Genomic DNA, 119,399 nt, shown 5'->3' on the forward strand with positions numbered 1-119,399 from the left:
CTTCCGATTCGCTGGAGAGGCTCATGGAATCTCTCGGGCCACTGTCATCTTCTCCTACGCTGCCCTCAGATTCTTCCCCTTCGCTCTCCATCTCCCCTCTTCCCTGTGCTTCTCCTCCTGAGCCCCTGACAGCTGCGCAGTAAAGTTCTCACAGCTCTTTCCATTCACTGCCTCTCCCATCAGGACTGGCAACAGAGATGAGAATTGCAGGCAATTCTATCAGGTGTCTCCTGGGAACTAAGTAACCTACTATCTTGAACCAGGCTGAAGCAAATCGTTCCCCATTCAGTTACCGTGCCAGCAGTTGCCCCACTGTTGTTATAAATCATGTCTGGATTTCCCCTGTCCATTCCACAACCTCTCCGGCAAAATTGAACTTCATATCTGTTTCTTCCAACAAAGGCTTCCTTAAGGCTTTCCACAACTTCGGAAGACCAGTAGACACATATACACACAAGAAACAAAGAGAGGCCTGTTACACTTTTAAAGACCAACAACTTTATTGTCGTATAAACCTTTGTGGGCTGCAATCCACTTCATTCAATGCATAAAGTTTTCTTTTTAAGGAGACAGGAAAAATAAGAATTACTTTTTAAGCTAAAAACCAGGAGCAAACCATAACAGAAGGTCCAGATTCTGACTTTGATGGGCGGCATCCTGAAATCAAGCGGCCAAAGATGACATATAATAAAGCTCAGGGACAGGCAGTTGGTGCTATTTGTATTTTAGCTTCTCCTATGAACCCAGGCTTATTATTTTAATTGTGATGTGCCTAATTACCCACATAGCACTACAAAGTCACCAGAACCCAGAACACTCACCCTCTGAGTACAGCTGTCAAAAAGTGCAGAACTGCAGCTGCTTTCCCTATTTTGCTTGACTGGCAGTGGGGTCAGATGACAAAACATTTCTTCCTAAGTGCTCTGTTACAGTAGTGTAAAGCACATTTGCACTAAGGTACTTGAGAGCAAAGCACAAATCTATTCCTCATCTCCACCTAGAGAGCCATGAAGGTATTGCTTGCCAACGGTCAGTACTTTCTGGGATGGATCTAGGGCCATAGCCAATCATTTGCTCCACGACATGGGGGTAACCGTCTGGTTTATCACCCCATGGCAATGAACAGTGGCAGCACATTGCTCTCATGTCACTTGATTGCCAGTCAGGAAAAAACAGCATCTCTGTTGAGCAAAGGCAATTGCCAAGTTGCCATGGGGCAACAGATTCCCACTGTGTTATGCAATAGAGCAATAGGGCTAGCCTTAGCAGGGGATGAATTCCTCAGGTAACGTCCCCATACTTTGTGGGTGTTACCTTAGCCTGGTATGTTGTGAGTGGGAAAGAATTCAGAACATGGTGGTTGTTGTGGGAGGGAGGTAGAATGCCATACAGACAGGTACAAAATATGAGCTGCTCTATGGTAGAGATGGAAAGGCCATCAATCAACAGATGCCAACAGATACACCAAGCAACTCCTGGTCCACGTTCCAGGCCATAACTTAACTGCTCATGTATTTTCACTGAAATAAATGTAGAATTAGTACTTCAAACAACAGATTCTACATCATGTATATCCCTGAAGAGTTATGATATAGGACTTGCTAAAATAAACCAGGTATTGTTAGACTACCACTCGCCTCAGCCTCAGGCAGCATGACCTATATAATCAGGGATGGTGGGAGTTACAAGCCCCATTCTTGATCTAAACAAACAACAACAGGCTCAAGATAGGAAACCTTTTAGCACTTTCTTATTATCTGTATCTTTAGTATCACAGGGTGGATAAGAGGGGGAGGAAAGGACTGAGTGTAGGCATTTGACATTTGCTTGATGCTGACAAAACTTCTTGCAATGCACTTAGCTAAATCTAGAACAGTTTGTGTGGTACTGTTTGTGTGGAAAGTCTGTTTGCTGGCCTACCTTCTGCACTGTGTGTGGTCATTTAGGAAATTTACAAAATCAAGCAAGCCCCAAAATATAGACTTGGCCTTTTGTATGTGCAAGTAAGACAAAAGTCATTATTATGTCAAGACCTCTCTATCACACAGCTAGTTTTCGAGGCTGGATTTTTTTAATACATGTGATTCAGAGCTGCCCTCTATGCAGTCATTTCATCTAAGAGTTGCTTATTTTTAAAAGATTTTTTTTTCAAAATAATATTTTTTCAAGCATCAAAAGAATCTTATTTACAGATCACTTCCTAGCCAAAATTCTTAGAACTGTTGATAACATGCTACCATGTCAAACCACAATCATTAAAGAGTAAAATCTAACAAAAGAGATATGATTATTATTTTTTCCCTTTAGAAGTGCAACAACTGATACTAACTCAGGATGAGACCCAGCCAGGCAAACATTCTCTGGAAAAAATATTATTGTTGTGGTAGCATGTTTTGCATAGTACTATGCCAACTTTATAGCAGTATTTTGCTGTTTAGCTTGTTTTATTTATTTAAAAGTTTATATATCCCGCCTCTTTTTCTAAACAAAGCGAACACGCAGCAACAACCAGAATGGCTAGCAAACATAAAACAATGAAAGCACTCAACAACCATCACAATGGCCCACAAACCCAATTTGCCAAACCCCCCAAAAGTCTTGATAGAAAAGGCTGGTTTTCACTAATGTCAAAAGCACAGCCATTAATAAGCCAGACATTCCCCATCCCTACAGAAGACATTGCCCAACAAAGGTGCCACAATGGGTTAAGACACTACCAAACTAAAGGTAAGCATGTGAGGAGATGCACACAGCAAAAGCCAGTCCTTAATATTTTGGGGGGAAAGCACAGATCAAAACCAATTTACTTCTCTTTTGTAGGTTTACCAATGTGCTCACTTAGTCCTACTCCACTTCATATATCTCAGTGACAAAGTGAGCTCTGACCCACAAAAGACTTGCGTCACAATAAGTTTGTTAGTCTTATGATGCCTCGGGAGTCTCTGTTCATTTTGCTGCAATGGATTAACCCAGCTACTCCTCTGCAAATTCTCGTAAAATATGGCAAGGCCTCACTGCTGCCAAATGATGCACAACTGAACAACAGAGAAATATTGAACAAACCACTTTACTGTCACAAGGGGAATTTCAACCAGTATGCCTTTGGCTTTTCCTCAGCATGCTCAACTTTCTATCTAGTACAGGGATGGGGAACCTGCAGCCCTCCAGATGTTGCTGGACTACAGTTTCCTGATCATTGGTCCCTGATGGCTGGACTGGTGGGAGCTGTAATCCAACAAAATCTGGAGGGGCACAGATTAGCCACCCAATTCTAAGATGCCCAGTCCTCCATTAGTATCTTGCCACTAGTCTTCTTATGTCATATCAAAACTTACACAGTTCTACTATTCCCATTTTTATCTCTTCCATATTTTCTCAAAGCCTGACACAGGTCACCATACGAGGTGGGGGGGGGGGACAAAGTACAGAATTGGAAGTGGGTAAGCACAAGGGGGATCCTCTTTCCTAAACACAGCAATGATACCGTCTTTGTAATTGCAACGTATAATTCTGTGCCAAGCAACTCCTTGGTGATGTATTCGTGGGGGGGAACTGCAATTACTAGTCAACATTCCACATTCTGCTCCTTTTTTTTTTTTTGGCATGCATGCACAGTTGTTTTTTTTAAAAAAAAAACCCACAGAGAGCAGTGCTATACATATTCGAAAAATAATAACAAGAACATCAAATGAGAGATTTTGGTACAGCTTCCTGATTATGCACCTGAGCTGCTCTGTACCATTTTCCTGTTACCTTGGCTTCAGTATAGGAGTGAAGAGCTGAGATACTTAAAGGATAGGACTTTGCCAAAGCCATTACTGCTGCTTTCACTGGGAGAAAGAGGGTTAAAGAGCCCAGCACCTGGTATGCTAGTGAATCAGTGAGCAAGGCCAATGTTGCTGACCCTTCAGCCCTTGCTCAGTTGAAAATATGGCCCCTATTAAAAAACAACAACAGTTGCCAACCAGGAATCTATAAAATACAACAGCAACCACCTCGTACTACAAATCCCATCATGCAACAGCTCTCACTCTTTGCCAGAAGAGTAGAATATGAGGTTCTGTTAACTTGTGCCTTCACGTTAAGAAGAAAAGCTACGTCTATATGATGCAGTACAGAAGGAAGGCAAAAGCATTTGCACGTTTGCAAATCCAAGAGGAAAAGGGGGTGGGGAGGCAGAGCTAAACGTTTCTCAAAGTCCAGAAGAGACTTCATTGCATCAGTTCATTAGTGTTAACATAGACAAAGGTACCAAATGCGCACAGCCCTGACCTCATAAGTCACTCTAACAGCGTATAAATAAATGAAAGAAGTGTCTGTAAGGGAGTCCTTTTCTGCGGTGTTTTACAATCTACTACACACACATACAGGGTGGTGGTGTACAAAAACTTTACTGGCACCGATCCCCACCCCCTACCCAACCCCAGTAGTCACGCCAAGAGTTCACACTTACTGAAAAGCCTTCTAAGTGATCCCAATGAGATCTGCAGCCAAGAGCCAAGCAATGCATTGCGTTAAATCGGTAAAGTGGGTGGTGGTGGGAATTTCACAGTGGCGGTCCATGCCACGCCCAACACAAGAGGCCCCTTGAGTGCGCTTGACATTACTGGGTCGCCCGACACCATATCCAGGCGCGACTAATCGCCCCTCCTCCGTCGCCCAAATGACCAAGGCAGGTCCCCGCCGCCACTCCAGGCCCCAGCGCAACTCCAGGCGGTCCCTACGCCCTCCCTAAACACAACAGCCCTTCCGCTAGGCAGCCACGACGTTCCCGCTGCTCCCCCGGCCTAGACGCTGCAACAAGCAACAGCCTCTCCAGCAGCCAGGGAATCTGCAAAGGACATCTCCAGGGATCTCAAGTAATCGGCCAATGCATGCGTTCGGAGGGGGGTGGAGGTGGAGAGGGAAGACAACGACACAGCCCCATAATTCTCTCGCCGTATGTCCCGATCCGTCCCCCCAGAACAAAGGAGCCTGCTGCCGCTCCGGCTCCCTAGCAGCCTACGCTGCACAATACTCAAGCGCCAGAGGCAAGCCGCCCCGGGAATGGGAGAACGCCCTCCTCTCCTCGCCTCCCAACAAGCCCCCGCGGAAAGGCACTGCTCCCTACATCACCCCTGCAAGCGGGACCCGCCCTTCAGGCCCCGATCTCCGGGGTAAGAGCGCCCGCGGCTCCCGATCCTGTTCTGCCTACGGCTCGGCTCTCCCGCTTCCACACCCCCGGTTACAAGGAGAGAGAGAGCGCGCGTTCACACGCACACACCGGCTCCGTCCATTCCGCCGCTCCCCGGTGCAAGCGGCTCCTGCAGTTACCTCCGCTTCCTCCCGCAGCCTCCGCCTCCCAGCTGCCTCATCCCCGGCCAGCCGCCTGCCTCTCCCGGCGAGGATTGCGAAAGGAGCCCGCGAATCACCGCCGGCCTTGCAGGTGCAGAGCGCCCGCCCCGCTTGACCGCCCGCTTACCTGACGGCACCCGAGCCTCCTCTCCGCCGCCGCCGACTCAGCCACCTCGCATAGCCGGGCGCTGGGAGCCCCGCGGGCTCAGTCCTCCTCCTCGGAGGTCCCGGCTCGGGCCCGTCCTCTCGGATCCGCCTCCTGCTCGCCACCGCGCGCCTCGGCTTCCCAGCCCCTTCCCCCCAGACAGCTCCCCCGATGGAACCGGCCGCTGTGCTCAGCTCATCGAAGAGGAGGAGGAGGAGGAGAAGCGGCAGCAAGGGCAGCAGCAGCAGCCTCCCCCTCCCGAGGAAGTGGGCTCGTCCGCAGCGGTCTCCATCTGCACCTACGGGCAAGGGAGAGAGAGAAGCTCGGGTAGAAGACCGTATTGCTCCTAAAAGCCTCGGTCCCTCGGCGCCTCCGGAGGGCTTCCGACGGCTGCGCCCGTAATGCGCCAAAAGCACGCGCCTCTCGATCTGCGGGAGCGGAGGGATTGCTCGCTGGGCACCGGCGGGAATGCTATGGAACGCGCCGGAAAAGGAGACGGCCGTGGAGAGCAGGAGAAGTCTCGAAAGCGCCGGCGGGCGGCTTCGCTCTGCTCTCTCGCGGGCAGGCTCGTGCAATTGCTCTCGGAGAAATGGGCCTGAGAAAGGCGCCACAGCCCTCGCCTCTCCGTTTAGGGTTCTTCTAGGTTCTTCTAGGACGGACTGTCCCGCCTAGGCGTTTAAGGGAAGCGGTCCCAGCAGCCATTTATCGGGCTTAAATGCAGCCATTAAAAACACACCACCGCCTGCTTGCTGGTGCGCCAGGTATTAAAGGCACAAAAAAGCCGGGGGTGGGGGTGGAGAGAAGTACATTGAAAAGTTGGCTGCGCTGCCCTCAACGGGGCAGAATTCAAGGGGTTCCTCCTGGCTAATGGTGAAAAACCTCTGAGGGGAACGCATCCCCCCGCCCAATTCCAGGCCTTTGGGACATGGTGACTTCAGCTGTGGGGGTGACTTCTGTTCCCTCCCCCCGTTTCCACATTGGAACCTCCAAATAAGCGAATGGAATAAGATTCCTTTCTCTTCAATACATAGAGGGCTATGTGATGTGTGAATGTGCGTGCACAACATTCCCTTTTGCCTGTTTTCGAAAGGAGTTGCCCAATGAGGATTTCACCTCATTAGTCTTTGGTTTTAGGCCCTTAAAGTTGTAAGTGTCTGTGAGTCTGAGCATGGTGGCCTTCTGAAGAGGGATTTTCTCTGTTTATATACAATGTGATTAAGTGGCCTGCTACTAAGCATGAGGTAGATGTTTGTCCCCCTCAGTTAGGGCAATGGTGGGGAGGGGGAGAACTATGTTTGCAAGTATCTCATGGTGAAACCCTGATTGCATGCCCTAGTGGCTGTCTCTAGCCTTTTTAAACATTTCAGCTGCATGTTTGGGCCACCTTTGTTGAGGGAGATTGTCATAGGATCATAGAATTGTAGAGCTGGAAGAGATCACAAGTGGGGCTTGAACCCGCAACCCTGAGATTAAGAGTCTCATGTTCTACTGGCACAACTATCCCGGAGTGTTAAAAAGTCATATGAATAAATTCATACAACAATATAGAGAGATTGTTTACTGTGGGGTTATTAATATTAATATTATATATTCCCCCTTTGAGCTAGAAGCCGTGTGCTTTCTGACAAGGATAAAGATACCGCGGATGCCTCAAAGAAGCAACTCTGAGCGGTTTGCCCAATACAATGAGCTGCCCAGCGCACATGCTATCCACTGCCACCATGTGCCCATGTGGGGACATTGCAGCAGTTTTCCATCCCCAAGCAGAGGTTGCTTTGATCAGGCGTGAGCCTACTAGGAAGATCAGAACAAGATGAGATCAGAGGCTCTCATTGGTCAAGGTGTGAATAACGGGGCCAGTGTGGTCTGTCATATCAGATATCTTGTGTCACAACAGAGTAGCACCAGGTAAAAATAATACAGGCTAGTTCTGGAAAGTTACATTGAGTTAAACAGTTACAAATACCTAAAGAGTTACATTCCTAAACAGTACTACTTTAATTAATGTGGAAGCAAGCCCCACTTAAATAGATGGTATTTACTTTTGAGAATACATTTATTTAATAACTACTTTAAATATTTCTTACCTACCCTTCAGCATAAGATCACAGGGTGTGTTACTACCATATCACCTTAAAATACAATGAAACAGTTCAAAGCAAACCAAATAATGTACATCAGACAACAGCAGTGGTCCCACAAAAATCACAAACATCTTAACTATCCAAGACACACCTGCTGTTCGTGTCTGTCATTCCTTTATTGCTGAAAGACAATTTGATGCAATTGCAGAGAGGCATGCCAAATCAAACATTTGACATGAATTGATTGATCCTGAGTGATTTTAATACTGATTTTATTGTTATTTTACTCTTTTTGTAAATTGCTCTGGGAACTGACTGAAGGCTTGTATCTAAATGTAGCAAAGGTATGTATGTATGTATGGGCAGGTATTTCAAATCAGACACCAGGGAAGGGCTACATGGGTGAGTGGCAGAGCTTTGCATACAGGTGGTATTGGGTTCATTTCCTGCCATCTCCAATTAAAGGGACTTTATTTAGGTGACAGACTGAGAAAGACCTCTGCTGGAGATCATGATTACTGCTGCTTAGTAAATCACAGAGTCCAAAAGTGCAGAGCAGCTTCAACATGTACAGAGGATACTTGTCCTTTTAGATGGGAGTGAAAATACTCTGCAACTAAAGGGCAGAAATCCCGCAAGTATTAAAACGACCACATGGCAGGAGTTCAACAGGAAGCTCTTGAGGTTCCGGTGGAGAATTTCTTGTGACCATGACAGATTTCCCTTTGCAATTGAGAACATAAAGCATAGCTGTATCACAGTCGAGATATAACAATGCTGATGTACATAACAGCATAAAACGTATCTCTGCCACACACATGCACATGCATAAACGTTGGTGGCAAAACAGGGGTGATATGCTGCTGATTACCTTACCACTAACCACTTATGCTCAGCTCTGCTCGTCCTAAAGTTGTTGCTCCTTCAGGCTGTGCACAAGAGATAGGAGGAGGAGGGGAAAGGGGATGTGCATAGGATGTACATGCCCTGTCTAGTTTTGATAAGGAAAGGAATGTAGGGGAAGCTGCTCGCAAAAACTGATGTCCACAGATACATAATGGCTTTAAGGAGGGTGGAGAATAGTTCCTGAAACAAGCAAAGTGGTATCTTTTGCTTATTAAGTAATCCAAAGGCGCAGCAGGACAAAGCCTCCAAATGTCTTGCATATCTATCTGACTGCAGTTTTGCTTCTGGCATATTTGAGCATCCTCTGGAAGCTCCAGCTTTCACTTGCCCATTCTCCTATATCAGACCACTGAATCAGTCACTGACCCTTCTCTCCAGCCAGCAGATCCTGTGCTGAATCTCTAGGTGACAGTGCAACCCAACAAAAGTACACCACCCCTTATTGAGTTGAGGATTATTCCTAGGTAAGCATGCCTTGGACTGCAACCTTAGAATAGGTGCATTTGGCTTTGCTGAAAAAAACTGAAAACTGCCAATAAGATCCTTCATGCACATAAATGACTTTGTCACCTTAGTTCAGGGATGGGGAGCCCCTGGTCCTGCAGATGTTGTAAGGCTGCACTCCATCATCCCACACCACTGGTTGTGCTCACAGGGCTGCTACCACTCAAAGACGGATGTCACAAAATTCCACCATGTGGCTTCTAGAACTTCTCCACCCAAAACAGAGACCTCCATGATACAAGTCATGCCCAGGGTCAGCCAGAAATAGAAGATTGAAGGTAATCAGTCTAATGTCAGTACCTTTTCACTTTTCAGGTGTACATTGTTTGAGAGAACTAGAGACAGCAGTAAGGTGAGTGTGGGGATTCAGAACAAAATCACTGCGAATTCAGACAATGTAATGCTTTGTATTTTAAATGTGTAAGTTTTGGCACATGAAAGGTCTCTGGGTCAGTACTCAGGAATTACTATTATGAGCTGACTTTCTAAGTCAGGCATAGGCAAACTCGGCTCTCCAGATGTGTTGGGAATACAATTCCTATCATCCCTGACCACTGGTCCTGTTAGCTGGGGATGATGGGAGTTGTAGTTCCAAAACGTCTGGAGGGCCGAGTTTGGGGGTGCCTCTTCTAAGTTAAAAAAACACTGCATTCTCCAGAACCAGAAATTATATTTCTAAAGACAAACAAAAATTCTAGTGAGGTAGAAGTAATTGAAACATACATTTGCTGCTTTCTGAGGCATTTGTTTTCAAGGTAATGAAACAACAACAGTTTATTATTTATTGTTAGTTAAGATCAATCAGGCTTTGTTTTTGTAATAAATCATTCTATCTTGCATTCCTATTTTTGTTACTATATTTAATGCCTGGAATTTTAGTACAATTTATAAATCTAGTAACATTGTTAAAATCTAAATTTGACTTGATTGGTCTGGTTTTTTGTTTCATTTTTAAAAAGTAAGTAATATGCTGGGATCCTGCAGACTGAGAACTGGGAATGCTCTCTGCACCTAGAAAGCAGGAAGCTGTGAGAGGCCAAAGGCCCACTTGCACCAGCAGTGAGCCCCATCGCTTCTCTCATTGCCCTCCCCCACCACTGCTAAGGATGCCCCTGCTGTGTCCTTGCTGGTCACAGCAACAGGAGTGACAGTACATTCACTAGCCCAAATAACACATCATCAGGCTGACACGCTTTCTTCACTTCCTCCACCCTAACCCATCTTCTGCTTGAATGGAGATCGCACAATCCTCATTTGTTCCTGTAAGTAGGTCATGGGGGAGGCTGCAGCCACTCTCTCCCGCCTATGAACACACAGATGCCGGGACCCTGTCTGGTGAATCCTCTTGCTTGTCAGTTTCTTTCAGGCTGAAGTCAAAGGCATAGACCAGCAGCACCAGGAAAGGGGGTTCATCTGCCCTGCCAGAGCGCAGGCATCCCTGGCCCTATGCAGGGCTCCCAAATGCAAAGCCCGAGTGTGGAAGGGACCATGAGGCAGGAGCAAGCTCAGGAGCCTGGGGTAAGATGGTAGCTTTCTCCCCTGCCTGTCCCATGGGTAGTGCTGTTGTCTTGATCTGCCTTGAACAGCTCCACAGCAGGTAGAAATCCAGCTGTTTCACTACATTCAAAAGCAATCATCAGGGAAGCTGGGGCTGTTGAATTTCTGCCTGCTAGGCAGCTATGGAAAGGGAGAGGAGCCCAACCAGGAAATCAAACCCAACCAAGATGGTAGTCCTAGCACTGGTGACAGCAGCACTCGCATCCTTCAGAAGTACCACAGATGCACATTTAAAAGAGCATACAGAGCCTGCAACTTTTTCTTACATCCTCTGCATGGGAAGGTCTTATGTGGTGAAGGGGAGGAGAGGGGCTCAAAGGTGGGCTGGTGACTCGGGGAAAGAGGGGTCTCTCCAGGAAGTCCCACCTCACAGGTTGGTGCTTTCATAGGTCACCTATAAATGCAAGGTTGCTGGGATGCCGTATGGTAAAAAGTGGTGTTCAGAAAAGCAGCTAACCTCACTCCACACTTGGCCCTTCATTTCAGCAGCACGATAGATTAATACATCTCCCTCAAGTGACGCCCCCCCCCGGCCCAGTAGATCTCTCTACGTCCACTCTGCTGTGTGGCCTGGATGTCACACAGCAGCCAACGAAACAGATACTCCAACTGCTAATGAGTCATCATCACGCATAGGCAGCGGCTGGGCCATATAAAGTAGTCTGGACCAGAACCTCATACAGAAGTGGCAAGAATGGAAAAGCAGGCTTGTGTTTGTTTATTAATTTAAGGCAGTGGTGGGGAATAAGGTGTCCTCTAGAGGTTGTTGGATGCCAACTCCCAACAGCACCAGCCAACATGGCTAATGGGACCAGAATTACAAGAACTGTAGTCCCAACAGCACCCCAGGGCCACAGATGTCCTCACCCTAATTTTATGTATTTATAAACAGTATTCCAGGCAGATCTCACAAAGTAAGTTTATAAAAGGTTATTACAAGCACTGAGAGACAATTCGTTTGTTTAGAATAATCTGCAGGCACTTCTTCTCCACTCCCCTTAGCAGTGGTGTCCAAACTTTTTTCAAAGAGGGCCAGATTTGATGAAGTGAAGGGCCGTGGGGACCAAAGGGGCCAACCAAAGTTGTTAACCTTCTTTTAGGTTTGAAGTTGTTGAGCTTCTTTTAGGATTGAAGTTATTGAGGGTTTTTTGGGATTTTACCCTAGGAAATAAACTGCCACAGGATTAGGCCCCCGAAACGGACTTTGGACATGCCTGCCTTAGAGCAAGGTGTTGGGAATGAGACCCCTCAGAGTGACAAGCTGTCAGTCATGTTGGATGTGGCCTGTGGCTGGGATATTTCCTTTCCAGGACACCCAGGAAGAATGACATCATGGACACCTTCTTGGGGGGGAGGGGGAGACTGACATCCAAGCCTCAAGCAAGATAGATGATTTGTGACGTTGAGATACCGGAAAGTTGGGCTGAACGCCTGATCCACTAATTTCAGTTAATGATTGATCAGCTAATTTGCAGCAGGAGCCAAAGTCTGAGCGAAGTACTCAGATCTCTGTCGCCTGCAGCAGAATTGAGCCGCTTTCTCATGGTCCTTCAGGAAACAAGGTAAGGGGAGGGGGCTGTTACGTGTATCGTTGGTTGCCCATCAGTGCTGTGACCAGGGGAATTACAATGACATTAGGGAATTCTGCAGCACCGTGTGAAAACATCCCTGGTCCACTGGAGAATGAGTGCTCTGCATAGATCAGCAGGTGCCAGGCCCTGCGAGCAGATGTGGGGCCTGGGAAAGGCTTCCGCATTAACAGGATGGGATAACAATGAAAGCCAGAACTGAGGGTGAAAGGGCTGCATCATGGATTCCTGCAGGCACCACAGTAGACTGACGGGCTGTTCATTTAGGCCACCCTAGAATGATGGCAAACAGTATATGGCTGCCTAAGCCTATATTTTGTAATGGCATTTTCTGTTTAAAGCAGATTCATAAGCTGTCAGTTTCCATCAGTTGTGCTGAATTAGGGCTTTCTATGGCCTTTCAAGGGACACGGGTGGCGCTGTGAGTTAAATCACTGAACCTAGGGCTTGCCAATTAGAAGATTGACAGTTTGAATCCCTGCAACAGGGTGAGCTCCCATTGCTCCATCCCTGCTCCTGCCAACCTAGCAGTTCGAAAGCACGTCAAAGTGCAAGTAGATAAATAGGTACCACTCTGGCGGGAAGGTAAACGGCATTTCCGTGCGCTGCTCTGGTTCGCCAGAAGCGGCTTAGTTATGCTGGCCACATGACGCGGAAGCTGTACGCCGGCTCCCTCAGCCAATAGAGATGAGCGCCGCAACCACAGAGTCAGCCACGACTGGACCTAATGGTCAGGGGTCCCTTTACCTTTACCTTTATGGCCTTTCAAGCTGTGTGTGTCGGTATTGTTGTTTGTTACTAGGTTATGCATTTTTGTGTTTTTATATTGTAAACTGCCCTGTAATCCTTGGATGATGGGCAGTATAGAAATTTAATAAATAATAACAAGAAGAAGAACTTGCGGCTGAGCAGGCAGAGAAGATTTTGTAAATTGGAAGAGACTGAGGAGATTTCTTCTTCTTTTGGTGTCATGATGGAGCCATGTAGCACCTTGGAAAGCTCTATCTGAGCTCCTTGGGTGACAGCTATGGCATACATTTATGCAACTTTAACACAGTCTGCCCGGTCACAACCTGTGGTGGTTATTGTGTGAGTACTCCTTCAAAAATCCAAATATACCGGCAGGCCCCAAAAGTTTGGCATCACTACCCTACCATCTGTGTACATTGAGGTTTGCTTAGTCCACTTGCATACTTTTTTTTAATACTTGGGATCCTTGGGGTCTTTAAACTTAAAGAACATAATTTCTTAAGCACATTTAAATGTCAGCACAGCAGCTTGTGGATGAATGCTGGAATTATTATTATTATTATTATTATTATTATTATTTTGTGAGGATTATTTGGATGAACTTGAGCTAAACATTGAAGTGAAGTGAACCAGGTGGGTTCGTTTTTGTAAAGGGGTGAACTGGAACAAGTTCCTTTTTTGACAAGGCGAACTTGAAGTGGAACTAGTTACTTTTTAAAATGGACATTCCAAGCTCTGCCCAAAACTTTATGGGAGATGGTGAGACCAGTGTGTGTCTCCATAAATTATTGTGTGCAAACATTTTGGTGACATATGGTGCATATTTGGGAGGTTTTGGAAAGATGAAGTAGATTTACAGGGATGCGTAGAAATTCCACTCTCTAGCAAGTTCAGCATATCTCCCAGTGCACAGTCAGTAAAGGAACTAGATTCCCACAAGGCTCACAGGTTGGCAGCCCCATCCCTGTGGAGGAAGGATGTAATATTTGACAGTCAAAGGGCCATCCATACAAATTTATGAATACAGTTCCTGTAATAGGTTCATGGTAGGTCAGAGTCCAAGCCTAGCTAGGAAAGAAAAATAGTGCCTTTATCTAGTCCCTAATCCAAAGAGCTTATAGGTGGGGCAATACTGTGGCTCAAAGTATGGTCTAAAATGGGGAACCTGTGGCCATCTATATATTGTCGGATTACAATTCCCATCATCCTTGACCATGGGCCATGCTTGCTGGGGCTGGTTTAAGGGAAGAGATGATAGATAGACTGACAGACAGATTTAATTCTATCAAAGTTAATGGGTCTCTATAAACCCATTATTCTTAATGGAGATATAGTCCCACCTGCACTATACATGTAAAGCAGCATCATAACACTTTAAATAGTTATGGCTTCCCTCAGTTCCCAGAATGTTTAACACTCAATCCCTCTTCACAGGGACCTCTGGGAATTGAAGCTCTGTGAGGGGAATAGGGGTCTCCTAACAACACTCCGTACCCTTAAGGAACTTCAGGAGTGCTCTGATGGTGTTTCCTGCTTGGCAGGGGGTTGGACTCGATGGCCCTTGTGGTCTCTTCCAACTCTATGATTCTATGATTCTATACACTTCCCAGGGTTCTTTGCGGGAAGCCATGACTGTTTAAAAGTGGTATGGTACTGCTTTAAATGTCTAGTGCAGATGGGATCATAAGGAGATGTGCAGCTCACAGTGTTCCCAGTCACTGAGAAATACCTTAACATCCAGCTTCCACTGTTTGGTCCAGTGAGTACAAAGCCATCTGGCACATTTAAGCATTCTATTAACATTTAATTGTATCAAATACAGTCACCGGCACACTATGCTTCACCACACCCTGGGGTCTCTGTACTTAGTCCAGCAATACATGGACCCTCTCCTCAGCTTGCATGACGCACAGTGTCCGTCATCAGTTTGGCTTGGTTATGCCATGCGATTTGATAAGAGGAGAAACTGAGTTCCTGGGATAAGCATAAACCTCCTCACTTGTTTATGAATTACTAAGATAACAAGAGATAGCAGGTTTCTGTTGCCACTTCCTGGATATGTTGCACGTACTCGATCAATGCCACCTGCAGAACCAAGTCATTTATGGCACCCAAGAAGCCTAAATAAGCCTATAAAATGTGGTCAGTGAGGAAGTCCAGAGTATGAACAGTATTCTGTTGGTATCCTCCCAGGCATGTTTTCCTCCCTGATGAGTGTTTGCAGTATGCACAGCACCATGTTTTCCAAGGGAAACCAAGCTCAACAGGCTTGTGGGATCATGCAGGCCACTAGGAACTGCTTGTGCATAGTTCAGTTAAGAAACTCACTGCCACAAGAGGTAGTGATGACCACCAACTTGGATGGCTTTAAAAGAGAGTCAGACAAATTCATGCAGTGTAAGGACATCAGTGGTTACTAGCCATCATGGCTCTGTTCTACCTCAACTCAAAGTGGGTATCTGTTTCTGAAGACCAGTTGCTGGGAATCACAGGTGAGGAGAGCACCATTGCTTTCAGACTTCCCACAGGCATCTGGGCTAGATGGACCTTTGCCCTGATCCAAGAAGGCTCTTCTTATGTTCAGTGATGGGGAGAAAGAAAGCATGTCGTTACCAACAATTGATCCTTCTCTACGCTGTGTTTACAGGTCTGTTTGCCCTAGCAGGATGCTTTGGCTATCATGGGCGATACTCTCCATGTTTCTGGCAGTAGGTAAGATTTTCCATGATGAGGGTTATCCATTTGCTACAAAGGCTTCCCTGCTCTCTGTTTGGAAACGGTGTGGTCTTGTGCCTAGTCATCAGGCCTCCCAACTTGGTGGTGGGTGGGATGACTGCCTCAGAAGGCTAGGGCTGCAATCCTCAGTGCTGCAACTTAAAACCAGTGGCATTTGCATACAAATTCATAAGACTGGGTTGTAGAGGTCTAGAACGGCACCTGTTTTGTCTACTGCTCATTAGTATTTGGGGGTGGAGATTCAGCTAGATGGTACATTTTCCTAAGTCTTTTCCTAAGTTTTCCTAGTTCGGATTGGAGCATCGCTACTTGGGCTTCCTCTATTAAAGGAAATATTTTCCGATACTGAGTTCATCGGAAATCCAAACTGTTAGATTTTATGTAGAATGGGGAAAGTCAACAACAACAACAATGGCAGGAGATACTCCACAGAGATTGGGATGGGAACAAGGAAAGAGAAGACTGCGGAGGCTGTCTTTGGCTCTATGAAAAATGTTAATGTCCAGCCAACTGTTTTCCTTACAGCATCAGGGAACACAGCACCTCGCTTCGACATGAACAGAACCTTCTACTTGCCGGAGGACACACCTATAGGTGAGTAAAGGGAAGAATCCTCATCTGGAATGCAGGAAGTAAAGGGAAATGATAACACTTGTGAGAATGGTGGAAAGAGAAGTCCTTGGGTTTCCCTTTGCCTTACCTGCTCCTTGGCTTGGATGGGAAGATGAGAGATGGATCCTTGGATCCTTTTTACTGGGGAAGCTATCAGGTTTGGCGCTTGGAAGTAGTCCTGGATCTACTACTGTCACTAGAGGCACATGGGGCCTCCATAGCAAAGAGTGCTTTTTACCAGCTTAGGTTGGTAACCTAGCTGCACCCCTTGGTGGATATAGATAACCTGGCATCACCATCACCAATCTATGCTCTGCTGCTCTCCCTCTTGGACTGAAGCAATGTGTTACACGGTATATACCCTTAGAAATGATCTGGAAAGCTCAGCTAGTACAGAACATGGTAGTGAGGTTGCTAATATAGCCTGACTCAGAGGTGCTGATTTCAACTAATAAAAGCATGACTTTGGGACCTAAGTACCTGAAGGAACACTTCTTCCCATATGAATCTACCTGGGCTTGAAGATCCTCTATGGAGGGTCTAGGTGTTTGCTGTCTTTTCTTTGCTGGTAGTTTAAGATGGTTCATTGGGATTATTATCCTCTGAATGGGGATCCTGTGGTTATTTGGTCTGTCTAAAGTGGGACTTCATTCTTGGTGTCTGCTTCGTGATGCTGATCACATGAAGCCAGATGGGCGGGAAATAAATAAATAAATAAATAAATAAATAAATAAATTATTATTATTATTATTATTATTATTATTACCCATGGCATTGTCTGTTTTTGTTTCGATTGCAAATTTTCTAGAGGTGTCCTGCGTTAGGTGACACAAAATTTCAATAATAACAAATAATTCAAATATCCAGGCCAACGGATAGGAAGGGAAGAGGAGTGAAGGAAGCTAGAAAACATTTGTTACTGGTTCTCCTTTGAAAGGTGTGTCCCTACAGGGATGACGGTTCAGAGAAAAGAGGTGGTTGTTGTAATGATGTCATTCCAACCTGGGTGGCCTAGCAAATCCTCCTGCCTATCTCTCTCTACTTCTGGTACTCCTTTCTCATTGCAGATGCCTTTGTTTTAAGGCTGGTGGCTGTGGATGATGAAGGGGATGTTTTGACCTATAGCATAAGCGGCAGCGACGCCCACTACTTCAATGTTGACAGTAGATCAGGCAATGTGACGTTGAAGCAAAGAGTGAATTATGAGGTAAGAATGGGGCCAAGCAAATGAAGAAATTCAACAGGGAGAGACAGAGCAAGCAGGGAAAGCCAGTGAATTCCCCCCATCTGAACATTTTGCAAATGAGCTCTTGTAAAGGTTGCATAGGTGTCAGTTGATGGTTTACTGGAAGAAGGGCATGAACATATATCACTGGTTCTGGCCTGACCAAACTGGATGCTGATTTTGTTTCCACGCACAATTCGGAGTGCTGGCTTTGACCCCTAAAGCTTTATAAGGCTGAGGAGGACCACGATACCTAAAAGACCACCTTTCCCCATATGACTGTCTTGACACTGTTTCAACACCAGCCAAATACTTTTTTTTTAATGGGCATTTGGGCAGCACCAATGCTATGATACTGTATTGTTAAATTTGTTTTTTTTTTATATGAATTTATTTTGTTTGTTCGTTTATTTGTTGGAAATTGGGAACTCTTTTAATGGGAAGTGATTCATCAGTTTAATAAACCTTAACCATCCTGTAGACCACAGAAACTGTTTGTTGTACAACAACTGCTGCTTGTTTTTCTACTACTTTTATCAGGCATAGGCAAACTTGGTCCTCCAGATGCTTTGGGACTACAACTCCCATCATCCCTAGCTAACAGGACCAGTGGTCAGGGATGATGGGAATTGTAGTCTCAAAACATCTGGAGGGCTGAGTTTGCCTATGCCTGACTTATATGTCCCAGCAGTTTCCCCTCCCCTCCTGTACGAATGCTATGACACGTTCTGTAACCTCCCAGCAGGTCTGATTGGGCAGAAAAAGAGATAATAGGGAAGGTATCCCATCAAGCATGGATTTGGGGATAAGACAGACAGATACTGACATGCATGCATGAGTCTTTAATATGACCATACCCAGAGTATAAGGCAAGGCTTCTTCAGCTGCTTCACCATTAGGTCAAGGAAAGCACCTGTATCGTCCATGGAACTAAATTGCCTTAAACATTGTCTGCTGAAGATGTTCACTAAGCTAATATTAAAAAAAAGAGATGGGGAAAATGGTGAGGGTAGCAGGAAGACTGGTGCTAGCAGAATCCTGTTGAGGAATGCTGATATTGTGTCAAGTGAACGTGGAATAAATGGATGTATGCAGTACATTTACACTGATATTTCCAAGACCAAAGAGCAGCCATGTTTCCTGAATGCAAGTCATTTTTTTTGTAAGAGCAGACCTACAAGAACAAAAGCTTGTGTTGTACTTTGAGTCCAGGCAGTTGTTGCTCTGGTATAAGCAATGCATATATAACTAATTATTATAATTATTTAAATATTCTGATTTTGGTACTTCCTTGCAGACTAGACTCTGCAGGAATTTTGTGGATGTCACCCATTTTGCTTTTACTCACTACCACCTGGGCTCAAACCTACATGTTAAATTAAATATTTGCTGTAATCTGAAATGTAACCAAGGTGAGATATTCTCAAGAACACCTGGCGCATGAGTTTACCAGCTATATCTCAAAATAGAAGCTACCTTCCTTCCTACAAATGACATTATGGTTTTATCTTGCTTTTAGATTTCAGCGAGCAGAGATATGTAGTTTGTTCTCCAGCTCCCTTTAAACAAAACGCCTTAATAATTTCTTTGACCCCTGAGAACCAATTGAATCTTGTCAAAATACAACAGTGATTTTAATATCTGCTTAAGTAATCTTCACCTACAACTTTCGAAATCTTCTCTTCTTCTTCCCCTGACTAACTTTTCCCCATGGTTTAACATTATCCATTTTGTAATGGAATATTCAGACACACTAGCCAAAACCCATATAGTATATAGTATATGTGTGTTTATGTGAGTATTTGTGCATTAGGGGTATGTGTCAGATTTGGATGAATTATGAATCAACCATGGGGTAAAATGAGGCACTTCAAAAGGGATTTTGGTCTTGCATGGGCAAAGTGGAGTCTGTACGAGGTTGCACAAGTCAAAGCAGGGACCCCTGAAGTGCTCTGTGATGCCTTGGTGATTTAGCTGATCAATATTTGCTAAAAGTGAAACTGTGTCTCTAAGCTTACCATCAGCCAACTTGGTTCCCCTCCAGATGTTGCAGGTCAGAACTCCCATCAGCTCCAGCAAGCATGGCCAGCATCCAGGAATGATAGGAGCTGTTGTCCAAAACATCTGAAGGGCACCATGTTGGGACCTTCTCTAAATGGGGTGAACAAATTCCAGCATGGAGAGAGAGCAGAGGGAGCACTCCACTGTGATGGGCAGGTCAAGCTTGCAATTAATGGCAGTGATTTTATTCCCCAGGTGGACCCCTTGCTTCAAGAATTCCCTGCCTCTTTCAGGCATGTAAGAAAGGAGGCATTCTGACTCTGGGGAAAAGTATATTAATAGGAAAGGTGGTGTCGTCATCATGCCTCTTTTCCAATCTGCTTCTGCTTTGCATTTTCCCTTCCAGGACACAACAGTTATGTTTCTGGATGCCCAAGTGACGGATGGGAAAAGTGTGCCGGTAAGTGAAGAAACATGCCGGGGAAAGATAACACTGGTTTTAAGCAAGGAGCAGAGATCCATCAGGGGAGACTGCCTGTGGAATGGGATATGGAAGGTGGCTGCTGTCCCAGTTCTCAGGTGGTGGTGGTGGTGAGGAGGAACAACCGCTGGACTAAACTGGGACTCACCAAGCAGCTTTCACTAAACCAATGTCTGCTGAGGTCTCATGTGCCTACTTACAAATGTAGGGAAAGCTCAGCACAACCCTGTGTCAGGTGGCCAGAAGCAAAGGGGAACAGGACTCTTGTACCTTCAATAGTTGTGTAGAAGAGATGAGCTTGTCTCCATGATGAGCGGTCCCTGATGAAGCTGCCTCTTCTACCCTACTATAGAAGGCTCAGGAGTCCCTGTCCTTCTTTGCATCTGGTAACCTTTTCCCTAAAGCTCAGGTTTCCTCCATCCTTGTGTGGAGTTCTTGGGTGCTGAAGCCCCCCTACCTTGTCTCTTCACATTACTGTCTTTTTTCTTCCTTCAACAGGTTGAAATGGGAATCACAATCATTGTAGAAGACCGGAACAACAATAAGCCAATATTCCAGAATGAACCCTATTTTACTGATGTCCCAGAGGTACCTTTGGCCACCTGAGCTCATGCCCAGACTTCTTTTCTTTGTGGTCCATGGCATTCCACAGCTGGCGGAAGACAGTGGAAGCAATGCAAATATCCCATCCGTTTTATAATTTAAGGAACCTGTCCTATCTGGGTGGATTTGCAGGGCAGCCCTCTCTGTGGTCATAAGGACAATTCACAAAGTGGCTCACTGCAACTGCATGCACCTAGTGGCACTTGGGAAACTACTTGGGAGGAGCAACTTCCCACCCAGTGTGGTTAATTTCAGCTGACCACAATCGTACTATTACCGCTTCCTAGGCTAGCATGCATGTACCAAACTAAGGGATCTGTATTTGTTTGGGTTATCCCTGTTTTAAGCAAGTGGGGTTCCAGGAACTTCCAGGAACTGAAGTGCCAATAACTCATCTGATGGAAACGTCCACAGCAAAGGAGTTAAACTAAGGGATAAGGCAGAGGCGTTTGCTTTCCCCAATATTTAGGCTTGATCAGATTCCTCTGTGAATCAAAGCCACAGTGCTCTAGCTCCTGCATAATGTTTGGTACTTTCACTAGTTCCTTCATCAAGTAGACTACAAGCCAACAAACTACTGAAGGTACCCAGTCTTGCCAGTAGTGTCAATAGTATTGTGTGACCAACTGAGACACCTCTCTGGTCAGGACAACCTAAGAATCGGGGAACCACTGCAATTTGTGCCTATGTGGAAACAGGAGCCACAATCCTAGTACACAAGCACCAATTTATCTAAACAGATTGGTCTGATGCTCTCTCTTTCAGAATACAGCAATTGGCTCCTCAATCTACACAGTCTTAGCTGTGGACATGGACAGTGGAAACGCTGGACGGGTATCCTATTCAATTGAGGAAGTGAGTGTCACATTGTAAATACAGATGTAAGGTAAAAGGAACTGCTTTACAAAGAATGAGCTGCCCCAGTGCTTTCTAGTCAGCCTAACAACAACATCTCCCCAGAGGCTCAGACAGAAATATTTTTCGCAGCCAGTTGCCTGAGATCAGTTGAAACCTGGGATTTTATACATGCAGATACACTTACCTCATTTCTCTGTCCTGCTTGTTGTCCTCTAGTAAGCATCTGGTTGGCAACTGTGGGGAACAGGATGCTGGATTTGTACAGGCCTATAATCTGATGCAGCAGGATTCTCCTTATGTAATGGCTAAATGATAACTAAACATGTCGATTCCAGGGAAGGAGTCCTCCTTTCTAAGCAGGGTGAGGTATTCCACCTCAGGCAGCAGATTTAGGCTGCCATTAGAAGGAATAAAGTTTAAAATTTATTGAAGTTCCTCCTACATTTTTACCATCCCTGGAGAGAACCATTTGGCTGGTCTTCCTTGTGCCTTCTGCTGAGTGTTCTTCCAACCACTCTGAGGATTTTTGTGTGTGTTGAAGTTGTGGGGTGTAAATGTACCAAATAAATAAACAAAACCATCACCACCTGATCTTTATCACTTCCAGGGAATTGCCACGAGGGGGAGGGTCCTGGGGGGGGGAGGGTTTGCTGTTTTGCTCTTGGAAAAGCTCCCCCCTTTTTTGTTCTCTCACACCTCACATTTTTATACCGCATGTGCCGTACACAGGTCAACCCAAATGATGCAGAGAATCACGACCTCTTCTACATCCACTACAATGGCACGGTGTTCCTGAATGGTTCATTGAGCTACAATAACAAGAGCACTTTCTACCGAATCAAGATCTTTGCCAGGGTGAGGCTCAGACTGTGACATGTTGGGAAGAAAAAGGGAGGAGAGGGGAGGGCAAACATCACCTTCTCTCTGTGGAGCATTTATCAGAAAAAGAGAAAGGCAGCTAGATACCATGGGCAGAGCAGCCAGGCCCTACCATTAGGCAGAATGAGGTGGCTGCCTCAGGTGGCAGATGCTAGTAGGTGACGAGTGGCAACAAAGTGTTGGAGGTTTGTGGAGGACACAGAGCCATCACCAGCGCTGAAGTAAGGAAGGTTCAGCTGGCAGTCCAGTGGGCAGGTTGTGGGATGCTGGTGGTGGCAGGAATCTTGTCCTTCACTTCAGGCAGAAAAAGTGACAGGCCAGTCTTGGCCAATTTATATTTGTGGAGGCCCCATTAGCTGCTGGTTTTCAAGGCTTTGGGGATATGATTCCCCCTTTGAAAGCATACTTGGAGCCAATTCTTTTGTCATTCCAGTGCCAAGTAAAGGCTTACCTGTGAGTCAAGGCATTTTTTGTATGTTAGTGCAGTTCCAGCTTTTCAGATGCATGTGAAAAACTTATCTTTTTGGTCTGGTACTCCCCATTTGTTAATGCTTGGTAATATTGTGCAGTATTTTGATATTTTTAGATGGTGATATTTGCATATACATTGTCTATCTTTGTCATAACTCCATAACTCCAGCAGTCCTACTCTGAGTAAAACTTAATTGAAACCTACCCAACGATTTGCCTAAAATTGGGAGGTGCTTTTCTGTTATTTCTTTCATAATCTAAGCACCAGTTGATCCAAAACCAGATTTTCAAGCAATGAAGAAAGATTACTAAGCTGTGAACAAACACTTCTGCATCAGCATGTGCTTTCCTCAGTATCTTCCATCCTCTTCCTTTGGTTGCTCTCCTTTTAAGATGCATTAGAAGACTTGGATATTTGTAGTACTGGTAGCAGTAGAAACAATTACATTTAAAGAAGTTGGAAGCAAATAAGAGTGTCTACCAGACAAGGGTGTTGTTTCTTTACTGTGCAATGAGCAGGAAGGGTTTACTAGGGACAAAACAGTATGTATTGCTGCAGAGAAGGGATACATTTTGGGTAGGTAGAGAGAACAGAGTTTAAGTGATCATTCTATCTGTGTGTCTCTCCCTCTCCTTCTCTAGGATAATGGGGGATTATTGCATGGCCAGTTCATCTATCAGAACAACACAGCCTATCTGTCTGTGACAGTTGTTGATGTGGCTGACCTGGACCCTGTATTCCTGGGAGCACCATACTCAGGATCCGTACCAGAGAACTGCCCTCTGGTAAGGGATTTCTTCAGCTTTCTAGTGTCCTCCTGACCCTCAAGTGATAAAATCCTGCAGCTTCTGACATGGCTCTCTTTTGACATGAAAAAATTGGAGCCTTTTGGAGTTTCCCATCAAATTGTACCTTGTTGCATCTGTCTGTCTGTCTGTGTCGGTCCAGGACAAGCATATGAGTGTGGTAAATATGTGGGCTTAACCCTAGCACTTCAAGGGGAAACAGTGCCCTTCATGGCAGCAGTTCTCAACAAAGCAGCTTTGAAAATTGGCCAGAGCAAGAATGAAAGGAACATGGCATCAAGTGTGGAGTGAACACAGGTCACTTTTGCAACTCACTCAGGGACCAGACTAAGGCAGCTGGGCAGCCCCAATGGCCGATCCTTCTGTGCCTCTCCCAGCCTTTGGAGGGCAGAGCAGTGTGTGCGTGTGTGTGTGTCCCAGAGGCTGCCCTGCACCCTTTTAAGCCAGCCTGCTACATTCAGGTGCAATGGCGGATGCTGCTGCTTGACCAGTGTTGAAGCTGAGTTGAAATGCCAGTCTAGTTGGCTTCTGTCCATAGAACTGGGTGAAAGTTGTGGTGGTGGCATCTTGTCCTTTGCTTTAGCCAGGCATAGGCAAACTCGGCCCTCCAGATGTTTTGGGATTACAACTCCTATCATCCCTGACCACTGTCCTGTTAGCTAGGGATGATGGGAGTTGTAGTCCCAAAACATCTGGAGGGCCAAATTTGCCTATACCTGCTTTAGGCAAATGCCTTTAAGGGGACCTTGAGTTCTTTTGGGGTTGTGAGTTGCCAAGCACTTGAAGTTGGCAAGCAGGAACTTCATACCCATCTAGCGTCTCCGATGAAAATAGGGGCGTCCCATTCCATAATGATCATTTTACTATTTATACCCCACACATATTACTGGGTTACCCCAGCCACTCTGAGCAGCTTCCAACACATATAAAAACATAATAAATCATTCAACATTTAAAAAAACCTTCACTGTCTGGGATTGCCTTCAGACAACTCGGTGGTTGGATAACTCCAGACCCTCCAACATTTCTCCAATGAAAATAAGGACATCCTAAGGAAATACGGGACATCCCGAGATCAAATCAGAAACCGGAACGGCTTCTCTAAATCAGAGATGTCCCTGGAAAATAGGGACACTTGGGGAGTCTGGAACTTAGGAACACAGAAAGCTGCCCAATACTGGTCCATCTAGCTCAGTATTGTCTGCACTGACTGGCAGCAACTCTCCAGGCTTTCAGACAGATGAGTCTCTCTCAGCCTTACTTGGAGATAGAGATAGATAGATAGATGATAGATAGATAGATAGACAGATACTGTAGATAGATAGATAGATAGATTTTTAAAACTCTATTTATATGCTGCTGTAATATAAAGATATAGCACAGCAGTTTACAGCAATATAAAAACATAAAATCAAGCAATAAAGTAATAAAAAGTTAAAAGCAAGTTAAAAGCAAATATAAATTTGAAACAAACATCAATAGACCATTATGGGGAATGTACCGTATTTTTCGCCCTATAGGACGCACTGTCCCATAGGACACACCTAGTTTGGGAGGGGGGAAATAAAGGAAAAAAAATTATTTCCCCCCCAGGCGCGGGGCCCAAGCTTCCCCTGACCCCAGCCCACAGAACAGGCAGCTCTCCGCAAGCCTTGGGAGACCGTCGCGACTTCCCGCCAGGCTCCCACTGCTTGTGGATATCTGCCTGAAGCCCAAACCAGGTCAGGGAACAGCGGGAAGGAACGCTGCTTCTCCCCGCCGCCAGCCTTCAAACCATGTTGGGGGACAGCGCCTCCCCACTGTCCCCCGAGCTTGTGCGCGCTTCTCCCCGCCGCCAGCCTCCAAACCAGGTTGGAGAACTGAAGCCCGGGGCGCGCTGTGCAATGCGCCCCAGGATTCGAGATGCAGGACTGAATGTGGGGCCTTCTGCTTGCAAGGCAGATGCTCTGCCACTGAGCTACGGACCTCAAGCCCCCACTCCCTTAGGTGGAGGCCTGTCCTTTTCCTACTCACTGGGGGCTGGTACAAAGCAGGCCCAGCACTCACTGGCCATTTCCTCATCCTAGGGCACATCAGTGGTGAAGGTGCAGGCCATTGACCAGGACAAGAATGTGAATGACATCATCGATTACAGCATCATCAGTGAGTGATGGAAGGGTGGATCAGGGCACAATGGGCCATGAAGTGTGCAGACGGTACTTAGAGTTCCTGAGATCCTGTATCTCTCTTTGTGTGTAGGTGGTTTATGTAATGGCGGGTGGTGCTGAGGAGGTGATTGATAGGGTACCAACAATGAGGGAGGGAAAGGCCAAAGAACAAATGGGCTGACAGCTCATAGCAAATGGTGAAAGGTCTGCACATCAGTTTAGATGTTCTTTCTGTTTCAGTGGATCACTCAAGCTCTTCCCACTGAGACTGACAGCATAAGCAGTCATAATAAGCTACCATGGGCTGGTAGCTACATCCATGGTACCACAACTCATCAGGTTGTGATAGTGGTTTAAAGTTGTGTCTATGTAGAAAACAGCATGACTGGGGCTCCACTCATGTGGTTGATGACGTGTGTCCCCACTCCCACCCCATCATTCTTTTCCCTCTGCCCTAGCTGCCACTAGCTTGTTCACAATCAACAATGCCACAGGAATCATCACTGTGAGCGGCCACCTGGACCGAGAGGGCATTCCAGGTGAAGAGGTGCAGCTGCAGGTTGTGGTGAGTAGCAGGCAGTTGTGGGAAGTGGTAGATCTTTCTGCCCTCCCCCCACCCGTCCAAGGCCTCAGTTTCTCTCTCTTTCTCTCTCTTGCTTCATTTCTCAGGCTCGGGAACGAAACCTCAACATTTACCAGCAGGTGGCACAAGTGAACACCACTGTGACCATCCAGGTCACTGACATAAATGACAACAAGCCTCAGTTCTATCTGTGCGAGGACTCCGCAACCTGTGACTTCACAGGCCCTCCAGAAGGTGACTTTTCCGGTGAGATTGAGGAACACGCTTCTTCCAGAACACCTGTGGCTGGCCTCAACATTGTGGCCTATGATCCTGACAAGGTGAGCAGGGGAGGAGAGTCTGTGAGGCTTGGTGTGGGTGGGATGCAAAGCTCAAAGGACAAGGAGATACCAGGGATGATTGATGCCAGTGCTATCCTGGGATGCCGCTCCCCTTTTCGCCTATAACTAGCATGTTAGCGTTGGGCCATTCATACCATGCAGTGGGAAGGTGGCTCCTTATGATTTTTGGCAAGCATCTGCATCGCTATAGAAGGAAAACAGGTGATGACAGAGTATAACTCAAAACATAAGCCAAAGGTCAATCTAAAATGTCTCATCCCATATTGTAAGATGTTAAATGTATATTCAGTAGTGTGCCACAGTCGGTCCAAGACCATTTGTAATGTTCTTCAATATGAAATTTATATGGAGAATATACTATGTCAACAACTGTAGTATTTTAGCTACTGGAAAATTCAAGGGTAGGTGGTCCTAACACAGTTCTGTAGCTGCTATCTCCTATTTCCAGTCTAGAGCAAAAGACTGTAATATATCATTGTATGTGCCTCCGTGTGTGTATGTGTGTAGCGTACGTGTAGTCAGTATGTGCATTTGTGCGTGGTCTGTGTGGGTGCATGAGAGTGTGAATGGGAGTGGGGGGATGATGGATGGTTACTTTTGCTTTGGCCATGTCGAGCACTGGGAGGCTGGCTATTCCTGTTTGATTATCTGAGCTCCCTGACTTCTTCCCTGAACAGGGCTCCAATGGCACCTTCCAGCTGTCCCTGCGGGGCCCAGATGCGTTTGCATTTTCAGTCTCACCCCGGAAAATCGTGAATGAAGGCACCGTTCAGGTCCTTGTAAGCAATTCAAGTCTTGTGGACTACGAAAAGACACCTACTATGACTGTGGAGGTGAGTGAAACAAGGGTCAGGGAGAGTCCCATTCCCTTCCTGCCAAGAACTGGGATCTTAACTCAGCCATTTGTTCACTAAAAGTAACTGAATCTCCTTCTAGGCCATTTCAATGTAGAAGACCTAAGTGAGGATTATGATCAGACCCCCCAGAAGGTAGCTTTAAAAGGACTTCATTCTGCTGTCTGCTCAGAGCCTGAAGCCGTCAGGCTGTGTGGGAACTGTGTGGTTAGCACTGTGTGACTGACCATCTTCTTGTAGAATCAAAGCATCCACACCAGCTCTGGATTCTCATCAAGTATGAGCATCCTATTATACCTGGCTGGCTGCCAAGGAAATAGGCCCACGATGTAGACAGCCTTTGAAGCCCAGTAGACCCTGTTTAGTTCCTTCCCACAAAAGGCGGCAGCATGGAGTTTAGTAAGAGTCACTTTGAAGCCACTTCTGCCCCCATGACCATGATCATGCTTGGGCTGAGGTTTACTTGGCTCCTTCTAATCCTGGCAGATTGTAGCAAATGACACTGGAAGGGACACCGATTGCTGCTCCTTTGCCATGGTCACCATCAATCTCACGGATATCAATGACCACAGACCTGAGTTCAACCAGAGCGAGTACAAACTTTACGTACTGGAGGAGAGTCCACCTGGCACCATTGTCTCCTCCAACATCACGGTAAGCAAGTTCCGCAGCTGCCTTGGGACCAGGAGGTGGGGGCAGAGAGCTCTCTGTCTGTGCGATCAGAAGGACCTATTCTCTGTGATGTGGCCAGGTGCTTCATGGCTATGTTGAGAAGCATGCATCTTGGGCTTCCTCCACATCCCCAATGGGGAAGTCAATTAACAAAAATAACAGTCAATTTGATCCTTCTGCTTTCTGCAGGCTACTGATCCAGACAGTGGAAAATATGGAGAGATCACCTACTATCTGCTTCCTCAGAGCATGTATGTACATGTGATTGCTAGAGAAACAGAGGGAGGAACAAGGAGAGCATTGTGGCGTAGGCCTCCTTTTGCTGGGAGAGAATTAGAATATCTCAAAACTAAGGATGTGTCTTTTCTCTGTTACGCAGCCATTCCACATTTACAGTGAATGCAACAAGCGGGGCAGTGCTAGTGGAGAATGGCTCTAATCTGGATTGGGGAAAGCGTGCTGTCTATTATGCCACCTTGCAGGCAGTGGATGGGGGCGGTCTGTCTGGATCCACACAGCTGGAGATCACAGTAGTTGACATCAACAACAACCCTCCAGTTGTGATGGGCTCCTACAATGTCTTTGTCACGGAGGGCCAAGAAACCCGTGTCCAGATCCAGGTAATTTCAAGGCAACATTTCCCCCTTTATTGGACCTGGGCATTGGGCCTCTTTCCAAATTAGGCTGCTGTGCACTTTAAAGAAGTAACCCTGGCATGATTTACTCATATCTCGAGTACATGCACCTGAAAGTTTATGTGGCAGGAGACACCTTCACACTTAGGGCTCACCCACACTTCCCATTTGGCTGAAGCAAGCAGGATCTTACTTCTTCTCATTGTTGGCTGAAAATTCCCTCAACTCACTTCCCAGGCCACTGACCAGGACGATCCAGAGACCAATAATAGCCGCTTGCAGTTTGAGATTGTGCCTGGTGAATTCAGCAGTAACTTCACTATCGACCCGAACACAGGAGTGCTGAGCAGTGAAGGGCCCTTGGACCGAGAAGCTATCCCTGCAGAGCTGGAGGGCAAGATGGTGGTGACAGTCCTTGTGCATGACTTGGGCACCCCTCAGCTGAACGACACAGTGAACGTCACCTTCATCGTGGAGGTAATGGTGCACCCTGTCAGGGCTCTGGAAAAAGGAGACTAATGCATAAAGAGGCACCTTAGGCCCTGCTCAGGTAAGCTGAGCCAGGTTCCAGAGTGTCTGTCGGTGATGGAAACAGGCACCCTAAGAGTGTGTGTTTTGTGGCAGATGGCTAACCCATGGTATTGGGGTCTCAGAAACTGTGTCATCCCTGCTCTGTCACTGCTGCGAGGATGCCCTCTATTATCTCGAGTACAGATGAAGCTGCCTGATACTGAATCAAATTATTGGTCCATTGAGCTCTGTGTGTCTACACTGACTGGCAGCAGCTCTCCGGGGGTTCAGGCAGGGTTCTTTCTCTCAACGCTCCTTGGAGATGCCAGGGAATTGAACCTGAGACCTTCTGCATGCAAGGCAGATAATCTACCACTGAGCTATAGCCCTTCCCCTAAGTGGATGCTTGGATGTGGAATTGCCCCATTACCAGTTTCCCCCTTTTCTCTTTAGGACATAAATGACAACGCACCCAGATTCAACAGCTCCTTTTATGAATTTTCCGTTCCAGAGGGCTTGAAAGGTACGGTGAGCCAGTGATCTTTAGTCCAGAGTGAAAAGGAACTAGGATTAACCTGGGACAACAACATGATGCAACAAGAGAGTCTGGCAACAGTGGCGGACCTTGGGGTCTCAAATTTCAGTAGCCCCCAATGCAATGCCAAAATTTGGTGCCCTCCCTTCCATTCTACATCATAGTTGTGGTGCCCCCTAAGGCACTCTGAGGCTCTGCACTCAGTGCGCCCAAACCTGTCGCTCTCCCCTGAATCTGCCTCTGTTGACAAAAATAGTATGCACAACAAATAGGGGAACCCAACTTATATCTAAATAATACCTGCATTGTACTAATAGGTTTTCGACCATATACGAAAACATTATCTGTTTTGGCAAGCAGTCTTTTTCAAGTTCTTACAGATAAATTATAACTTCTTCTTCCTTTGGCAGAGTGGGATTTCCTTAGGAAATTATAAATTATCATTTATCTGTAGAAATTTGAAAAATCAACCAACCCCTACTTGCTAAAACAGATGTTTTACCAGTGATCTGTAGTATTTATTGCATTGATTAGCAGCGGGGAACAGGAAGATGTGGCAAGGCATTAAACAGGAAGCATATAATGGCTTTTCCTAGTTAGGTGTTGCTTTTCATGAGCATTAGAAGTGTAGAGGTTGCATTGCTTTTTAAGATCTGTGGGGCTGTGGCAATAATGTGGTGAAAATGTTGTTATTCTTTCTAACTAACCTTCCATCTCCAGGTGTCTTTGTGGGGAGTGTGGAGGCTACTGATGCTGATCAAACAGTGATAAACAACCGTATCTCATTCTACATTGTAAGCAGCGCAGGTTCAAATAACTTTATGGTGCGTTCAAATCGCCTTGGCTCTGGCTGGTACCAGGGGATCTTGAATCTGGACTCCGATGTAGCTCTTGACTATGATCGGCTGCAGCAGAAGTTCTTCAATCTGACTGTGCAGGCGGAAAATTCAGACTTTGGGGGGACCGTGGAAGCTGTCACCGCTGTGGTGAGGGTGAACGTGCTGGATGTCAACGACGAGTCCCCAACCATTGAGCCATCTCCACCACGAGACATTGAAGTTTTGGAGAACGTTACCCTGCATGAGTTAGTTGTCACGCTAAATGCCACCGACATGGACACCAACCACTCGCTGGTATTCCAGGAGTTAGCTGTAGCCTGCTTCAATCATTCAGTCAATGTGGGCAATGTGTGCCAGGAGTGGTTCCTTCTGGAGCCCAATGGCTCAATTTTTGTGAATAGTTCGGAGATAGACTATGAGGCCTGTGACCTGGTGGAGCTCACATTGCGTGTTAAGGATGAGTTCACTGAGAAGGGAGACCCCTTCAGTGGAAATGGTAAGACCTTAGGATGAAGACTTGGTTCTGCATCCCCTCCGAATCTTGAGCTTTACAGCTTCCTTCCTTTTCTCCATCAGTCCTACTTTCTCTTTGTGGCTAGGATGTAGCATTAGGTCCTAGCTGGAGATGCTTCAGGGAGCCATGCTTGTTGGGTAATGGAAATACCATATGCTCCAGTCCCAGCCTCCCCTCAGAGGCAGCGTGCATTGTATATAGAAAAGCTGCTGAAGGAAATGAGTCAGGGGAATAGAAAGTTAGTACCCGGGCAAACTTTCCAGAGTCTCATCTACCTTGTTGTACAGTTGACTTTAAAAAACATGTTGTCATGGCATGATGAAGCAGCTAAGTGTGATGGTGGCACAACAACTCAACCTGTGTTCTGCTGGGGGTTTTTAAATAAAGCACAGGGTCCTAGACTGGGGAGATTATGGAGGGGGAGGGGCTGAATTTCCACCACCTGCACTTCTCCTCCTCCCAACCCCAAATTATCTGCAGCCATTTTTCTCCCAGCAGGGGTTACTTGTGGTTTGGGAGGCCCACTGGGAGAAATATGGCTATAGAGAACCTGTTTTAGAGGGGAATGCATGGTTGAAAGGATCCCATTCACATTTTCTGTCCCCGCAAGCTATCTCTTTAAGTATCTGCCCTGATCCCCATTCTTTTAGATGGATTTAGTGACAAAGTGTTTGAACACTAGGTTCTGTCAATGAAACGACTTAATTGCCATAAGCTTATTTTCTTATCTCTGTGGTTCTGCTGCTATTGCATCTACTTTGGATCTACTTTGTGGGAGGAATGTCATCGCTAATCTGGTCCCAGCATCTTCACAGCTGGAGGTTCCTTAGCACTGTAGAATGGAGGCAACAGAACAGTGAACTAATTTAGTAAGCTATGTGAATGGGCTGTTGGTTGAAGGATTTGAGAGACAAACCTTGATAGGTGATGCAGTATTGTGTTCCTCCCTGGGAGCAGGGTGGAGTCTGCAGAGCCACTTCAGTCAGTAACTAGTGCCTCCTCTGTTGTGCCTTTTCTTCTTCCTGCAGAGACCCTGAGAATCTTAATCACAGATGTGAATGACAACCCACCAGTGTTTGAAGAAAGCACCACCACCTTTGGTGAGAGCAATATATGCAAGAGAAATGTGCCGCTACTGCCCCCTAATGGATAAATGGGTAGATGGTGGTGTATGAGAGACTTCATCAAATATTTGTCCTCTTTTGATAGAAATTCTTCTTGCCTGATCTTTCAGGCTGAGATAATTGGAGCCCCCCCCCTTAATGAATTAAAAGCAATCATAGCTCTCAGAAAGCTCCTTCGTCCATAAGAAGGGTATCCTTTCCTCCTCCAGTAGTGTCAAATAGCCGATCTTCCCCAATCAATTGTTAAGGGAGGAGCAGCTGGTTGCCTTCCTGTCTAACATTAGCCAGGACAAAGGAAGCTGGAGCTAGAAGTGAGAGCAAGCTCCTAGGAAAGACCTCTGTCCAGCATGCCCTGCTGTTTGGCACCCATTCTTTGATCTGTATCTGGTGTTTTGTTGCAGTGATAATCCCAGAAGTCTCTTCTGTGAACCTGCAGGTGGCTGTGGTCAAGGTGAGAGAATGCAATGTTGGGGCACATGTGTGTATAGGTGTGTATTCTGTGGTCCGTGTTTGCCTGAGCTTGAGTCTGGACTAAGGATTCTGAGCTCCTGTGTTCCGATTCAATACATTATGTCCAATCACAGAACATTTCAGGATTTGGGCCTCTGCCATTGGCCCTTGAACTCTGAGTCGTGATTCACAGCTTGAAAGTTTAGACAGCCAATCGTGTTGGGAGTGGGAGTGGCCCAGGGTTTCAGGAATGTATATAAGCAGTTGCTTTGCCCCTGTTTCCCAGTTATGTAGTTCAATAAAAGTTCATGCTCTTATCATTGTGTCTTGCCTCGTGGGAACCTACCTACACTTCACACAGCTCCTTCCTTGTGGTGAGAACTGACTCCTAGTTCCCACAGGCTACGTGATGTGGGGTAGTTCAAAGAAGCAGCAACAATAGTGTCCTCCTCCTCCTCCTCCTTGCAGGCTAAAGATGCTGATTCGGGTGTGAACAGAGTGATTTCATTTGCCATCTCCAGGGTACTTTTCATCCCAGACAATGGACCTGAGCAGATCCGTGAAAATCTTTTCAAAGTGGAGACAACAGCAGAGAAGGACCTCTACATTGGGAGCATCCAGTAATTGATGGAGTTTTGTTGTCTGGGAGCTTTGTGGAGACCACAAGGGTTGTCACTGTATTGACAGGGAGAGGAAATCCAGGAAGAATGGAAGCCAAGAGGAAAGTGTAGCATTGCCAGTCATTTGATCTTGGGGAAATTCTGATAATAGCTTGAGCATGACCAATGCAGCTATACTCCTGGTATCCTATCTAGAAAGAGAGTGTTGCTTCTCAGCACAGACAGTGATAGCAAAATAGGTGGCTTAAATGTTAACACTAGCCTCTCACTTTCTCCTGTTCGGGGTCTAATACTTCAGTATAAATTCCAGTTTAGCACATGTTTTATCTGGTGTCCCTGTGATCTATCCCCAAGCTTGGAGCAGTGTCCTAAGGGCCATATGCACAGACAGGGCATTGTGGAACTAGGGGCTGGTCTGTCCCTGTACAGACTCTGGGATCAGGAACTCTCAGTCCCTCTGATATCAATTCCTCTGTTTCTACAGAGTTGCCAGCAGCCTTGACAGTTCATTGAAGGGTCAGTATCGGGTGACAGTGGAAGCCAAGGACCACGGGAACCCTCCACTGTATTCCTCAGTATCACTGGACGTAAGACAGCTTTCTGATCTACCCAGATTCCTTTCGCAATGCAGACATTCACCATGGCTTTCTTCTGAGAACATTTGCCTCTCTCTTTCTCCAGATCTACACCGTCGACCAGAGCTACCGCGTCCGGCTGGTGTTTGATTCCTCCTTGCAGGACGTGCAGTCTAATTCGGGTGAAATCAATGTGTATGGCATCTTTCCCTTCCCTTGAGTGGGTTGATCCAGGGACATATCCATTGTATTGCAATTTGAATTCCATGGAAAATACAACATAAGGAAAGAAGCACTGCAAATATAATTAAAAATTGAAGGCTTTGTGTGCGCTAACAATTCCTATTCCGCTAATGTTTTCAGATCTAAAGCCGGATTCTGAAACTTACTGGCACCATTACTATCTCATGCCCCAGGGTGCAGGGCAAGCCATGCAGCACAGAGGAGCCGACCCCTGAACATGAAGTTAAAGAGACACTTAGAGACACTCATTTTCTGTGCTTCTTCCAGGGCTCTGAGTATAGCTACCCAAGCAACTGTCTATGTAGCAAACATCAGGTCCATCGAGGATTCCGGGAGCTCCAGATCTGACAGGTGACTGGGACAGAACAAGATGAAAGGAAATGAGTGAAGCTAAAGGGAAGACAGTAGTGCCTGAGAAGCATGAACGAAGGGGGAAGTACTTGTGATGCTTGCATCTATGGCTGGCCACAGGCACCAGCTAGTGTGGCTGTATGGTGCTGGTAGGAAGTATGTTTGAATGTCTGTAGAGTAAATGGAGAGGGGTAAAGAATATTTGCAGATTCATGTCCTCCTTGAGGTTCCAAGCATTGAGGTTGCATGTAGCCAGTGTGACAGATGATGTTGTTGACTCTGTAGTGCTGATTCATCAGGGGTTGGCTGTGTTGGCAAAGCCAGTCAGGTTACCCAATAATTCCCTGGGGGTTGGCTCTTTGATCTGTAAAAGGTCTAGGGGCTTCTGGCAATCCCCCTTCCCCATCCCCATACATGTCCATCTTACACATCACCATCTCAACTCCTCTAGGGCTGTGGCGAAGACAGCAATGGAGGCCTATTTCGTCTATAGCAATGGCACAGCTCTGATGCCCGGAGAAGTACGCACGTAAGTGATGCATCACAGTGGAGCTGGGCTGGGTTGAGGAGCCCAGGCAAAGGTCAGTGTGACCTTCCCCAACCTGGTGCCCTCCAGATTAAAGCATTGTAGTCTAAAACAAATCCCATCATCCCTGACCATTGGCCAAACTAGCTGGGGCTCATGGGAGTTGAAGTCCAAAATATCTGGAGAGTGCCAGGTTAGGGAAGGCTGAGCTTAAGAGCATGGGTAGGAGGAAAGAGGGGAGCATCAGAAAGGGGAAATGTGCATCTGCTCTGGCAGAAGTTTGCATGGCAAGGAAGTATTTGAATTATGAGGATGGTTGATCCCCTCTGACTTAAACCCAGTTTGAGTGAAATCATAGCCCTCCCCAGGTCTTCTAAAACTAGTAGTTAAGACGCCAGGCTCCCTCCTCGTGGGGAAAGTTTCCCCTTGAGATGTAGTGATGGCCACCAATTTGGATGGCTATAAAGAAGCACTAGCCAAATTCTTGGAGGTTAAGGCTATCAGTGGCTACTAGCCACCCCAATGGCTGTGTTCCATCTCCACTGTCAGATGCAACAGACCTCTTTATACCAGTTGCTAGGAATCCCAAGTGGGCAGGAGAGTCCTGTTGAACTCATTGTCATTCTCCTGCTTGTTGGTTTCTTATGAGTATCTGGTTGACCCCTGTGAGAACAGGATGCTGGACTAAATGGGCCTTTGGCCTAAGCCAGCAGGGCTTCTTATATCCCAAGGAACACTTCATGGACACCTTTCTGTCTTCTTTCCAGACTCATCCAGAGAAACCCTGGGGAACTCTCGCGGTTGCTCAAGCTTGGCCTATCCATCATTGTGAGTGCACATTTCCTGCTCATACCCCCAAACACTGAGGAGCAGTTCTAGGGTCTCTCTGAAGTAAGGTGGCGGCGGTGGGGTTTGTCAAAGCTCCAACAGGAGAGCTCTGTCGGGATGGGTGCATCAGAGGCTTGGTGTGTGCTCCTGGTAGGACAGCAAGCTCTACCTTGCCAGGGCAAGTGAGATGGCTATGGGAGAGATTGTGTGGCTGGAGCCAATGCTGGTGGAGAAACAGGGAACCTTGGAAGAATGGCATGCTGGAAACCAATCTTGCACCACAGCTGGGACTGGCATAGAGAGAGGCTGTGTGCACTGAGGCTGTAGCCAGGGCATAACTGAAACATCATGTTGTAGATGCTTGCTGAGCCAGTATAGTGACACTCTTGTGTATCCCAGGGCCCTGTGGAGATGATGCAGTCCAACAAGGAGAATGAGCTGTTCGCTGTCATTGCAGGGCTGGCTGTGGCTGCACTTCTTATCCTCATCGTCATGATCCTGATAATCATAGGCATGAGGAAAAGGTACAAAAGTGCCCTTCCCCTTATTATGGCAGGTATACGAATGCGCTTGCTGCAGCTGGTTCAACGCTGCCTCTATTTGTTTTTGCACACTCAACAAAAAAGGGGCTGGTGTATTATTAAGGGCTTTTTTGTGGGGGGTAGACAGGGTTGTTGCTGTTACTGCTGTTTTTTTTGTCTATTTCATGTTATGATTTGTGTGGAAATGGTTTGCTGTTTGATTGATGTGTTTGTTATGTAATTATGTATTTTTTCATGTTGTAAGCCACTCGAGCATGGTTTTAACTGTGGAAAGGCAGCATACAAATGAAATTCTATATGTATGTACACATGCTGCACTGCATCAGCACCTTCCCAAAAGCCAGCGTAGCTTGCATCCCTCACATGGTTCCACCATTCTGCTATTCCACACGCTTGGTTTTGGGGCATTCTCAGGGTAGGGCAGCAAGTTCCCTGGCCTGACCAATAGCCATGATGGCTAATTACTACTTGCAGAGGGAGAGTGCCTCTGGCTACTAGCTGCTGGAGATCATGTGTGGTGGGAGTGTTGGCCATGCCCTACTTGAGGGCTTCCCATGGGCATCTGGTTGCCAATTGCGGGAACAGGATGCTGGGCTCAATAGGCCTTTGGTCTTCTCCAGCAGGGCTCTTCTTAGGTTGTTCACGCTTCTTTCTCATTTCTTTTTGCAGTTATGTGAGGAAGCTGAGGGCCTTAAAAGCCCTGAAGGTGGCTTCAAAGTTCTCACCTGGTGATGTGGTACAGGGGCCTGCTATCCCTGGGACCAACAGATACAACACAGAAGGGTATGCTTTTGGGGTGGGGTAAGGCTTGCCCTAGTAAAAGGGGAGTATCCTGGATTGACCCGTGGAGGGGCAAAATCAGGAAGAAACGTAAGCGTGTGCCTGCCTCTTAGTAGACCCCATGCCCTTTAGTTATTCAAATTTGTGTTGTTAAACTCCATGTGCTGAACTGGTCCTGTACTGAATCCTGTACAGTGAAAAGGATGGGATTTGATGCCCAGGGGGATATCCATATTTTTAGCCAGTTACTAGTGAATTTCCTTCTTTGAAGTCTCAAACTCTGCTGTACATGGGTAAGCAAAATTAAGGCGGAAGTTGCTAGTAGCCTTGACTGTAGGTGATACACATTTTGTGCAACACCACAAGGCTGTTGCTGCGCTGTGTGCATCACACTGACAATTGTTATCAATTATGCATTGCATGTGATTTTGTTGCACTGAGTGGTCTTGTGGTTCCCTCCCCTGTCTGGCATTCTGTGCTGTCTAGTCAGCTGCATGATAAGATTCTGGTGGGCTGAATCTGTAGCGATTAAGAAACTCACCACTGGACTATTCTTCCTCAGGGCTAACCCCGTGCTTGGTTTCTCCTTGTACCCCTCCCTGGACCTGGAGGAAAAGGCCAGCTCTGATGTGGCCAGGTATGCCTATGAATCCTGTCTTTCAGTCTCACCTCCTGTGTATGAACCAGGTCATGAATGAATGAATGAAACTGACTTACCCTCCAAAGGCCCTCTTTCATGCATTGCCCCAAAGGTCACATTGCCATGGGGCTGCTGTCAAAGAACTGAGTTGGCCACACACCCATTGTAGTGTTTAGAATGACTAACCATGTAAGGCAGGGCCACCACTTTGCGAGCCTCTGTTCCCCTCACTTCACATCCCTGGCTCCCGCTGGTGGGGGCATGGAGACTGGAGCTAGGGGTGACAAAGAGCTCCCTAATCAGCCCATGCTGCTTTCTCTTTACAGCCTGAACTCCCTGGATGAGAACATGGTTGATGCTCCAGAGGTTGCTCCAGAGGTTGCTCCAGCTGCTTACAAAAGGGTGAGGACCCTCAGACCTGTCACTGCCCCACAGGACATTCTCCCAGCCAAAGCATGTTCCTGACATTTGATGATGACGATGACATACCTTTCAACTTTTTATGATGCAAAACCAGGATGCTCATCTTCCGGGGCACGCTCCCGGGCAAGTCATGTGACACATGCCCCTAAAAAGTGCCTCCCTTGTTTCATTTTTCCTTTTCTTTTGAAGAGCCCTGGACTGTTAATCCAAATGCCAGGCAGTGGCCCTTTATGACCACCATCAGGCCACACACCCTGTAGATGACCCAGTGTGACTTTGTCATGAGGCACATTCCAGTCAGGTAACCTATTACTGGTGAACCAGCCATACCTATCTTCAAGTTCAGCGAGGCTCTCATGGGGCGTCTCATCTTGCAGTACCACTGTTAGCAGGCCTCACAGGGGCCTTTTCAATCCACTGGGACTGGCAGCAAGAGGTATTGCGCAGCTATTCCGTGTACAGCCATGGAAAGTGCCTTCTGCACTACACTTCAAAGGTTTGCTGCAATGTGCTTGGCTCTCTTCAAGTGTAATGATAGGCCTGGAAAGACCCACTACTATGCTGTAGTAGCCTAGCTGCAACAGAGCTAAGATCAAAGGTATGTCAGCAGACACCCCCCCCCCAGGCTACCTCTTCAAAGTGGATCTGCTCTCTTAGACCTGATATTCAGCTTTCACATGCAGAGGTTCAGGTTCCTGCACCACAGGAAATGACTGCTTATGTGGTCAACGCTGCAGTTCTTGAAGTGACAATCCACCCAATAATCCAAGGACACAATGGCAAATAGGACTTTACAACATAGATGGATCATATTCTAATCTCATACTCTCTTTCATCCGAGCAGGACAAAGCAGATGCTGGAAACCAGGCAAATGGCCAGAATGAGCCACTGAAAGCTGCCTTAGAAAGCCACAAGAAAGAGAAGCCAGAGCAACTGGGACACTCCAAACAGTATCTTGCCTTTGACAACACCTCTTTGGACACCAGTGATCTCTGATCACACCCTGCTTCCTCCTGGCAGAGGAACAGACACTTATGAGCAGGACTTGTATAGCAACATTGGCTCGTAGACATTGCGCCAGCAACTGTAAAGAAACTCACTGGGAATCCTTTTTAATCCATGACTTATGATTGTCTGCAAGCCTGCATCCTAGGCAGAAATGAGCCTGGCCCAAACTAGAGAGATCACACTGAACAGCAAGAAAGTGGAAGAGGTGGTAAGTGCCTACCATGCTAGGCAACACCAGTATTTTCATGTTTTCAAAAGGTACGATGCAAAATGGCTTGTGGGTTTGTTTTTTTTAAAAAAACAATCAAGCAGTGTATAAATTTCATGAAATAAATAATAAAAATTCCACCTCTCACTGGAAACAGGGCAGGGAGGGAATGGGGATTTAGAGTATTAGGTTGTATCCAACCGAACCTAGCACTAAGAGACGGTTTGTCAGCACAAGGATTTCTGCTTGCACACTGGGGTGTCCTCCCTCCCTGTACATCCCCTAAATATGTTCACTCAGCACTCTGGATAAGGTTTGAGAAGGGTGCAGGGCATGGGAGAAGGGGACAAGTTTTGTTGCACAAGTAGAGATGCATTTATTGAATATCACCCAAAGCTACTAATCTCTGGGCATAGAACCTGTGCTGTGCAGTGCTACCACTATCTCTGCTAAGGTGATGTATCTTACCTTGTTTTTCAAGAAATCATGATAGACTGGTGGCCAGGTAGCACATTCAGCTTCCCATGCATCACTAGTGACAAAAGAACAAGCCACTGTCCTGATTCAGCTCCTTGTATCCTGGGCTCACCTTTTCTTTTCCTGGAATAATAATCCAAGCTTGAGTATTCCTCTGGAAAAGTGTATTGTGAGGTTCTAAGGATAGGACCTATATAATCCTAGTAGTAACAGCTAAGGTCCTTCCTGATCACCAACTAACTTGCAGCTGCTTTGCAGGTTATTTGCAGTGCTTTTGACATGTGGTTGGGTTCATGGAGAAGCAAATGGGGGGAAACTTTGGAGCAAGATCCAGGATGTGCCTAAGGTATCACCTCTTCACGACTGTAAGGAAGATGCTGGGTTAGGAGAAAAGTATATTGCCCAGTCAAATGGCAAACATATTCATGATTGCAAAACTAGAAGGGTGCCTCTCCTCTGCTTTTTGCTTGACGGGCATTGTGAGTCTGTTTGGTTAACAGATAAACCCTTTCCCCCACCCTTCAGCCCATAGTCAATGCTTTCTGAAGTAGGCTTTGAATTGGTTTACCATTTGCATGGCTGTGTGAAGCATGTGTACCTTCCCAATATATATTCAGCAAATGAGGGAGCGTTTCCCTCACAGTCTGGAATTATTATAGTGGGAAACCGTGGTAAGATGCTGAAGCTGCTCAGACAAACAAACAGCATCCAGATGAACAGGTGAATGAATGAATGCGTTCTAAGATATGCAAAGGTGTACAAAGCCATGGTCTCTGAGCTTTTATCACCATCTAAGCTGCCAGGACACAAGCATTTTCTTCAGCTGTGCCAACAGACTTACACCTACTTGAAGGCAATGCTTCTGAGGCAGCCATTCAGGGAACTGATTTTAGTTACTATGAAAGAGCATCAAAATGTTATTTATTAAGACTTTACTTTTACTCCCATAGACAGTCAGACGCTTGTGGGGTTTTCTGCCTCAGGTGCCAAAATTACTTGGCTGGCTTTGGTCATTATGCACCTTGATGGGAAGAGGGCTCCACCTCAGGCAGCAAAAAGGCTTGAACTGTCCCTGATAAAAGAGCCAGCAAGCCTGGATATGGGGAGGACCACAGATCTCAGCCCCTTTTACAAGCCGCCAAGATATAGCTTTGTGAAAGCCCATCCATGTAGCACTGCAGTGTAGTTCCCCCACCCCCACCCCACAGTAGAGGAAAACCTGTTCTGAGCTGGCAACAGACTGCGAAGAAAACAACCTTTCTCCCCTCCAAAGCCCTTGACAAACACAAATAAAGCCCTCTTGGGCAGGGGGCATACTGAGGTGGTTGCTTTTTTTTTTTGGAGAAAAATTTTATTATCCAACAGCCAGTTTTACAAGTTTGTACCCTAAACAAATAAAGAAAGGGAGGGGGAGAGAAACCAAAAGGCAAAGTTACTGTCAACAACTCATCATTGCTTGGTACTATAGATCCATATGGCACGTGAACACCATACTGAGAACAGCACACAAGGCAGGGCATAGGAATGGGAAGGGTCCTCGGCAGTTCTGTGAATGGCCCCAGTAACCTGGGGTGGGGGTGGGGGTGGTACTGTCTACATGCTCAGCATCCTACATCCCGGGGATGCTGCCAGCAGTTGGATGCAGGTTTGGGTGCAGATGCCTGCACTTTGTGGCCTGACATTTCTCAGATGGGATGCCTCTTCCCAGCTCCTCACTTGCATGGTTCTAGATGTGCCTCTTGCAGCATAGCGCTGCAGAGTTGGCCAAGTCCCTCTTAAGAAGAATGCTGGTGCCAGAAACTCAAGTTTCTCTGTGTGTAGACCTACTAGCATGCCAGATCCACAAGGCACCTAAACTCTTACAGGGCTTGGCTCCCATGTCTTGCAACTGGAAGGCTACTTGTGAGCACTGGGCACTGTAGAAACCCCTCTATGGTCAGTTCCTGTACATGTCTACTTATTCCCAAAGGGGAACTGCAATAGACTGATTCAGTGCTAGGTTTGGGCAGGCAGAGCTCTTGCTAATACAATGACAGTATTGAACCAGTTCTTTCCCCTGTTCCATTTGTGGAAGTGCCTTGAACTGAATTTGGCACAAATGCTTGTGTTGGCCAAGTGAGCCAGCACATCGATACCACTCACTGGAACCTGGTTGAGGTGGAGATTGTACAGTACACCCTCGAGAGAGAACAGCTGGAAGTCGTACCTCTTCTTGCAGACAGCAGACAAGCACACTCTGTCTCTTCTCCATCTGTATTGGTACACACAGGTCCTTTTAAAGAGCCAACAGTATGGTTCTTTGTTTGTGGAAAAAAGTTCTCTCTCCCAAGATCTGCACGATACCGCTGGCCTGTGCTGCCTAGGGGCAATCCAGATTTAAGGCAAGCCCTTCCCAGCTGAATGGGATGGCATTAGAAGGAAAAGCCCCACAGCCACCAGCTCCATCAGAACTTTCTAGCATGTTGGTCAGCTTCACCATGTTGGCCAATCTGCATTGCAAGAGCAGAATGCTAAACCTGTGTGCGTCCAGCTGGCTTTGGACCTCATCTCCCATCAGGCCCATCCATCAAAGCCAGTGGTCTAGGATGATGGGACGTAGTCTAACAACACCTGGCGGGAAGCAGGGCCCTCATCCCCAGATCTAAGAGAGCACTGAGGAACAGTGAGATACTTCGGGCCTAGATCCTCTCTTCACAGTGTTGCAGTTAGGATGCTGAATGTTGTCACCACTAAAAGGACATAAATTCTGCCCCTCTGTGGGGGGAAAGCCCCAAACTTCCTAGCACCTGCATTTATAGTAGAACTGCTTTTTGTTTTTTTGTTTTTAAGTGGGGTTGTTCCTTGAGGATGAAATTTGGCTGAAAACTCCCATCCTGCTTGCCTTAGATGCACACTGGGAAAAGCTGAACCCAAATGTCCTCCTTCTGGGCAATGGTTAAAGACACAGAAGCCCAGCCAGATAAAAAAAACTTTGGAAACTATAATTCACAGAGAGGTGAGGAGACTTGTAAACAGAAATCAACACGAAGTCTTCTGGCAAAATCAGGGTAGTACTACAAACAGCAGAGGTGCTCTCCAACTCTGTCAAAAGTGAGTGTGGGCGTCAGTTTTTGGCACTACATTTCACAACTGAAAACATCCTTGAAGGAGGTGTACCTAGTGCAGCTACTCTGGAGGAAGGAGCTCCCCTCCAAAAAACAAGTCTTGGTTTCCACCATGCAAGTGTCCCCTGCTCTCTTTTTACACAGTGTCAAATAATCTCTCATCTATACCTTCACAGATTTCATTTCTTAGGGGTGAAAGCCACAAAACCCCCAAATCCCAATGCATAAAATATTGTTGGGAGGGGGCGGGGAATGGGGGAGGCAGAAAAAGGAAATCAGCATCTTCAAGACACCTTCAGAGAAACAAGAACCTGATTTAGAGTAAACACAACAGAGTAAAGAGTGTTTTGTAAAAGCCCCCATATTCCAACACATATGAATAAAATACCCCACCCCACCCCAGATCTCTTGAAAAAGTCAGGAACATAAAAATTAGCCACGTTTCTGATGGCAACAGGCCTCTTTGCTCCCGGGGGGCAGGGGAATAGCATTGACAGGAAAAGAGGCTATGACACGCACGCTCACATGCACACAAGCCAGTGCACGCATCGAGCCACACTCTCGCACACAAGACGTGGGACCTTCCAAATTATTAGTTTCTCAGGCAAGTTGGTTGGGTGGCGGCATCAGCCTGTAATGCAAGATGCCACCACTGGGACTCAGCAGGGCCCTCTAGCAAAGGGACTGGAGGGATCTGAGGGACCTGCCTTGAACAGACTTGCAGGGCTGCAGGCAAAGGTCGAGAGTGTAATTAAGAAGAGATTAAATATTTCATCCAGATTCTCTCCTGCACTAGGATGAGCCTGGTTACTCTTATTGCACTTTTCTCCCAGCCCCTGCTTTCTCTTGAAATGGTCCTTTACAATAGGGAAGGCAGTCTGGTGCTGGACTCAAAAGGCAGTGGACTCTCTCCTGTCAGGGATTATTTAGCTTTGATTCCTGCAACTGGGGGGAGGTTGGACTAGATGCCCCTCAGGGGTCCCTTCCAACTCTACAATTCTATGATTCTAAAATGCCCCAAACTTGTTATATTCTGTGCAATGTAAACGATCAATCTCCACATCAAGAACACTCAAGTTCTGTGGGCACCATAAAATTATGCAACTGACTATTAGGCGAACTTGCTTATTTTGTTTAAAGTTGTTCAATTGGATGGTTTTCTCAAGACCTGACACATGATCATTCAGCCAAAATCACCTTCAGAATGCTCTACCATGCTGCTGCCCCTAAGTTAAAACATATACTGTACTTCTAGAAATAATTGTGAAGATTTCAGACTGTTTCTTAACCTATTGGCACTGGGAGGAGGGAATCCCAAACTATGCATATGTTCTCTAAAAGCTGTGATCTGGCAGCCCCTACTACTAATCCATTCTAGACCCAAGATAGGATACTGCTAGTACAGTGATCTCCACAAACACTACACCAGTCAGTGTACCAAACAGACAAGTTGCTGAGAGCCCTGCATATAATCATCTGAGCTTGGCATTGTGAAGACTACATGTCCCAGGTTGCAAAGCGGCACTGCCAAGCATGCATGGCAGTGTAAGCGCTGCTGGCTGAGACATGTCAAGTGCTTCAGAACTGGGCAAGGTGCTATTTGCTTGTAATATATAGGGCTTGGCCTGCATTTCCAGGAGACATCAGGGGTGTTGAGCGCCGTAACCCTGGGGACTCGAGAGATTCAAAAGGGACCGTCCCACACATTGCCTGAGAAACTACGTAACATTTGCACGTTCCAACTGCTATAAGAAAACCCTAGAGTTGGCTCGGCCCCCCCCCTTCACTCCACAGTGGGTCCTCCTCGGGAGCAGCAGCGGGGCCGCCGCACATTCTGCAGGAGTGCCCTGAAGACGCTGGGCTGCCTCTTGACCTCCCCCTTGGGGGGAGCCCCCTTGATGGAGCTGGCACGGGTGCTCTGCGGTGTCATCACCATTTGCCGGCCATGCTCTTCAATCTGCTTCTCCAGGTGCTTCTGGATGGCCATGCCCAGCACCTCCACCTCCATGGAGGCACCGTACACTTCCCATGTCATGCCCTTCTCGTCCCAGCTGACCTCCCGCACCGGCTCGGGCACCTCCTCCTGGGCCCCTTTCACGTGCACCTCAGGGTAGGACGCTTGGGGAGATTTGGTCACGGGAGTCATGGGCCCCGTGGCCACGGACCTGGTCTCCACCGGGATGGACACCTGCATCTCTGCATCTCTCTTGGCTGGCTTCTGCTCCGGGCCAGGGCTCTTCAGAGAGGAGGCCCCCAAGCCCCTTGTGTGGAAAGTGAAAGCTGAGGAGCCGTCGGGCGGGTTGATGGGGCTGACGGCCACCGACACCAAAGACACGCGATTGTCAACTTGAGTCCCAGCGTCGTGCTGGGGGGGAGTGACCTCAAGTGAGCAGGTTTGGGTGAGAAGTTCCACAGACCTCTTCTCGACGTCTGTTGTGCGCTCCTCACTCACAGCCACACTGGTCATTTCTGGTGTTTGTTGTTCCTGAGCTTGGTTTTGACCCTTGGACTCAGAGGGTGTCACTTCTCTGAGCCCTTCCGCCTCCTCGGTGGCTTCACCTGGGGTTGTTTGTGACTCACCTGATGTGCCCTTGGCTTCATGAGGAACGGCAGCCACAGGGTTTCCTGGCACTCTACTGGAGTTCCCAGCTGTGTTAGCCTCCGGAGCAGGGAACCTCACTTCCCTGCTATGGTTCCCCAACTGGTCTGTTTCTGTCACTGGTCTGCCTGACTTCCCTGATGTGGCTTCAGCTGCCAAGGGGTCTTGAGTAAACTCCTTGGGAGCTTCTGATGTGGGGGGACCTCTGTGTCCTTCACTCAAGTGGTCCGCTGCTTCACAGACATCACTGCTGAAGTGTGATATATCTCCCTTGGAGGCACCTGGATGTCCTTGGCTTGTGTTTTTCAGGCACGTGGGAAGTGCAGGACCCCCTTCGGAATGTGCTGCTCCTGCTTGGATGCTCTCAGCCTCAGCGGTTTTTTTGGTTGGTTCAATAAATGCCACATGTTTCAGGGAGGCTGGTGCACTGGAAGGGTCCTTGTTGGTTGCCTTTAGGCAGGGCTCTGCCGGGAGATGCGTACCGACATCTCCAGGAACAGCTTTACTTTCCAGAGGGTTGCAGGTATTGGATAAGCTACTGGGAAGATCCCTGCAGCTTGAGCCCTGCTTACTGTTGTGCCGCAAGTCATGATGGGCTGCTCGTTCCCCGTCCTCTTCCAAGGTGGTTCCTCCAGCCGTTGCATCTTTCAGAACCACGGTACCTGTGTCAGTGACTAGTTCCATGGAAGGCTTTGTGGCTACAGCTGGCGCCTTCTCCTTCTGGTCTGGGTTGTCCACCATGGTGTCTTCTTGGCTGCCGTCTTTGGTGCCAAGGTCATTCACACAGCAGTTCCTCATGGTGAGATCTCCTCCGTCACATCGGGTGTGTTGGAGACAGCTGTCTTTCTCCTGACTGCAAGGTAAGCTGCTGCTGGGCTGGGGAGCATCTTCTGGAACTGCATCTTGCTTCAGCAACTGCAACGCCTCTGGCTGCTTAGCACTGCCCATCTCGAGACGAAACTTCTGCCATGCTATTCCATGCACCTCTCTTGGAGGACTCTAAAAGGGGAGATAAAAAGGGATGGGGGGACACAGTAAAGTTATGCCTATGCTGGAAACTCACTCAAACACACCATCAACTCCAAGCTATTCATGTTTGGAGCCTTCTGTGTCTTAGGTGCCCTGGTATACTCTAGGTGTATCTGGCACATGTGCGGGCTTAAGACACAAGCACAGGATCTAGTAGCTGAAAAAGAATTTGGAATCCTGAAGATTCTCAGAAGGATGTTGGGGGTGTTTTTAAAAAGCAAGTTTCTAGTCTTCATATCTGCAGAGAAAGAGCTTGGAAAACAGGCAGGCATTTCCTTGGGAGGGTTTGGGAACCAGGAAGGTGGCTTTTTTTTCTCAGATTAGGATATGGAGCAACAGGGCACTTTCAGAAAACCCATTTATTGAGCGTCTATTCTGATTTGTTTGCAGGGAGGTGATATGCTATTTCAAGAGCATTCGCTCCATTTTTGGTGGGGATGTTACCAAGCACCATCCTACACATTCCAGTACATTCCCATCACCTTTCTTACTGCCAAAACTTTTGAGGGAAGCAAATTTGTTGTGCCAGACTTCCCAATCAACTGGAAATGGGCAACCTGACTTTTTTGGTGAGTGATTTAATCCCACCTGAGAGCACAATAGTCTTGGAAGCGCCCTTAGAATTGTGAATCTGGGCCCATCTCCCACGGCTACTGCTCCTTGTCCACAGACTTCCAATTCTCCACAACCTTTTACCCCTCTATCCCTTCTTATTTCTCTTCCTCCCTTCCATGCCACCTTTGTGCTAAATCCAGGTAGTGCACAGTTTACTTGGTCAATTCATTATATACTCCTTTGCATAATAGCTGAACTACTTCTACAACTTCTGAGATTTTTAGGGTGGAGGTGCATCAAATAACAAAGAGAAGGCTCATTTTTGCCCTGTGTTCTCTAATGTGTCGCCTCTTGAATGTAAGGCCTCATCAGCACTGAACGTTTAAAGCAGTGTCATTTCACCTTAAACAGTTGTGGCTTCCCCCAAAGAATCCTGGGAACTATAGTTTGTTAAGTATGGTGAGAGTTGTTAGAGGAGACTCCCATTCCCCGCACAAAACTACAGTTTTCAGAATGGTTTAACAATCAGTCCCTCTTCCTGGGTAACTCAGGGTTTTGTAGTCATGTTCATTTATTTCAATGAGTCTGCTCTGAGTAAAATGTAGTTCAATACCACCCTAAGAACTTCATAGTTGGAAGCCCCCGCCCCTCGATGGGTTATTTAGTCCAACCCCCTGCAATGCAGGAATATGCAGGTGACCCATATGGGGATCGAACCTGCGTCCTTGGTGTTATCAGCACCATGCCCTAACCAACTGAGCTAACATACACTATTTCATCCACTAAGGTAGATCAGCACTGTTATCCTCATTTTACAGGTCGGAAGCTGAAGCTAAGAGAACATTAGTTCCCCTAAGGTCATATACTAAATACATGGCAGAGGCAGGATTTTGACTAGTGGTTTCCTCATTCACAACTCAGCCTTGTAGCCACATTACAACATTAGTCCCTAGACTGTAGCCACCTTTGCCTGAATGGTACAGGAAGTATCCATCCCATATGGACAATCATATATTCAAAGGGTAGCAGCTGATTCATTCAGCTAATTGGGTGGGAGATTTGGTGGAGGAAGTTAAGAGATTTGAAAGCTGCTCAGCCGTGTCACAATTCAAGAAACTTGATTCCACATCCCTGCCAAAAAAATATCCTTATAAGTGAATGAACAAGATCAGGTCTATAGTCATTCCAGTGACACAAGCAAATTGCATGCCTCTAACTAAACTGCCAGCTGCTATGATAATCTCCTGCAACATTTGCACACACAGGCTGGCCACATGATTTGTGCGCATATATTCTGGCACCGAAGCCTGCAGAGATTCCATGGTGACAACGGAGAAGAGACATTTGGTTTGGAGGTGGTGTGTTAAAAGCAAGCAAATAGTAGAAATCCCATTGTAACCACATATAATCAACTGCCCATTAGAAGATGCTGCAAACTCTATGGGAATACTTTTGAGATTGCTTAGAGCCTTGGCCATGGCAACTGCAGGAGTAAAACAGCCTGAAAATATAATATAAACAAAGACATATTATAACTTCAATTCCACACCTCCCCAAAAAGAACGGAAAGGAAGAAAACAGAAATTATAAAAATTGTAGCAGAAGGTTCAACCTGCTCTTGCCACTTACCATCTGGCCTGGGGCGGGGCCTGAAGCCTCAGAAGGACTGCTCTGCTGCCCTGGAGTTCTCCCCTGTGTGAGTGTCTGAGGGCCCTGCTCTTGCCACTTACCAGGTTTGGGGAACCCTTGATCCTCCAGATGTTGCTGAGCTACAACTTCTAGCAGTCCCGGCAATCGTGGCCAATGGCCAAGGATGATGGGAGTTGTAGTTCAGCCACATCTGGAAGACCAAAGGTTCCCCAAACTTAATCTAAAACTTTTCCTGCTAGTGGACATGTTATGAACCCTCCCTTCATCTCTCTGTGCATTAGTTATTTCCCTTCCATCCACATTTATTATGGGCAAAGGATAGGACTGGCATGCACTCTGCAAAAAAATATTATTATTTGGTGCCACTTTCTAGAAATAAGCACTAAGCCTTTGGACATCTCCTTTTCTGGCAGACCTATCTTCTTGGCTCCAGTAGTCTCTCTAGAGTTGGATATAACCCAAATACATGCAAACACAACTCAAGTACATGCAATTGCAACCCAAGTGGACATCCTTGCCTAAGAAAAATAGAGGCAGAGGCTCCAGTCCATCTACAGAGACTGCCAGAGTAAGAGCAAAGGTCTGCCAATAAATGAAGCTCTCCAAAGGCATATTGCTACACTGGAACAGAATTACATTTTCAATTGCACTTAGAAAATACGGTTGGGAGGGGAGTTGCCAAAATATAAATGTGTGCTTCATCTGCATATTCATTTGCAAATTGTAGATGCTTGCATATATTTGCTTAGTCAAGTAATGTCTTCTGCTGATCATAAGGACAAGGAGCTATGTGGGATAATGAAAGCCCACTGGGAATACCAATGATCCGCTGGGAATACCCACTGCGAATACCAATGATCCACTTTCTGGCTTTTCCAATTTTACCAGGTGTTGCCCATGCACTTTCAAGTCTATCTTTGCAGCAGTGAGGACTATAAACTTACTTTAGGAAGGAAGAAAGGAAGATTGATTTTCAGGAATTTTGTAACCAGTACCATATTCCAATCACATGGAATAAGGTAAGGGTAAAGGTAAAGGAAAGGGACGCAGGTGGCAAAGGGACGCAGGTGGCGCTGTGGGTTAAAGCCTCAGCGCCTAGGGCTTGCCGATCGAAAGGTCGGCGGTTCGAATCCCTGCGGCGGGGTGCGCTCCCGCTGCTCGGTCCCAGCGCCTGCCAACCTAGCAGTTCGAAAGCACCTCCCGGTGCAAGTAGATAAATAGGGACCGCTTACCAGCGGGAAGGTAAACGGCGTTTCCGTGTGCGGCTCTGGCTCTGGCTCTGGCTCTGGCCAGAGCAGCGATGTCACGCTGGCCACGTGACCCGGAAGTGTCTCCGGACAGCGCTGGCCCCTGGCCTCTTAAGTGAGATGGGCGCACAACCCCAGAGTCTGTCAAGACTGGCCCGTACGGGCAGGGGTACCTTTACCTTTACCTTTAAAGGTAAAGGACCCCTGGATGGTTAAGTCCAGTCAAAGGTGACTATGGGGTTGCAGCGCTCATCTCGCTTTCAGACTGAGGGAGCCAGTGTTTGTCCACAGACAGCTTTCTGGGTCATGTGGCCAGCATGACTAAACCACTTCTGGTGCAACAGAACACCGTGACAGAAACCAGAGCCCACAGAAACACCTTTTACCTTCCTGCCACAGCAGTAACTATTTATCTACTTGCACTGGTATGTTTTCAAACTGCTAGGTTGGCAGAAGCTAGGATAGAACAATGAGAGATCACTCCATTGTGCAGATTCAAACCACCGACCTTCTGATCGGCAGCCCTGAATATAGTAGTACTGGAAGGGAAATTGTGAGACTGAGGCCACATTTCACCACACACTTAAAGCATTATGGTACACACACACACACAACCACGGTATATACATACATTTATTTGTGTGCTGCTTCTCCACAGATACCATTTGAAGCAGCCACGGCTCCCCTCTCAATAATTCTAGGAACTGTAGTTTTTTAAGGGTGCTGAGAGTTATTAGGAGACCCCTATTCTCCGCTGAGTAACAATTCTCAGAATGGTTTAATGGACAATCCCTCTTCACAGGGAACTCTGCGAACTGTAGCTCTGGGAGAGGAATAGGTAAAGGTAAAGGTAAAGGTACCCCTGCCCGTACGGGCCAGTCTTGACAGACTCTGGGGTTGTGCACCCATCTCACTTAAGAGGCCAGGGGCCAGCGCTGTCCGGAGACACTTCCGTGTCACGTGGCCAGCGTGACATCGCTGCTCTGGCGAGCCAGAGCCGCACACGGAAACGCCGTTTACCTTCCCGCTGGTAAGCGGTCCCTATTTATCTACTTGCACCGGGAGGTGCTTTCGAACTGCTAGGTTGGCAGGCGCTGGGACCGAGCAGCGGGAGCGCACCCCGCCGCAGGGATTCGAACCGCCGACCTTTTGATCGGCAAGCCCTAGGCGCTGAGGCTTTAACCCACAGCGCCACCTGCTGCTCAGCCCCTTTAACAAGCCACACTTCCCAAGATATTTTAGAGACAAGTGGGATCATAGTGTTTTAAATGTACTGTATGGTGTAAATGTGGCCTGAGTGAAAACATTCTAGCACACACTTAGATTTTCCTTCAGACATGGCAAGAGTGAGACACAGTAGTTTGGCTTCCCCTTGCAAAAAGGAGAACCTGCTTGTTACCTTCTGGTTGTCTTTTACTTTCTCTAACAGCACACCTCTCCACAAGCAGTGACGGCACAGGTATGTGCAGATGTGCTTAATTTGCATAAGTGGATTTCTCTGCCATGTAAACAAAGCAAAATGTAGGCACCAATCCTAGACTTGGAAACAAAGGCTGTGTACAAACATGCATAATTTGAGGTACAACCTTGCTGTGTTTTGTTTAATTAAACCATCCTCCCTGCTGAATTGAGCTCTGAGGAAAGAGGTTCCAGGAGTTTGCCGCAGGAGACAGCTGTGCAGAGGGCTAAAAGGCTGACACTTGTCACGGAACAAACCCAGCTCTTCTATCCCCTTCCTGGACTAGTTTTCCAGCTTTTTAATTAAAACGGATAACACCTTTAAAATTAATTAATTAATTAATAGGAAGAATTATGCCTTTTTAATTGAAGAAATGAATATTTTTTTTTGGGGGGGGGAGCTGGACTGCCACTCTGGAAGATGGGAAATGATAATAGATTCATAGAGTTGTAGAGTTGGAAGGAACCCTAAGGGCCATCTAGTCCAACCCCCTAAAATGCAGGAATCGCAAGATGACAACAAAAATAGCATTTGAACTGCTGTTACATTTACACTTTTCATTTATTAAATTTCTATACCGCCCTTCATCTGAGGATTCCAGGGCAGTTTACAATATAAAACCACAAACATAACATAGTAGCAAATAACACAATATTTACGAGGCTGTCCTAGAGATCCACCAGGAAAAAATAATTAAAACTTTGGATTTTACGCTGGCAGGGCTGTGAGGTACAAGGAATGAGGAACATACTAGCATATGTGGTGGGAAGTAATTATGTACACAAGTTCTGGAATCAGATTGTAATGGAGACTGGTATTATTATTATTATTATTATTATTATTATTATTATTATTAGCAAACAGGTCACCTTGGAGGCTAAACTACATCTCTTATTCAGTTTTGATGGTGCCAGTGCTCATCTTATTTCTCAGTAATTAATTCTATATCTGTTGGCTGCCGCTTGTCTCTCAAGTGTGGAAGGACACATCTTGTGATTTTATGGATTTGGATTTTGTGTGTCAGCAATCTGGAAGTCATTGACACGGCAGAGTGGGAAAAATCATTCCCTGTTAATAAGGAGATTCCCTATTGGCAATAAACCTTCAAAAATCTGGGGATATGGAGTTTCAAAGGACACTGGCACCATATAAGAGTGCTCCAGGAAGATTCCATACATGGTTTGCAAAGGCTCTCATAAAGATCATCTGCAGTGCCTCAGGCTTGATGTTTGGAAATAAGTCACTTTTGGAAAAGGTTTCAGCCTCACTTCCAGTTAGCAAGCCATAGTAGAAGTTTACAATGAAGTCATTCTCATTGGATCTTGGAAAGGTAGCTATCTATGTAAACTAGCCACTGTGGGATGGGTGTGTTTATTTGGGGGAGGGGGTTTGCCAGCTGCGCTTGCTGGCTGCCTCCACTCGACCAAAAGGGGCCTGTCATACAAAGAGAAGCCTCTTCTTCAGCAGTTGTCCTGCGTTGCAGGGGTTGGACTAAATCACCCTTGGGGTCCCTTCCAACTCTAAAAATCCACAGTTCTATGAATAATAACAACAAATCCTGTTTCTAAGCTACACCCAAACAGTTAAGTGGCTTCTCAAAAGAACAACTACTTCACTGTAATGTGATCTTCCATGCGCAGGGTGAGTAAGTGTGGGTCAACGGCTTTGCCTTCAGGGCTACAATCTGGGAGTCAGAACAGATAAGAGGCCTTCATGAAGGAGAGTAAAAAAGTTGGTGCCTATGTGTGTGTGCATGCGTGCGCGCACACACAAGTTTAACTACATTTGGGGGTGGGGAACAATTAATCAGTTAACTTAAAGATAGCAGAAATACACAGAAAACACCATGGCAGGTGGGGGTGAGGATGGGGAAAGCTGAAGATATTACACCCCACTCTCTTTTGGCCAATGGCTTTGTAGGAATGCTGTTCTCCAGTGGTACCACTAAGCAAGTAGGCTGCCCCAAAAAGCTGGGCTTGCCAATGGATTGTGGAGTAAAGAGAGTTCAGACAGTCCTGGATCTAAAAAAACAAAACCCAGTGCACGTAAACATTCAGCTTCTTAAAAGAACTATTTCCCCTCCTCCCTCTAGTCACATGGTAAGTGGAAGCTGAATCCATGCAGTGCGTATGCCTTCACCCTCGGGGGTTGTAGCTAAGGAACTCAGCTGGAGCTTTTCATCGCATTTCATTATATTTCCCAGGTCTGCAATCTTGCAGCAACTAGATGCTGCCACAAATCCCCCGTGAAGAGCCATCAGGCAATCTATGCTCAGGCAGGCGAGGGAGGGTCATTGGCTTTGCAAGCACCGCTTGGTAAGCCTTTGATTGGGGAGTCAGAATCTGGCCCACGGGTGCCCTTGCCTAAGACAATGTGGCTGTTTCTACAAAAGCAGGCCGAGGCTCCAACTCATCTGCAGCAGGGGTGGGCAGACTTCAGATTAGTTGGATCTACTAGAATCCCAAGATCTACCAACCAGAGCCAAAAGCACACAGATAAAATGAAAGAGCTGGATGCCTCTGAGCACATTCTGAGCATAGGAATTTGTTTTGAAAACCAGAACTGAACAGAACTCATAGTCAAAGAATCATAGAATTGGAAGGCACCCTGAGGATCACCGAACCCCCTGCAACGCAGGAATACGCAGCTGTCCCATACGGGGATCAAACCTGCAACCTTGGCACTATCAGCACTGTGCTCTAACCTACTGAGCTATCCAAGGCATTTTAGAATCATAGAATCATAGAGTTGGAAGAGACCACAAGGGCCATCGAGTCCAACCCCCTGCCAAGCAGGAAACACCATCAGAGCACTCCTGACATATGGTTGTCAAGCCTCTGCTTAAAGACCTCCAAAGAAGGAGACTCCACCACACTCCTTGGCAGCAAATTCCACTGTCGAACAGCTCTTACTGTCAGGAAGTTCTTCCTAATGTTTAGGTGGAATCTTCTTTCTTGTAGTTTGGATCCATTGCTCCGTGTCCACTTCTCTGGAGCAGCAGAAAACAACCTTTCTCCCTCCTCTATGTGACATCCTTTTATATATTTGAACATGGCTATCATATCACCCCTTAACCTCCTCTTCTCCAGGCTAAACATGCCCAGCTCCCTTAGCCGTTCCTCATAAGGCATCGTTTCCAGGCCTTTGACCATTTTGGTTGCCCTCCTCTGGACACGTTCCACTTTGTCAGTGTCCTTCTTGAACTGTGGTGCCCAGAACTGGACACAGTACTCCAGGTGAGGTCTGACCAGAGCAGAATACAGTGGCACTATTACTTCCCTTGATCTAGATGCTATACTCCTATTGATGCAGCCCAGAATTGCATTGGCTTTTTTAGCTACCGCGTCACACTGTTGGCTCATGTCAAGTTTGTGGTCAACCAAGACTCCTAGATCCTTTTCACATGTACTGCTCTCAAGCCAGGTGTCACCCATCTTGTATTTGTGCCTCTCATTTTTTTTTGCCCAAGTGCAATACTTTACATTTCTCCCTGTTAAAATTCATCTTGTTTGTTTTGGCCCAGTTCTCTAATCTGTCAAGGTCATTTTGAAGTGTGATCCTGTCCTCTGGGGTGTTAGCCACCCCTCCCAGTTTGGTGTCATCTGCAAATTTGATCAGGATGCCCTTGAGTCCATCATCCAAGTCGTTGATAAAGATGTTGAATAAGACCGGGCCCAAGACAGAACCCTGTGGCACCCCACTAGTCACTCTTCTCCAGGATGAAGAGGAACCATTGATGAGCACCCTTTGGGTTCGGTCAGTCAGCCAGTTACAAATCCACTGAGTGGTAGCATAGTCAAGACCGCATTTTACCAGCTTCTTTACAAGAATATCATGGGGCACCTTGTCAAATGCCTTGCTGAAATCAAGGTAGGCTACATCCACTGCATTCCCTTCATCTGCCAGGCTTGTAATTCTGTCAAAAAACGAGATCAGGTTAGTCTGACATGACTTATTTTTCAGAAATCCATGCTGACTATTGGTGATCACAGCATTCCTTTCTAGGTGCTCACAGACTGTTTGCTCAATGATCTGCTCCAGAATCTTCCCTGGTATTGATGTCAGACTGACTGGGCGGTAATTATTTGGGTCCTCTCTTTTCCCCTTTTTGAAAATAGGGACAACATTTGCCCTCCTCCAGTCTGCTGGGACTTCGCCTGTTCTCCAGGAATTCTCAAAGATGACTGCCAGTGGTTCTGAGATCACATCTGCCAGTTCTTTTGCTCTTGGATGCTCTGGATGCTCTTGGATGCAGTTCATCTGGCCCTGGAGACTTGAATACATCTAAACTAGCCAAGTATTCTTGTACTCTCTCCTTAGTTATTCTGGGCTGTGTTTCCTCTGCTGAATCATTTGCTCCAAATTCTTCAGGTCGGGCATTGTTTTCTTTATCGGAGAAGACTGAGGCAAAGAAGGCATTGAGGTTGTTCAGCCCTTTCTGTGTCCCCTGTTTGCATTTCACCATCTTCTCCTCTGAGTGACCCCACTGTTTCTTTGTTCTTCCTTTTGCTACGAACATACCCATAAAAGCCTTTTTTGTTGCTTTTAACCTCTCTAGCAAGCCAGAGTTCATTCTATGCTTTAGCTTTTCTGACTTTGTGTCTACACGTGCTGGCTATTTGTTTGAATTCCTCTTTAGTGGTTTCCCCCCCCCCTTTTTTTCATTTTTTGTACACATCCTTTTTTAATCTTAACTCAGTTAAAAGTTCTTTAGATAGCCACCCTGGCTTCTTTAGGCACCTTCTATGTTTCCGTTTCATTGGTATTGCCTGAAGTTGTGCTTTTACTATCTCCCTCTTAACAAACTCCCAGCCATCATGAACTCCCTTTCCTTTTAGTATTACTGTCCATGTGATCTCACCCAGCACTTCCCTAAGTTTTATGAAGTCGGCTTTCTTAAAGTCAAGAAATTGAGTCCTAGTATGCTTGGCTGCTCCTTTCCGCTGTATAGTAAACTTCAGAAGAGCATGATCACTCGCACCTAATGATCCTTCCACTTCTACCCCACTAACCAGATCATCAACATTGGTTAGGACCAGATCTAAAATGGCTGTTCCTCTTGTTGCTTCTCCCACTTTCTGGACAATGAAGTTGTCTGCAAGGCCAGTGAGGAATCTGTTTGACCTTATGCTCTTGGCTGAGTTTGACATCCAACAAATATCCGGGTAATTGAAGTCCCCCATTACTACTATCTCCCTTCCTTTTGCATGCTTGGCCATCTGTTCCAGGAAGGCATCATCTATGTCCTCCGTTTGGCTTGGGGATCTATAGTAAACTCCCACAATGAGGTCACTGTTATTCTTCTCTCCCTTAATTTTAACCCAAATGCTCTCACTTTGGCTTTGAGGTTCTAAATCTTGGATCTCTTCACAGGTATACACATCCCTGACATATAACGCCACTCCTCCTCCTTTCTTGTCTGGTCTGTTTCTCTGAAATAGATTGTATCCCTCCATTATTACATTCCAATCGTGGGACTTATCCCACCAGGTTTCAGTGATGCCTATTATGTCATATTTAGTTTGCTGTACCAAGAGCTCAAGCTCAGCTTGTTTATTTCCCATGCTTTGTGCATTAGTGTACAGACATTGAAGTCCATTAATCATTCCCCCGTGTCTCTTATTTAAGGATTTTTTCCTCCCACCACTAGGTCTGCGTGCTGTTTGCTCCATTTGGTCTATGACATTTGGATGATCATCTTCATCAACTGATAGACTCCTACCTTCAGGAGCACTGACTCCCTCCCCCACATTATACAGTTTAAAGCCCTCCTGATGAGGTTTCTGAGATTTTTGGCAAAAACATTCCTCCCAACCGTTGTGAGGTGCAGCCCATCGCTTGCCAGAAGTCCATCTTCAAGAAACTGCAGTCCGTAATCTAAGAATCCAAACCGTTCCTGTTTACACCATTTGCGAAGCCAGCTGTTCACTTCCACTATTTTTCCCTCTCTCCCTGGGCCACGTCGTTCAACTGGGAGGACAGATGAGATGACAATTTGTGCATTTAATTGCTTCAATTTCCTGCCCAGAGCCTCGTAGTCTCATTTGATCTTCTGAAGGCTATTGCTTGCAGTGTCATTGGTTCCCACATGAACCAAGAGGAAGGGGTATTTGTCAGTGGGTTTTATGATTCCTTGCAGACATTCAGTTACATCTTGGATCTTAGCCCCGGGGAGACAGCACACTTCCCGAGACATCTTGTCAGGCCCACAGATCACTGCTTCTGTTCCCCTCAGTAGGGAATCCCCTATCACCACTACATGCCTCCTCTTAGGTGTGGTTGGGGTTCTTCCGTGAGCTGTCCGTTCCAAGGTCGCCTGCACATTCCCTGAGGACTGACTTTGCTGCTCGTCTTCATATATCTGATCGGGGAGAGGACCTCAAAGCGATTGTGTATTTCTAAACAATCAGAGCGAACCCTGGGCCTCCTACTTCTTTGAGCCACGTTTCTCCATATATCTGGCTCTTGTGTTGGTGAACTAGCCTCCTTCTCAGGGGAGTCCCGTCTCCTCCTTGGTGGAGACGGTGTGCTCTGTTGCTTCCAAGAAGAGCTCCAGCTCTCTAATTCTTTGGAGCGTAGCTACACGTTCCTCCAGTTGCTGGACTTTGTCTTCTAAGAGGGCAATCAACATGCATTTGCTGCAGGTAAAGCTGCATGCAACCTTTGGCAAGATGGCAAACATTGCGCAGGAAAGGCAGGCGACTGCAGCTGTTCCCTCACCCTCCATCTTGAGAACGTGTCGTTGGGGGTGGCTACAGCGGTCCTCCATCATAAAAAGCGTGAAGACAGGACAAATAACTCCCCCCCCAAAAAAACCTAGGTCTCCCCCAACAAATGTTTGAGACTAGCTCCCCTAAATCTAAAAGATGGATCAAACTGCGCACGCTGCTAGGCGCGCTCTGCTGCCCTGCAAGCTCTGATAAGCTCCTCCCACAGCTAATCACCTGCCTCAACAGAAACCCTGCCCCCTCTGACCTTTGCACAGGGAGAGCAGCTAATCAGCCACAAAGAAACACACACACAAGAAAACCCTTTTTGCTCCTTCTTCAGCTGCTGCCCTGAAGCTCATCAAAGTCCTGGACTTTGAAGAAGCACAAACTCAGGGCGAAAAGGAGAAACGGGCTATGGGGAAGGCACATTTGGCAAACCCTCACCATGATCAGCTTCCACCCTGATCAGCCTGGGGAGGCCCAGCCAGATGGGCGGGGTATAAATAATAAATTATTATTATCATAAATTATATCCACCCGGAAACATACGTCCCCATTGTTGAAGGACGTGTGGATCCAGAACTGGCCTCCACAGTCACTTACAGACTCACTGTTAAGACTGTGGTCATGGAAGACAATCTTACTCGGCTACGAGTGATAGCCGAAGAAGACATCAAAGTCCACTCCTAATTAGCTTTCTTCACTTCAGCAGCCTAATTTAGGCTTTTAATTGATAAACAAATGAGAGTCACAAATCCTTGGTTCTACTGAAAATCACCCAGTAAATCCCAATCTGCCTTCTGCCCACCTCAGATCTAGAGAGATCGCTAGGGCAAAGACACAGATGACAGCAAGGGAGCTGTCCAAAGGAATAGTGCTGATTGCTAGACCAAAAAAAGATTTGCTGTTAGATGAGAAAGATGCTGTAGCTCAGGAAGGCGTACAAGAGGATGGGAAAATCAGCAGCAGTGCCACAGTCATCGTGGCAATGCATTCTGGGACCACCTTGGAATAAAAGTAAAGTCCATTCTGTGGGCTTTTCTTGGCAGTGGTTGTGGCTGAGAAAGATCAGTGCATTTAGGCAACAGCGTCAACAAATGTAACAAAATACACTGGAACTGAAATTCATGAATGTAAATTAATATAGTACATAAAAAGAGGTGGAGGGAAATCACAGGTGGTGTGCTTTCAGTTTTTCTGAAGTACTAATAACCCTTTCCTCTATTAATTTAGATGTTTGGATTGGGTGGCAAAGGGGTGAGTGAGGAATGGGAATTAGGATTTGTAGGCACCTATTGCAAGCTATCTGGTTTGCAAAACAAGCTTAGTTCCAAGTATACATATATAAAATGCCAGGTGTGTGCAGAATGTTCCTAGTTTGCATTATATAGTCAGATGGCAGAATCTATTTTGGGAGGGGGGAGGGGAAGATCTTCAACCTTTTCAGACCCAGGATCTGCTTTTAACGCAAACATGCATTTGAGGACCCATATCTTAATCTTTTACCAAATATTTGCATGGTGGTAGTGCTTCTGTTGCCACTCACACTGGATCAGGTCACAACCCTCTAGTGGGTCTCACCCTACCAGTTGAAAACTAGTGCAGTATGGGATTCTTAGTGCAGAATTGCAGAAGCTCTAACATCTCTCACACAAATGAGTGCAACTCATTGTGGCAGGGCAGGATCTCCCATCAAATCAGGCCAGCTTCTATTACATCTGAGCAGTGACATGCTCTGCCATGTGTTCCCCCTCAGTGTCCATCCATGTTTGAATAATCTGTCTCTTCCAAGAACCAGGCAGCTGCCTGTCCATCTCAATCACCTTCTCTCATTCCACACAATGGCACCAAATTCTGCTTGAACTTCTGCATTGTTTTGGCTCCAACACCACAGGGGTTACAGGTTTCCCAGTGTCAATGAAATTCAAATCCTACCACTGCTAAGCACTAAAGAGAACTGCAATAGGGCAGCCTTGTAAGTAAGCCCACAAAAGTTGCTAGCCTGTGGGGTTGGGGTTGTTCCCTACTAGTATGGAAATGCAGTGTACTGGCCTCTTAGTAAGCTGGTAAAAGTTTGTCTTCCACCAAGTAGAATGGAAGAGAAAGGATGGACCTGAGAGACTGCATGGAAACCAAGTAGATTGGCAAAGAGAAGGCAGAGAGATCCATTCATGCTAGACCAGCCTGTTTACTCTCCTGCATGGATTTCCTTGTTGCTTAGGGCAGGGGGTTGGAATAGATGACCCACAGGATCCCTTCCAATCCTACAATTCTATGCTTCTATTATTACTACTTTATTATTATTTATTCAACTTATCAGTCGCTTGCCACATAAGGAATCTCCAAGCAATTTACAAAATTTTAAAAGCATAAATGTTGATGGTGGTGCCAGGCAGACCTAACTGGAGAGAGCATGAGTGTGGAGCCACCACTGAAAAGTCCCTCTCCCTTGTTGCTCCTTTGGCTACCAGGCAAGTAGTTGAATGCAAAGCTGGAATAGGCAGCTGTGAAAACTTCATATCATGGTCAGATAGCAATATAGGCAAGTGGGCAATAAACTGGAGTCCAGAATAATTATACCACTTTTCAATTATTTTTAATTATGCCTCCCTCAGCTACATAAGTTATGTATCAACGGCTGGCACCTTAGCAGTCATAACTCTGCCTTGATCTTAGAAGCCAGCTTTCAGTTGAATAGTAATAAGCTGGCATCTTCAAGGAGCCTGCAATTCTGTCCTCAAAACACCCCCAGCAACAAATCTCCCAATTCTGGGATAGGAATAAAGCATGCCTCATGAGCACTTGCTCACAAAGCTGCTTAATTTGATGCAAAATTTGATGGGAAGGTTTTTGTGTGCATGCCCTGAGGAATTGTGTGAATGCTGAGCTTTATAGAAGTGGGGTGGGGTGGCTGAAACTCATTGGTGCTCATAAGCAAATGTGGTTGATGGGAAGGAAACCTGTCTCAAAAAATAGACATGAAGAAAGAGGGAAGAAAACTTGCTAAGTCAAGCAGAGGGGCGGAAGTAGAATCCCACATGCCAGGGCTGGCCCTATCATTAGCCAGAAGAAGACAGTTGCTTCAGGCAGCAGATTCTGGGGAGCAGCGTTCCCCACCCACCCCTTCCGAGCCCACCAATACCCCTCTGTTGGGAGGACAGGGCTATGTGTGCCCCACAGCCTGTCTCGCTTCCCTCTAAACTAGTCTATTTCCCTTTGCTGTGGTTGGGCTTGCTATCCCCTTGCCAGTGTTGGCTTCTGCATATGGAATCAGTGGGCACTGTTTTCTCCTTTGCCTCAAGCAGCTAAATGTTTTGAGCTGGCCCTGCCAAAGGCTCACTGAAAGTGTTATCCAAGCCCTTTTGTTTTGGCCTCTCAGCCTTTAACATAGCCTTGTAAATTAGCCTATAAAGGACACTTGATCACAGATTTTTTTCTACCAGCCCCCAAAGAGAATTCCTGGTGACCTATGTCTACCAGACAACTTGTTAAATGTGTTGCTCTTCTAACTCTAGCTGCCAATCATTCCATCAAAATTCTACTAGCACTTCTTGGCAAGACACAGGTACATTCCCTTAGAGTGGGATGGTAAAGCTGTGCCACCGCTGGATGTTGCTGGACTCCAACTCCCATCAGCCCCAGCCAACAGGGCCAATTATCAAGGATGATGGGATTTGTAGTCCAACAAAATCTCCGAATAGCCATGGATTTCCCACCCCTGCTTTAGAGCCAAACAAAATGTGCAAGCAATCACATATGTATTTTAAGTAAACAGCAAGTGCAGCAGTGTTTATCTGGATCAAGATGTCATCAGGCAAAGCATTAAAACATTTAACACATCTCCACACACCTGAGTCCTAATATTTGTATTTTTATGTTGTGAACCACTCAGTGATCTTTGGATGAAGGGCAGGAAAATAAAATAAAATAAAATAAAATAAAATAAAATAAAATAAAATAAAATAAAATAAAATAAAATAAAATAAAATAAAATAAAATAAAATAAAATAAAATAAGGATTGCCCTCAACCTTCTACTTACTTTAAAACAGCAGCAACAGCCAAAACCATTAACACCCTTTGTGCCCAGTTTTGGGTATAGTCCTTTTCTCCTACTGTCTCTGGGCACTTTATACACTATTCCAATGTAGCCAAAATGTGATTCAAAGATATTTACTTGAGGAATCCATGGAAATGCCATTGGAAGACTTCAGATCATACGGTGTGTGTGAATGTGTGAGGGGGAGGTCTTCAGGCATATCCATTATCTCTAAAATGCTATCTTCCAGGGTCTAGATCCATGAGCTATGCCAACCAGGTGGTGATGGAGAAAAATGTTTGATGCCCATATAGGTGAAAATAACAGCCATGGTTATTTTCTTTAAAAAGACTGTGTATAAATGTCAAAAAGGATAAGCAATTGTGCATGTTGTACATTATTTTTGCACACCTGGATGTATGTGTGTCTTTGGGTATAACACATTAATCACTTGGCAGTGTTTACAAAACAATGACAAAGATCCCTCAGCTCTTCCAGAATGCCTAATCAGTGATTCTCAGCCTTTACTGCAAGAGAGGCTGATGACTGTAGATTATGGGGTGTTAGAGGAGGGGTAGCATCTCTGGTAGGGGATAAGTGGTGCTCCTTCTGGGGTAGTTTGTCCACCTTTGGTCCCTACCCTGCACTCAGCTCTCACCTGTGGCTCCTAGAAGCTGTCAGAATGTGACAGCGGCCACACCCTGGGAATGGCTTTGACTGGCTGGCTAAACCAGGTGAGGGTAGTTGATGGGTCTCAATCTCCCAGTTTGGTTAGAGACTTCCCCTGCCTGCAAAGACAGGCTCTGGCAGATTGTGCAGAAGAGACCAATAGTGGGTTCAATGGTCAAGAAGGTAGTTCTGCATGGGCTGTAAAGGGAAGTGAGGGGTAGATGGGGCTCATCGATCTAGGAGAAGGAAAACTCTGACACTAAACCTCCATTGCCTTGAGGGATATCTTTGGGAGAAGAAAAGGCTAAGGAGGAAACCCTACACAAATGCGGAGTGGAGTCCCTAAGATGGTTGGATGGTGCCTTGTACATCTCCTTCTGGCAACTCCTGCAGCCAAGCTGGAGCCAAACGTATTGCTCTGCTTTCCTGTGGACCACATCAGCGAGGCCAAGAAGGGGGTCTTGTCATCTGGGCAGCCCAGGCCCTCCATACACACTGACCAGGCTTGTACCCTGGAGAGGTTGCCCTGGTACTGTTAATGAAGTGCACTCCATTATCTCTTGAGACAGATAGATGCCAACAACAACAACTTATACATCCCAGAGACCAAACAGCATTAGAAGGCCAGGGTACCACGTAGGAGTTTCTTAAGGTTTCTCTGCCTGTGCTGACGAAAGACAAAAGTGAGGAGGCACACTGCTATCTCTGAACAGAAGGGATCAGCAGTGCTTCTAAATGTGGCCCACGCTTTCACGGTGTGAAAGACACACACACACACCACTTTGCATAATCTCACTGTAACACATCAACCTGGCTTCTGACAGTGCTGCACAGTTGCTGGCTCCCCTTTGCTTTGAACATGAATTCAACTACCTAAAAGCACCCTTCTTTTCCATGCCCCAGACCTCTAGTTCTCAACCACGTTTCCCTGTTCCTTATATCATAAGCATTTCTAGGATGCGGGCTGGAAATGAATTATTATTATTATTATTATTATTATTATTATTATTATTATTATCATCATTGCTAGTGACCTGTTAACCAAAGGTCTCCAAGCAACTTACACATTAAAAACATAATACTATATAAACAGAATGAACAACCCCCATAATAGCTACAAGAAACTTGGCAGTACACTAGTAACAAAACAAGATCATCTCGGTCTACCAAATGCCTGGGGGGTGGGAAATGTAAGTCTTTACCTGGTGCTGGAAAGATGTCAATGAAGGTGCAAGGTGAACCTCACTAGGAAGTGATGGGGAGCCACAACAGAAAAGGCCCTCTCCTTTGTCACCAGCCTCCAAGCTTGAAGAAAGGCCTCAGAAGAAGAGGATTTGTGTAGGTTCATATCAGGAGAGGTAGTCCAGAAGATTCTCCCCTTTCTAGAACTATGGTATAATTAAGTGCATCATGGTGGGGAGAAAGGTTTTGCTCCTGCCCTATCCTCTAGGACTTATACCTACACCATATCTGCCTGCTGCCTCTCCCAGATAGGAGAGTGTGTGGAGAGAGACAGTTATTGTTGTAACTGTGTAGGGTTTTCAAGTGTGTTGCTGATGGAGGGGGATGCAAGGAAAGGCCATACCAAATAGGAGACAAGATGTACCTGCTTTGCCTGCTTAACTTGGCATGTTTGCTACACATACACATTTCATGCAATTGCCACATCAGGAATGGGGAACCTACAGTCCTCCAGTTGTTGCTGAACGACAACATCCATCATCCCTGATCATAGGCCATGCTGGCTGGGCCAGATGGGATTTGGAGTCCCACATAATCTGGAGAGCTACAGGACTGCCTGGGTCTCAATCAATATTTATTCTAGTTAATCTCTGGAGCCAAAGAATCATCATTTGCCCAGAGTTCCACTGCCAGGTTTCTACTGATGTATTTGGGCAAAAACAAGTTGCTCACATTCATGTTCAGACAAACCTGTGAGCAAGAGAACCATTTCACACTCGAAGAGTGTTGGGCAAGCTAAGCTACAACTGGGCAAGCAAAGCTACTGCTTGCATTTTAGCACAAACAGAAAAGCATTCAATGCAGCATTTACAAGGAAGCTGCATTTTTAATAGGCCCTAAATGCTACCCAGCTGTGTGCCAGTACTTATTTTTACTCTGTGCATCCCTGAGCTGCAATTGTGGTCTCTGCTTCCTTAAGCAGAATGCCATTCTGGTCGGGTCCTGTGGAAAGCAATTGCCGAAGCCTCACAATGTCTTTGTATAGTTGGCTTTGTCAGGATAAAATGTCTGAGGCAGCTTGCAGAGAAAAGGCTTTGATATGGTTGGCTGAAAATTAGTTTCTTCCATCTTGCAAAACATTTGAGCAATGATATCAGTGGTAAAAGTCTTTCGCTTAACAATGGAGACAAGGGAATCATCACATGGCTTCCAGAAAGTATAGTAAAAAATGTCACTTTTAAAAACCTTCAAGAAAATTCACAAACATGCTCAAAAATGCCTTCTAGGCCCCATAACCTTTTAGATACAGTACTTAAGTTTTGAACATGTCTTTCTTCTTTCAGAGATGCAATGTACAGTAGTGATCTACAGCAGGCTTGTGGACAACTTGGTCACCTATGATGAATGCAGAATTGCTCCCAGATGACCAGAAAGTTTTACAAAAGTGATTTCTGTTTCTCTTTCCTTTTAGGTGGCAACTACCTAGCCCGGCTATGCATGGGCAAGTGAGTTTTTAGCTATTGTGAATTTGTTTGGAAAGCTGAACTACAATTAAATTGCTCATGGAGTACTATAACTCAGTCCAATAAATAAAAATAATAAGCCAATCCAAAGAGTTTGCAGCATTTCCCCATCCTCAGATATATTCACCCACTATTCTCAGCATCAGTCAAACAGAAAGATGCAAAGAATTCCCATTCAGAGGTATGCAAGAGGAAGCAGTAACATTCCTGTCATTTAACCAATGCACAAGGTAAATACACACTTCCTGCACAAAACCTGCGTGAGCAGATATCATCCACCCAGGTAAAAGTTTCAATAAGGAAAATGTGTTATCTATGAACACAGAAGCTACGTGCAGGGCTTAGATCCTGTAACCTGATTACACTGAACAGGCATAGTCCATGCTGAAACCTTTTGTTGCAAATCCTGCTTGTGTAAATAAATAATAAAAAAGTAAGGGTCTCTGAGCACATGCACATTTTCCTTACATACATGTGAGTAGCTAGAACCAACACATATGGACTCCTAGTATAAGATCTGGCATTATGGCTGGTTTGAGCTGCACCGTCTCTTATATGAGAAATCAAGCACTGCTATGGCTGAGTTCCCCTCTAAACAGATGCTGCTTTTGAATGTACAAAAGTTAGCAAGGCAGCTCAGCTTACCTGCCTAAGCACCTATTTAGTTCCAGAGTTCAGAGTCTGTAAAACTGTTTCCAGGCATTAGCTGCAGTCACTCCCCAATCCATATCCCAGCTGTTAAATGGCACATCTGCAATATCTTCCCTACAGCGATCTGAGCTGCATAGCATCACCATGGTAAGGCTGGGATCGCACCAGGAACAGAAGTGAATTCAAAAACTCATTTTTAACTAGCTCTTTTTGTCTGCCTTGGCTTTATTTCCTATGATTAAGGCTCATTTCATTTCTTTCTCCACCAAGCTAGAGGCAGCAATGCAAGGACTCGACAAAATCTCCAGGTTAGTTCCCTCTCGCCTGTGGGTAGGAAAAAGCAGCTCATTCAACAGGGCTGGCAGAAAGGCCTTTCTTACTGCACTAAGCTGGGCAGTGCAAGGGCAACCTGAAAGCTGGCCCCGGAAATCCGTGGCATGTCAACGTGCCTGAGGACCCAGGCCAGGACTGACATCAGCAGCAGAACTTGAATGCTGCTTCGAAAGTACTGCTGCCCCTGGGAGCAGCCTGTACTGTGGTCAAGCCAGCAATCTTTATGATAGGTGTGGGGAACCGTTGGCCTTCAGACGTTGCAGCATATGAAGGGGCCAAAGTTTCTTCACACCTCTGTTATGGAGCAGCATCTGTCTGAGGAAAATCACATCAGCCAGAAGCAGGGACATTTAAGTGGTAAGCTCTAGAAGCCCCTGGTTCAAATCTTTTTCCTTCCATGAACTTACTAGGCAGTCTTTGGCAAGCCATGAAGAAACCATCCTATACTTTGTTGCCCATTTGGTCCACTTAGCTCAATATTGCCTATACTAGGGTGGGGACCCTTTTAGACCCTGAGGAGCACACTTCCTTGGGGCCAACAATCTGAGGGTCACATGCCAGTGGTGGGCGGGACCACAGGCAAAAGTGAGCAGGTCTATGGATGCGACACTTAATTTTGTATAAAAGGCTATACAGTGGTACCTCGGGTTACATATGCTTCAGGTTACAGACTCCGCTAACCCAGAAATATTACCTCGGGTTAAGAACTTTGCTTCAGGATGAGAACAGAAATTGTGCTCCGGTGGCACAGCGGCAGCAGCAGGAAGCCCCATTAGCTAAAGTGGTCTTCAGGTTAAGAATGGACCTCCAGAACGAATTAAGTACTTAACCCGAGGTACCACTGTATTCCAATCACACAAAAGTAAGATGTTACTACACACACACACACGCACACATATGTCCATCCAGGCAAGGAAGAGGTATTTTCACAGTTCAAAGACACATTCCAGTCAGCCAAGAGCACTCAAGGAGGGCATGGAACAGGGCCAATGAAGGATGATCTAATGAGAGTCTCGAGGGCCAGAGAAAGGCCTAGAGGGTCACATTCAGACCCAGGGATTGCAATTCCCCATGCCTGGTCTACATACTTACTGGCAGCAGCACTCTGGAGTTTCAGAAAGGAGTTCTCTAGCCATACCTAGAGATTGTGGGATTGAACGTGGGACCCTTTGCAGACAAAACATGTGCTCTGCCAGTGAGCTATGGCCCATTCTTACCCTCACCTCAACCTCTATGAAGGGAAACACAATGTGATGTAGTGGTTAGTGTGTAGGACTAGAACCTGGGATATCAGGGTTCAAATCCCCACTCTGCCATGAAGCTCACTTGGGCCAGTAACTGCCTCTCAGCCTAACCTACCTCACAGGGTTGTTGTGGGGGTTAAATGAGGAGGGGTGAACCATGTGTGCTGCTTTAAAATGTGAAGGGTTTGCTGTGAAGGATTTACTATGAGCCTGGGAGTGGGAGTGGATTCCTTGCATCCACATTTAATATGCAACGCAACTCATCCCTCCCACTACAAACCCAAAGGTCTGTGGCCTCCAACTTAAATGCACAGCCAGTAAAAGCAAAGTCAGGCAAACGGAAGGAAGAGTTCAGTGAAGCGAAAGAGCTGAGAGTCAACGAAATCCCTGCCTAGAGAATGCTGGATTCAGAGTTGAGAAGCGAGAGAATCCCTAATAATCGCAGTCCCAGGAGGGCAGACAGGGACTTTCTAGCTGGCTGGAGAGAGCGGATCTTGCCATAATGGCTTGTGTGCGGTAGGAAAGCAACCATGATTCACTGGGGAAGGGGAAGGCTAGCGGGCGGGGGGTGGGAGGCGGTTGTCAGCGGAGACCAGTCGCCTCGGAAACCGAACTGGCGCTGTGGCTGCAAACTGATGAATGGATCCCGCGCCATGGAGGTGGGCAAAACTACGCTGGCCCTGATCGCACGGGAAAATGCACAGCTTCACAACCCACCAGCAGGGGGCGGGCACGGGCACACGCTCCATCCGCGCGCACATATACAAGCACACACATAAACAGAGCGAGCGCATGCATGAACACAAACAGGCAAAGAACACTAACGCGGCTCCCTGCCCACACGCCTGCTTAACCGCGGCGGCGTGCGCGGAAAACACACACACACCCCATGGCCAAATGCGCGCGCACCCACCCGAGACAACAACACGCTTTACCCAGTACGCGTGGTCGCACACAATGAGGAGAGCGAGGTGGGGGGGGGGGGAGAAAGACCCGCAAAACACTGGGGTCAAATTTCATCTTTCATAACGGCAGACACATGGAGAAGGCAGGCTGCTCGGAGGATGCCTTCGAGCAGCTTTCCCGGGGACGGCGAGCGCATTCGCACGAGCGCGCAGGGCACCTCCTCCTCTCCCGCTTGCAGCGCACGAGGGGACCCAGCGCGCACGACTCCCGCGCCGCGCGCAAATGCAAGGCGACTTCACCCGGGATCTCCACCCCATGATCAGTAGGCGATGCCCACCCTCTGATCACCTGTAGGAGTGAGCGGATGGAGCGGCGACTCACGTCTGCCCGCCGCCCCCTGCCCCCGGTTAGGCTGAGGTGGCGCCGGAGCAACCTCCGAACAAAGCCAGCTCCGGCTCGCCAGGGCACGTGCTCCGCCAGACGCTCCCGAGGGTGAAAGGCGCCCCCATCTGGGACCCTAGCGGAGGGGATCTCCCCCTCCTCCTGGAGTCTGGCTCGGGCCCGGGCTCCGGCCTCGCGCTCCAGAGACTCCCCAAGCCGCGAGGGGTGCGTGCAGTTACCTGCTGGAGTCATGCGCTGCCCCGGGGTGCGGGAAAGGCGCCGCGGCTCGCCCTGCGCGGCTGCTCCGGGCGCTGCTGGCGACGAGAAAGTGCCGCTCGGAGCATGCGTGTGGGAGCCAGCCAGGCATCTGATGTCGGGGAGGGAGGGAGCGGGAGGAAGGCTGCCTGCCTGCCTGCTCAGGCACTTGGAGATGGAGAGAGCGAGCGAGCGAGAGAGAGAGCGAGAGAGAGAGAGAGGCAGCGCTCCCAGCAACGGGGGAGGAGAGTCTGGGCTCTGTCAGGGATGCAGCTCTTCAGGAACCTGCACAGGAGCGGGGGGTGGGAGAGAGTGGATCTCTTGCCAGAGCTGCGATTCTCGTGGAGGGCGGGTAGACTGGCCACAGATTGCCCTTGCTCTTGGTCCCGCCGCGAAAATACACAAAATGACTCTTCTTCTACACAGAGAGGGGCAGTCTCGTTAGTTTGTTGCAATAACAAGGGTCTACTAGCCGGGCACCTTCGAGAACGCTACGGCTGAGCTCCGATACACGTCCACCCGAAAATGTTCCAGTTTCCAGTGAAGCTTGCTCCCCAGGAAAGCGTTTCTAGCAGAGATTGGGTCCTTGTGGCCCTCCAGATACTGTGGGACCCCAACTCTTGTCGCCCTTAATCACTGGCCATGGGTGGGGCTGATGGCAGTTGGAGTTCAACTACATCTGGAGAGCAACAGGTTCCTCGTCCCTGCTTTGCAACACAGTAGATGGTGCAAGTGGCAGGGCGCAGTAGCACTTACTTCCAAGTAGATGTGCACAGGATTGCCAAAAACGTGGCTGCCAACATCAAGACAGCGTTTTCTCTTCTCTACTCTCTATTTTGCTTACCATCCAGTCTGATGTTCCTTGAGCTCAAGGCTTGCTCACTGTTCTGCTTTTAATACCAACACGGTTTCTTTCGGGGGTTTTCTGTAAATCGGTTCGTATTTGGCAATTCCCCCATTCTTCTGTTCCATCCATATCTCTTTGCCTTGGCTGTTAAGCCTGTTACCCTTCCAAGCTTACACTTCTATGTTCTATCTAGTGTCATAGCACTTAGAATAATAGAATTGTAAAGTTGGAAGGGACACTGAGGGTCATCTAGTCCAACCCCTGCAAGGCAGGAATGACTGTTACTATGTGAAAAATGACCCAACAGCTACAGGTAGCAAGGAAATTCTATTCCTGTTTGTAATTTAATCATTTCTGAAAGCCTGGTCCTCACAACAATAAGATATTTATGCAGCTGACACCGGAAGCAGCTAAATGTCACTTGTGTGCTAGTACAAAGTCACTTAAGAGTAGTTGTGCCAGCTTCCCAATTCTCCTCAGATCACACTTTTAAATATATTATTATTTTAATCTGCTGACGGCCCATAAACAGACACTAAAAGGTGCTGTAGTAGAATATATTTCTATTCAGTACAAGTGGGTAAGTGGTATCTAAACCATAAAACTTAAAACGACAAAAATCTCTACCTGTTTCTGCTAACTAATCTAACAAATAAATCTCACTATCAACCCCATTCTGCCACAAAAAGACTGCCTTTCTATTTTCAAATCTTGATTATCCCACAGAGTCAGGTTAGCATGACCATATGAGTCAAAGTGTAAAAAATAAAATTTCCACCCTTCCAAATCAGTAGCTGAAGAAGTCAATGAAATTGTGGGGCATTGTTAAAAGGGACAGAACCTTGTCAAAGCTACACACCTTGTTTGTGTTCTTACTGTTGTTGTTAAAGAATTAGAACAGGGACACACAACATGGTGCCCTCCAGATGTTGTTGGACTCCAACTCCCATCAGCTCTAGCCAAAACGGTCTTTCATTAGAAGTAACGGAAGCTGGGTTCCAGGAAAATCTGGAGGGCATCACACTGGCGAGTCCCCCCTGAGTTAAGAGGAATAATTCCACACTGGAATGTTATACTAGGAGAGCAGACAAGTTTTTAAACATGATTAAAAACAGTATTAGTAAAAAAAATCATATAATAGTATGGGGGTCATAAAGTCTATCACTTGTCCATTGTGTGACCATGTACCATACAGTGCTAAATACACCATTTAGATGAGAAAGCGGAAAAGATTGCATTTCCGCAGTGACAAAAGTCATAGTTTGAGTGATATGACAACGATATATTTTGCAGTAGAAACATTTGGGTCAAACAACAGTGCAATTATTGCACAAAAACCATCTGGAAAGTTTTGGGTCAACCATAGACGGCTAGGGGAAATGGTGTTTGATTTTGCATCGGAGTCAGTAAAGTTGATTATGGACCACACATTCCTTCCAGCATCCTCTCCACAAGACCTCTCAATTCCCCACCCCTCTCCTGGAAAGTGAGCATTATGAAAAGCCAAGAAGCACCCTTCAACATCTGCAAGAAAGGCACAAATGAACTTCATCATCATCATCACTCTCCTCTTTCAACAGTGACCCGTTCCCTCTCTCTACTCCCTATATGCAACAAAACTGCCATCCTCTGCCCTGCCTTGATTACTAATATTGTCTGGGGAAAGGAGGGGAAAAGAATGAAAACCCACAAAGTGCAAATCCACCCACACCCTGAATCTACAATTGATGCCACCCACTCTGCCAACTCCATCAGAGAAGCCAACATGTGCTGCAGCCAGAAAAAAAGACAAGAGCCTAGATTCTCTGAGAGGGGGAGGAAGGTGAAGCACCCACTGCATGTTCGCCCCCTCCCATTTGCTTCATGCCCCCTTTTCTGCACTAAACGAAAAGGGCATCTTTCTGGAGGATTTGTAGATGGGGTGATGGGAGGGGAAGAGAAATGTGTGGAAGGCTGAATATTGATGCTACCTGAGACAGAGCGGTTGGAAAGGAAAGCACTCCACACAGAGAGCACAGAAGCTCTGTTGCCGCTGCTTCCCAGCTCAGGCTTTGTCTAACAGCATCCTACGCACTCACTCTCGGCAGTGACGAGGAAACCACTTATACTCATCAGCGGCAGGTTCTTCTCCTCTTCCCACCCTGCTACACCCTCCCCCCCAGGTCCTGAAGGACTCTCTCCACCTCCTCGTTCTAGCTCAGACTTCAGCAGCTCAGCATTGCACAGTGCTTTGGTTGGTAGCAGGGTCACTTCAGCTTCAAAATAACAAGACAGCAGATTCAGGACCATCTACTGTGTAGAGTCACCTTACCCAATCCAGTGCCTTCCAGGTGTTTTGGACTACAGCTCCCTATTGGGACGTCTTAAAAAGGAAAGTTTAGAACGGTCCAGCAGCATTTGACTATAATACACATGGCACGCTCTGTTGCAACACACTGGTGCACATGCACTTGCCTTGCATGTGCCTATGTGTTTTCTTGCTCAATAGCATGACATTTAGCAAATTTACACAGAGCAGGAGAATATCCCCAGGACTGGCAATCTGACTACACTAATGCAGAAGAATGCTATGTTTCCTTCATATTAGAAATACTGGTGAATACTCTGTGGGGAACAGCAGTGGCGTCTGCAGGGGGTGTCTTTGGCAGGAGAAAGAGAAATGGATATTCTTGATTATGGCCTGGGGCTCTAGAGGAGCTTGTACTACTCAGTTTACTTTTCACATTGTTATCAGTTGTTTTGAATCACCAAAGACTCAAAGATTTGGCAAGACTTGAATTTTTTTAACTGCCCAAATGTTCTTTTTGAACTGCCCACTTTCTCCTAAACTGCCCATTTGGGTCTGCCTGCCCACTGTTTCTCTTTAAAGCCCTGACTCTCCATTCGCCGTATTGGAGAATGTTCTAATCCTTCTCTTCTGTAAGCAATAGCCAAGGTCTACCCAGAAGCAGAAACTGTCTTGATGTGTACAGAACTGTACTAAAAGATAACTCCCATCCCTAAGCGGCTTGGGCACAGGGCTCCATGGAGTCTACCGTTACGCAATCACAGATAATTCATAGATGACTTCTTGCCTGAGGCGAAAGCATGAGGTGGAAAGGCAGTGCAGCTGTGAACATTAAACCTGTTTTTAAAAACCATTTAAAGCATGTAGTGTAAACATACTTGTCAAAGAACTGAAGCCAATTCCAAGCAAATAGCCATTTCCTCCTACTGAAAAGAGGCCACCACCTGTCCCCTTGCACCAGGATACTATGGGAATTGAAGGTCTACATATGGATTTTGGTATTCAATTTCCAGGAATGGTTCAGATTAATCAGGGAGACTGTCACTGACCCAGGGTGTCAATGCTCATGCTGCTCAGCTTTGCTTTGGAGTAGGACTGATAGTGGAACAGTTTTAAGGCTGTCCTTTCCCCTGTCTGTTTCTCCTTCTATTGAGGTGGAATCTCAATCATGCTTCTTGGCTGTTGCTTTTTAGTTTTGGGAGGCCATGGCCCAGTGGCAGAGCAGGCCCCAGGTTCAATTCCTGTATCCTCAAGGTAGGGCTGGGAAAGACCTCAGTGTGAAACCTTAGAGAGCTACTACCAGTCAGCGTAGACAATACTGAGCCAGAAGGACCAATGGTGTCTTAGTATAAGCTCCCTGTCTTAATATTAGAGCATGTGGATTTCCTTAACCAGACTGAGGCAGATGCTGAGGGAAACACGTGAACGTAAGAACATCTCTGCTACATCAGTCCAAAGACCCATCTAGCCCAGTAACCTGCTTCCCCCACTGGGGCAAACCAGCAGAGCAAGAGGGCACTAGCACACCCCCTTTGCTGCAGCTCAGCAACTAGCATTCAGGGTTATGTTGCCTCTGACACTGGTGGCTCCATATAGCCGTTGTGAATAATTCTAAAGCTAGCAGTTAACTGATGAATGTGGAATGTTATGTAACCAAAGCAGCACCATTTACACACATGAGGAGGTACCAGCTTGATTAGGGTAACACTATGTTTTATAGAAGTTGAGAAAGAGGAAAGAAAAATCAACACCCCCCTCCCAAATCCCAGCTAGTCAGGACTGAGCATGTTTATCTGGAACAGAAAGGTAAGTGTGTATGAGAGAAAAAGTGCACACATGCACACACACACGCACAAGCACACATGAGCATGCATGCACACGCGCGCGCGCGCGCACACACACACACACACACACACACACAGAGGGCTGGTGGGGTGGGTAGGTGATGGCAGACAGCATGGCTGAGAGTAGTGGTGTGTACGGCAGTGTAGAATTGCAGTCGCCCTCCTGACACCAGCATCACGGTTTGCCTGACTGTGACTAGGGTAGGTCATTGGTTAAGGTTGGGGCCATGCGCGTGCACTGGGCAGGAGCACCAGATTGGCAGTCCCACCTGATGTACATGCATGGCCCCAAGAGACCCATGGGGTATGCCATCATACCCTAGACCCATCCACATAAGCAGCAGTGATGCTGGTGTCAGAAGGTTGCTTCAGCAGGAGCAGTCCACATCGCAACGTTTTGTTGCAGGTCAAGTTGTCTCTTACATCTCTGTACAGACCGGGTGTGTGTGTGTCCATTATCTGATTTGTTTCCTCATGCTGGACCACATTTCACTGTGCATGTGCTGTAAGCTGCACATGTGTAATGGCTGCCTGAGCCATACACACCTCAGTTTAACCACTGCTTCTGTTTTCTAATCAGATGGAACCTCATTTGAGGGAAAGCACATCAAACAGGAGCATTTCACGAGAAGCTACAAGACCCAGATGTATTGTGGCTAACATCATGTGTACTCAGCTTCAAACAATAGTGGTGCGTGTTGGAGCCAGACTAAGAGGTAGTGTGTACACAGCACTAGTTTCTATTGGTTCTAAAAGAAAGGGGTTTCACTTAGCAATTTAAAGAAAATAGGCTGATTAGAGGCTTGTGAAGCAAAATTAGACTATTGGAATGTAATCTAGGCTCCCTTAAAATAGATTAAAGTGAAATATTTCAACTGTAATAATCTATAGCTGATCACCACTAACAGGTAGGCAAGCCCCTGGGAGACCAGAGGTGAGTCTTTTCAAATTCCTTTTAGGATTTGCAGGACAAAATACAGGAATCATGATTAAAATAAGGTCATAATGATTAAGACTACCCCAGAAGGAAACAGAATGTACAGGTATACACTTAAAGGATTTACTACATTCTTGTACATACTCTACATTGTCTAAAGAAGGTAATAAATATTTTTCAAAGGCCAAAAACAAAATTCTTGAATAAAGTGAAAATACCAGCTAGCAGCCCATTTTGTCTCATTCTGGAAATCTGTGCCTGCTTCTAATATCACACCACAGATTTCCATGGTGAGGTGAGTTGTCAGACAAGCAAAAGACGCTAGATGGGTTATTTTTAATCCATGTTCTTTTAAAATATAAACAGGGATTTAATATAAACATGTAGATTTCTGTTGCACATAGAGGTGATCCAACCATGATGCCCGGTGATGTGGCTGCCATGGATTTCAGGAGTCATTAAGCAAGGGGCTGTCCATCTTTTTGAGCCCATGGGGACATTTGCTGACAAAAGAGACACTGTGATGGCTAGCATGCAGGCATTGCAACAATGCACACATCTCAGCCTCCCCCCTCATGTGCTCATTCTCCCTGCCCCTTGCCAGCAATGAGGCTTGAAAAAAGCATTCCATTTGCTGCAGAAGGCTTCATTCAAGCCAAACTTCAGTGGGGGAGTGGGGGGATGGTTGGGACCCCATGGGCATCTGGGAAGGCCTCTGTGAGCAACAAAATGGCAACTCCTGCTTTGAGTCTTAGGGGGCAGCAGAGGTGTTGGGGGCAGGAGAGATCTTTGAGGAGGAGGATAACACTCTATGTTGTTTCCGTTTTGTTTCAACGAGATGGGTTGTGCTCCATGTTAGTTATAGGAAAGGAGGGTTTGTCTTTTGGATTTTCTGCCCCAAAATCCCTTGGGCCAGTCTGGGTCAACCCATTTCCTCATAGTTCAAAGTCATATTTAAACATGCAGTGAGACAATATAGTTTGATGATTATGCAGCTTCTCTGTTGGAGATGGGCTCGAGTGATTAATAAGTCAATAGGGGTTATTCTGAATGTTAAGAGTCCACTTACTGGTCAAGGATAGCTATTACAGCATATGGAAACCCTCTTATCACAAGGTCCTTTGATGCAATGGAGATATTATACTTCAAAGAAAGGAACTGAGTTTAGATCCTAGTGTGCTTGAAATGGACAACGGGAACAAAAGACTGAAACTAAACAAAAGACTGAAACCTTTTTGAACCTGGTCATTTAAGATGCAAGAATACCTTTGCAGTACAGTTAACACAGGTACAGATCTTAATGATACCATCACTGAAAATCTTTTACCAGCACAGTTCCCAAGCCACTACTCTTATTTCCTATTCTACAATTCTTTCTAGAAAACAAAGAATAAAAAACCCCGACATTTTTGGTGGTGTTATCCCTGCCTTGAAACATAACACTTTGCTGCAGGACAAGGAATGCGATCTAGTCTGTTAATACTGTATTTATGCGAATGTAATGCATCATCAAATCAAATCCTTACCTCAATTTTCAAAAGCTTGATGCCAAAAAACTATTTGCTGATGAATGTAAATGTACCATCAAATCTAATGCGCACCCTAATTTTCGCGACTTAATTTGGCCAAAAAAGGTATGCACTACATTTGAGTAAATACGCTATTTGTATACACACAGAGATTGGTTTGCTTCCGCTTAATTTTCTTGATTTCTTGTTAATAGTTATCAAAAGGGCCCTTGCCCAAATAAACGTCATTGTCCATCATGTACATGTAAGTAAGGAGGGCTATGTAAGTAAGGAGGGACTTCGGGTTAGCGCCATCGGTAATGGCAGAATTCCTCTGACCGGGAGGAATTTGCTCTGTGGAAATCGGGTCTGGCCGCTGCGGCGAAGGCGGAAACCCTTCAAAAATCACAGGCGGGTGAAGCTTGTGAACGTGGGATTCGGCGGGCACCCTTTGCGCCTCCCCTACTCGCGGGGAAACCCGGTTTTGGGGATCCGGAGCGAAGTGGGGTGAGTGGTGCGGTGCTTCGAATCAACTGCTTTTTTCACGGAGCGAAGCCGCACAGCCGTTGCTGGAGAGCGCTGACTTTTTCCTGTGGACAATTTGATCTAAAAGCAACTACCTGTGAGTAAAGTGAAGAATTGGACTTTTAAAAGTTTTAATTTGGTATCGAAACGGGGAGGCTCAAAACAGGAAGTCCGCCTTCCCCTTTTGTAAATAGACTGAAGCAAAGAGGTTGCAGGCTAGAGTCTTGGAAAGCCTATTGTAAATGATTGAACTTCCATCAGAAAAAGAAAAATTTTAAACCCACCTTGGAAGCAGGAGAAAAGGGGGGAGGATTTGGACTGTATATACCTGCGGGAGAGAGTGAAGGAAGTTATAATACCACCGCTCATAACCTGGAAACGGGCTGCTAAATAAGACTGTTGTATATTGGAATGTTCATTGATTGAATAGAACGTGCACTGACAGCTAGCAAAATAAGAAAGTTACATTGTTGCAATTGTCTCAGCCTGATTTTAAAAAGGAGTAAAAGTAACCGAAAACTGAAACTAACTTTTAACTGTGTTTTTTTAAAAAAGTGGCATTGTGGATTAAGACAAAAAGCAACTGTTTTCCTCTAGAGGAAACTTTTTGAAACTGCTACAAGAGCTAGATTAGGGACTTTCCAGCTGGAAAGATAAAAAACTGTGGGACTGACCTTGGATTTTTCAAGTGTTATGGCAGATGGAAAGGAAAAAATAGATTCGTCAATACCAGAAAAAACAACAAGGTCTGGGAAGACTTGGCAACAACCTAGGAGAGCTTCGGCATCTGGTCCCTCTGTTTCCTCTGTGGCTGTACCAGCACATCCCAAACCAAGAGGAATGTCATCAGAAGAGGCTTTAGCGCTTGCATTAAGTAAGATAAATGCTTCATTGGAACAGCTTAATAAGAAAGTGGATGCTGCAACTACTAAAATTGATCTAAATACAGAATGTCTAAATAAATTGGGACAAAAGGTGAACACTAATACAGAATCTATTGAGAAACTGATACAGGAATCTATTTTGAAATGGCAGACCGCAGAGGAAGCCAAGGAAAAAGTAGCAGCTGTGGAAGGTAAAATAATACAACTGGAAGAAGAGAGAGTCCCAGCCCTACAGAGGCAACTTGAGGACCACAAGTTGACGCTTTCTATGATTGAGCTCAAGGAAAAACAGATGAATTTGAGGATCAGAGCTTTACCTGAACTGGAGAAGGATAGTTTGATAGACTTTCTCAGGCAGGAGTTTGCAGATTTTTGGGATTTGGACTTGGAGCAAGAGGATTTTAGAATTGTGAGGGCCTTCAGACTTGGAAGAGGAGGGAAGAAAGAGAAGAACAGAATAAGAGACTGTTTGATTACCCTCCGAACTAAAGAAGAGAGAGATAAAATTTTGGGCTGGCATTACCTGAAGTCTTTGGAAGTACTACAGTCAAGAGTGGAAATATTTAAAGACATCCCGAAATATCTTTTGGACCTTAGGTCTAATTATAGTGATTTGATTGCCCTGCTGAGAAAGAACAAAATCATTTTCAGGTGGGAATTGCCCCAAGGTCTATCCTTCAGTTTCAAAGGAAGGAAAATAAAAATAAGATCAGTAGAAGATAAAGTAAAGTTTTTGAATAACTACGAAGAAGATCTGCAGAAGGAACTTGGAAAAGAGCCAAGAGCATTGGACAGAAGATCACCAGACAGAGGATTAGAGCAAAAAGCATTGGACAGAAGATCACCAAAAAGAGGAACAGTGGACATAGCAACACTATCTTTTGGACTGGATTGCCCAGTGAATGTGACACCAACACTACCAACAGAAGAAGAGCAAGCATTGAGTGCAGTTGGAGGAAAATCAGAGTAATCACATCATGGCATTGCAAGTATTAAGTTGGAATGTTAATGGACTGAACTCCCCGGAAAAAAGGCGGAGAGTCTTTCATTTACAATTGGACTTGATTTGTCTACAAGAAACACATGTGATAAGGCTACACAGGAAGATACTGAGTAATAAAAGATTGGGCCATGAATTTATCTCATCGGATAAAGTTAAAAAAAGAGGAGTAGTACTTTATGCAAAGGAGAGCCTATCACCGAAATTTATATTTAAAGTTGATCAAGGAAGATTTGTCGCAATTGAAATCCAATCACAAGGAGAGAAATTTTTGATAGTAGGCATTTACGCACCAAATGAAGGAAAATTGGAATTTTTTAAGAAGCTACGCGAGACTCTGCTGGACTATATGGATTACAATATGATCTTGATGGGAGATATGAATGGAGTGGTGTCCACAAATATGGACAAGGCTCAGAGCCAGGTAGTTACCAAAGATGGTAGACTACCAAAAACCTTTTTTGACATGACTGAAAATATGGATTTAGCTGATATTTGGAGAACGAAGAACCCTCTGGGAAGAGAGGGAACTTTCTTCTCTGAGGCCAAAATGACAGGGGATGGGGGTAGGTCAAGGTTTTGAAAATGGTATAGGTGCAATTTATTCAGAACAAAAGGCAAAATTAATTGTGAACAATGTAGTGACAGAAGAGTTCAAGATTGAGAAAGGGACACGACAAGGTTGCCCAATCTCTCCATTACTTTTTATATCGGTCCTGGAGGTTCTGCTAAATATGATTAGAAAGGACCAATTGGTTAAAGGTATACAAGTGGGAGCTAAACAGTACAAACTGAAAGCTTTTGCTGACGATTTGGTATTGACTTTACAGGAGCCAGAATCTAGTACTAAAAGGGTATTGGAAGTGATTCAAGAATTTGGTCAGGTAGCAGGTTTTAAGTTGAACAAGACGAAAACTAAGGTTTTAGAGAAAAATCTAACTGTGATTGAGAGAGATAAGTTTCAGAAGGAGACAGGATTAACATTGGTTAAGAAAGTGAAATACTTAGGGGTAAACATGACTCCGAAGAATGTGAATCTATTTAAGGATAACTATGAAAAATGTTGGACTGAAGTGAAAAAGGATTTAGAAATATGGTCAAATTTGAAGTTATCATTGTTAGGCCGAATTGCAGTGATAAAAATGAATGTATTGCCAAGGATGCTGTTTTTGTTTCAAACATTGCAAATTCTTTTTTAAAAAAATAATATTTATTACTTTTAAAACTTACAAAAAGAAAAGAGAAAAAAGGGAAAAAGGGAAAAAAACAAAAAACAACAAGAAAAGGAAAAAAATACAATACAATATATAAACATTACAAAACACAACATTAACCTAAACAAAACAAAACAAAAAAAAAAAATTAAAAACATATATTGTACCATTTCAGTAGTCTATCTTTCATACCCTTGTTTCATCGACCTCCTCTCACCTCCCTTTTTGTATTCCACTTCTATTAATTGTTTCAGCAATTCCTTTCCATCTTTCTCTATTTTCTGTCATATAAATATCTTAACTTATTTTTACCCTTATTTTCCATTAATACTATAATGTTTATTTATGCTTAACTGCTTATAACATTTCAACTAAAGCCATAAGATTTCATTCCAACGTTTTTCTAACACTCAGTAAGTTTACAATATTTCTATTTCTGAAAATAAACTTTAAAACTTTTTCCAATCTTCTTCCACCATTTCTTCTCCCTGGTCTCGGATACTGCCAGTCATTCGTCGATTCCAAATAGTCCATCAACCTGGTGATCTTCTGTCCGAGGCTCTTAACTCTTTTCCAAGTCCCTTCTGTAGGTCTTCTTCATATTTATACATGCACTTTACTTTGTCTTCTACTGATCTTGTTCTCATTTTCCTTCCCTTGATACTGAAGAGCAGATCTCAGGGAAGCTCCAACCCAGCAATGCCTTCACTCCCTCCCGACAGGTCAACCAAATCTCCATGGTCAAATCAAAAATCCCTAAGGTATATCAGGACATGTTTCAAAATTCCTCCAAATCCAAAGGCCCCCACAGCTCCAATCTCCTCATGACCCAAGTCCAAATCCCAAAAGTCAGCAAATCCCTGCATGAAGGGATCTGTCCAACTTTCCTTCTCCAGTCCAGGCAGGGCTCCAATCCTCAAAATCTGACTTTTTCCAAAATCAATCATAAAAGGCCTCAACTCATAGTCCTCAGTTTGCCTCTGTAAGGCTGGGACTCCCACTTGTATTACTTTAGGTTCAACAACAGCAACTTTCTCCTTCGCCTTCTCGACAATTTGCCCTGTCAAAGTAGATTCCTGTATCAGATCCTGAATAATTTCTGTACTGATAGCCACTTTTTGTCCCAAGTTAGTCATGTTTTGTCCCAAGTTATCAATTTTAGTAGTCATGACATCTGTCTTCTTGTGGAGTTGTTCCAACGAGTGACTTATCTTGCATAATGCAATCTTGCATAATGCAATCACTTCTTCTGTCGACATTCTCAAGTCCAAGGTCAATCCCTGATTCTCACAGTCTCTTATCTTGCAGCTGGTTCCCCCAGCTCAGCTCTTATAACAGTTTCAAAAGCTCCCTCTAGAGGGAAACAGTTTCAATTTGTGTCAATCCTTTTAAGCACAGTTCAAACAGTAAATATAGTTTCAATTTTCAGTTACTTTTCCTCCTTTTTAAACACAGAAGAGGACAATGGAAACAATATATTTCTCTTATTTAGCTAACTGTTAAGATACGTTCTATTCACAGCCAATGAACTTCAAAACGTCAATCTTACTGGCAGAACCCTTTCCAGGTTCGGAGCAATGGTGATTTAATTTTCAACACTCTCTCCTGCAGGCTTGCACGATCCAAAATTTCCCCCCTCTTCTCCTGCTTCCAAGGGGGGTTTAATAGTTTTAATCGATGGAAGTTTAATCCTTTACAGAAGACTTTCCAAGACCTTAGCTTGTAGCGTCTTTGCTTCAATCTATTTACAAAAGGGGAAGGCGGACTTCCTGTTTAAAACCTTCCCGTTTCGGTGCCAAATTAAGACATTTATAGATCCAATTTTCGGTTCTACTCACGGGTAGTTGTTTAAAATCGAATTGTCCACAGGAAAAAGTCAGCGCTCTCCGGCAACAGCAATGCGGCTTCACTCCGTGAAAGAAGCAATCAATTCGAAGCACCGCGCCGCTCACCCCACGTCGCTCCGGATCCCAGAAACCAGGTCTCCCCACAAGTAGGGGAGGCGCAAAAGGTGCCAGCCAAATCCCAGGTTCACAGGCTTCTCCTGCCTGTGATTTTTAGTGGGTCCCCGCCTTCGCCGTGGCAGTCAGACCCTGTTTACACGGAGTAAATTCCTCCCGATCAGAGGAATTCCGCCATTGCCAGAGGCACTAACCCAGAAGTCCAAACATTGCAAATTCTAGACAAAATGGACTGTTTCAAGAGGTGGCAGAGAGATATTTCTAGATTTGTCTGGCAGGGCAAGAAGCCTCAAATAAAATTTAAGATATTAACTGATGCTAAAGAAAGAGGTGGATTTGACCTGCCAGACCTTAAGCTTTATTATGAATCAGCTGCATTTTGCTGGCTGAAAGAATGGCTGCTTCTTGAAAACACTGGTGTGCTGGATCTGGAAGGTTTTAACAATGTATTTGGTTGGCATGCATATTTGTGGTACGACAAGGTTAAAGCACACAAAGCGTTTAAAAACCATATTGTTAGAAAAGCACTGTTTAATGTTTGGATAAGATACAAGGATCTGTTAGAAAATAAAACCCCAAGATGGTTGTCACCAATGGAAGCGAAGGCTCAGAAAAAACTCAATATGGAGGCCAAATGGCCGAAATATTGGGAAATTTTGGAACAAGATGGAGACAGAATAAAATTGCAGAGCTTTGAAAAATTAAAAAACAGAGTGCAAGATTGGCTCCATTACTACCAAATAATGGAGGTATATAACACAGATAAAAAACTGGGCTTCCAGGTGGAAAAATCAAAATTAGAAACAGAACTGTTAGATCCCAAAACTAAGAACTTGTCAAGAATATATAACTTGCTGTTGAAATGGAACACTCAGGATGAAATGGTGAAATCTGCTATGATTAAATGGGCACAAGATGTTGGACATAACATTATGATGGCTGACTGGGAACAGTTATGGACCACACGTATGAAATTTACGGCATGTAATGCCCTAAGAGAGAATTTAATGAAAATGATTTACAGGTGGTATATGACACCAGTCAAGCTTGCAAAAATTTATCATTTGCCCGAAAACAATTGTTGGAAATGTAATGAGACTGAAGGTACATTCTTTCACCTTTGGTGGACGTGCCCAAGGATTAAGACATTCTGGGAGATGATTTATAATGAAATGAAAAAGGTATTTAAATATACCTTCCTGAAGAAACCAGAGGCCTTTCTCCTGGGCATGGTTGGCCAATTGGTGCCAAAGAAGGATAGAACATTTTTTATGCATGCAACAACAGCAGCAAGAATATTCATCGCAAAGTATTGGAAGACTCAAGATTTACCCACCCGGGAAGAGTGGCAGTTGAAGTTGATGGACTACATGGAATTGGCGGAAATGACTGGCAGAATCCAAGACCAGGGAGAAGAGATGGTGGAAGAAGATTGGAAGAAATTTAAAGATTATCTACAGAAATATTGTAAAATTAAGGAATGTTAGAAAGATGTTGGAATGAAGTTACATGGCTTTAGCAGAAATGCTATAAAGAATTAAGTACAATAGATTGTAAATGGATTAAAGGAAAAAATAATGTTAGAATTTGTTAAGTTAAATGATTAGACAGAAAATTGAGGAAGATGGAAAGGATTTGCTGAAACAATTAATCGAAGTGGAATACAAAAAAAGGGAGGTGTGAGGAGATCGCTGAAACAAGTAAAAGAAAGTTAATAACATTGAAAGTATTGGATGTGTTTTCTTTTTTCTTTTTTATTGTTTTTGTTTTATTTTGTTATGTATATGTAGTATTTTTGTCTTTGTATTGTATTGTATGGTTTTGTTATGTTTAATTCTTTTTCTTTTTTTTCTGTAACTTTCAAAACTTTAAAAAATATTATTTTTTTTAAAAAAGGAGGGCTATTCTTACATTTTAGAGTGTCCATTTGCAGGGCTGGTGTCATTATTTATAAAACTATGCTTTTAAATTATAATGTGTGATACAGACATGGCATGGGTGCTCTATTTCTCTGAGATACTGTAGCAGTAACCCAGGTCAAGCATCTGAGTTTGAGTCAGCATGTCCCAGACTGTTGATGGTGCCAAAACAGGGTAGATGAATTATAGGCTTTTCAGAGTAACTTGCATCAAGTACAGAGCACTGTACTTTGGGAGAGCGGTCAATGCAGCCATATTATGCTGGTAAATGGTGAAATGTAAATGGCGATACCAGAACTTTTCCCCCTTGATCTTCCTAGTCCTCCATGCAACTACTACTGATATGTTTGTCATCACTGGGCTGTTATTTATAAAAATACAGTAACCATCTTTGCCCTGGTTTTTTGACATCTGTGATGTGCATTCTTTAGATCCCACCCTATTCCTATGATTATAATACGTCTTAACAGTTTTTAACGCTGTTTAAAACTGCTTCAGATCCTTATTCTCCACACAGAGCTACAATTCCCAGAGTTCCCTGGGAAGAGGAATTGCCTGTTAAACCCCTCTGGGAACTGAAGTTCTGTAGTGGGAATATGGGTCTCCTAACAACTCTCAGGGGATGCGGGTGGTGCTGTGGGTTAAACCACAGAGCCTAGGACTTGCCAATCAGAAGGTTGGCGGTTCGAATCCCCACGACGGGGTGAGCTCCTGTTGCTCAGTCCCTGCTCCTGCCAACCTAGCAGTTCGAAAGCACGTCAAAGTGCAAGTAGATAAATAGGTACTGCTCCGGCGGAAAGGTAAATGTCATTTCCGTGCGCTGCTCTGGTTCGGCAGAAGTGGCTTAGTCATGCTGGCCACATGACCCGGAAGCTGTACACCGGCTCCCTCAGCCAATAAAGCGAGATAAGTGCCGCAACCCCAGAGTTGGCCACGACTGGACCTAATGGTCAGGGGTCCCTTTACCTTTACCAACTCTCAGTACCCTTAACTACAGTTCCCAGGATTCTTTGGGGGAAGCCATGGCTGTTTAAAGTGGCATCATAGTGCTTTAAATGTATGGCACAGCTACGGTCCTGGTTTCATCTATCTGCAGCCTCTAATACTTCTGCCTGAGGCAGGTCACTTCTCTCATTTTCATAGCAGCTGTTACCATTGGCTACAGAATACTTGTGGTGTTACAAAAGTGTTGATGGCAAGGAAAAAACAGGTATAAAATGAGAATACCCTGTCGGGGGCAACAGCAGAGATTTAAAATCAGAGAATATGCAGCAAAGTAAAGTGTGGAAATATAGGCTGTTAGATCTTTTGAATATGCCCTTGTGAGTTCCTTCTAAAGTTTCCCTCTTCCTCTAGCATAGAAAAAGACCACACATTTGGTAAGTTAAAAATTGTTTGCTTACAAACTCTCCAAAGGTCAGATTCATGTGTTTTTCCATACAACATTCAGAAAATGTTTGGTGGGCAGTAAAACTTTGCTTAGTTAGTGGTGAAAGTTCCTAAATTATGGTGGGGAAGGGGGGTTCTTGCTTTGTGGTTGGGGTTTTTTTTTTTGTTCTTGTTTTTATTATGTATTTTGTGTTTCTATCTTGTATTTTTATGTTGTGAACTGCCCTGAGATCTACAGATGGACGGAAGTATACAAATTTAATAAATAATAAATAACTATTGGTATAGGAACCCAAGAGGGTCTTGTTAGAGCTATGTGGTCTGAGCTGCAGCAACCAGCTCAAACTTCCTCACATGTTCTTCCGGGTTAGCGCGATCTGGTTAATGGCGGATTCCCTCCGAGCTCCGGAGGGAATCGGCTCCGCTGGAGAAGGGTTCTACCGCGACGGCGACGCGGGGACCCTCAGAAACCGCAGGCGCTGAAGCCTGCGGACTTGGTGACTCGGCGGGCACCTAAAGCGCCCCCGACCCACGAAGAGCCTTTTTAAAGGCTGCGGAGAGGGTACGGGGAGCGGCGTGGTGCTGTGAGTGGACCGCTACTGCAGTGGAGCGAAGCTGCGAGCCATGGCCGGAGACCGCTGACTTTCTTCCCTGAAATTCGGACTTTAATTAATCCGTGAGTAGAATGGAATTTGGACTTTAAAATTTCTACCCTTGAATTCGGTACGATCGGGGGATGTGCTAAAGGGAAGTCCGCACCCCCCTGCTTACAGAAGATTTAAAGCAAGGATCGGAGAACTAAGGTGGAGAGTTTTTTCTTTTTGGTGTTTTTTAAAAGATAATATTTTCATGAATTTGACAGAAGAAGATTTGTGCTGGAGAGTAAGAGTGGAATTTTAGAAGCTTTTGTTTAAACCCCCCCCCCAGACCCAGGAGTGTCCTGTATGTGAGCTGGAGAAAAAGGAACAAGGAGTTTGACAGCTGTCAAAGGAGCTGTCAAACGGGCAGTGAAAGTTAAAAATCTTATTATTTAACACCTTTCTGGACTAAATTTGTTATATTTGAATTAAAGTGGTTGGGAACAAAGTAGTGAAATAACAAAGTAACGGACTGTTAGGAAAAGACTATTAAGTAACCAGAATCCCCCTAGGGGAAACATTGAAACACTACAATGGCTGCAGATGGAAAATTACAGGCAGAGATAGAAAGAATGTTTTTTCTCGTGGGAAAGTTGCAGGAGCAGACTACGGCTATGAGTAAACAACTTATAACCTTGAACTCTAAAATAAGTGACTCTGCTGAATGCACAATGGACTTGACCGGGAAAAAATCTGCAGCTGAATTAGAAGAGATAACTTCGGAACAGGAGGAGAGGGAACAAGGGCCAGTACAGATGGAGAGTACCAACCAGAAGTCTACATTGTCAGAACACAAAGAAGAAGACCTTTGGATTACAAATCTGCGAAAGATGCGAAAGAAGAGGGAGGAAGCCCCTGGAACACTTGGAATATTTGAATTTAAAAGAAATAAGAAATATGATTGGGGCTTCCTCTTTGAGTATGGATTAGCTGACCTTTCGCAGCAGCTGGTACCAAGTACTTTGGATGGAAGAAAATCTGATGAGACTGAGCTAGAACTCCTTCGAGACCCGAGGACCAACAAAGAGGGCTACCAACAAAATCGGCAGAGAGAGACTGACAGAGATTTAAAGGCCTCAGATGTGAGGAATCCAGGCTAAAAACTGTTTTTGTGGACATGGGGATATTGGGAAGGGACAGAAACCGGGGCGGGGGGGGGGAAGAATTTTTTTAAAAATGTTTATGACCTTTGTGTTTGATTATTATGACCTATTTTTAAGATAAAAGGGAAATTCGTGGAAGGAATTCGAGTCGACCTTAGAAAAGGATTTAATATTTATAAGAAAACTGGATAAGTAAAATTTGGCCAAGTAATAAGAATTAAGTATTTCTTTAAAAATATATATATATAATAATAATATGTAAAGGATGAGAGATATGAACTTGCTGAGCTAATTTAATTGAATTAGGATGTATGAAGGGGGGGTGGGGGGAGGTCAAGAACTGGGGTTAGGAAAGTAAGGATATGAAACTTTATATGTGTTGTCTTTGTCTGTGTGTGTGTGTCTGTGTTTATAAAATGTGAAAACTCAATAAAAATTTTATAAAAAAAAAAATCAAACTTCCTCACATGTTGAGCTTCACAGGTAGATAGTAGTAGAACAAAGGCTTGATTACCTAGTCCCTCTCAAGGTGAGCTAAGCTTGGCAGAACAGCTTACTCTATGGTTTTTACACTTTCATGCATTAATTAGACCTAAGCATGTTGGTTATATGAGACTGGTTATCCCACAAGAATGTCATGGACCCCAATTAATCAGTGTGAATAGAAACCCATGCAAACCCTGTAGAATCCAAGGAACCCTTCACTACATTTGCCCAGTATGAGCAATAGCAGAAAAGCCCTTAGGGGGAGGACTGTAGCTCAGTGGTAGAGCATCTCCCTAGAATGCAGAAGGTCCCAAGTTCAATTCCCAGCTTCTCCAGCAGGGGTTGGGAGAGATTCCTGCTTGAAACCTTGGAGAGCTACTGCCGACCAATAGCCTGACTCAGTTTAAGGCAGCATCCTATGTTCCTAAATAGAGTCATCTTGGCTAGTCTGGAATGTGCACTAGTCTAATAGCATGAATGTTAGATCTTACAGCCATATTCTTCTGCTTACTATCACTCTCTTTGGGTAGGGAAAGCAAAGGAAGGATGCAAGGAAAGGGAACAGGACCCTCAGTACATAAAGGGAGCAAATTAGTGGCTGTATCCTGGCATTTGAAAGAGGCTAGTGTTGGGTGGGTGCCCTATAATTTGCCTGATGCCACCTGTGCTTTGTGCTGTGACTCACACATGAATCACTCTCCAGTTGCTAATTCACACATCAAAATCACTGTTCCTTTCTGCTGGGTGGGTGGAAGAGAAGAGGCCACGGTGCGTAGGAAGGGGCCTAACCAGGATGCCCTTTCCCTGGGAAAGAGGAGCGAAAGGGATGCATGCACTGTGTCCTTATGACAAATTAAAACAACGCTGGGATGGCAATTCATCACCTCTCTTCACACAGCACTGCTTTGCCCAAGAACTCTTCTGTCCCTCTATTATTGTGAAGAATGACAACACTGGGGTTTATCTTTAAGCCAAGGCTAAAGCTTAAAAATGGCTCTTGTCCCTTCAGTTGGGTTTGTAATGCAAACACAAAATCTACATCAGCTAAAATGCTTGCTCACATTACTAACATCCACTAGAATGATGTCCGGAGAATAATATCTTGTAACTCCCCACAAGCATTATTCCACAATCTATTGCTGTACCCTGTGGAGCCCCCCACCTCCAATTGCTCTACCCTTTCTGATTTTCACCATAGAGAGTTCATGAGTTGCACATCTTAGAGTCTCCTCTAAGGAGACATGTATATTCCACCCTTGGAGAGCTGCCTTGCATGCCTGACACATGTACAGGGGAGATACGCACATTCTTTCTTTGCACAAGACCCAGAAGCACAAGCACTGGCTTCACGAGACTCAAGTGTTCTATGACCACATTTTAGAGATCTGAAAAGTCTTGTCCTGTTCAACCTACTATAAGCCTACTATACAGAGTCACAGCTGTTGCTCCATCCAATTTTGGTTCTGGCCCTGCCCTCCACTGACATGTGGCCTCAGAAAGGAAAAAACTTTCCATGAAACCTGGGAGAACCATTGATGAAATTGACTCCAGTCCAAGAAACCTTATGCCATAAATTTGTTAGCCTTAAATGTGCCATGGGACTCTTTGTTGTTATTGTAAGTCAGCACTGGGGCCAGTTGGATCTATGAGCATCTATGATGTTCAAAAATCGCCTTGTTTATGGTCTTCTACTTTCAAAGCCAATTGGAGGACATTCTTGCCTTTGCTGGAGTGGGTACAGTACCATGCCTGGTTCACTGTGAGTGCTGCTAGAAATAAATATGAAGCATGAATAAATTCATAGCTCTGCTGGACACTATCACATCACTGTGTTTTCAAGTGACTCTTGTAGACAGGGAAAAAAGATCACAATGAGCTCAGTTTGGTTCACTCACTGAAGGCAAACAGGAGGATTCCTAGGGGAAAGTGACGAGTCTGGTTCACTCACTGAAGGTAAAAAGGATTCCTAGGGGGAAGTGATGCGCCTGCTCAGGAGGAAGAGCTTATCTATTTCTCAGGAGCTTGCTTGTTTTGAAGAGCAAACTTCCTATTCCATGGTATCATCATGCTCTGTCCCTAGACAAGTATTTCTCCCTCCAACCCTGTTATGTATTCAGTGGTCTGTGTTTGCCCAAGCTTGAGTCTGGACTAAGGTTTCTGAGCTCCTTTGTTCTGATTGGATACATGTTGTCCAATCACAGAACATTTCAGGATTTTGGCCTCTGCCACTGGCCCGTGATTTGCAGTTTGGAAGTGTAAGCAGCCAATCAAGTTGGGAGTGGGAGTGGCCCAGGCTTTCAGAAATGTATATAAGTAGTTGCTTTGCCTCTGTTTCCCAGTTATGTAGTTCAATAAAGGTTCTTGCTGCTATCACTGTGTCTTGCCTCGTGGGAACCCACCTACACTTCAACCCCCACCCCAAACATCATTAATTTCAGCAATGGGTGTGTTGAATCAGTTCAAAAAGTGAGACAGGTGGCTGATTAAAAATAAGATGATTCAAGTCAGGAAGAAATATTCCCCAGGGCACCTAATGGTATATCCACACTACAAGACTTACACATAGGATTTGTACCTTGCTGAAGTGCAGAGACTTCTCTCAGAGGTGCTTAGCCCTGATAACAGAACTACAATTCCTATGTTCTTTGGGGAGAAAGGGAATGACCATTATATTACAGGCTTAAAACTGAGTTAAACACATCTCTTTTCTTTGGTTTCTCTTGTAGTGTACAATGTCAATCATTTCATTGACGTATATAACTATATTTAGTATATTAAAATATCTGCACTTTTCTTCCTTTTTCCTTTTGCGGCCTATGGACCCAGCAGGGAGAAGTGAGTTGCTTGTAACCAAATATTGTATTGGAAGAAGGTAGCAAAACAAACAAAATATGCCAAAGATCTATAGCATTAGGTTTCTGTACAGTATCAGGTTTGTAAGAAACGATGTAAGTTTACAAACAACTCCCTATATAATCAGGGTAGGATCTTGCTCCAGATGGTCTACCTTAGGCAGGCTGCAGAGCCTTCTCTGCAGTGGTACATCCTTTCCTTTTGAAGCCTGTGCAACTAGTTCCCCTCTGTCTTAAAAGTAAATAAAGGCAAACCCTTATTACTACTTTAACGAGAAGGGAGCAAGTGACCAGACATCTGAATTATAGCCTGCTGTTGGTTTCCTTGTTCTGCAGCTGTTTTCCCCCCTCTCTCCCTCTCTCCATATTCTATTGGCATTTTATCATTTTGCAAGTTGCCTCGAGGGCCCTCTGAGTTGAAAGGTGGGATAAAAACGGAAGCAAAACAATCACCATCATTTCCAGTGAGTCTGGGATCCTGCAATAATAACAGGCTGGGAAGACTAAGGTTGAGAGTAATGTTTTCTCAGCATGGAGGAAGAAATTAAGCTATCCCTAGGATGCAAAAGAAGGAATAGGAGATGTAAAGCATGGCTGCAGCAGGCCACAGTGCACTTCACCGAGAGCTGGTGATTGCTGCCAAGGACATGCCTAGCTTGAGTGAATCATGAGCCCAGAGAAGTACCAACATCTCCTGACTGGATGTTCTGTCACCCTGTCTTCCACAATCATCCCCTTTCCCCACCCACATTCCCCTTTCTATCTAGAATTGTATGGTGGGTCTATATGAAGGGGGGGGGGGAGGCACAATGCTTCTAGTGCTGGCTGAATGGCCTCAGCCAATTGGCATCTGCGGTGCACCTGGTTGCTAGGCAACACAGAGGATGCAGAGAAAGAAAATGCTCCTTCCAGTAAACAGTGAGGTAGGAACAAGGGAGGGGGAGGGGGAGAGAGAGAGACCTAAAAATAGGGAAGGAATAAAAATAAAGTTGATTAAAGCACCAGGATAGTGGGGTATCTACAGGATAAGGTGGGCTGGGGAGACAAAGAATCCTAGTTTGCAGGACCGATGTGTGTGTGAATACTAATGTGCTGGGCTCTCAATCTCTCAACATAATAAGCAGCCCAACAGCTTTCACAGGACTGGATGTGTTCTATTTCATTTTTTATCCAACACACTATGACATTGAAGCCACCACCCTGGATTTCTGTGTATATGAGCATGCTGATTTCATCATATATTTGTGTGCATAAAGGTTTGGATTTTGGGTGTGGGCATGCTATATTCTTTGGATTGGTATTTCACTAAAGAGGGTGGTTTATTGCACTAAACAATAGTTTCCAATAGTTTCTATCCATCTTCCAAACCACTGGGCTGTGTCAGTCGACACCACTAGCCAAAGTACTTTCCTCTCCTCTGGCACATCATAGATTTTCTAATCCACCATGCCAAACCTGCTCCCAGCTTAGCCCTTGCCCTGAGAATTCCCACTCCAACCCCAATTATCTCTCACCTTATTTCAACCACCTCTCATCTTCCTGTTTCCTAGCCCAGGCTTGCAAATAGCTATCACCTTGGTTGCCTGTGATAAGCATTGTCTCACAAGCAACCAGGCAACAGAAACTGGTGAAAAACTGGAATAATGTCTTATGGTACTTTTATCACAAATGACTAACGTAGAGAAGTATGTATGGGCTGGTGTTCTACTAAGCGCCCCTACAAAGTGGTGTTTTTTTGTGGGTGCATTCTGTAGCATGTTGTTGACATTAGTGGTGGATTTATATGCAAGCTGGATGCTTCCCCAATGTTACGATATTATTGCTGTATGAAGGGGCACTCTTAGGTGAGCGGACAGGTGAGTAGTGAGTGCACAGAGGAAGAGGTGGGGGTGGCACTTTCTGTTTTGCCTATAGTGGCAAAATATCCTGGGTTGGCCCTGGATTTTGCTTTTTAGTTGAGAGCAACAGAAGAGCACATAGCATTCACCTCATTTTATCAGCCAAGACCAGTGATGGTATCTTACTATCGTAAACCGCCTCAAACCCAGACTGCCATTCCCACCACTCCTGACCCCCCTTCCCTTTTCCCTTGTTTTCCTCCTTGTCTAAATCTAGCTCTATGGCTCTGAAAGAGCTTCATATATACTTTCAAAAGAAAGCAACAGGTGCCTTGAGCCCACAATCACCATGACAACTGTGTGTTACACAAGAAGGATGTGAAATTATAAAGTGCCATATACCTCCTGGAGCTGCGAATAGCATCAGGAGATAGATAGACTGGGTTCTGGATAGGGCTCCCAGTCCATGACCTTAACTATCCCTTGCACATGTGCAAGCATGCATATACGGTGGTGGTAGCGAAGGAGAACATTGGTATTTGGAGGGAACCTCCTCAATTAAACTATGTAACATTATTCCTCTCTTTTTGGAGCAGGTAACAAACTGCCATGATTTATTTGTAAAAACATATATCTCTTGAGAATTAGTTGGCCTTGAATCACACAAAGTGTATGTTTTTCTATATGAGTGGTTCCCATGTTCAAGAAACAGGTCAATTGCCTGCCTTATACAGAACTGCACTCCCCCTGAAGGAGCAGGTATGCAGCCTGGGTGTGCTTCTGGATCCTGCTTTGATACTGGAGGCCCAGGTAGCCACACTGGCTAAAAGCACCTTCTAACAGCTGTGCTTAGTTATACAGGGGTCAGCAAACTCTTTCAGCAGGGGGCCGGTCCACTGTCCCTCAGACCTTGTGGGGGGCCGGACTATATTTTTTTTGGGGGGGATGAATGAATTCCTATGCCCCACAAATAAGCCAGAGATGCATTTTAAATAAAAGCACACATTATACTCATGTAAAAACACCAGGCAGGCCCCACACACGTAACCCAGAGATGAATTTTAAATAAAAGGACATATTCTACTCATGTAAAAACACGCTGATTCCTGGACCATCCGCATGCTGGATTTAGAAGGCGATTGGGCCGGATCCAACCCCCAGGCCTTAGTTTGCCTACCCATGGCTTAGTACATCAGCAACTGTTCCTGGACCAGAAGAGCTTGACCACAGTAGTCTAGGCAGTGGTGACTTCAAGACTGGATTACAGCATTGTACTCTATGTGGGGCTTCCCTTATGCTTGATGCAAAAATTGCAGCTATTGCAGAATGTTGCAGCATAGCTACTGACTGGAGTGAGACACTGTCAGCATGTAACACCTCTGCTTGGAGATCTGTACGGGTTGTTGATTTATTACCAGTCAAAGTTCAATTGGCTATTGGTATATAAAGCCCCTAACAGTTGGGGGCAGTTTACTCGGGAAATCTCTACTCCATATGCACCCACTCAACTGCTTCAATCTATGGAGCTGACACTGTTATAGGTGCCACATAATACTTGCTCCACACTTTACAGAAATTGGTCTGTTAGTGTGGCAGCTGCTACACTTTGGAACTTGTTGCCTATTGACACCAGGTGGGAGCCTTCACTGTACTCTTTTCAGCACCAGCTCAAAATGTTTGTGCTTAGCCAAGCCTATCCAGACACATAGATGTTGATGTCTTTTAATATTTTTTTGGCTACTATTTATTTTAGTTATCTTTTAAATGTTTTTAATTATGTGTTTTTAACTTGTTTTTATTGGTACTTTTAGTATTTCTTGTAAACTACTCAAAAATTTTACTACAATCAAGTAGTCTATAAATTTTGTTAAATAAAAATAAAATAAAATATTCAGTTCTGTACAGAATCACATACAGGACATGCACAAAGTTGTCTGCTTGCTTTTTCACAAGTGGCAAACAGCTCCCAGGTTGAGCACTTGAGTGGCAAAACTCAAAAAAGCAAGAAAGCCGAAATTGACTGCCTCCAATTGAGGCTGCCTGTGTAATCCTCTTGACTTCTCTTTTGCCTTAAGGGCTAGCAGCCTGACATGGCAACCACGTCTTATGGTTCCTGGCAGATGGTGGCAGAGAATCACTCTGAGCACACAGATGTCAATGGCACCTGTCACTTTGCCTAGACCACTGGGGTCAGGAAAGACAGCTGAGTCACACAATATCAGATGAAGTGGTAAAATTGGTCCCGGACCGTTAACAATTCCGACTACATGGGAAGGGACTTCATATATGAATGCTTCCCCATGAAAATGGTTCCCTGTGTATACCAAACTATGGTATATACATCCCTTGTGAAAGAGTTAGCAAATATGAAATTATGTTATAACTTTCCCATGATATCCTGTTGCCTCCATACAGGTAGTTTTATATATGACCCCTCACATGCAGTCTGGTACAGTCCAAGGTGGTTTCCACATTAGAGTGCTTTAGTATCCCTGAGGCATTGCTTTATGGTTAATTAGCTGGATGTGAAATTAAAGCAGAGGTTCCACGCAGAACTTACTATGTCATTACATTATCCTGCAAAGCATTTCCTTGTGATCAATATGTTTATTCACAAGAAAATCCCACTTAGCAAAGGTCCTTTCCTGCATTAATGACCTGTTTTGGGGTTTTTGTTGTTGTTGTTGAGTTCAGCTATAGGATTCATGATGAAATGCCCCTAGTTACTCCTTTTGGTCTGGTATCATCAGGTGCCAACAACACAGCATGAAGAATTACTGAGTTTGATGCATTCACCCCCACTTTGCATTTTTAAAACAGTACTGTAAAATGGCCTTGGCTGAAGCAAACCCCTTCAGCCTTGTTAATAATCTTGTTGTTTCTGTACATAGGTCTTCATTCCTCAGTTACACGAGGAAAAACAGCTTTAACTAAAGGTGCCCCCCCCCCCCCGGTTGAGGCAGCATGGGGCCTTGTACCAACAGCTGGTCCATCCTCCTTTCCCGGCTAAAAGAAGTAAGATTGGCAGGATAACAATAGGAGAAAGGGATGAGTAAGATGTTACTGATTGCCTTGGAAACGCATGCTCCCATTCCCTGTGCCAGAGAAGGCTGGCAGCTCAAGAGGAATTGTATTCATCCCCCACCCCCTAGCCTCCCTTCTCCCTTGTACTGGAAGAAGCATGGAAACATATGGCCCCCCCCACACGCCAACATTCTTCATTTATAGACATATGCCAGAGATCACACATAGTGCAACAGTTACACAGATTTTGCACACATGTCTTGCTCCAATTTACCCACAACTGCTGGGTTGTCAACCCTAACTATTCAAACATATGAGTGGGGACCCCCTGCCGAAAAGCTGAAATAATTGAATGATAAAAAAACTATTAGGATATCTTCTGAGAGGGGTTTGTGTGTTCGTGTTCTGGGTCTACAGCGAATGCTGTGCAAAATTTGCTAGGTTTCTTTTTTAAAAAAATATCTTATTAGGATTTCAAAATGGGAGGCTTCAAAAGCATATTTCAAAACCATAAATCCACAAATGCAGTTCAGCTCCCATGAGCACATGGGCTGCTTAATTTCCATACCACAGAAAAACAGAACAGCCTGGATTCAACATAACTTCCATCTTTTACACACCATTCAAAGTACCCAAGGCCCATACCTAATGCCCTGTTTTAGCAATGTGAGCAGGGCAGGTGTCAATGTTGGAGGGGGCTATTTTTGAATACCCCACCCCACCCCAATGAATAAATGGGTGGGAAATTTCCTGTGCCAGGTATAAATTGCGCTATTGACAGGACATGTGGCTGTAGATTTAAGGGGTTTAAAACACAGCAGAAGTGTGGTTCACCCCCTCAGCTATCCATGTCCCTCCCATTTCAGCTATTTTGGCAGTGCACCCGAAGTGTTCTCTAGCAACATCTATCACGGTGGTGGTGTACCTGAGGTTCTACCAAATCCATGTCCCATTTTAATTCCTGAGGCGGAACGGGAATGTGCTACCTCCTGTCCCCACAAACCCTGCCCCCTACTACACCACCCACTCCACCCTTTCAACCACCATGCCCCCCCCTCACAGAAACGTGGCAAAAAGAGGGTATTCCACAAGGCCTTGGTGCTTGTTTTCTCTGCTCGGGGTTAGCAAAAACAACACTACCCACTGGAACACCCACTGCTCTCAACAAATTGGGGGGGGGGGGGACAAGCTTAAAACTGCATATATTACCCATGCAAATTTCAAACATTCATTCAGATTGGCCAAAAGGAAAGTAACTGGTCACGTCAAACTTCCTTGCTACAAAATCTGTAGTAAAATGCTCTACCCCTCCCTCCTTTAAAGACCAAAGGCACAAGGTAGAAATCTGCAGTTACAACAGATGTGGGGGAAACCCTTGAAAAGGAAAGGTGAGAAGCAAACAGAATAGACTTGGCAAGCCTGGAGTGACCTGCGGGACACACATCCAAAACTTGATTTGCTTGGCTGGCGTTGCATGGTGTTAGCACTGAGCATTCTCTCCTGTACAAAGGAACAGAGATGCCTGAAGCTATGCTCCCCCACTCCACCCCTTCTTTCACACATGGCTGCCTGCTTTATCTGCAAGAGTGCTCTGCCAATTCCTGCAGGCAGCCGAGCAGAAAGGCCAAGCTCCAAAGCAGATGTGGTGCTGACAGATGAAAAGCAAAGTCTTGACTTCAGGAAGAAGGGGTGGGCTGGACCAAGGAAGAAGGGTTTTACACACAGACACATACCTGTACCCAACTCCAGCTGCATAAATACCGCACATCTTTTTTGTGCACCAATGCAAATGGGGAGGCAAAGATTAAGGAAGCCCTGCTACTGAGAGTATAATTATCTCTATTTCGCACCCCATAGTCTCTCCCCATCTCCATTGATTTGACTATTAACAAATCTGCTCTCTAAGTCACGTGCTGCTAGGAATACCCTTGAGCTGCTGGGGTTGGGAAAAGTGATCCACTGAAAGGTCCATAGGCTAAAAAGGCCCTTCTGGGGGTGGGGAACTGGCATTTTGCTCCCTCAGCAAATAAGCTAGGTTCAGCTCTGTGCACCCTCTAGGCTGCAGTTGCAGCCTGAGTAAACTCGCCGAGACCACAGCGTGAACTGACTTCAGAGCTGATGGGGTGGGGAGGGCATACCTCAGGCTCAGATAAAGCCCTCACATCCAAGGCAAGTTCCTCAAGTCTGAAGAACTCATCTCATGGAGTAGCCACTCCTTCCAGCGGCCACCCCTGCCAGAAGCTGAGCACAAGCCTGTTTTTGACGACATCTTCTGCCTCAGGCCCTTTTGAACCTTGGTTGCTAGAGCACAACTGGACACAGACACACCCCAAACTGTGGCTGTCTCAGAGCTAGGCCCAGGCCTGACAGGGGCCTGCTCTTGAATATATTCAAGATTAAATTACGCATGCACACACAAGATGGCTAGGGGTGGGGGGTGGGGAGAGAGGTAGCAGTACATTTTAAGGTCATTCGTTGTGGTTGCTTTGTATACAACATAATAAGCAGATGTATAGGTACTTCTGAAAAGTATTTTCTCTACTCGTGAAGTTGTGACGGCTTTCAAGCCATTCTGACAAGGAGCTCCCCAAGTCCCTGAAGTGACATTTCTCAGAAAGCAAGCACCACACAGAGCGCCTGGAGATCTCTCCTGCATCCCTATGGAATACAAAATATTCTGGAAACGTGTAAGCAAACACATCGGCCAGACCACATCATTAATTCTCTCCTGATCCCCTTTGAGACACCTCTCACTTCAGTTTCTTGGAGAACAGCTGCCCCAAAGGATTAACAGCACATCTTAAGGCTGGAACATGCAGATATATTGAGAAGTAGTTTACACTTACTTTTTAAACACATTCTTCCTCAATTAAAACTTATTTACTCAGAAGGCTGAACAGAAAACATTTCCACTTAAGAAGAGGCCTGCTAGATCACATCCAAGGCCCATCTAGTCCAGCATCCTGTTCTCACAGGAGCCATCCAGATGTTTGTGGGAAACCCAAAAGTAGAACACAAACACAGCTGGTATTCAAAGGCATACCTAACCATTCTGGCTAGTAGTCATTGTTAGCTTTATCCTCCATGAATTTGTCAATCCTCTTTTAAAGCCATCTAAATTGGTGGTCAGCACTGCATCACATGGCAGCAAATTCCATGTGCTGTGTAAAGAAGTACTTATTTTTGTCTTTCTTGACTCTTCCAGCGTTGAGCTTCAATAGATGACCACAGTTCTTGTATTATGGTGGGGGCATATCCCTATCCACTTTTCCCGTACCATGTAGGCCACATCTCTGTTCTACTCTCCTGTTTCCCCCCTAAACTAGGTCTAGGGAGACCTAGAGTCTCTGGAAACGTTAATCTCTGTGATGTGTTGGTACAATTTATACCCATTAAGGACACATTCCAAAATGCTTGTATCTGGCCATGGGGGGTGGGGGTGGGATTAGGTTTGGGACAAAACAGCAAGGAACAAGTTTTGAGAGAGATGAAGGTCATGGAATTTGCAGAACCATTTTCATAACTCTGTAACTCCCTTAAAATTATTAAACCCATATTTGGGGGAATTTGGCCTGGTGCCATCTTTTCATATCGTACAAATATTTAACAATGTGCATAAACATTTAAAGCTGGATCACACTATAAAATGGTCATGTAACTTCCTCCAAAGTAGCAATGGATAGATACAAGACCTTGGACTACATGGATCATTAGTTTGACAAGTACTACTGTTATAATTAGGAGATTCTGACTACGTTGTTGGTCATGCTTGACCATCTAGATAATTGGGAACTAAAGGTCAGAAAAGCAATACTTCCCCCTTTGTTGGCAACAGATCTGACCCGAGACCTATGTTGTCACCCAGTACTAATATGCTCTGCATTAGCATTAGTCAGGCAAACAAATGTATCCGACTTTTACTACTCCTACTACATTATTATTACCACTACTATATTTTCGTAAGCTTCCTAGAATTGTATTCACTAACATGCATAAACCCAATCAAAACTCTCTCTCCCGCCCTCCCTCCCTCTCCACTAGCTATCCTCTTTCATAAGATGTGGGAACTATAATACAATAAATATCTATAACTACCTTTTAAAATATATAAAAATGAGTATTTATTGAACAAATCCTGCTATACAGTTGAGTGACTGCAACAGAAAATGAAATGCTGCAGCATAAAAAAAGAGAATCACCTGCTTGAGGTTCATCAGGAGAATGGTGAAGCATTTTTGAACGATCTGAAAGTTACCAAGGGGATCTAAAAAATTTAAATGCCCTAAAAATGGCTTGCCCCTTAACAACAGATCTGATGTGGATACATTCATAATGGCCTTTTCAGTTTCTACTTGGGTTGCATAGTAGCCAGTTGCTCTTTGACTTCCTGAGTTCCCTTATCCCACAGATTGCAAGCTACAGCTGCTTGCAAAACACTGCTAGAATGACAAGTGGTGGCAACCAAGAGGCTATGAATGATGAAGTCATTGTTAAGAATAGAATGCCTTGCAGCATGGCTGCATTGTCTAAGTGACAAAGCTTGCACTAATACTGCTGAGAGCTGCTCATCCATCATGGAGTCTGTGGACATTATCTCACACTATAAACCCTACTTTCAGATGCGAAAAAAAGATGTTCTTGTGAGTCTATTCAAAAACATAGACTCTGCCAATAGCTGGTATAGTGCATGCATGCTGAATAAATACAATGAGAAACTGGTTGAGTGCCTGATTTTGAAATCATGTACATGGAATTTAAGCCAATTAAGCTATTATGTGAATGTAAAAGAATGTTCACATTAAACCATAATTTCAAAAGAGGAAACTGCAGCTGTATCTTCTAGATTTTCCTCCAGAATGTTTTCTGATGGGAAAAATATCTAGCTTTTTTCAGAGTGAGAAACATTATAAAAATTGAAGATTCTCACACCTTGCAAAATGAGAACCTCCACATTCCTCTGCAATCATCATAATAAAAAAGGTGAGTTGATGAACATTAATATGTTCACTGTGACAAAGGCACAGACTGATTCAAGATTTCCAGTGACTTAAACTTTGGGAATAGATCTGAGTGAATACCTTCTGTTTCCTGTATACTGTAAAACCAACAACAACAGGTAGAAGGGTGAGGGAAAGGTGAGAAACTGAACAAAATAGCCCCTTTGAGTTTCATCAAAATCTGCCCCAGGAATCTCAGCACATGCTCCAATACCACCAGGTGTTTGGGGATTCCATCATTGTAGCTTAGATCAGCAGGTGATCAGGCCTTTAAAGTGATAAACTTGTTGGTGTAGAGCTTATTTCTCTTATTAAAAGTAATTTTTATTCACAAAATAAACAAAAGAAAAAGAGGGAAGAGGAAAAAATAAAGACAGTAAAATAAAAATAAAAATAGTATAGCAGCAAAAAAAGAATCAGTTCACAATCTGAATTTACTTCTCTTGATCTCCATGTTTTGTCTTTTCCTGTCACTTCTTGGTTTCCCCTTAATGCAGCCCCCAATTTAAGAACAGGTCTAATATTATTTTATTGTACTACATTATATTAAGTACTCTAAAGTGCTGTTTGGACTGTGTGTATGTTACACACACACACACACACACACACACACACACACGGCACTGGATTTGGGGTGGGGTACCCTAGACAGCATCTCAAAAAGCAGAAACATCACCTTGCCAACAAAGGTCCGTATAGTTAAAGCTATAGTTTTCCCAGTAGTGATGTATGGAAGTGAGAGCTGGACCATAAAGAATTGATCGCCAAAGAATTGATGCTTTTGAATTATGGTGCTGGAGGAGACTCTTGAGAGTCCCATGGACTGCAAGAAGATCAAACCTATCCATTCTTAAGGAAATCAGCCCTGAGTGCTCACTGGAAGGACAGATCCTGAAGCTGAGGCTCCAATACTTTGGCCACCTCATGAGAAGAGAAGACTCCCTGGAAAAGACCCTGATGTTGGAAAAGATGGAGGGCACAAGAAGGGGACGACAGAGGACAAGATGGTTGGACAGTGTTCTCGAAGCTACCAGCATGAGTTTGACCAAACTGCGGGAGGCAGTGGAAGACAGGAGTGACTGGCGTGCTCTGGTCCATGGGGTCACGAAGAGTTGGACATGACTAAACAACAATAACACCTGCCTGGATTAGGGACGCGGGTGGCGCTGTGGGTTAAACCACAGAGCCTGGGACTTGCCGATCAGAAGGTCGGTGGTTCGAATCCCCAGGACGGAATGAGCTCCCGTTGCTCAGTTCCTGCTCCTGCCCACCTAGCAGTTCGAAAGCACGTCAAAGTGCAAGTAGATAAATAGGTACCGCTCCATCGGGAAGGTAAATGGCATTTCTGTGCACTGCTCTGGTTCGCCAGAAGTGGCTTAGTCATGCTGGCCACATGACCTGGAAGCTGTACGCCGGCTCCCTCGACCAATAAAGCAAGATGAGTGCCACAACCCCAGAGTCGGTCACGACTGGACCTAATGGTCAGGGGTCCCTTTACCTCTACCTTTACCTGCCTGGATTAAAATTCCAGTAAATTAAAATTCTAGTAAATTAACTAGGAGGATTTGAACCAGGCATTATCTCCCAGTCTAATCTCCCTTGAAGGGTTGTTGTGAGGATGAACTAATTGATTCAATGGCTTGGAGAAATACAAATATGCTAATGAAGTGAATAATGGGAAATAATTTCCATAGGTAAAACTGAATGGTGCTTTTTTTCCTTTGTCCAGGAAAGAAATCCTATTGTTTTGCATTGAACCCAATGTTCAGCACTTAGTATTCCTAAGAGAAAGGAAGCATATAGTTTCTTGTTCTGACATCATTGCTCTTGTCATGTGGACTATGCACACTGTGCTCAGAGTCCACAATTCCATCTAGCTGGGGATCAGCATGACCTACAACAAGCACTATGCAGACAGCACCATGTAGACAAGCCCTTGGAGTACTGATGGTGAGAACCAGGAAAATGAGCAAACGTGGGATTTAGTACAGACAGCCGTTGTCATGCCAACTTTTGATTTACACAGAACAATTAACCAGGCACAATGTAAAAGTTGTTCAATCTCACAGAAATCTAACCAGGCACAATGCAAAAGTTACTCAATCTCACAGAAAGAGAGAAAGAGAGAAGTTTTACAAATATTTTAGCAAATATCATTACAAAGTGGACTATCAAAATACATCAAAATTCTAAAATCCACATTCTCTATTCAATGAAAAATATATTAACTAACACCTGGTTAACATATTGCATCATATGCAAGCAGAAAGCTGCATAATTATTTCTTCAATGAAAAGGGATTTCAAATTTCATTATTGTATCCTGCATACCTTAGAATTAATACACATTCCATTATGACTTTTGGATAATTTTGTGCAACTAAAAAGCTTGAACAGTTAATGCCAATATGCAATATCACCTTACCATGTTTGTTTGTCTAACATGCACAACATCATCTTCTTGTTTCTCTTAACATCCATTGTTTATTATTATAAAACCAAGCAGCCTGAAATAATTATTTTTACACTAGAGTCTAGAGGGTTAACCCTTCTTTCCCCAGACAAGCCCCCACCCCCCAGCTTAGAATAAAAGCTTCTAATGGTACCCATAGGTTTATGAGGAGAGGGAGATCCTATTTGCAGTGGGTGGGGGTGGCAAGGTGTAGACTGGAGCCAGCTCAAGGGCCAGAAGTCTTTCCTACATCCTTGCTTTAGAACCTTTCAATATTTGCCTCTCTACAAATCACACCCTTTTCTTCCAAGCAAACATTAGAATGATGTGCAACCCAATCCTATGAATATTTATCTTGACATAAATCCTGTTTAATTCAACAGAATTATCTCTCCATGTAAGAGTACATAGTATCAAAACCTTAGGATCTAATGCTTAGATATTAAACTCAATAACCTAAAAAAAACCCAACAATCAGTACTAGTGGAAATTCAAGGAAGAGGGAGGGTTTTTCCCCCCAGGCTCCTAAAGGCTAGTATGTATTAACAGGAGAATAGGAATATTTAAATAAATAAAAAACCTCTCCAGCAAGTGTGATTAATTTCTTTGGGTTTAATATTCAGGGCTATAAAATATGCATCACCTACCCTACAGTGTTTGAGATTTGTCAGGTGAATGCCTCATTAAGCTGCTTTGGGAAGATATGCTCTCAACTAGTGAGCTTAAATATTTTTGACAAATCTTAAAAAAACAAAATGAAGCCATTTTATTTATTTTTAAATGTTTTATGATCAACTTAGCATCAAGGAGAGGTGTGCAAGCTGACAGTTCTGAAGAATGAAAGCTTCCCAATTATCACATTATGCTATCACTGCAGAGTAGGGCAAGCTACTGCAAGCACTTACATGTCACGATGCCTTCCCAAAGGAGCTCTATATGCTGATCTCAGCAGAGAGTGTAGTGTGTTCTCTCGCAGATATTTGACTAGGAAACTGCCAGTTGCATCAGTTCATATCCATTGACCCTCCATCCATGTCTTCTAGAACGATAAAAGAGAATACTGTAACTAGTAAATGCTGTTCATCATTTAACCAAAACCTATCATAAAATGGCTGGCTTTTACAGAATGTATGTTTATACAGTATAGGCATTGTGCCTGCCTCCCTAAAGAGAAGGAAACCACATATACACTCTGGGTGCTCCAGATAGGCTTCCAGCAACAGAAACTTTGCATTCAGCAACCTTCTGAACCCAAGGAAACTGATTCAGTGGCTCTACACTGGAAAACCAGTTTTTGTGTACAAATTGTTCTCAGTAGATCAGATAGATGTCTCAGAAATTTATGTGAGTGACTGACTTGTCAAACATAATTTAACCAACAAATATGCCCATGGATAATTTCATTAAGAGAGTTTAGCATAGACAGTTGGATATTACTGAATCTTGGTTAATCTAGCATCTTGATCATGGGCAGGGAGCCCTTTCCATTTCAAGGCCGCATTCACTTCGGGGCAATCATCCAGGAGCCACACGCAAACAATAGGCTTGGCCTTGGTCAAAGGCAAAACTGTGCAGAGCAGCAGGTGCAAAGGTCATCTTAGTAAAGCAGGCTAATTTCTACAAGCTCCCACACCCCGCTCAGTCCTCCATCCAGGTAAGCAAGGAACATTATGACAATTCAAGGACGCATTCCAGCCAAGGAAAGACACTCAAGAAGGGCGCCAGAGCCAGGGAGTGTTGTGGCCTGGGGAAATATAAAAAGCCAAGAGGGCCACATTTGGCCCCAAGCCCTGAGGCTCTCCACTGCTGATCCAGAGGAAGTAATGGAAAATGTTTTTATTGATTTCTGTCAGTTGTGGGTGCGGAATGCTGCACCTTCAATAACAAGTAAGCAAATAAACAACATAGTTAACAATCCTGCTTCTGGAACATGAGTGAATCAGGAACATTCATCCTAAAAACTGCCCTCCCACTTTCCAATCTGTACAACGCTGAATTAAGAATGGAATAAGCAAAGGAAACTGTTGAGGGTCCCAGATCTTTCGAAGCCTCACACCCCAACGCCTGTTTTCATAAGTAGAGCTACTAGCCCTCATGGTTATATAGGAAACAGCATGGAAATGGGAGGACTTTGCATACTTACTCTCCTTCATCCGCTCGGTGAATGCAATCTCTGCCACTGCACCCCGAATTGCATTTAAATCTAGTTAATCGATACCGCCTCCCCACCCACTTCAATTACACCCTCCACCAGTTTCAACACCTTCTTCCACAAACTGTCCATAAGACCCACCCATTTCACGGCTCCCTCGTTTTCTTCTTCAATGGCCACGCTTTCCTCTCCCCGCCTGCTTTCCCCACTGGGCAAAATTCGTATCCAACGGGAAACCAATATGTTAGACTCCCGCCCTTTTTAATCCTCTTTCTAATGGCTAGGGCAGGCCGTGGTCGCCTGTCCTTTCCCCTCAGTTTAGGGCGCTGGTCCCTCGTGCTGGCTGGCGGATACCACGTCGGATTCTGACTCCCCCTGCTCGGAATGCGGTAGTTGTTAAGGGGTGTTAAGGTTTTGCCTTGGGAAGCGGCCTCCGTGGGGTAGACTACTCGCGGTACCAGCCCCAAGAGGCTTCTGACAAGGCTCCAGGGGCACCAGGCCGCGTTTCCATGGCGACCGCGAGAAGCCGCCGCCGCTTGCGGGAAAGCGCTCGTGCTGCGCAGGTGGAAGGAAGAACGCCGCTAAGGCGCGCGGGGCAGGGAGCCCTGCTTGGGCATGGTCGAGATATTCTGCTGGTGAAGCGGCTCCACAGGCCCAAAGACTAGAATTGGCGGGAGCAGCGGATTCATGGGATCCTCACGGCCATCCGGAGCTGCGGACTCCGGCCACGTCCTGGAGGTGGTCTTCCCTTTCCGCAGGGATTGCGGCAACTGGGAAGTGATCCAGGCCTGCCAGGCCCAGCACAGCCAGAACCGCTTGCCCTGCAAAGGGAGGGGGAGCCTTGCTGCGGGAAACAACCCGGGGGTTTCCTTTGTTGGCAAGGGTTTCAGAAGCAAACCTTCCCAAACGAAGCTAGCGGCATTTGAAAACATCCTTGTGAAATCCTAAACGCGATTATTAGGAGTGAGCCTCACTGACCACCATGCAACTTAATTCGGAGCGCAGATGCCTAAGATTGCACAGTTACTGTGGAATGAGTTCTAGCCCCACACGTCAGCAGATAGGTGAAGTGGCTCCCTTCAGTTATCCTGTATCTGATAAAGGACTTTAGACCACAAAAGTTTATGCTGCAACAAATGTGTTTGTCGTTAAGGAGTCACAAGACTATTTGTGTTTGTGTTTGCAGTAACTGACTTGCGTTTGTTACAAGCAAAGGAAAAGGTCTGACAGACATGTTACCGTCAGGTAAAACAGCCAACCAGCCACAAAAGGGTGGAACTGCAAAAACATGAGAGATCAAGCACCTGGCAGGCCACAGGACTGGTGAACTGCATTTGTCTTTGCTTTTGCCGCTTATGGCAACAGCTCGACAAGATTCCTATCCTGCAATGAATGTGAATAAGTATGGTTCCAAGAGTAGAACTCCTTTGAACTGTGGTGTACATCCTGCTTCTTTTCTCTTACTTGGTTAATACTACCATCTAGCTCACTATAGAGGCACTACTATCAGTTGGGCTGTGCTTCCTAGTCTGTGGTCCTTAGCACTGTCTTAGTTTTTTACACCCATCAATCCTAGAAATTGCTCTTTTAAAATCCAATCACAAAGTGATGGGTTGTTTTAGAAAGGAGGGCTTGACAGAAGCTGATATCTGCTTTGAAACTAGCATTTTAAAAACACTTCTGATTTTGGGAAGCCATGGGAATGGACCCCGGGGGTGGGGAGACAGAAATTTTGGATAAAATTGTAATATATGTAATAATGTCTGTGCTGTTACTGTTGATGAAATAAAGGCCTTGGCTGCTTTGATGACATACAAATGTGCTGTAGTGGGTAAGTTTGCACCAAATGTGAAAAATACTAGAATGGGCTCAACAGGCTAGGAGGTGGCACTACTGTAATACCATATGGATGAGATACTCAGAAGAGTTAATGCATATCTCAGAAAAACAGTATGCAGTGCTTCTCAGACACTTTGAACTGGGACCCCTCTACAACATATATATTTTATATTTCATATTTAATGTCAGTATAAATATGCAATGTGTATTTGAATAGAATTTACATATATTTTTGGAGGAAGGGAGGAAGCCTATCTCCAAAAGGGTTCATATAACTGTAATAGTGTGCTGTCAGCCCAGTGAAAGAAAGTTATTTCTTGTATGACCCACCCTGGAATATGTTGGGACCAACAGTTTTAGAAGCATTGTATTATGTACTTAAAGTACACAATAGAAAAGGGGGCCACTAGGGGCGCATTGGAAGATGGCCGACAATACCATCTCTCCGACCCACACGGGGTAATTAAGAGGCTGTTATGGGAGTAGGCAGCCTCCCTTGTTGCCCCAAGGAAATGGGGAACACTGCCCTTGCCTGCTGTGCCCATAAATCACCCCCTAATTCGAAAGAAGGGGGTGAGGGCACTAGGCAGAATGCCCCCGTGTGGACCTCGGCTCTCCTGGACGCTGTCTCCGATCGCGCACTAGCTGCAGCAATTTGGAATAATTAATTACAAAAGAAGCAAATGCACATATTTCAAGTGAAGAAGGGGAGTGAAGTCTGCTAATTTAAGTGACCTCTGCGAAAGAAGACGACGGGTTGAAGAAACAGGAATATTTTACGATGAAGATACACCAAAGGCTGGGTATGTTGACAACGGGACTGAATGGGGGGGGGGCTTTTTTACTTTCCTTCTATGTGATTTACAAGAACCCCTCCTCATTAGAATCATCGGTTGAACTGACCCAAGCAGGATGATTAAGGTCTGTGTGGAGATTAACTTTAACCAAAAGTATGCTTTATGGAGATCGAGAAGCAATAAGAGCTTTTGGAATGGCGCAGCAATTAATTCGGAGTCGCCATCTTGCCAAAGGATTTATAGCCGGGAAGAGGAACGGACTTGTTTTCAGACTGCATTCCTGGTGAATCTCCTCAGAGGTTTTGAGAAAGGAGGCAGATTGGTGAAGATTAATGACGCTAAGACTGTTTTGATGTATGGAAGTGATGTTATGTGGAAAACGTCTGGATATGGCTACTGGATAAAAAAATATATATCCACGCAGGATTACAAACTGTTCTAACCAGCTTGTGGAGACTATCAGAGGTCACAAAGAGAAAGGAAAAATATATGAAAATAACAACAAGAGATGTGGAAAAACAATAAGAAAGGACTGGATAGTACTGTGAACATCATAAGGTTAGATTTGTGGACATTAAAACAGCAGCAAGAAGCAAGAAGTTGATTGGATCCCCTTCGGAACTTGAAATATGGGTACCCCCAACAAAAATTTAAAATTCGGCTGTGTAATTTGGAATATATGTAATTTGGTTTGATTTGATGTGATTGGTCGGTTAATAAAAAATTATTCTTAAAAAAAAATAAAGTACACAATAGAAGTGTCTTTGTTGGCATTTCTTGAATTGATGGAGTGGAGATGATGAAAACAGGACAGAATGAAATGGAGAGAAGATTGGAATGTTGGAGGAAATTACCTCTGGCTTCTATCTTTTGCTTTTCTCTGTTACACATTTTATTAAGTTTGTAGCCCACATGAGCATAAGAAGCTGCCTTATACCAAGTCAGACTATTTTCTCAGCTCACTGAGTACTATCTGCTCTTAACTGGCAGAGCTCCCTAGGTGTCAAACAGAGGTCTTTCCCATCTGTACCCAAGGAAAATAAAGTCCCAGGAACAAATACTCATGTCAACTTTGTCCCCATATCTATCTGAGCAATACTATCCTGGAGCCAACAATATCAGCCATATAATCAATGACTTATTCACATGCATGTGTTCTAATATAATATACACTGGCATCTGCCAACAATGCCTTTTTGCTATCTACATAAGTTGAACAGGTCTGTCTCAAGAGGATAAAGGGACACAAACTGAATGTTAAGAATGGTAACTGGTATCCAATGTGAAGTCAGCAAAATCCTGGGAATCATCATCATAATAATAATAATAATAATAATAATAATAATAAATAAATAAATAAATTTTATTTATATCCCGCCCTCCCCAGCCGAAGCCGGGCTCAGGGCGGCTAACAACACTAAAACAGTGCAACATTATAAAAACATTATAAAAATTAATTAAAATCAAAATTGATGGCAACCATAAACTAAAGTTTTGTAAAGATTGCCAAAGGAGGGAGTCAGGCTGCGCCCTGACCAAAGGCCTGGTGGAACAGCTCTGTCTTGCAGGCCCTGCGGAAAGATGTCAAGTCCTGCAGGGCCCTTGTCTCTTGTGACAGAGCGTTCCACCAGGTTGGAGCCGCAGCCGAAAAAGCCCTGGCTCTAGTGGAGGCCAGCCTAACCTCTCTGTGGCCTGCGACCTTCAAGATGTTTTTATTTGAAGACCGTAAGTTCCTCTGTGGGGCATACCAGGAGAGGCGGTCCCGTATGTACAAGGGTCCTAGGCCATATAGGGCTTTGAAGGTTAACACCAGCACCTTAAACCTGATCCTGTACTCCACCGGGAGCCAGTGCAGCTGGTATAGCACCGGATGAATGTGATCTCGTAGCGAAGACCCCGTAAGGAGTCTCGTTGCGGCATTCTGCACCCGCTGGAGTTTCTGGGTCAGTCTCAAGGGCAGCCCCATGTAGAGCGAGTTACAATAATCTATAAAAAATCTATACTATAAAAGTTATTCAGGGCATGTGCCTGGTTTGGTAACTTCATTAGACCTCTGACAAAGTGAGTTGTGGCCCATGAAAGCTTTTGTAACCAAAGACTATATTTGTACTGTGTTTTTCTTCCAAGGAACTCAGGGCGGGATTCACTATTCCCCCCACCCACCCACGTGTTACGCTTGCAACAACTCAGTGAGGTAGGTTAGGCTGAAATACAGCAGGTAACCAAGAGTCAGCCTGTGTGCTTTATAGCTGGCTGAAGAGGGGATTTGAACCTGATCACTGAAATCCTAGATCAATACGTGATTGCTGTTCTATGTCTTGGGTGCTATAGCATTCTTGTTTATGCTGCAACAGAATAACATAGCTATCCCTCTGGACTCCACAAAATTATTTGTTGTTGTTGTTTGTGGCATCATTAAGTGAATAATACTAACATTTTGTTTGGTGGGTGGTGGAGTCTTGGATACCAGCTTTTCATCAGAATGTGTATCCTGCTAACACATTTGTTTGTGCAGGTTTAGGAGATGGCAGCCTGCCAGTTTCCCTTCAATCCTGGAGAAATACATTTGTCCCCTAAGCAATCCTTCCCTCAGGTTAAAAAACTTGGCTAGCTGTTCATGTACCAGGAACCGTGTCTAAGTCACCTCTATTGAATTAAGTTTGCTGAGCAATCCCCCAAGGAATACTTTGCTTACTCTAATTAACTTGCCAAGAAAATTAAACTAAGAGGGGAAGCCCTCTGGTCCTCGGGGAATGTTGTCTTTGTGAATTGTTTTTCCTTGCCCAATAAATCAAGTTTAAATTTTCCTCGAAGAAATCAGCTGAGGCAGGAGCTAAACTCTGAGCTCCAAGGGGAAGAACTCAGCTACTGTGTATGCATTCTGTATTAATCTTTCTCCTATTTATTCTTGGCAGTTAACCTGGAATGGGTTGTGCTGTCAATTTGGCTGTTGTCTTGACTGTAGCTCTCATCCTAAGGGAACACTCTTACCAGAGTTGTCATGTTTGGTTTTCGGTGCTCCTGTGGATTTTTCCTTGGAAAAGTTCATTCAAGCAACTGATACTTTGATGAAGGCAGGGGCAGACTTTGATAATCTTTTGCAATATGGTGCCCTGTGCGAGGCCAAAATTTAGTGCCCCCAAATGAATTTTCTCAAACTTACACCCCCTTGGGCTCAATGCCTGTGGAGGGGAACCATCCACACTGCCCTAAATCCAGTGCTGGTGAAGAGGAAGTTAAAATGTTAGATGATACAAGTGGTTTAGATATGGGCCCTTCTGTAAACATTAATAGCAGAAAGGAAACACTGTCCACTTATGGGACAAAGGACAAGCCTTTCTGAGCAATTCAAAGCTTATCATTTTAAGACATTGGTTCAGTGGAAGGTTAATCGCTTTTTTCCTACTGTTAGGCATCCCTAAAACTCCTGCCTTGGATGTCAGGCTAGACAAACTGAAGTGTGTTTCTCATTCCACAAACATGGCACTATAGTTGAATTTCGAAAAGCTTAGAAGCTTGAAAGCAGCATCTTCAAAGTGCCTTGCAATATCCTCATCTCGGCTACTATTGAGAAACAACTTACAATGGAGAATGCTCCTCGTTTGACCAGACTGATGTGCATGCTTATATGCATTTATTAAGCATGCAGCAAGTGTATGTCAATATTCTGACTAGGTAGTAGCTGACTGATGAAATCCACTCTTTTTATATTGGGTGAGCTTCCTAACAGAAGCAGCTTCTGTTGGATGGGGCAGAGCAGATGTGCTAGCTTCCTGTCAGATAGGTCCTTGCTGCTCACCTGGAAGGAGGTGGTGAGGTAGTAGAGAGGTTGGCATGATGCAAATGCGCCAGCAGAAGCACTGAATTGGCTCCGCTAGTATGTCTGCACAATGCAGCTCTGCAATTTCTCCCCTTTCCCTCTTGTGATCAACAGTGATCTGCTGGGAAGCTAGTTTACCAAGCAAGCCAATTCTGTTCCCTAATGCACAAAGCTGGCAAAAGGAGAAAAATTGTAGTGTGTTCAGGTTTGCAAGCAACCAGTTTTCCCTGTACGAAAATATCCCTAGCAACGGATCACAAGTGATTTATTCTGGAGGCTCTTGAAGCAATCTAATCAAGAGCTGCCAGAACTAGAACTGGAAATGCATGGATCTTTCTGTTAGAGATGCAATAAGTAACATGCAGGTGGCGCAGGGACGCAGGTGGCGCAGGGACGCAGGTGGCGCTGTGGGTTAAAGCCTCAGCGCCTAGGACTTGCCGATCGAAAGGTCGGCGGTTCGAATCCCTGCGGCGGGGTGCGCTCCCGCTGCTCGGTCCCAGCGCCTGCCAACCTAGCAGTTCGAAAGCACCTCCGGGTGCAAGTAGATAAATAGGGACCGCTTACCAGCGGGAAGGTAAACGGCGTTTCCGTGTGCGGCTCTGGCTTGCCAGAGCAGCGATGTCACGCTGGCCACGTGACCCGGAAGTGTCTCCGGACAGCGCTGGCCCCTGGCTTCTTAAGTGAGATGGGCGCACAACCCCAGAGTCTGTCAAGACTGGCCCATACGGGCAGGGGTACCTTTACCTTTAAGTAACATGATGGGACTCTTCAGTTCTGGGACTGAGTCAAGCAGGAACATATAGAACAGCTTTTATTTTTTACTTACTTTCTTCCTCATCTCAGCATTGTCTGCAACATTATGACAATAACAGTGAGTAAAAGATTAGGCTCTGCCCAATCAATGTGTGGAGAGAAATTACAGAGTCTGAATATCCGCGTATGGGTTGCTAAATACTTTGAGTTCTTATCTGTGCTGCACAACATATGTGACAGCAGATTACAGCTAATGAAAATGTGGCCCCATAATCATAGGAGATACTGTATGTGGGCCCTACAAGGTCTCCCCTGTTTGATACAATCTTGGAATTTTGATGGGGATGTGTGTGTTGGGCATACTATTCTCCATGACATTCCTCCATTTAAAATATGTAGTTCAGTGCAGTCTTCTGTATATAAATTTCACCTAGTCCTTAGAGCAGTGGTTCTCAAACTCCCCCGCCCAAACCATTTGCAAATTGCTGGGCATCTTGGCTTAATGATTTTTCTACCTCTTTTAGCATTTTTAATTTGCCGTGCTAGACACTGTATGGTTTTCAATTTTATTTTTACTGCTGATTTTATTACTTAGATATTGTATTGCAATTACAATAAAATAAAATAAAATACAATTGAAGAAATAAAAGCAATACAAATACAACTAAAAACCATACAGTGGTTTTTTTCCTTGTAGGGTGCCTCAGAGAAAGGAATTGTACACTCAGGATTAGCTTTCACCATGGAATGTTCAGCCAAGGTAGGTGTCTATTCACTCAATATTTTTCTCTTTTCACTATTTTCACAGGACAAGCCATCACTATCCTACAGATACCTCTCTAATATCCTTCTCTATGCTTCTATAACATTCATTATAATATCATCAGAATAGTGCTCATTGGCATGAATTCCTTGTAACCCACCATTTTCTAAGTTTTGGCTTAGGACAAGAGTACTGGGACATGCTAATTTCTATTTATGTTTTATCTTCTAGCAAATCATGGGTGCAGCCACAAGGTGTAACCTAGACTTGGACCAAAGAACTGTTGCCTGTTATTGCGCCATTGAAAAAGTCTTTAAGGTTTACAGTGAGTCAAGTTTCACTTCTTGAGACTACCGTCCTATTGACCTTCTGTCTGTTGCCTGAAGAGGAAAAAGTGTGTGTTACCTGTGAGAGTTAGAACATCACAGTGAGTGAGGAGACCTGAGGTGTCGCTGTGAATTTCTGGAAGCTTTCCCTTCTGTTGACATCTTACTCCTCCCTTTCCTGTTCCCAATTTCCTTGATATTTATTTGGAGAGCTGTTCTTTTTTAGACCTGTAGATGGTGCCAGCCGTTTGGAGAAGCTGTTGATTTACTGAATTATACACTGTAACTGTTCAAATTAACCATCTGTTAGAGTTTAATGTCTTTCTTAGCCTTTTATTTCATGTGGCTTTCCTTTACCACACGCTTGGAATGCCCTGATCTCCTCGTTTCAGGGTTATGTCCATATTGTAGCTAGCTCAATATTTGGTCCTAAACCTTTAATTGCTCCTTGGACTGTGGTAATGGCGCTTTTCCGTCTGTTCAGTTGCCTCTCCTGCAGATGAGAACCATCTTTGCAAGTGAATCTACTTTATTTCTTCCTGCCATAAAGGAGAGATCCTGAGTTTGTGCACATATTTTATTGCAGGCTTGTCCTAGCAAGCATTATCTGCACTATACTCCCCATATACATACTCTATTTAAATGCCACAATAGAAAATCCACACTAATGTTTTCTGTTCTCTCTTGTGTTGCACCCTAGTTGTGGTGTACCCTTCATTTGCATTCCTAGTACCTGAATCTCTTTTTTCCACAGCTATACTAAAGGCTTGCTGTTGCCTGAGTCACAGCATTTTCTCAGAATATGTTAGTAAATCTCCACATACTCTTGCTTGATACAAGATACTAAGCCTACCTTCCTGTTGTCAGAATCTCAGTTAGAACAATCAAGTTACTGTTCCTCACCCACTTCCAGCAGAGCTCCAGAATCAGTCACACCTTTGGTTTTAGCCTATGTCCATCCTGATAGCTGGCCAGAGGACATCTTACTGCATTTTTTGTCTTAACAACATTTGAAGGGTTGGAGAGCTCTTGGTACAGGTTGTATGTATTGGTGCCCAAAGCTCTGGATAAGAAAAGAAGACCTTAGCCTTGGCTCTATGAGCATCAGTATACTTGTGTGGCTGTGGGGTCTTTAATGGCATATTCTTTACTGGTGAGGCTGCTTGCTCAAAAGGATTGAATTTGTTGCAAGTATGCTTGCAAGGCTGGGTGAATAGGTGCCAATGAAGTGTTTGTCCAGAAACAACATCACACATGTGTAGTCCAGTCAGCCTGCTGAAGTTACTATTGTTTGTACAATGATATCCAGTCAGTTTGCCTGTTGGCTGAAGCTGTTTCTCATATTGCAGTAGGCTTAGGACACAGCAAAAGCCAGAGGCAGCTATGGCACCCCGTAACTGTGATTCAGGGAGGATGAATGACAAGAAAGAGGAACCTCTGCTTCATGACAGACCTGCTGCTCCTAGACAATGGGGATTGGACGTTTGGAAAAGATTCACATTGTAACTGTGATATATTGTCTTTTGGTTTACCAGTGATGTGAAGATTATTGGCCCTATGGAACAGTTCAGCCTTTAAAACCTACTCTGAAAGATTGTCGTCCCAGTATTGCTTTTCTAACAAATTTATTGGCTGGAATTTTAACTCACTACTTGCTAATTACTTATGGTGTTTCTATTCATCCATGTTGTTGGTTCAAGTTTAACTTTGTTTCATACTGGATGGGCACTTCTCATCATCACAGTTGTAAATGGTGGCTGATAGGAATGCCAAATATGTCATAGGTAATGTCAAATTTGGGCCGTATCGCTTTGAGCTTTACTGTGCTGGACAGCTCCTCCTCTCTCCCAGCTGGCACGTAGTTTTTCTGTACATTGTCACCTGCAGTTATCCAGCTTCAGCCTTACACACTGGATTGAAGAGCTGTTGTTTGGAGCAGATTAGCAATATCATATGCTCACTAGAGAGCGGGGGAGGTTATTTTTGAACCATGGAGCTAGTCTTGTGAATGTTTTAGCATCTATGTTATGATTGCAGATTAGCATGATTTGGACAGGCTTGATTTTTCCCCCATATGGACTTAGGTTGGACTGGGCTGTGATTGGATGTATTGAATAATTCTGAAAACACTGGGATGCCCATAAAAAAATCCATTGTGAGATAACTACAAGAATTCACTTCACTGTGGAGGAAAATGTTTGCATATGAATCCTTACTTCTGTACATCTATCCTCAGTTCTTTATTGCACCCTTTCCAATACATCTGCAATCTCTTTGGAACGTGAACATAAGATTGAGTGGCTAGTGGAGACCTTAGTATCAGTTTACTTCATGATTTTACTGAAATGAAGCATTCTGTGCTAATCTGAATTTCAGCAGATTTGGCTGGCTGATCACAAGCCTTGTCACGTTTTAGCGGCTTGGGGCCTATTTAATTGGTAGCAGGTGTGCCAGGTTCTGCTGCTTGCTGAAAAGGTTTGCGCTTGTCTGCTGCGTTTCTTATGGTAAAGCTGGAGGAAGGATCCTTTCCAGTAGATTCAGTGAATACATCACTGGAAAACAACCAGTGCTTCTGGTGACATGCACCCTCCATACTACTTGGAGTGTTGGGAAGAAGTGTTGTTTGCTGTCGCCCTGAGCTTAACTGCTCAGTCATGCTGCAGAAATCACCCCAGAAAGACATTGCAGTCAGCATGGCAAATGGCTTAGTTCAGGAGGAGGCACTGTTGACTGCCTCACTGCTGCTGGTTTGTGTGCTGGGAATGCACCACACTGGCTGATAAGAAGTTTTTGGCTAATGTGCCAGAACTGGAATCTGAATCCAGAGGTGTTCCTTGCATGATTTGCACCAAGAACAGCTTTCATGAACTGGAGTCTCTTCATCTTGCTTAGGAACAATACTTTCTAGGATTATTCTCAGCTACCAGGCAGCTGTATTAATCGTTTTGGATATTGATATGCATAGTGATGTGATATTTATTTATACAGCAGCATCAGTAGTAGGATGCTTTAAGAGTAATGATCACAAGAGACCTGGAAATAATATTCCAAGAAATGAATGTATAGAATTTCCATTGTTTGAAGTCTTCAAATGAAATATGAATCAATCTATTAATCTTAGGGATGTTTGCAAACCATCACTTTATTCACCTAGTCCCTGTAAAAACATTGGTTAGCTCTTTATGGATGTTTGCATTCTCTCTAATATAGTTCCTTGTTCAAACACCTTCACATTGGCCTTAAAAATCCAGAATTGCTTTTTGAGATGGACTCTGCATATAACCATACAGTGTGCCTTCTTTCCAGCCAAAAGCTTAGTAGGAAAGCAGACTTGGTAGACTCAACCCTCTTCCCACAATAAACTAATACTGGCTCCATTAGTTCAGACTTTCCTCCTTTGCTTGTGACCTTGCTTTGCAATCTGGGCAGCTTGGCTCTGGTTGCTCTCCAACAGGGATTGCTTTTCTACTAATAGAAGCAAAGTATCAGGCCACTTTCAGTCTGATAGATCAGGCTGTTGTTGCAGATGTCAAATTAGTTAATGCCACTTGAACCTAAACTTCCTTTGGGCTGAAGAAGAAAGCAAACCCTTTCTTCCCTCCAAGTAGACTTCCTTCTAGCAGTGTCCCATCCCAGTTGCCTGTAGAATGGAAAAGGGGAAGCCGCTAGTGTCAGAATAGGCAAGATATGAGGTAGCTTCTCGGCTGCGCATTATGTGTATCTGAATTTCTGCAATTCTGTGTGCTGGCCGTTCAGTGCACAGGGAACCAGACTTATATGTAAGTTTGTGCATTCTGTAAAAGTTCTTAATAACTATGGATTTTCACTCTGCTTGAAGTCATCTATTGGCATGCTAGCAGTGTGCAGTATTAACATGTATTTGTATCTTAGAGCAATTTACAAATATACTCTATCAAGGCCACAAACTTACTGCCCGTTAGTTGAGAACTCTGCTAATGCTCTTCCTCCTTTTGTGGTACAATGAAATTGTACAGGTACTCTTCTCCGCTGCTTTTTATCCAAGGGTGTTTTTTCTGAACACCTATAGGGCTCAGAAAAAAAAAAACCAGATCGCGTAAATGGACTTGGAGTGGGAGCAGACAAGAAGGTATTACCTCTGTAGCAATGTATCTGGCAGTGACTGTAACATTTTGTTAACATGCTCATTTATGGCACTACTTGCAGTGTGCATTTTTTGCTGAATGGCTGTAAGCTTGTCTAGACACTGTGCTTGTTACAAGGATTGGCATTCCCACAGCAACTTTCCCACTCTTATCGTTTAAATTAGAACTCACAGCATGAGTCACCACCCTTCACATTGTGAGTTTTCCTACCCTGTGATCTACATCAATGGCCTTCACTGTGGGCGCCAATTTTTTCCAATTCTCAGAATGTAGTATTTTTGCTTCATTCCTCTTCCCATACTACATATTATGACCATTGTTAGCAAATCACTAATAAATGGAAAAATATACCGTAGGTATTATCAGCACAGATACTGAATGAATAAAGGAAATTATATTTCTGGTCTCTTAGGAGTATTTTATTCAGTGTTTTATCTGATGGTCTTAGAGAAAGACATTAGGTTAGGGGTTGAGTTATGCAGATAAACTGACTTCATTTGAAAAAATGCATAAAATGCAGTAGTTCTAAGTGTGAAATTACGCATTTGGAAATGTTTACTGGGGACATCACACAGGTAGCTTGATATTAAATTTCTTTTATGTATGCATGTGTGCCACCACTATGACCGTGGTGTATGTGCATCAGACAAATTTGTGGGTGCTTTACTGAAAACCACAGTTAATAGCTGTGAACTGTTACACAGCACATTAAGCCAATAATCAACATAGCATGTACTAAGTAAAGCCAGGCCTCATTAGCCGACTTGAGTGTTTGAAAGCTCTGAAAAAATGTGGACTGCTATATGTGCAGGCACTGGTAAAATCAAAATAAGAGGTTGGAACATGGGCCATGGTGGAAGAGACTTAGACATGTTTATCCAGAAGACCTTTGTGTGTTTTATTTAAAAGGATTTTAATATATATGGCTAGAGATTTGTGCAATCTCTAATAGACCAAAACAATGCAAAAATTGTCTGCCTCCAGAAGCCTTTTCTAACATTTATTGTAGCAATGATACCAGTGTTGGCTGGGCAGCTTAGCAGAGATTAACCATCACGGAAGAGAGCCCATACTTGAAAAGGATGCATCCAACAAAACTGTGTTATATTAAACATCTTTCAATTTTCAGAAGCACAGAATTTATTCCCTCTGTTGCAGCTTGCCTGAACAACAGCTTTTGAGTGGGCATTTCACTTTTCCCAAATGTACAGAGAGGTACATTGAATACCTTACTCAGCAAGAGTTGTACATCCTGTCTTCCCTCATCTGCTACATGGACAGCACTGCACTTGAACATGTAGTAATTAGTGCCTGAAACACTCTCAGCAGCTGCCTTAGTGTTAGGTTCACTAGATGTAAAGATTGAAAAGGTTCCTGTATCTTTTTAAGTACTGATGTGTAAGAGACCAAATTTTGGCAGGTGCAGCTTAACCTAAGCGCCTTGCAGGTGCAGGGCCTGAGGCAAATCACACTGTGTAGGCTCCCCTTCTGCTTTCATTTCCCAGTATCTCTGACACTCCTTCTCTTCATGGTGATGGTGCAGTGACCTCTCCAGATGAACATTTTGCTGCTGCTGAAGCGGTGGCTGTGCCAGCGAGTTAGTCTTCTTCCACCTCCT

The 119,399-nt window shown here is 45.0% G+C and overlaps 2 protein-coding genes and 1 long non-coding RNA gene across 7 annotated transcripts; 2 read left to right on the forward strand and 1 right to left on the reverse strand.

The window, feature by feature from the left end:
* The first annotated feature begins 11,967 nt into the window (after window positions 1-11,967).
* On the forward strand, window positions 11,968-39,625 carry CDHR2 (cadherin related family member 2). Of its 5 annotated transcripts, none has more exons than XM_079968181.1 (32): window positions 11,968-12,092; window positions 15,517-15,581; window positions 16,131-16,199; window positions 17,285-17,424; window positions 19,850-19,903; window positions 20,423-20,512; window positions 21,293-21,382; window positions 22,115-22,240; window positions 23,378-23,521; window positions 25,609-25,684; window positions 26,148-26,254; window positions 26,359-26,592; window positions 27,291-27,446; window positions 27,954-28,121; window positions 28,329-28,390; window positions 28,519-28,759; window positions 29,012-29,251; window positions 29,738-29,807; window positions 30,540-31,154; window positions 32,201-32,272; window positions 32,698-32,747; window positions 33,215-33,366; window positions 33,851-33,953; window positions 34,048-34,136; window positions 34,452-34,535; window positions 34,987-35,064; window positions 35,829-35,889; window positions 36,289-36,413; window positions 37,101-37,214; window positions 37,774-37,848; window positions 38,178-38,253; window positions 39,116-39,625. In XM_079968181.1, the coding sequence occupies exons 1-32, from the start codon at window positions 11,983-11,985 to the stop codon at window positions 39,269-39,271; spliced, it is 4,092 nt and encodes a 1,363-aa protein (XP_079824307.1). In that variant the 5' UTR covers window positions 11,968-11,982; the 3' UTR covers window positions 39,272-39,625. The 5 variants fall into 5 exon arrangements, with proteins under 5 accessions (XP_079824307.1, XP_079824308.1, XP_079824310.1 ...); XM_079968182.1 differs by having other exon boundaries at window positions 39,119-39,625; XM_079968183.1 differs by lacking the exon at window positions 11,968-12,092 and adding an exon at window positions 13,132-13,208.
* Window positions 39,626-44,208: 4,583 nt separating this feature from the next.
* Window positions 44,209-70,475, reverse strand: GPRIN1 (G protein regulated inducer of neurite outgrowth 1; the record flags this gene model as incomplete). Its single annotated transcript, XM_079965171.1, has 3 exons — window positions 44,209-46,670; window positions 69,216-69,615; window positions 70,387-70,475. 3 exons carry the CDS (start codon window positions 70,473-70,475, stop codon window positions 44,856-44,858), a joined length of 2,304 nt encoding a protein of 767 aa, XP_079821297.1. The 3' UTR covers window positions 44,209-44,855.
* A 36,649-nt stretch (window positions 70,476-107,124) lies between these two features.
* LOC307209772 lies at window positions 107,125-113,956 on the forward strand. Its single transcript, XR_013835766.1, has 3 exons — window positions 107,125-107,190; window positions 113,266-113,328; window positions 113,563-113,956. It is a non-coding gene; the product is annotated as an uncharacterized lncRNA (long non-coding RNA).
* The last annotated feature ends 5,443 nt before the right edge of the window (window positions 113,957-119,399 follow it).

The sequence above is a fragment of the Podarcis cretensis genome, assembly GCF_951804945.1.
Source record: "Podarcis cretensis genome assembly, chromosome: 2".
Classification (NCBI taxonomy): Eukaryota; Metazoa; Chordata; class Lepidosauria; order Squamata; family Lacertidae; genus Podarcis; species Podarcis cretensis.

Coding starts and splice junctions, on each gene's coding strand:
- CDHR2 (XM_079968181.1), top strand. CDS start 11,983: ATGATTGATCAGCTAATTTGCAGCAGGAGCCAAAGTCTGAGCGAAGTA. Junction 20,513..21,292: donor ATTTTACTGATGTCCCAGAG/GTACCTTTGGCC, acceptor TCTCTCTTTCAG/AATACAGCAATTGGCTCCTC. Junction 28,760..29,011: donor AAACCCGTGTCCAGATCCAG/GTAATTTCAAGG, acceptor CTCACTTCCCAG/GCCACTGACCAGGACGATCC.